This window comes from Castor canadensis, chromosome X (assembly GCF_047511655.1).
Source record: "Castor canadensis chromosome X, mCasCan1.hap1v2, whole genome shotgun sequence".
Classification (NCBI taxonomy): Eukaryota; Metazoa; Chordata; class Mammalia; order Rodentia; family Castoridae; genus Castor; species Castor canadensis.
In genome coordinates, this window is record NC_133405.1 from 605819 (window position 1) to 725738 (window position 119920).

At 38.9% G+C, this 119920-nt stretch overlaps 2 protein-coding genes and 1 pseudogene across 6 annotated transcripts; 1 reads left to right on the forward strand and 2 right to left on the reverse strand.

The window, feature by feature from the left end:
- The first annotated feature begins 1268 nt into the window (after positions 1–1268).
- On the forward strand, positions 1269–111907 carry F8 (coagulation factor VIII). 5 transcript variants are annotated; one of them, XM_074064187.1, is made up of 27 exons: positions 1269–1598; positions 6147–6179; positions 12896–13017; positions 13520–13642; positions 17228–17440; positions 22686–22754; positions 23619–23735; positions 25124–25345; positions 27432–27687; positions 28588–28759; positions 34102–34195; positions 36713–36927; positions 43524–43674; positions 46697–46906; positions 61326–64113; positions 70003–70156; positions 72187–72396; positions 72620–72848; positions 73037–73219; positions 74640–74756; positions 75346–75417; positions 76969–77054; positions 80716–80871; positions 98070–98214; positions 98608–98756; positions 99362–99538; positions 110796–111907. In XM_074064187.1, exons 1-27 carry the CDS (start codon positions 1453–1455, stop codon positions 110949–110951), a joined length of 6765 nt encoding a protein of 2254 aa, XP_073920288.1. In that variant the 5' UTR covers positions 1269–1452; the 3' UTR covers positions 110952–111907. The 5 variants fall into 5 exon arrangements, with proteins under 5 accessions (XP_073920288.1, XP_073920290.1, XP_073920291.1 ...); XM_074064189.1 differs by having other exon boundaries at positions 36749–36927; XM_074064190.1 differs by lacking the exon at positions 23619–23735.
- Positions 33078–33771, reverse strand: LOC141419611 (vesicle-associated membrane protein 4 pseudogene; annotated as a pseudogene).
- F8a1 (coagulation factor VIII associated 1) lies at positions 88350–89672 on the reverse strand. Its single transcript, XM_020184378.2, has one exon. It carries the CDS (start codon positions 89603–89605, stop codon positions 88448–88450), a length of 1158 nt encoding a protein of 385 aa, XP_020039967.2. The 5' UTR covers positions 89606–89672; the 3' UTR covers positions 88350–88447.
- Positions 111908–119920: the final 8013 nt, after the last annotated feature.

Genomic DNA, 119920 nt, shown 5'->3' on the forward strand with positions numbered 1-119920 from the left:
CACTGTGACTCCCAGACGGCAAGAATCGAGTTTTATTCATTTGTGAGGATTGGACGGGTAGCAAGTATACTGATTAGCAGCATGTTTTCTGGTGCTCCATTACATGTTTGATTATCACTTGAAAACTGTGTGACAATGAGCAAGTTGCCTAACTTCTCCGTCCTTCGGTTCCATTGCCCAAAAAAATGAAGAGACCAATACCATCGTATTACAAAGCACTTACAACCGTTTCTTCCGTGTAGCAACTGCCAGCTGTTATCTCTGCATCCTGGTGCTTGGCCGACAGGAGGTCCCAGCAAATGTTTATCAGACAGGCTTCTTCCTGATTATTTCCAAGCAGGACAACTCACCAATGATAACATTTCTCATAATGATTTTGGTCCAGTTGCTTCTCCTTAGCTCCTACACTTTCAGGCCCTCGGTAAAGCCTTCGCTCTCCATGATACGTGTTAACCTGAAAAGGGTCTCTGCTTGAGCTCAACATGGCTACCATTTGATGTAATGAGTTATATCCTATACCTGGGCCAAATGTAAACAACCTAAAAGGCATCAGGTAAAAACAATTCAAAATAAATGAAATAAATGTGGGGTGGTTATGAGTACTGTGGAGAAAAATGAAGGTAGGAGGGAATCTGTAGTGCCACGAGGGTAAAGACTTTGCCATGTAATTGTGATGGTTCATCTTCAAAGCTCATTGAACACAGAATATCCAAGCCAAGATTTAAAGAAGGCCTGGGAATGGAAGTGCGTAGAGATATACAGTGAAAATGTGTTTCAGGTAGAAGAAATAGTGTTGAAGCAAGGGTAAGAGCAAATGACCAATAGGATACTGGTTACTCTTTGTGGGGATATTGAGTTAGGATCTCACTGTGCAGCTCAGGCTGGCATGGCACTCACCATGTAGCAGGGACTGACCTCAAACTCTCAGTCCTTCTGCCTCTGCCTCCTGAGTGCTAGGATTACAGGTGTGAATCACCACACCAGACAGGATACTAGATACTGTTGCTTGCGCAAGTGGATTCCAGAATCATCATCCAGAACTTTTCTTATTGCTGCCACTAAGGAAGAAACTTAGAGTAGGAATATGAGTACAAATTAAAGCACATCTTCACTTTGACCTCCCCATCCCTCTGTTCCTTTCCTAAAAGGTTCTGATTTTACATCAGATTTCGCTAACCTCTATTGCTCTCAGAAGTTAATGGGTTAAGTTTCAGCTCAGCCACCCCTTTCCTATTCTAGTTATTCCTGTGGCTGCTTCCCACTGTAAAAAAGGAAGCAGTTTTCACAACTGCTTAGTGTGAATGGTGCTGTCACAGTCAGCAAGTAATATTCACTAGAATACTCCACAGAATATTTAGGACTTTTCACTAAATCACAGAAAACTGACCTTTTTGCTCCTGAAAGTTAAAGATATTTTAGAGACGAGTTAATCGTTTTCTAGCGATAAGAGCCATGCAATTACAACTCTCCACCTGCTTCTTTCTGTGCCTTTTGCGATTCAGCTTCAGTGCTACCAGAAGGTACTACCTGGGTGCTGTGGAAATGTCCTGGGACTATATGCAAAGTGACCTGCTGGGTGAGCTGCACGTGGACACAAGGTAAAGATGTTCTCTAAATTCTGATCAGGTGCTAGCATTGTGAGAATGTGACTCTGGTTGGAGGAAGGTGCAAATGTGAGGCAAGGGATGCTTAGTTAAGCCCCCCCCCAATATTTCCAGTTATCATGTGAATGCATCTGTGTCATTAGCACAAATGCTACTTGCCATTTCCTTTCAGCGATCTGACCTAATAATTGATACTTTGTCCTGTCTTGCCGGTTGATTCTCTTTGTCACATGCTGCCACTCTGGAATCTAGAGAGTGAGGTAGAGAGAAGGTAAAGCACAAGGAGCATAAGAGAGAGAATGAAACTTCCGTTGGCCTACCCTGAACTTCCATAGAGAAAATTAAGGCAATGATATCTAATCTATATTACACATGAGTTTAGTTTCTAGTTCTCAGGTATGTGCATGGGTGTGGTTTTCTATAAGATTAGCTATGGGTTTGAAGCTTTTCATCTCGGGGGTCCTGGTGCATTTGAGGACATTATATTATTAATTATCCTTTTCAATATTATCTATGTGAGTTACATAACAGTCTCTATTCTGTGATTTTGTTAAACTGTTCTCTGTAGTTCTAGCTACTTTTTCATTCCTTGTGCTATCAATTCTCTCTCTTTTTCTCTTCCTCCCTTCCTTCCCCCTTCCTTTTCCCCCTCTCTCTGGCTCTCTCTTAAATATAATACTTCCAAGACCCTGAATTCAATCCCCAGCACCAAAAACAAACAAAAAGAGAACCATCTTTTTGTCTGATTTATCAGTTCTTTGTTTTTCTTTCTATTCTATCAGTTTCTGTTTTTACTTTAATTAATCCATACATTCATTTGCTTCATTTTGTTACTCTACTTTTCATTATTGAGTTGAATGATGAAATTATTTTATATTTTGTTTCCTTTTCTTTAAATGTGTATTAAACTTTAAACACAATACAAATATAATATTAATGTAAATGCTAAATGTAATCGCTTCATAAGTACTTTATAATCTTTTTTCTCTTTCTGTTTGGCTCCCCCAATCTCCTGCCCCTTCAGACCTACCTTCTTGCCCATCCCAACCAGGTTAACCCCAGGATGGCAATATATAGTCACATGCACACAAACACACAATAAAGGTTTTCTTGGTCATTATTTTACAAAAGTGGGATATTGGGCGGGAGGCATGGCTCAAGTGGTACAGTGCCTATATAGCAAGTGGGAGGCAATGAGTTCAAATCCCAGTACTGCCACTCATTAACACCTAGTAGAATTCTTTCCAAGTCAAAATGCATAGCTTTAAGTTATTCTTTTTAATATTTATATAATATTCCATGCTATAATTGTACATGGACAATACATTCATCTTATTATACTTGTTTGGCCTCTATATCTGATGTAATTATATATTGATGCATTTATTTATTTATTTACTAGGTGGTGCTGGAGGTGGAATCCAAGGCCTCCCCCCTCCTATATGAGTGATCTACCATGAATATACAGTCCTATTCCCAGTGCTTTTATTTGTATAGAACAGATTCTCAGGTGGTATCTTGCTAGAACAAAGGGAATGTTTTTGTTTTAATTTCCAAAAAAGCCAAAACTCTTCATACATCTCTACCATCAATGTATGAGATTGTTCTTCTCCACACTTACATCAGCAAAAGGTTTTATCTTATTTTTTAATTGCTAATCTTATAGGTGTAGAGTGATATTGCATCATTACTTTAATTTTCTGTATTTCTAATGAGATTGAGCATCTTTTAAAATGTTTATTGGCTATTGGATTTATCTACTGAATTTGACTTGTTGTATGGTTTGCCCATTTCTCTGTTGGAGCTTTCATTTTTCAATTATGAAAGCCCTTTTATAATTGCAAGTATAAAAATGTATATTGTGATTTTCCCCAAGATGTATTGTGTGTTAGGTGCCTTTGTTCATAACATTTTCCAAAAAAGCTTTAAATTTTTAGTCAACTATATATATATTTGTTTTCACATCATTAGAGTTGGTGATGGTGGTTTAAAATGTCTTCCAATCATTAAGGTTGTTTGTATATCCTCCCAGATTTTCTTGCAAGACTTTTACTGTTTTGCATTTTATATCTTGACTTCGATTTGTCTGTTAATTTTTTGTGTGTTAGCTTTAGTTCCATCCAAATCAATAGGCTATTGCAATGGTACCATTTATCAGTTGTCTTTGCACTGATTTGAATCAATGCATTCGTCATTTTAAATTCTTATATATTTCTATGTATTTGATCTACTATTATCGTGCTATGACATATCATATTGATGTGATCACAGTGAGCCTGTATCTAGGTGAAACAATCTTCACTGTTCTGTTTGTATCTTTCTAAGTATTCTTCAGTAGTTTATTCTTCCTCATGAAAAATGTTAAGATTGCTGGAGTTGTGGCTCAAGTGGTAGAGTATCTGCCTTGCAAGCACGAAGCACTGAGTTCAAACCCCAGTACTACCAAAAAAAAAAAGGGCCAAGCCCTGTTGTGACTCTTTTTATTTATTTATTTATTTTATTCATATGTGCATACAATGTTTGGGTCATTTCTCCCCCCTTCCCCCCACCCCTTCCTTACCCCCCCTTACCTCCCCAACCCCTAGCTACTAGGCAGAAACTATTTTGCCCTTATCTCTAGTTTTGTTGAAGAGAGAGTATAAGCAATAATAGGAAGGACCAAGGGTTTTTGCTGGTTGAGATAAGGATAGCTATACAGGGAGTTGACTCACATTAATTTCCTGTGCGTGTGTGTTACCTTCTAAGTTAATTCTTCTCGACATAACCTTTTCTCTAGTTCCTGGTCCCCTTCTCCTATTGGCCTCAGTCGCTTTAAAGTATCTGAATTAGTTTCTCTGCATTGAGGGCAACAAATGCTATCTAGTTTTTTAGGTGTCTTACCTATCCTCATAGCTCCCTTGTGTGCTCTCCCTTTATCATGTGATCAAAGTCCAATCCCCTTGTTGTGTTTACCCTTGATCTAAAGTCCACATATGAGGGAGAACATATGATTTTTGGTCTTTTAGGCCAGGCTAACCTCACTCAGAATAATGTTCTCCAGTTCCATCCATTTACCTGCGAATGATAACATTTCGTTCTTCTTCATGGCTGCATAAAATTCCATTGTGTATAGATACCACATTTTCTTGATCCATTCATCAGTGGTGGGGCATCTTGGCTGTTTCCATAACTTGGCTATTGTGAATAGTGCTGCAATAAACATGGGTGTGCAGGTGCCTCTGGAGTAACCTGTGTCACAGTCTTTTGGGTATATCCCCAAGAATGGTATTGCTGGATCATATGGTAGATCTATGTTTAGATTTTTAAGAAGCCTCCAAATTTTTTTCCAGAGTGGTTATACTAGTTTACATTCCCACCAGCAGTGTAAGAGGGTTCCTTTTTCCCCGCATCCTCGCCAACACCTGTTGTTGGTGGTGTTGCTAATGATGGTTTTTCTAACAGGGGTGAGGTGGAATCTTAGCGTGGTTTTAATTTGCATTTCCTTTATTGCTAGAGATGGTGAGCATTTTTTCATGTGTTTTTCTGGCCATTTGAATTTCTTCTTTTGAGAAAGTTCTGTTTAGTTCACGTGCCCATTTCTTTATTGGTTCATTAGTTTTGGGAGAATTTAGTTTTTTAAGTTCCCTATATATCCTGGTTATCAGTCCTTTGTCTGATGTGTAGCTGGCAAATATTTTCCCCCACTCTGTGGGTGTTCTCTTCAGTTTAGAGACCATTTCTTTTGTTGAGCAGAAGCTTTTTAGTTTTATGAAGTCCCATTTATCTATGCTATCTCTTAGTTGCTGTGCTGCTGGGGTTCTATTGAGAAAGTCCTTACCTATACCTATTACTCTTTCCTGTACCAACTTTAGAGTTTGTGGTCTGATATTAAGATCCTTGATCCATTTTGAGTTAATATTGGTATAGGGTGATATACATGGATCTAGTTTCAGTTTTTTGCAGACTGCTAACCAGTTTTCCCAGCAATTTTTGTTGAAGAGGCTGTCTTTTCTCCATCGTATATTTTTAGCTCCTTTGTCAAAGACAAGTTGGTTATAGTTGTGTGGCTTCATATCTGGGTCCTCTATTCTGTTCCACTGGTCTTCATGTCTGTTTTTGTGCCAGTACCATGCTGTTTTTATCGTTACTGCTTTGTAATGTAGTTTGAAGTCAGGTATTGTGATACCTCCTACATTGTTCTTTTGACTGAGTATTGCCTTGGCTATTCGTGGCCTCTTGTGTTTCCATATAAATTTAATGGTAGATTTTTCAATCTCTTTAATGAATGTCATTGGAATTTTGATGGGAATTGCATTAAACATGTAGATTACTTTGGGGAGTATCGACATTTTTACTATGTTGATTCTACCAATCCATGAGCATGGGAGATCTCTCCACTTTCTATAGTCTTCCTCAGTCTCTTTCTTCAGATGTTTATCCTGTTGTGACTCTTAACTGAATTTCATTAAGTTTATACATTATTAATGTGATAAATTTAAGTAATTTTATTTTATGAGTGTGTTACTGTTGTTAATAAAATAGTTTTCTCCTATTTTATCTTAGAGTTTATATGAATCATATCACCAGCAAAACAAGGTAAATTTTAGTTATTTTCCAGTATTTATAGCCTGTTACTTCATTTTCTTATCTGACTGAATTTATTAGAAACACAAGAAATGTTAAATAACAATGAAATCTGGGATTTCACTTGAACTAGTCAATATTTTTGTTATTTAGAATAACATTTTCTATTTTTTTGATAATTATCTTTGTTACTTCTATTCTACTTACATAAAATTTTTATTATAAATGACTTTTCAGCATCTAGCATCACCTGAATTGTCTTATTTAATATGTTAATGGATAGATTATGTTAATAGAGCTCGTGAGACTCAATGCCCTTACATTCTTGGAGTACAATTTACTGTTCATATAAATTATCATTAGTATGCGCTAATATTTCTTTAAATACTCTTATTATGTGGGATTGATCTATAGCTTCATTTCTTAGTTTCTTTTTTTGAGACAGGGTTTTGTTATTTATCCCAGGCTGGCCTGGAACTCACTATGTAGCCCAGGCTGGCCTCAAACTTGTGATCCTCCTGCCTCAGCCTCCCAAGTGCTGGAATTATAGGCATGAGCCATCATGCCCAGCTCAATAGCTTTATTATTTTTTTCCTATTATTGCATTTTGGTATTAATCCTTGGTTGGGTTTATCAGATAAATTGATGAGTATCCCATCTCATTGCACCCTTTTCTATTGCCAAGCACAACTCAGATAACATTAAAGGTAAACATTGCTGTTTAAAAGTTAGACAAGACTCATTTATAAACCTACTTGGTGCTAGTGACATTTACAATCTCTTCTCCAGAGTTTTTTATTTTGTTGCTACAGTGTTACATATAGCATTCTCTGATGTTTCTTTTGCTCCATGCTGTCTGTACTTACATATATTTTTTTCATATTTTTTTTTGGCAGTACTGGGGTTTGAACTTGGCCTCACACTTGCAAGGCAGGCACTATACCACTTGAACCACTCCACCAGCCCTTTTTTGTGTTGGGTTTTTTTAGATAGGTTCTCTCAAACTATTTGCCTGGGCTGGCTTTGAACCCTGATCCTCCTGATCTCTGCCTCCTCAGTAGCTAGGACTACAGGTGTGAGCCACCAACACTATACTTTATTTATCTTTTTTGCTGTGAATAAGTTGCCAGAGATTTGTCTATTTTGTTGTTGGTAGTGGTCTTTCAAAAGAATGTGTGTTTGATTTTGAGTTTGTTTTTCCAAGTTATTTAAAAATATTTAATTACTTTTAGATTTAATATTTACCTCTTCTTAGTTTCTTTTGGCTTATTTTGTTGTGTTTTTCCCAATACCTAGGAGTTTCTCTTTTTATTTTTTGTTTTTATGTATCCCATAACTTTTGATATAAAGGGTTTTCTCTTTATTTTTACTGAGCATAAAAAACCTATTGATTCATTAACTGTGATGTCTTATTAGTATGCAGCTGTTCATGGTTCACACATTAATTTCTTAATATGTTCGCTCTTTACATAAGAAACCTCACTGCTCATCATTGGACAAAATAAAACATTCATTCCTTTTTTGACTGGATGATACTCTACTTATGTGTTGATGGACATTTTGGCTATTCTGAATAATATCCTTTGGAGCACAAAGCTTTTCATGTTGATGAAGACTAATTTATCTCCCCCCTCCCAGAGTTGCTTGTGTTTTTGATGTCTTATATAAGAAATCTAAGTCAAAGATTTTTGATGAGCTGGGTGCCAGTGGCTCACGCCTGTAGAGATCAGGAGGATCATGGTTTGAAGCCAACCTGGGCAAATAGTTTGTTAGCCCAATCTCGAAAATACCCAGCACAAAATAGGGCTGACAGAGTGGTGCAAGTGGTAGAGCTCCTGCCTAGTAAGTGTGAGGCCCTGAGTTCAAACCCCAGTACCACAAAAAAAGTTTATGTACATTTTCTTCTAAGAATTTTATGTTTTTAGCTCCTACATTAAGGTCTTTGAGTTAATTTTTGTGTATGGTGTGAAGTAGGGATCCAGGTTCATTCCATAGTCACTATAGCCTGTGGTTAAGTGCTTTGAGTTAAGTTTTGTGTGTGGTGTGAAATAGGGATCCAGGTTCATTCCATAGTCACTATAGCCTGCGGTTAAGTGCTGTTAATGACCATAAAGTAGAGTTCCAGATAGTCAGAAGCCTGGTTAACTTTGGTCTTGTTAATATTGAAATAATTATACTGTGTATACTGTGCTTCGTATTGTAGTGTAAATCAAGCAGCCTGAGGCATAATGGGTAATGTAAAATTGAATTTAACGAATTAAATAATTCACAGCTTACTTAGCTTTCTGTTGTGTAGAAAGTCACATGTATTTACCAGGAAAAAGTTAATAGAATTTTTATTTTAATGATACCATTTTATAATCTAGATTATTTTGATAACGATTAACAGGATAAGCTGACTCTGAGCACATCCTGACAGCCCCTGCCAAGGTTTGAAATAAACAGCTGAGGAAATTGAGTTTTATATTATCTGTTCCTGCAGCTGCTCAGCTTCTTCTAAGAAAGGGTCAGGGAATATAATAGGTTTTCCGATTGGTTTTAGATAAAATGTAGAAGAACAGTTCATGTCAGGGACAATTATTGCCAAATACATTTGGCAGGATTTATATATCAAATTCCAAGGGAAATACACAAACAAAGCCCCAGAAAAGCTAGGAAGGAGCAAAATCTGTAAACCCTGGAACATTTTGTCACTTACCGTGCAGATTACCCTGACAGTGAGGCAGACAAATAAATCACATTATTTATGCTGCAGGGAAAATACTTCAATGGAGAAAGTTTCAGGCTGGAGAGCTGTATATTGTCCTGTATAAGCTCATGTTAGAACTGAACCACACACTTGGATAATGCTGATGCTCTTAGGAATGTCTAATAAGTCCTGTTGAATAGAGAGGCCTGCCCTCATGCTCGACTAGAACCAAGGCCTTCTGTTCCTCTGTCTTGCAATCTTGTTTCTCTATCTAATTTGCTTTCACTTTTTCCTCAAAGGAGGAAAAAGTATTTTTTTTGCAGCACTGGAGCTTGAACTCAGGACCTACACCTTGAGCCACTTCTCCAGCCCTTTTTTTGTGAAGGGTTTTTTTCAGGGTAGGGTCTCGTGAACTATTTGCCTGGGTTGCTTCGAATCGCAGTCCTCCTGATCTCTGCCTCCTGAGTAGCTAGGATTGTAGGCATAAGCCACCAGCACCTGACAGGAAAAAGTATTTCTGTGTGCTCTTGCTCTTGATCCTGTTCCCTCTGCTCTTTCATGATCTTGTTCTAGAAAACATTCTCTGTGTATCTTCCATCTTCATTTTAGTCAGAAATGTTTGAAGCAAAAGCAGTGTTGTTAGCTTATGTCAAGATAATATCTGTAGACATGGGTCTTACCAAAAACTAATGAAAACTTTGGAGAAAGTTTGTACTGTAGACTCAGTAGAACAAAGATGAAATGGAAAAAGGGGAAGGGCAATAAACTAGGGATGCATTGATGAATGTGGAAATTTTTAGAGATGAATAACATTAGGGTACATTTAAATATGAAATAATGCCCACGGCCTAGAAGTAGACTGAGATGGAGATTAATGTGCAGGAATTTTATTTGAAGTGTCCTGTGTATCCATACCTGGGGAAGCTGAGGTGGGCAGAGGAGAGAAGTGGGTGAAGGAACAGGCTCTGGTACAGCCTCAGTTGACCCTGGGAGGAGTTCTGAAGGGTAAAGTAGGGTCAGCATGGCTAGGCCTCTATATCCTTGCAGTGATCAATCATTAAGTGCTGTGGATCTTGGGACAGGGCTACCAGGGAAGGTGTAAAGTCTTCCCTGGGAAAAGGTGGTTCCAGTTGCTGGGGGATGGGGGAGAAAGGTCTCTGCATCAATTGAGGCAGTACTCACAGAAACCTCAGCTGAAGGCCTTCTGTCTTTTGGTGGCTGGGGACTCAGTCTTTCTTGGGTCACCATCTGTGTCTCTATGACAGTTCTCCTTATCCTCGGGCTGTTCATGTCAGCACTGACATTCTAAGGGCAGATGAACATTCCTTTCAGCCACCCACCAAGCAACATTCTCCTACCTCCTCTCCTTCTCTCCCTTCTTGATCATGCTATGAGGGAGGGAAGGAAGAACACTCCTTTTCTGGTCTGCTGGTCCTTTGGCATGAGTTAGCCCCCAGTACCCAGGTGGCCACCATAGTCTCTAATTGGACACTTGGTTTTTTTGCTGCATGGAACTTTGAAACCACCTGGCTCACAGTTGCAAGGACAAGAGGCACAAACTCCCTAGTTGGGTCACTCGAAGTGGTGGGGCATCCATGTATTTTTCTTACTGAGGACAGAGAAACATGAACATATAACCCATGGAAGCTATCCCTCTATCTTCACAAAGACCTGCTTCCAAACTGGGCCTTTACCTGTCCCCTTAACAAATTCTGGACAGGGCAGAATGGAACATACCCAGTGGATGCCATGGTTAGGAGCCCACTCCTGCGTCTTTTGTTATACAGTGGTCTCCTGTGTGACATGATGTTAGACAAGATCCCACATCAGTAAATCAAATTCTCTATAAGACCTCAGATAGAACTTATGGATGAGGCCCTGAAGATAAAAAAAAGGCTAACCTTTGCATACCTAGATTATGTGTCTATTTCTATCGGAATGAAATACTGTCCTTTCTTTTGATGGGAAGGACCCAATGCAATCATCTTGCTATGGAGAAGCTGATTGGTCTCTATGATGGGCAGTGCCATATTGGGAACTTGGCATTGGTATCTATTACTCACAGATTGGAGGCAGTTGGCAACAGTAGACAGGTCAGTCTTAGTGGGAATCCATGCTTTTGGATCCAACTATAAATTGTCTGTCTGCCACTGTAGCCACTGAGCTTACATTTTACCAGAACTAGGATGGCCTGTGCAGAGGTTAGCCAATGTTAATTTCTAGTCATGTTATCTATATTGCTGCTTTGTGATTCTTCCACAGTGGAGTCTTTCTGGTGGCCTTAACAAATAGTTTAAAGACCTTTCTGCTATGGAACAACTCACTAATATGCCTCTACCCCAGATATCCTTGTATCTCATCTTCTAGTCCTTTCCTTCTAGGCCCCTGACCAGAAAGCAAAGGCATTTGCTACTACCCATTAATCTTATATATTTGAATGCTGTGCTAAAATTTGGCACATTGAGGGGTTTTCCTCCACCACTGTATATTAAAGCTACTCCTGAATGGGTCTATGGTATATAGCATCAGTCAATTTTTGTCTTGCACTAGCATATGAAGATGACCCAAATATAAATAAAGGTCAGGGGTTGTTTTCTCCCCAAAAATAGGTCATCAGGGATCTCCCTCAGGCCTTGAGTGCGATCTGAGGTATAGGTAGCAGTGCAGTAAGAGTGGATAAGATCAGCTCCTGGCAACCTGATTATGCAGCCAGCTTAGCAATCAGGGCCATGGTGATCCCTACGCATTCCTCTGCAAATCAACCCTATTTACTGGAAGAGCTTCCTTATCAGTATACTGGCCCCTGGCCCTCAGCCAGTACAGAAAGTCATTTGTCATGGCCCTCAGTTGGCAGAACTGCTCCTGAGGCCACTTGCTTTCTCGGGTGTCCTGGAAACTCTGGAATGGGGAGAAATGTAGGGCTACATGAGGGAATGGGAAGGTGAGAATGAGGTCAGCTCCACTTTGCCCCACTCAGTCAGCAAAAACGATGTACAGTTTCAAGGAGCTTTTTCCAGCCACTCAGTCCACTGCTGCTAGATCTTACAAAGGGGTGTTAAGGCCTTCCTCTGTAACTGGATTGTACTTCCAACAGCTTTTGCTTTTGTGAATGGAGGCTAACCTGCTCAACTGCTCACCTTTTGAGAGATCCCTTCTAGATGTCACCTTGCTTAAGAGGAAATCTGCCTCACTCCCTCGGTTAATCCCTTCTGCCTCAACTTTGACATCATCTGGGAGCCCAGAGCCTCCCTCTGCAAGTGGCCATCTGTTGTGTATGTCTGTGCCTGTCTCTCTCCTTTGGACTAGTCCCTGCAGTCCTGTTGCACGTGACCCCCACAAGCACATGTGGCTGAGGCTGCTCTGTCTGCAATCTGATGCACCTTTATTTTTCACTGCAGTAGTTGAAGCATAACGTCTCTGGATCGCACTAGGGCGCAAACCCGGGGACCTGCTGGACGGTTCTGCCATGTTGTTGCTTAGGTGTATTTTCCTGCACTTACGATATTGTCTTCATAGGATGGCTGGAGGGTGACTGCAGACCTCACCAAGAATGTCTTATAACCAACCTCACACCCACCTATTCCATGTAAAGTACTTGGTGCATTTAAGTTTTCAGTACTTCTAAGCAGGCCTCTGCCAATCATGTCTGCCGAGCTCTTACGGCACTGTATCCACAAATTTATAGCTGGCAGTGAATTGTCTGAGAGCAAATAAGACACAAAATATCTCCAGCTGGCATTGCTCAAATATTCACAACTTCTGTGCTTTGTTAGATGATTGTATAGCTTCCAAAACATACAAATAGGACATTTATTGTTTGCTTTTCCTGTTTTTTTGTTTTGCATACAAGAAGTTAATTGGGGGATCCTTAGGAGCAACGTCTTAGGGAAGTGAAAAAACAGGATTGGGATGAAGGATTCCTGTACAACTTCTAATTTGTACTGTAAACAGTAGAGGAGAGTGGGTTGAAAGTTAGTTTTTGAAGTGGATTCAAAGAAAGATCCACCAAAATGAATGACTTTTTCCTTTCTTCACACAGATTTCCTCCTATAAAGTCAAGATCTGTTCCATTCAACACCTCTGTCATGTACAAAAAGACTGTGTTTGTAGAGTTCACAGATCATCTTTTCAACATTGCTAAGCCCAGGCCACCCTGGATGGGTAATGAAAACAATATCAAATGCTAATTATGATATTTGGTATCTTATTTCCTAGCAAGGATTCACAATCTTGGGACTGCAGTTAAAGAGGGTTAGTGTACCTCAGAGGTTGGTCCTGGATTTATTTCCTGTTCAATCTTTAATCCCTAGGTGATCCTATCCAGTTTTATAGCTTTAAAATATCATTTATATGCTAATAACTCGTTATCTTCAGTTTAGATCTCTACCCTGAACATCAACTGCTTACCTCAACTTAGAGTCAAATAAGCATGTAACAAGATGCTAAGATGGAACATTTCCTGAGTTGTTATTATTGTTATTATTATTACTATTATTGTTATGCAGTGCTAGAGATGGATTTTAGGGAGTGTTTTTGGTATGTCTGATACCCCATGAGGTGGAAAGTCTGTTACTCATGTTAAGCTACGACAAGGGAGGATTCAAGAGAGTTTTGTGGAGTACCACCCTCCAAGTAACCTTTCAGGGACATCTCATTCTTACAGGTCTACTGGGTCCTACAATCCGGGCTGAGGTTTATGACACTGTGGTAATTACACTTAAGAACATGGCTTCTCATCCTGTCAGTCTTCAAGCTGTTGGTGTATCCTACTGGAAAGTTTCTGAGGGTAAGTCAAAAGCCCTTCTATTGTCCTGGCATCCTAGGGATAGAAATGGTGAGATGCAAGTGCTTGGTGATGATGGGTATCTTACCCCAGTTGGGGTTACTATAATAAAATACCTGACTGGACACTTGATAAAGCAGAATGTTTATTTAGTTCATAGTTCTGAGCATGGCCCCAGTATCAGCTTTTGGTGAGAGCCAATGGCAGACAGTATCACAAGCCACCGTGAACTAAAACCTCTGAAACCATGAGCCAAAATTAACTTTTCCTCTTTTTAAGTTAATAGCAGAAATCTGACTTATACACCTTTATTTTTAAAGATTCCACCATTCTAAATACCATTACATTGAGCACTAAGCCTCCAGCACAAAAACCTTTGATAGCCAGGCATGAGTGGCTCACGCCTGTAATCCTAGCTATTTGGGAGGCTAAGATCAGGAGGGTCACAGTTGGAAGCCAACCTGGGAAAATAGTTCTTGAGACCCCATCTCCAAAAATAATCAGAGCAAAATGGACTGGATGTGTGGCTGAAGCAGTAGAGCACTTATTTTTTAAGTGTGAAGTCTTGAGTTCAAACTTCAGACCTATCAAAAAAAAAACTTGGAGAGACAAACTATAACAGTAGTATGCTTAGAGTTGTATAATTTTTTTAATATAAACTTACTGAAAGTTAATGACAACAACAACAATCACTAATATGCATTGAGTTCAAGGTTGTATAGTAGTAAGTAGTGGAAACAGGCTCATAACCTTGGCCTATTAACTCCAGAACTTCTGTTCTGCAGCATTGTACTGTAGCACAAGGGTATATGTAGATAATGTTGAGTTTTGCTCATGTAACTAAAAACTTCAATGGTGACAACTGATATCCTCAGCATCGTGATTGTTTTCCCCAGCATCTCAGCTCTGCATTGCTTATTTTGGGTTTCATTCTTAGGCAGAGTTTTCTAACATAATGGCAGAGGTAGCCACTGAAAGCTCACAGCTTGCCTTGTTCATACAGATAGTGACCCAGGAGTGAGAGGGAAGCTTCTTTTCCAGTATTTCTTGATGTTGAGTGAGGTGAAAGACTAAGAAAGGGAAGGGAACATCAGTCTTACTTAATCAAGCCCAGAAAAGTATACTGTCCCAGAAGAGAGATTCACTTATCAAAAGGAAGAGGAAAGGAAATATATGTCACACATTCACAAATAAGCCTCTATAACGAAGTCCTGAGAAAGGCAAGAATTTGGGCAGCAGAAAGATAGACATGGGTATTTACTTGGCACATAGGCCAGATATATGACAAAATCAAGATCCTTTTGGTTCATGGATTTCCTGTGGCCTCCAAACTGCAATATTCCAGGAGAAGCATCTAATCCAACAAGCAAACATTAGCCATAGAGTCTATACTGCACAGTTCAATATGGTAGCAATGAGCCACTTGTGACTATCAAGCAGTTGAAATGTGGTGAATCCTACCTGAGACACACTGTAAAATACACACTGGATTGCAAAGGCTTGGTACAACAAAGGATGTAAAATATCTTGCTTATTGTTTGAGTACATGTTGAAATTTTGATATTTTGGATACATTAGATTAAATAAGATACATTGTTAACATAACTTCAGTGATTTCCTTTCACTTAATGTGCCTGCTAGAAAATTTTAACTTGCACATGTGCTCATATTATATTTCTATCGTATGGTGCTCCTCTATACATTTAAAATGTCTTTTATCATATACTGAAGCTGCTACTTCTGATGAAGTGGTTCATCTCAGATCTGGCTAGCCAAGGTCTTCCATCCAAGGAAAAGTATTTTAAACTATTCATTGAAAGGAAGCATCTCAACACTTCTAGGCTGAGTCACTTACACTAAAGTTCCTCAACGACTTTCATTGGGTGCAGAGACTGCATAGGACAGTCAGAATGGACTATAATGGAGTATGACCCATTGTGGTACACATACTCTCTCTTCAATGTGTCCTTGTCAAGGGAGTCATTTTAGAGGCCTAGTAGAAGATAATTTCATGAAATTATAAACATTGCTGTTTTATTCTAGGTCCCAAAGTTTGATTAGGTCCTCTGTTCTCCCTTGCAGAGCCAGGCCAAGATCAAGAAAGTCATTAATAAATTGAATACATGTTCCATATTGTATAGCCTAACTGTACTTACATGTTGACTAAGTTGTTATTCTGAAATGGAAAGCCCTTAATTTTCTGTGCTGCTCTCATGAAGACAGGTGAAACCTAGGTTTGGGGAGGGTGAAAGGAGGGGAGCAAGCAGGAGGAAAGGTCATCCCAACTTGTGGCTGGACACTAGCAGGCTACTTCTATGAGGCCTATACACTTGAGCCTCCAGACCAACATAGGGAAATATTTGGGAGGCCAGAGTTCCTCTGATTTTGCAGTTGGAACTGAGCAAAGGTGACCGTTTTACACCCTAAGCCTGGGCTACATAGTGATCCCATCTTTTTTTTTGTAGAAAATTTATTTTAAAAAAAATTAAGTCACCAATAATTCTATCACTGGGAAGAGAATAATTGTTAACATAGTGGTATGTTTCAACATTTTTCTTTTTTCATTTTTCTTTTATTATTCATATGTGCATACAAGGCTTGGTTCATTTCTGCCCCCTGCCCCCACCCCCTCCCTTACCACCCACTCCCCACCTCCCTCTCCCCCCCTCAATACCCAGCAGAAACTATTTTGCCCTTATTTCTAATTTTGTTGTAAAGTAGAAAGTTTGTTTAGTTTTTTAATCTATCTAGACTGTTTGACTCATGAACATAGAGACTTGTTGATCTTTATATTCTAAGCTTGTACCTGAACCTGATAAAGAATAGGAACTCAGTAAATATTTGTTGAACAAATGAGTGAATGTTTCTACGTTATATTATAATTATATCTCTATATTTCTGTATCCCCCATTAAGTATAGTCTTGGCCCTCTAGGGAAGAACCAAGTTAAAACATTTTAAATCTCTTTATCTCATTCCTGCCTGACCCTCGTGAGTGCCTATCAAAGTATGTATCTACTGCTTATTTGTTGTTGAATTGACATAAGGGAAAAAGATGTAAGAATAGAGGCAAATGTAGATCTCAACAAGAACCTAGTTTTCACTGCTTATGCTAGGATTCTGCTCTTCCTCATTTATTTATCTATTATTTCTTCCTCATTTATAGTTGTTGCTTGTTAGTCTTTCAAATTAAGTTACAGAAAGTCTATTTCTTCTTTTTAATTTTTAAAGTAATTTTTATTAATAAATGATAATTATATATGTTTTTAGGGTACAGTATGATGTTTTGATACATTCATACATTGTGTTTTTAAGTTAAAAGTATTTTAAGTGACACATAAAATATAAAAAGTTCTATACATTAATGGGGTAACATATAATGTTTCAATACATGTATCCATTGTATAATGTTTAAATCAGGTTAAGCACATTTATCTCCTTGAACATTTATGATTTCTTTCTGGTAAAAACTTTAAAAATCCTGGAAGTCTATTTCTTATGTAGACTCCATTGATAAAAATAAACTTAGTATGTTTCTTTAAGTGCATAATGGGCATAGAAAGAACAATTTTATCCCTTCTTGTTTTAGGAGCTGAATATGATGATCAAACAAGCCAAAAGGAGAAAGAAGATGATAAAGTCTTCCCCGGTGAGAGCCATACCTATGTCTGGCAGGTCCTGAAAGAGAATGGTCCAATGGCCTCTGACCCACCATGTCTCACCTATTCATATCTTTCTCGTGTGGATCTGGTGAAAGACCTGAATTCAGGCCTCATTGGAGCTCTACTGGTATGTAGAGAAGGTAAGTATAAGAAAGGGTTGGATTGAGGTATAGTAGACAGAGGAGTACAAACAGCTGAATCTGTTGATAAGTGAGCATTTGTGTTCTTTCCCCTGAAAAAAGCTCTCCCCTAGCATCATGCCCATGGAAAGGAAAATAGTCCAGTTTCTGAGAGGAGCAGATATCTACCTTTTGTAACCCCAATAAATTCTAAGCTGGGTTCCAGAACAGCCAAGATCCAGAATTAGAATTACCCTTTTCTACTTCAAAGCCATGGGCTATCTCAGTAGTGTTTTTAATCTCCTTTTCCTCTTGCAAATTTTGATCTAGATTCCTTGAAAGCTTCATGGAAGTAACCACATCCAAGTGTGTGATCAGTGGCATATAGACTAGTTCAAGTTGTTAGTTTGTTATTTGTCAGCCAAGAGTATACATCAATCTGAGAAAAGTAAGCATTTATTTATATTGATAGCTTGTTATTCTAAAATAATCCAAATTTATTCAAGTTTGCTTTAATATATAGTTTCATAGCATAAGCTGAATTAGGGAAGTAAACTAATTTGATTTTAATCCTATTTTTTGGGACAGTACTAGATTTAAACCCAGGCCCTTATGCTTTCTACACAGACACCCTGCCACTTGAGCCATTCCACAAGCCCTATTTTTTGTGCAGTCATTGATGGGCTATACCTGGGGCATCCTTAATTAGTAAAGTGGAGTTGTTCTCATGCCTTGTGTTTTTGTGTTTCAAGATAGGGTCTCATGAACTGTTTGCCAAGTCTGGCCTCAAACCTCAATCCTCCTGATCTCTGTCTCCTAAGTTGCTAGGATTATAGACCTGAGCCACTGGCACCCGGCTTTAATACTATTTTATGGCTAAATTATCTTCACTGGAACTTTTTCCTTTTTTCTAGTGACCTATTGCTGGATAACTTTCCCACAGTTTAGTGACCTAAAACAATAATTTTTAATCTTTCATAGATTTGTGAGTCTCATGGAGCTCAGAAGTGTCTTGTCTAAGGGTGTCTCACAAGGCTGTACAAACAGTGGCCAGAGCTGACATCATTCCAAAGGTGACTTTATTCATATGTCTGGTACATGGACTTGACAGGCTCAAGTACTTTACTTTCTCTTCACATATCTTCATCTTAGGTAATACAGCCAGAGCTTTTTTTTGTGGCAGAGATAGAACTCAGGACCTTGTGCTTGTATGCCTGGCTGGTCTAGACCACTATATTATTTATGCTATCATAGCTGGGATAACAGGCACACACCACCATGCCCACCTTTTTTTTAATGGTTGAGATAGGGTCTCGAAAACTTTTTTGACCAGACAATTTGATGGGGACCTCTTCATGGTGCTGGAACAGCTGGCTATCCACATGCAAAATAATGAAATTGGGCCTTTCACACCATATACAAAATTTAACTCAAAATGGATTAAAGACCATATATGTAAAACTGTAAAAATTCTTTTATTTTTACTTCATTTAGTTAATTTTTTTATGGTACTGGGGTTTGAACTCAGGGCCTCACACTTGCTATGCAGGTGTTTTTACCACTTGAGCCACTCTGTCAGTCCTAAAAATTCTTTTAAAAATACAGGTATAGTTCTATAACATTTGATTTGGTAATGTTTTCTTAGATGGTACACCAGACTTTTGAGATTCAAAGTATAACATCAAGAAAGCAAAAAGGGAACTGGGTGTGATGGCCCATGTCTATAATCCCAGCTATTTGGGAGGTGGAGATCAGGAAGATCACTTTGGTGATTCAGAGATCAGTTCAAGGTCAGCCCAGGTAAAAAAGCTAATGAGACTCCTTTTCAACAAACCAACTTGGTATGGTGGTACATGCCTATAATCCTAGCTATGCAGAAGGTGTATGTAGGAGGATCACTGTCCAAAGCCAACCCAGGCAAAAGGTGTGAGACCCTGTCTGAGAAGTTACTAAAATCCAAAGGGCTGGGACATGACTTGTGGAAGATTCCTTGCCTAGCAAGTACAGGGGCCTGAGATCAAATCCCACTCAGAAGTGCCAAAACAAAAGGTAACTTTCAGAATGACAGAAAATATTTGCAAATCATATTTGATAAGTGACAAATCTGAAATATATAAATAAATCTTATAATTCAATAATAAAGGATAAATAATCCAATTTTTAAATTCAAAGAAAATATACAAAGGGCCAACAAACACATGAATAGCCCAATATCATTAGCTATTAAGGAAAGACAAATAAAACTGGGCGCTGGTGACTTAAACCTATAATCCTAGCTACTCAGGAGGCAGAGATCAGGAGGATTGCAGTTCAAAGCCAGCCCAGGCAAATAGTTCGCAAGACCCTGTCTTGAAAAAAACCCATCACAAAAAAGGACTGGTGCAGTGGCTCAAGTAGTAGAGTGCCTGCCTAGCAAGTGTGAGGTTCAAACTCCAGTGTCACTGGAGAGAGAGAGAGACCACTTCACATCCACTGGTATGGTTATAATATTAAAAATAAGGAATTGCAAATATTAAGGTGTTTTCAAAAACTGTTTGGCAGGTCCTCAAAATTTTAAACACAGAATTACAATATGACCTAACAATTCCTAGGTATAGACTCCAAAGAACTGAAAACAGGTATTCAAACAAAAACAGGTAGATGACGAATGCCTGTAGCAGAACTATTCACAGTAGATAACAGGTGGAAACAACCCAAATGCCCATCAACTAATGAGTATATAAATCAAAATCAAAATAAAGAAAGAACACTGTCCCATTTACAGACAACATAATTGGCTATACAGAAAATCTGACGGAGCTTTTTTTTTTTTTGAAATCTTCCCATAACTAATGATTGAGTTTAACAAAGTTGCAGGCTACAAGGTCAACACACAAAAGTCAGTTGTATTCTGTCTACTGTCAAAAATAATTGGAAACATTTTTTAAAAGACTAATGTTTCTAATTACTACAAAAATTGCAAACATAGGTATTTATCTAACAAAACATTCACATTACTTGTATAGTGAAGATTACAAAGTGCGATGAAATAAATCAAAGATCTAAAGTAGATCATGGATTCAATGGATTCAACATAGTAATGACATCTATTATTCCCAATATACAGATTTAATGCAAAACCAATCAAAATGCAATCATGAGACTGGGAGCATGGCTCAAGTGGTAATGCATTTTCCAGATAGGCATGAGGCTCTGGATACCATCCCCAATACCACACATACACACATACACACACACACAAATCCAAGCATGACTTTTTTTTCCTCAGTGTAGACAAGCTGATTCTAAAATTTTTATTGAAAAGCAATGCTACTAGATTAGCCAAGCATATTTTGCAAAAGAAGTGTAGAGTTGAAGGAATCACCCTAAGCTTTTTTTACTTACTACCCAGCTATAGTATTATGACACACTGATTAATAGAACAGGCCCATATGTCAATGAAACAGAATCCACACAACTGATTTGCTGCAAAAACAATTCAATGGAGGAACAGTAGTTTCTTCAACAAATCATGTTGAAATAGTTGTATGTTTATATGCAAAAAATGAATCTTTAATGTCAATCATATTCTTTACACAAATATTAACTCAAAATGGATTTTAGATCTAAAATGTAGTCATTAAAACTTAAGGAAACATAGCAGAAAATCTTTATAACCTGGGTAACCACAGGAGAAGGGTTCTGAAAAGACACCAAAAAATAATCCATAAAAAATTGGTAAATTATATTTTATCAAAATGAATAACTTTTGCTTTGTGAGAGATACTGTTAAGAGAATGAAAAATAAGGCTACAGACTGGGAGAAAATAGTCACAAGAGTCACCTGAAGAATAGAGTTGTTATTCAGGGAGTTTGTACAGTGTCCTTGAAAGAAATGGTGTTAACTTTGCAGCTGTCTTTATCTGTGTCTCTTCTCCTAGCCTAAAGAGTAGCAACACATATTTTGTTACTTTCTTATCCCAAGTTATGTTTCTTTCTAAGTATGAAAGAATGGAGAGGGAAAAAATGGGGAATGTCATAAACAAAAATATTCCTATTCAAAATAAGTCTACAAACAGAACTTCTCAATCAAGCAAAAAAAAAAAAATCCACTGCTAATAAAGACAGCCAACAAAGTCAACTAAAGGATAAAGCAAGCTTATTTGTACCATGAGTGTAGGTGTTTTATTTCACTCATAACTTTTTGTTCATTGACAACTGAAGAAATATAAAAACATGACAAGAGTAATGAAGTTCCCTATATTAATTGCCTACAACACATTTTCCATTACTTTTGTAACTACCTTTTTCTGTTGTGGTGTGTGTGTGTGTGTGTGTGTGTGTGTGTGTGTGTGTGTGTGTGTGTGTGTGTGTGTGTGGTGTGATTATATGGACTTACATCTTATATGTCTTTTAAATTGATAATGAATTGTAGTAATTCATTGTAGTAATTGAAATGAATTGTAGTAATTCATTTCGTTCTATTTCATTTCATTTCAGTTCATCACTTCATTTCATTTCGTTTTAGAGATATACAGCTGAGGCTTCCCTGGAACTCATTTTATGAATCCAGGGTACCCTCAAAGTTGTGATCATCTTGCCTCTTCCTTTCATTTGCTGGGATTACAGAAATGTACCACCACACCTAGTTTATGTAATTCATTTAACTGTTTTAAGAAAGGAATGATCTGAAACAAATTTAAATTTAAAAAAATAACATCAAAGAAACAATGTTATGGTAAAGTTAACAAGAGTCAAAGGATTACGTTTTTTTTTTTTCAGGGCCTTCAAACACGTTAGACAAGTGCTCTACCTCTTGATCCCCAATCCTCTGTGTATTTTGTTTTTGAGATAAATATAATCTCATTAACTTTGTCTGGGCTGGCCTCCAACTCAAACTCATGATCTTCCTACCTCTGCCTCCAAGTGCCTGGGATTACAGGTGTGTGTCATCATGCCCAACATGCTTTTATTCTTATTCTTAAGAAGTTGATGAGCAGAGTGCCAGTGGCTCATGCCTGTACACCTAGCTACTTGGGAGGCATGATCAGGAGGATTGTAGTTTGAAGTCAGCCTGGGCAAATAGTATCTCAAAAATACTCAACACAAAAAAGTTCTGATGGAGTGGCTTGAGTGGTAGAGTGCCTACCTAGCAAGCATGAGACTCTGAGGTAAAACCCCAGTACTGCAAGAAACAAAAAAAGAGCTTGGAGAAATGTCACCTTTTATTGGCAATTTTCTATGATGTGATTTTAAATAGAAGATAAATGCTCTTACTTCTTTTCAGGGAGTCTGGTCAAAGAAAGGACACAGACCTTGCACCAATTTGTGCTACTGTTTGCTGTATTTGATGAAGGTAAGTGAAGTTCAATCAGAATTTTACACCTTAATCTGGTGTGTGAGAATGTGGGCTGCTTCTTTTGTCATCATCTCTTACTAAGTATGCAAGCTTTGGTAAGTTACTTCACTTCCCTGTGCTTCTGTTTCCTCAAATTTAAAATTGAAATAGTAGTACCTTTCATAACATTGTTGTGAGCATTAAGTGATTTCACTTAAGTAACCTAGAACACTGTGTGGCGTGGATTAGGCCATCAATAGTATTTGGTACTTATGTCACCTCTTTAGCTAATGTAATCATTACATGATCAATAACAACTTCTTAATAATATTCTTCTTCCCCCTCTTATCCATCTACACTGCTGTCTTCTTAATTGAGGCCCCCATCATCTTTTTCCTGACTAATTGCCCTGTCTTTTTGTGTTCCTGATACTCCATTATCATTAAAGTAGCTAGATTAATTTCTAGTGCTTTACCCTTTATTAATTTTAAGGAGGAGTTTGGGAAGGTTTCTGGAATTTCATTACTACAAACTAGGATGAAGCAATTATGACAAGAGCCTTTTTAAAGAAATTAGCTAACAAATAGAATGAAATTTTCATGGGCTCAGACTAACCAGTATTCTCACTTCCTGTGGTTATCATTTGTCATTTTTCTTTCCTGCCTATTGTTCTGCACAAATATATGGAGAGATGATCAGTTAAAGCAAGAATATCTTTGGTAATTGTCCTCTCTTCCCTCTCACTGACTCTGAGTCTATGCCCACTTTGCTGTCAAAAATGTTTAAGGTCTATATCCCAAAGGAAGGGAAGAAAGGAAAAAAAGGAGGGTCATTCATGAGGCAGACCTTCACTGACTCTATTTTTGCCTTCTTTCTCATCAGGTAAGAGTTGGTACTCAGAAACAAAGGGCCCCTTGACACAGGCTGCAGATTCTGCATCTGCTAGGGCCTGGCCTAAAATGCACACAATCAATGGCTATATAAACAGGTCACTTCCAGGTATGTTCACATCTGCTTTACAATCCTCAAGGTTTTCTGAATTCAAACCAGGGTTCTCTTTTCCAGGTCTTAGGCAGTTCAGCATCCCAGTTGAAAGCCCACTGAATTCTGGCCTCTGTGGTCAGAAAATGAAGACCTGCCAATGTATACAGAACTCACAACCAGATTTCCCTTTCCTTCATTTCTCATTCAAATATGAATGGGCAATCAAGGATGAACAGATATTTAAGGAGAGCCTGAAATGTGAAAGGAATATTCAAAGATAAAGAAAATAATAATCCCAGAAAAGAAAGATAATGCTCAGAACAGAAGAGAACTTATCAAAAGCTCTAATTGGTATTTTTGTAGAAATTTGAGTTATCACATCAATAAAGTTAAAATAGGATTCTACAAAAAAGAAGCAATCAGAGCAAGAACATGCTCGTAAAAATTAGTAATATGATTGCCAAAATACAAACTCATTAGGAAGTTGGTAGAGAGAATCTCCCATAAAGTAAAACAAAAGAAAAAAATACTGGGAATATGTTTTTAAATAGACTTAAAATCAAAGCAAAGAGAAAATAAAGATGTTAAGAAATAAGAGGTATGAGTCTTCATATTGCAATTACCTATCAGGATAAACAAAAATGGAACCCCATGCAAAATTATCGTTGTGTCATTTAAGAGCACAAAGAGAAAATACTTAAAGCTTCTCCTGGGAGAAACAGATGATGTATGAAGGAAGAGGAATTGTACTGACAATGCAAAATGAGTATGTATAATTTCAGAATTAAGAAATTAATTTTAAAATATTCATATCCTTCTGATATACTTTATACTATAATAGACATAAAAGTATACATAATAATCGAATAATCACAATAACCCATGCAAAATTACAAACCAAGAACTACTCTGAAGGGAAATTGCATAATTACCTGTGAACATGTAACAAAGGAATCTGATCTAGACTATACATCACTTGAACTAAACTGAAACAAGATCAGAAATGTGGGGTTTTTTAGATAGCCAGTGGAGTGTTTAAGAAGGTGTTTGGCTATATGAGTCTAGAGTTCTTGGAGAGGTCATGAATGATGACAAAAGAAAAAACAAAAACAGAGAAGTGTTTCTACAAAGGCCAAGGAAGGAGAGTGTTTCAAGGAGAAATAAATAGTTATAGGTATACATGAAGACTGAAGCATGCCCATTGGATTTAGCAGCATGGTGATCATTGGTGACCTTGGCAAGAGCTGTTGATTTGATAGTATTCTGATTTCCTTGATAAGTTTGTTTAAAAGTCAAGGTAACTATAAAATTTGTAGGGTCAATTTGTCCGTCCTAGCCTAGCAGTGTTTTCCATTTCAGATTCTCTACTTCTTAGCCATAGCTGTCTTATTCCTATTTTGCAGGTCTGATTGGATGCCACAGGAAATTGGTCTACTGGCATGTGATTGGAATGGGCACCACCCCTGAAGTACACTCAATATTCTTGGAAGGTCACACATTTCTTGTGAGGAACCATCGTCAGGCTTCTTTGGAGATATCACCAGTAACTTTCCTTACTGCTCAGACACTCTTGATGGATCTTGGACAATTTCTACTGTTTTGTCATATCTCTTCCCACCAACATGGTACAGTCTTAGATCTTAAAAATGTATATTATAAACATCCAGTTCTACTTTTAGTGGAATTTACTGGACAGAGTACAGGAATATAATTTGTTGCAGAAGGTGCTATTATAGTTAGGATTATGGTAGACTTAACTGAGATCTCCTATTAGTTAGCATCCAGGGTAAAGATTTTACCTTGAATACTAGGGGGCTTGAACATTAGTAGTACTGATGGATTTTTAGTTAAATACCTGTGATCGAATAAAAAGAAGTAATTTTGGGATGAATGAAATGGGAAAATGGTATGTCATTGGTTTCTCAGCCTGATCCCATTAACCAGGCTTCAACACTATGGGAAGAGAGACTACAGATTGTAAGTGAAGAGATGTTTTATGATAAATCTAGGGAAATGAGGCACCACATGAGGTTTTTAAGGACTATTTCATGGAGACTTTGCAAAGATCAAAAATCCTATGTAAGCAAGTTGAGACCCTTGGACCTACAGTTTCAAATTATTGGTCATGTGACTTCATGTGCAGATACCAGTTTTGCAAATTCAGATTCCATCATTAGGCTGGCAAGCAGCTCAAGTGGTAGAGCACCTGCCTATCCAGCATGAAGCCCTGAGTTCAAACCTCAGTACCACCAAAAGCAAACAAACAGATCGTATCATCATTTTACCATTTTACTATGCATTTTCCTTCTTACATACTTTTGCTAACTCTAATCTTGAGTCAATTTAATAATCCCCTTTGTCTACTCTATTGTGGCAATTTAAGGCTGTCTTAATCTGTTGTACTGCTATAATAGAATATCACAAACTGGGTAATTTATAATGAACAGAAAGTTATTGGCTCACACAGTTCAAGAGGCTGTCATCTTACAAGGACTTTCTTACTGTGTCATAATATGGCAGAAGGGCAAAAAAGGAAGAAAGGGAGAGGAGGGGCCCGAAATTTCCTGAGATAACAAATCCATTCTCAAGATTACAGCATTAATCCATCCATTCATGAGGGTGGAACCTAAGTGCCTGTTAAATGTCTTACCTCCCAACAACATAACAATGGTAATTAAACTTCAACATGAGTTTTAGAGGGGCAAACATTTAAACCACAGTAAGGATGATTGGAGAAAAATGTTAGGGAGACCTAATGTTTCATATTTAACATTGGTTTGTATTACTAATCTCTTCTCAGATTCTTTGGTTGCCTTAGAAAAGGGATTTGATTTTTTCATGTATCTACCATTTTCCATGAGTGATCTTGTTTATAATCTTCTATAATAATTAGGACTATATACCTCTTTTTCTAATCTGTTACATAATATTTATGAGATTTTGACAAGACACCAAGGCAGACTATCATACTGGGGAGTAATAGGAAGTTGATGCACAAACAAAATCCTATAGGTACAGAGGAATAAATCATTTATTATATACAGATTGGTCCTTGTCCATTTTGAGCCTGATCAATGTAAAAGGAGTATTCTTTGAACAACTTCTGTCCACTAATTTAATCCTCATTTTTCAGAAAAATGCTCTGTCCAATGGACTTCATATAAAATCCTTCATTTTTAGAATCAGACTGATGCTCTGACCTAGTCTTTCAAATGCTGATCTAGTGTTCTTTAACTCTCCTTATTTCATATCTTCAGCATTTGAACTGCAGGTCAGATCAACTCTTCATCCTCACAATCACATAGTAATTTATGTATTTATTCCATTGTATTATACAAATCATTGATTTGTTAACAGATTATCAGGAAAACATAAGGTTCCTGAAGACTCCATTTTTAAAATTTGATAGGCTCAAAACCAGTTCCAGAAGGGAAATATTCAGATATACTACCAGAGAAAATTAATGAGTTTTGGAAAAGGGGTAAAACATATGGAGGACAGTCAAGAATGCAAAGACCAGGGGAAGAAACCAGTAAGTGCCAGATAATCCAGACAGGAATAAATTCATATAGGAGAGTAGCAAAGAGGGATATTGGTGTGGAAAGCAGGCATGTGAGAGAGTCTTGAAAGCCTAGTAACAGAGAAAGACATAAATGTTATGACAAGAAAGTATTGTAGGAGTTTGATATTGTTTGCATTGTCTGGCTCCAGATGGCATGGAAGCTTACATCAAAGTAGATAGCTGCCCAGAGGAACCCCAACGACAGATGAAAAAAAATGAGGAAGAGAAAGATTATGATGATGACCTTGATTCTGAAATGGATGTGTTCACGTTTGATGATGACAACTCCCCTTTTATGCAAATTCGCTCAGTTGCCAAGAAGCATCCTAAAACTTGGGTACATTACATTGCTGCCGAGGAGGAGGACTGGGACTATGCTCCTTCAGTCCTCACTTCTGATGACAGGTAAATACCTTTTGACTCTTGTCTCTACTCTTCCCAATACTCAAAAGGTTCTCAGTTATTCAAACCAATAAATCCTTGAATCATGTTAAAGGGTTAGTACAGATATGGAATGAAATGCCATGGGTATTGTTTCATTAGCTTTCCATCCGTGTGACAAAATAACTAAGATAAACAACTAATAAGGAGGAAAAGTTTATTTTGGCTCATGGTTTCAGAGGTTTCAGTCCATGGTTGCTTGGCCACATTGTTTTTGGCCTGTGGAAACACAGTGCATCATGGTGAGAGCACATGGTAGAGGAGGCCTGTTCCCTTCATGGCAGTCAAGAAACAAAAAGAGGGTGAGAAGGGGCCTGGGGTCCCAGTATCTCCAAGGGGCACACCTAGTGACCTAACTTCCTCCCACTAGGCTCTATCCGTAAAGGTTCTACTACCTCCCAATAGAGCTACAGACTGGTGACCAAGATTTTAAAACATAGGTTTTGGGAGACACTCAAGATTCAAACTATAGCAGGTATTAGCATATTTGGAGACCACCATTCCTAACTATCAGAGATACCTGTATTTTTCTCACTCTTTGCTTGATTAAATCATATCAGCTTTTTTTTTTTTATGATACTGGGGTTTGAACTCAGGGCCTCATGCTTGCTAGGCAAGTGCTCTACCACTTGAGCCACTCTGCCAGCTCTTTTTTGTGTTGGATATTTTTGAGACAGGGTTTCATGAACTGTTTGCCCCAGCTGGCTTTGAACCACGATCCTCCTGATCTCTGCCTCCTGAGTAGCTGGGATTATAGGTGTGAGCCACTGGCACCTGGCTTTATCAGCTGTTTTAGAGTTGTGTTTTTATCCATCTAAAATTTTCTATCCCAATCCCTCATCTTTTTGTCTCTCACTCATACAGAAGTTATAAAAGTCAATATTTGAACAATGGTCCTCAGCGGATTGGTAGGAAGTATAAAAAAGTCAGATTTATGGCATACACAGATGAAACCTTTAAGACTCGTGAAATTGCTCAGTATGAATCAGGAATCTTGGGACCTTTACTTTATGGGGAAGTTGGAGACACGCTGTTGGTAAGTTAAGGAAAAGATTTGAAATTAGGTAAGAAGAAAAAGTCTGGAGGGTTTTTGAATTTCTATAATACTTCATTAATTCAGTCTTGTCTCTGACGGACATAAACTTTAAAAATTATAAATGTTATGCAAATAAATGCTGATTATATATTTTTAAATATGAATATATAAAATAAAACTTTAATGTTAGCCATTAAACATTCAACTCCTTTTAGCTACTCATTGCTTAGACTGATACATATCCTTCTAGACCATTTTACATTGTTTCTAAGCATGAGATCAGCAGACTGCAGGTTTTTTTTTTGACAGTCCTGAGACACCATTACTAGGCAGACACTCTACCACTTGAGCCACTCCACCAGCCCTTCTTGCGTTGGTTATTTATTTGTTTGTTTATTTATTTTGGCTGTACTGGGTTTGAGCTCAGGGCCTTTGAGCCACTCCACCAGCCCTTTTTTGCGTTGGGTATTTTGGAGATGTGGTCTTGTGAACTATTTGCCCAGCTGGCTTCAAATCATAGTTCTCTTCATCTCTCCCTACCTCCTAAGTAGCTAGGATTACAGGTATGAGCCACTGAAGCCTGGATTGCATTGGTTATTTTTGAGCTAGAGTCTTGCTTTATATGCCTCGGCCGACCTGGACTGTAGACTTCCTATTTGTGCTTTCCCACGTAGCTGGAACGACAGGTGCCTGGCACACACCCAGTCATTGGTTGAGATGAGGGTCTTGCTAACTTTTGCCTGGGCTGGCCTTGAACTACTATCCTCCCAATTGCTGCCTTCTGAGCAGCTAGGATTATAGATATGAACCACTGTACCTGGTTAGACTACAGCTTTTGAGCTAAATTTGTTTTATGACCTGTTTTTTGGATAGTCTGTGAGCTTAAAGGGGATCTTACATTTTGAAAGTGTTGCAAAGAGAAGAAGGGTGGAGAGGGAAGAGAGTATGTGACAAAGCCTTGAGTATTTATCACCTAGTCCTTTCCAGAAAATGTTTGCTGACACTTGATCTAAGGTATGCAGAATGACTAAGTGGCAAGTAGATCAATGGGGATTTGTGGGGATAGATGGTTGGTTGAATGAAGGATACTGGTTTTGTGTGTGAAGTTTTATCAGATACTGCCAAACTAACTTTGAACATATGACATAAGCCTTCTGAAATTTTTTGAATTTGATGAGCAAAATATTTATATATTGTCTTCCTTTGCATTTTTCAGTTTAGTAGTTATTTATCTTTCAGTCATTTGTTCAGTTGTGCCTTGTTAACTCCTTTATGGTGTCTGTTGTTTTCTCTGGGTTTTTGATCTTTATATAGTCATCATCTCTAATCTTTTTTCTGCCTAAAGAGACTATAAAATGGTCTATATTTAATTCTTCTTATAATTTTATTTTATAATAAGCATTTTAATCACTTTGGAAGTTATTTTGAATGTAGTGCATAGTGTCAAATAGGGATTTCACTGCATGATGGCCAATTGGTTCAACTAATCCTTTCTTCAGTAGTGTGAGAATGTCTCAAAAATCATACACTAAATTGTTGAAACTTTGGATCTTTAATCCTCTTTACTTGATCTACTGTCACACTGTGTTAATGAATGAAAACCTTGTAATCTATTTTGATGTCTATAAGGGCAAACCTTCCCTCATTGTACTTCTTCAATTTTTGTTTTTTTTGATAGTACTGGGGATTGAACTCAGGTTTTCACACTTGCTAGGCAAGTGCCATACCACTTGAATCATAACCTCAAACCTTTTTTGCTTCTTATGTGTTTTTTAGATAGGGTTTTGCACTTTTGCCTGGGACGGCCTCAGGCCATGATCCTCCTACCTCTGCCTTATGAGTAGCTATGATTGCAGATGTGTACCACCATAGCTGGCTTGTTTTGTGAGAAAGGGTCCCATGCTTTTGCCCAGGATGGCCTCAGACCAACGTACCCTACCTCTGCTTCCCAAGTAACTGGGATTACAAGCATGAACCACCATACCCAGCCCATACTTTGTCAATTTATTTTTGATGGGACTGTACAATTTAATGATTTTTAGTAAATTTATAGAGTTGTGTGATCATTGCCACAAACCAGAATCTTCAAAAGATTCTTCATACTAGGTTGCTGTCAATCTGTGCTCCAACCTCCAACCTTAGCAATCACTAAGAAGTTTACTGTTTTTTGCATTGGCCTTTTCTGGATATTTTATACAAGGTAAATCATGCAATGTGTAAGTCTTTCTGTCTGACTTCTCTAACTTTTGTTTTGAGTTTCACCCATAATTTATAATGTATGATTAGCTCATTTGTTTTAATTGCTGAATAATATTCCTAGTATATGGGCATAACACATTTGTTCATCCGTGCATTAATCGGAGAACATTTAAATGGCTTTCAGTGTGGAACTGCTATGAATAGTGCTGTTATGGACATTTGCATTTAAATGTATTTTCCTTGAGTCCTCACAGCAAAAACAAAATCAGCCATATTCATCAAAGACTAAACAATCTTGTTCCCGTGAACCATTAAAAGATTTAAAGTCAAACACTTCCCTCCAGGAGGCACTGGTATTGAAATAAAACACTGTCCACAGAGGGTAGCTGTGACCTGATGGTAATGACCATCTAAAATAGATAACAGATTGATCCAGGTTGCTATCTTTGAAATAGCTATCAATCTAATATGTGGTTTCTGTTGAAAACAGGTATTTTCAATATATTTAATCTATAACCTTTGCATTTCTTTAATGCTGTTATACTTCTAATAATACTATTAACTTATTCATATATAGAAAACACTGTTTTTACTTTAGGAAGGTAATTTTCACTGATTTCTCTTTGATTTTTCTTTTAGTAAAATAATCATCAAGGAGGGGGTGACTCTAAGATATATTGTAACTACTTTTGTAAATGTCACAATGCATACCTGTTACAACAATAATATGGTAATAAATTAAAAGAGTAAAGTAAATCACCAAGACAGGCAGGGTGATTCATATCTGTAATCCTAGCTACTTGGGAGGTGGAGATCAGGAGGATTGTGGGTTGAGGCCAGCCTAGGCAAAAAGTTTGCAAAACCCCATCTCGACCAATAGCTGGGTGTGGTGGCCTGTGCTTGTCATTCCAGCTACATAGGAAGCAAAAGTTGCTTTGCTATTGGAGTTTGCTGGGCAGGCACTCTGCCACTTGAGTCACACTCCTAACCCTTTTTTGCTTTAGCTATGTTTCAAATAGAGTCTAGGTGTTTATGCCCAAGTTGAATAGGCTAGGATACTCCTATTTATCTCCTATTTATGCTTCCTATGTAGCTGGAATGACAGGCACAGGCCACCATACCCAGCTATTGGTCAAGATGGGGTTTTGCAAACTTTTTGCCTAGGCTGGCCTCAACCCACAATCCTCCTGATCTCCACCTCCCAAGTAGCTAGGATTACATATATGAATCACCCTGCCTGTCTTGGTGATTTACTTTATTCTTTTAATTTATTGCCATATTATTGTTGTAACGGTTTGACATTTTATTCATATATCAAATATTTATATATTTTACTGATTCTAGGATTCTAAATTCTAAAGAGAAGCCACCCTTAAATGAAAATTATCGTCCTAAAGTAAAAATAGTATTTTCTATATATGAATAAAGCTAATAGTATTATAAGAAGTATACGTGGAATTAGGACCACCATTTTGAGTCTCTTGCTCACCTCTTGTGTGTGTTTCTTTTACCCCAAAATATTTCTGATATCATCTGGGCCTGGTCCAAGAGGCCCACCAACTGAATTTTCTGCCAATTGAGTTTCCCATGTCACCTCTTGGCAGAAATATTTACAACATTTAGCTTTTGTTACACCCATAAATATGTGGAAATTGCTTGAAAAGCAATGATAATATGAAAAGAATGATATTCTTGCAAATATTGATGGAATGATTATGCATGTCTTGTAGCATAATGATTCAATACTCTGTATAGGCTTCCTGATGCCCAGCCTGACCTCCACTTTGATGCAGTTATGCAAGTTCTTATGCCACTAAAATACTAGTATGAAATATTGTCACCAGTGTTTGACTATATACACAAATAATGAACTGGCAAGTATCTAGCTTCAAAATCCTTGTAATTAGATTCTTAAACATAATTATTCAAAGCACATTTTGTTAGAAGGGGAAACAATTGGGCATTCTCAATGCTCCCATTTGAAGTGATACTTGCTTATTAGTATCTTGAAAAAGAACTTTTGAAAGTTACATACATAGGTTTCATTTAAATTATCCAGCAACCTTTTATTATAATTATTATTGTTCCAGATCTTGTTTAATGAAGATCTGACATCAAATCAAGTACCGTATTTTGCAACTATAAGAATGATAATCACTAGCAAAATAATAAAAGCAACCAAAGCTTTTATTTTGCATCCTCACCACCAGCCACCACATTTGCCTTTGAAGTTGTTTGGATTTGTTGCTAAAAGCAGCTGATAAGCTTTCTGATTTCCTGTTCATCTCATCTAAGTCGTTCCTCTCTTTCAATTACCTTTGTAATATTTTCTTGCATGACATCAATAACTTCATCACCTGATTCCAAACATGTTTAATTTTATCATTTCTATGTCCAAATCTTTGTCCAGGTTGGTCCCCTTAGGAAAAAAAAGTCCTCTTCTTCATCTGAATTATTTTCCAAAAGATTTCTCCTTTCACTCTTCACAGAACCAGTGATATCATCATTGTTCAGGTGGCACTTGAACTTGGGAGGCAATTTTTTACTCACAAAGTACTCTTCTGTCTCCAAGCACCACCTGAGGAGCCTCTTTTGGCAGGGTGCACTGGGTGGGCAGGGAAGGAGCGGGACACTAAGGAAGAGGGGTGGGCAGGGGAGACAGTGGCCTGGGTCTGCATTGCCCCTGCTCCACAGCTGCACCCTACCTTCCTCCTTTTGTATTTCTCCCCAATTTCCCCTGCTTTACTTAAATAAACCTCTGCTAAACCTCAGAGAAAGCAAAACAAAAAAACCACATACACGCCAGGTGCCATTGGCTCACACCTGTAATCCTAACTACTCAGCAGGCAGAAATCAGGAGGACTGCAGTTCAAAGCCAGCCCCAGCAAATAGTTCATGAGATCTTATCTCGAAAATACCCAACACAGAAAAGGGCTGGTGGAGTGGCTCAAGGTGTAGGCCCTGAGTTCAAGCCCCAGTAGCACAAAAAAAAAAAAAAGAAAAAAAGGAAACGGGCCTTTCATGAGACAACTAAGTAGCCATCTGAGCAATTTCATGAAAAGAAAAATTATTTTGAACTTTACAATTTCTTGTTAATCCTAGTCATTTTAAGACTTGATCTTATATAACATTTATACTTTCAGGTTATATTTAAGAATCAAGCAAGCCGACCATATAACATCTATCCTCACGGACTCACTGATGTCAGTCCTCTGCACTCAGGGAGATTACCAAAAGGTAAATATCACCTCACTTACCTGTAGATACAGATGAAGTCACAGCATTAATAACAACTGAAATTCTACTGGGCCTTGCGCCCGGTGTTGACATAGGACCTCAAGCCCTCTTCTAAATTTACACCAGGTCAGTTCTAGGAATGCTTAGTGAAGAGTCACTAATGTGTCAGTGTTGCTATTACCTCAAATATTGCACACCCTATTAGATTGTCACCTCTGGACTGTAATTACAAATGCCCTAAAATCTTGAAGCTACTTGTTATAGCATGAAGTTTGTAATATTTCTCTGAGTATAGTTTTTGGCTACATTCCACGCTTGATATTTAATAATCTACTTTTCATTTCTGAATAATTCATAAGTTTGCTTTTATATACTACATTGTTCATCACTTAAAGATTCATGATATATTTTTCTTGTGAATTGCACCTTTTATCAATAAAAATGTCCTAGGTTTTCTTTTATGGTCTTTATCTTGAATTCTGTTTCATCAGTCTTACTGTTGTAATGCATTACATGTTTTTCTTTATTTCCTTAAGTCTGGCCCACATAAAGAATATATATATATATATATATGTTTTATTTGGGTACCCAATCTCTGTCTTCATTTTTTTAGTTTATTCCAGCTATTTTTCAAGGCTGTCAGTGGGATTGTTTTCCTGATTTTGTGTTCAACCTGTTTGTTGTTAGTATATAGAAAAAATTACTGATCTTGGTGAAGTCATTAATCTTAAGTAGCATCATATCATCTGCAAATAGGGATTATATTTGACTTTTTCCTTTCTCAATTTATTTCTGTATTTCAACAGGGAATTTTAGCCTAGTTATATCTATGTTACTAGTAATGGTCATATATACCTATAGATATAGATATATGGCAGTTTTATAGCCTGTTATCATATATATTTGTTTATATTTCCTTAGTAGATTGGATACAATACATTTTCTTTTTAATACTTAATTTTGCATTATTATTTTATCACAATAAATCTCACATCCTAGAGGCATACAATTTTTAAGCATTTCTGTTTCAGATTTTTGGTGGCTTATCTCAAAATCTCTAAAATATTGCTTATACTGTTAATTCTTTGTTTCCAAACATTGCACATTATATATTTTCTTATTGTTAAGTGGAGATTTAGCACCATAATTCTTCACACTCCAGATGTCGTAGAGTTTTATCAGTGTTCTAAATTTCTCAATTGGCTATCATCAGTACGTTAAAAATATACTACAGGCTAGAGATGCAGCTCAAGTGGTAGAGTGTCTATCTAGCAAGCTGAAGGTCCTGAGTTCATACCCCAATACCACCACCTATATATATATATATATATATATATAAATTTATATATAATATAACTTATAAATTTATATAATTTATACATAATATAATTTTTATGTATAAATTTTCATGATGGGAAAATGTTTGATTCCATACTTATAAATGAAGAATATAAACAATATACCCCTCTTTCTCTACACTTTCTTTTCTCAACTGCTACCTATGAAACTATGTTTATAAAATTCAAGCTGATAACATTTATTACTGTAACTTCAAATAACTCTTCCTTGCTTTGTGTAAATATTTATTTAAAATTTTAAATCCAAAAAACCAACATTTGTATTGCTTTAGGAATATAAATTCTTTTTTATGCTGTTTTTAATTTCCTTTGGGGGGCCTTGGGTTTTTTTTTTCTTCATTTTTCGCTATGCATTTAAAATATTTATGTTCTTATTACTTCTGTTTATTTCTCATAGGACAAAGACTTGCTCATTTCAATTCAAACTGGCATGTTAACAAAAGTCTCCTGGACCCATTTTTCTTTCTTTCTTTCTTTGGGGGGAAATGGGATTTGAATTCACAGCTTCACACTTGGTAGGCAGATATGCTACCACTTGAGCCACTCTGCCAGCCCTTTCTGGACCCATTTTTATTAGAAACTTTGTGCCACTTTTAATTTCCATTTCCTGAGAAACTTCATATGTGCATATAGATTTGTAGAACCCTTGAAATAAAAACATGATTACTATTTAGAGGAAAACTTTAGACACATTGAATTTGGAAGAGTTTATTTGAGCAAAGAAATAATTCATGAAGTGGGGGGTGGTGTGGACAAAAAGTGATTCAGAAATCCACCTCACCACACGTGCAAGCTATATTTAAAGCCAGAAAGTAAAAATACTACATACAGAAGTTACCTGATTAGATGCAGTTGACAGATTTCAGTCACTAATGGGCTGGAGGTTTAGATGGTATGATTTGCTGAGACTCAGGTACATGTTACAAGAGTATACTTCCAGGTTAGGTTACAAACTGTTTACACATCAAATTAGGTTATGATTCTCTGTATGCAAACAAATCTTTAAAACAAACTGATTCTCCATATACAAAGAAATCTTTAAAACAAACTTAAAATATTTATAGAACTACATTTAGGCCAAACATGATTAAATTTAACATTACCAAAACATGGATTGTTATACACTAATCGAACTATTTCTGGGTTTGGGCATGAGTAGGTGTAAAACATTTGAAGGATTTGCCAATTCTGCCAGGAGAAATATTCAAGTATAAATGGACAGTGACTGTAGAAGATGGACCAACTAAATCAGATCCTCGGTGCCTGACCCGGTACTACTCTAGTTTCATTAATCTGGAGAGAGATCTAGCTTCAGGACTCATTGGCCCACTCCTCATCTGCTACAAAGAATCTGTAGATCAAAGAGGAAACCAGGTGAGTTCTTCCCTTTCCAAGTGCTGGGCTTGAAGCACTACCAAAACAAATAAATAATAAGTGCTTGTTGAGAAAAATATAGGAAAAGATACAAAATATTTCAGAATGTGGTTAGAATTTGGACCACTTCTACTTTAGAAATAAAATAAATAAATAAAATAAAATAAATAAAGCTAAATTCTCTAAATAAGAAAAACTTAGTTCTTCACAAAAACTCACTTCTTGGCTCCCAGAATAACTCATTGCCGTATTTTAAGACTTGGCTATATGTGCACTTGATTATTTATTGTATGAGATATGATACAGAATACATTTCATTGGCTTAGAGAGTAAATCACATGAAATTTATTGCAGATAAAACATGTGGCACACAAACACATGTGGCCAAATATCTGTGCTGACAAATTTTTCCCAATTATAGTTTTTCTACCAGTTTTTGGAGGAAGACTGAAATATGTCTCTGCAGTCTCTGATCTCCTCCCTTCAGAATTTTGAATTTTGATTTCTATAGCTATAGGTTATGCAAAATGAAATTTACAAGTATTAGTGAGGTTTACACATTAAATCTAAGCAGACTTAATTAGCAAGTGAGTAACTCATAAATCTGTTTCATTGTACAAATTGCTATTCCAAAAAATGGATTTTTAAAGCAGAAAATTTAAGGTATTAGTGTTGCTCAATTTTTTTGTGTGGTAGTGGGGATCGAACTCAGGGCCTCAGGCAAGCTCTCTACAACTTGAGCTCCCAGTCCTTTTGCTTTTTCAGTTTGTTTTTGAGATAGCATCACTAATTTTTTTCCCTCTGTGGTCCTCCTGTCTCTGCCTCATGAGTAGCTGGTATTATAGGCTTGCATCAGCATGCCTAGCCTGTTTTTCTATTTTTACGGTTTTATAGATTGGGATCCTTGTGTAAGGTCAGTTGCTAAACAGGAGTTTAGGAATGGCATTGATTTTGACTTAGCTAAAGTCCTTTGACAAGTTAAATTCCTCTGATCTGAAAATGGAAAGAATGAGGCTACAGACTATACCAAACAATTAGCCAGTATAGGGTCTTGGATTCAGAAGAAACTAAATTTAGTGGATTTAGTTACCTTCTTACTTTCAGGACACATTATCTCTCAACATATACTCATTGCTCATAACATCCACCCCCATTCCCAGGCTGATACATGCCATAACAGTGACTCTTTTTTATTAACTTACATTAATTGTACAAAGGTGCTTCATTGTGATTTTCATGCATGCAAATAATGTGCTTTGATCAAATTTATGCCCCCTATTTTTCCTATCAACCCAGCCCTTCCTCTTTTAAAAACAATTTTAGTGTGTTTCATTATGCTATTTTTATTACAGGCATGTAAAGTACTTTGATCACATTCCATATTATCACCCTCTCCTTTTACCCTCCCCCTGCCACTGGTTCTCCCTCAAATAATCATCTCTTTACATTATATATGTTGAGTGTGTGTCTATGTATTGTATGTGTGTACATAATAGGTTTAGAATGTGCACATGAAAGAAAACGTGGAATATTTGACTTTCTGAGTCTGTTTTTTTTTTTTTTACTTAACATCATGATCTCTACTTCCATTTTCCTGCAAATGACATAATTTCATTCTTCTTTATGGAGGAATAATACTCTATTGTGTAATATATATAGCACATTTTTTTAACTATTCTTCAGATGATGAGCACCTAGGTTGATTCCACAGCTTAGCTATTTGTGACTTGTGCTGCTATAAACATGAATGTGCAAGTGTCTCCATTGTATACTGGTTTACATTCCTTCAGCTATTTGCCCAGGAGCAGGATCATATGGCAGTTCTATTTTTAGTTTCTTGAGAAACCTCCATACTGATTTCATAGTGGCTACACTAATTTACATTCCCACCAACAGTGTGTGAGGGTTCCTTTCTTCCTTCACCATCCTCACCAGCATTTGTTGTTTGTTTTCTTGATAATAGCCATTCTGACTGTGTGAGATGGAATCTCAGTGTAGTTTTGATTTGCATTTCCCTTATGGCTAAAGATGTTAAATATCTCTTTATGTATTTATTGGTCCTTATTTTGAGAAATGTCTGTCCAATTCATTTGCCCAGTTATTAATTGTATTATTTATTTTTAGTGTTTAATTTTTGGAACTGTTTACATATTCTGAATATTAATCTATTATCCAATGAATAGCTAACAGAGATTTCTTTTCTATTCTGTAGGTTCTCTCTTGATTCTGGTAATTGTCTCCTTTGCTGTGCAGAAGTTTTTAAATTTTATGTAATCTCATTTCTTGATTCTTGCTCTTATTTCTGAGCTACTGGAATCCTATTCAGAAAGTTATTGCCTATGTCTATATCTTGAAGGGTTTTCCCGTAGTAGTTTCAAATTTTCAGGCCTCATACCCTATACCAAGATTAACTCAAAATGGATCAAGGATCTTGATATCAGACCCCAAACTCTTAAGTTGATACAAGAAAGAATAGGAAATACTCTGGAGTTAGTAGGTATAGGTAAGAACTTTCTCAATGAAACCCCAGCAGCACAGCAACTAAGAGATAGCATAGATAAATGGGACCTCATAAAACTAAAAAGCTTCTGTTCATCAAAAGAAATGGTCTCTAAACTGAAGAGAACACCCACAGAGTGGGAGAAAATATTTGCCAATTATACATCAGACAAAGGACTGATAACCAGAATATACAGGGAACTTAAAAAACTAAATTCTCCCAAAACTAATGAACCAATAAAGAAATGGGCATGTGAACTAAACAGAACTTTCTCAAAAGAAGAAATTCAAATGGCCAGAAAACACATGAAAAAATGCTCACCATCTCTAGCAATAAAGGAAATGCAAATTAAAACCACACTAAGATTCCACCTCACCCCTGTTAGAATAGCCATCATCAGCAACACCACCAACAACAGGTGTTGGCGAGGATGCGGGGAAAAAGGAACCCTCTTACACTGTTGGTGGGAATGTAGACTAGTACAACCACTCTGGAAAAAAATTTGGAGGCTACTTAAAAAGCTGGACATCGATCTACCATTTGATCCAGCAATACCACTCTTGGGGATATACCCAAAAGACTGTTACTCCAGAGGCACCTGCACACCCATGTTTATTGCGGCACTATTCACAATAGCCAAGTTATGGAAACAGCCAAGATGCCCCACCACTGATGAATGGATTAAGAAAATGTGGTATCTATACACAATGGAATTCTATGCAGCCATGAAGAAGAACGAAATGTTATCATTCGCTGGTAAATGGATGGAACTGGAGAACATCATTCTGAGTGAGGTTAGCCTGGCCCAAAAGACCAAAAATCGTATGTTCTCCCTCATATGTGGACATTAGATCAAGGGCAAACACAACAAGGGGATTGGACTTTGAGCACATGATAAAAGCGAGAGCACACAAGGAAGGGGTGAGGATAGGTAAGACACCTAAAAAACTAGCTAGCATTTGTTGCCCTTAATGCAGAGAAACTAAAGCAGATACCTTAAAGCAACTGAGGCCAATAGGAAAAGGGGAACAGGTACTAGAGAAAAGGTTAGATCAAAAAGAATTAACCTAGAAGGTAACACCCATGCACAGGAAATCAATGTGAGTCAATGCCCTGTATAGCTATCCTTATCTCAACCAGCAAAACCCCTTGTTCCTTCCTATTATTGCTTATACTCTCTCTACAACAAAATTAGAGATAAGGGCAAAATAGTTTCTGCTGGGTATTGAGGGGTGGACCGGGAGGGGGTGGAGTGGGTGGTAAGGGAGGGGGTGGGGGCAGGGGGGAGAAATGAACCAAGCCTTGTATGCGCATATGAATAATAAAAGAAAAATGAAAAAAAAATAAATAAAATAAAATAAAATATCAGTTCTGATATAAAAAAAAAGATGTCTGATCCATTTTAAATCAATTTTTGCACAGGGTGAGAAATAGAAGTCTAGTTTCAGTCGTCTACATGTGGATAATCAGTTTATCAGCACCATTTGTTGAGGAGGCTGTCTTTTCTCCAATGTATGTTTTTGGCTCCTTTGTAAAAAAATTTAAAAAAAAACAGATGGCTATAGCTGTATGGGTTTATTTTCGGATCTTCTATTCTGTTCCAATTGTCTATGTGTCTGTTTTTGTGCCAGTGCCATGCTGGCTTTGTTACTATGGCTCTGTAGTATAATTTGAAATCAGGTATTGTGATACCTCCAGCATTGCTCTTTTTGTTCAGAATTGCTTTGGCTTTTTGAAGTCTTTTGTGCTTCCATATAAACTTCATGATTGACTTTTCTATTTTTATGAAGAATGTCATTAGAATTTTAATGGGAATCAAAATGAATCTGTAGATTGCTTTGGACAATTTAGCCTTTTTCACAATATTAAATCTGCTAATCCATGAACATGGGAAGTCTTTCCATCTTCTTGTGTCTTCTGTTTCTTTCCTCAAGGTTTTATAGTTTTTATTGTAGAAGTCTTTCATCTCTTTAAGTTTATTCCTAGGTATGATTTGAGGCTATTTGGAATGGGATTATTTTTCCTGATTTCTTTTTCCTTGTGTTCATTTTTTTTTTTTGGTGGTACTTTATCATTGGGATAGAGTGTCTGTGATCAGAAAACTTCCAAATTCTTTGTGTCCCATGGTGAAGAATCCATCACAGGACACCTGGGTGTAAATGGAGTTTATTAAAAGTTAGGGAAGGGAAATACAAAAGGGAACTTGGTGGGTGCAGGTGGAGTCTGGAGACAGAGAGAGTGTGCTTCTCTTCCCCAAGTGCTTTTAAAACCTATGGGAAGGGAGGAACCAGGTGATTTCCATCCAATAATCAGTGAGTGAGGAGAGGCATGGGTGGTCTCTGAGCCAGAGCATGGTCAATCAGAAATGTAATATTAAGTTTCCATGAATCCAGAACTTTCCCTAATTTTAGCCTGCCTCTGTACTGGGTTGTAAAGTCAGGACCTCACACTTGCTAGACAGATGCTCTACCTCTTGAGGCACTGTGCCAGCCCCTTATGTCCATTATTGATACATTAAAGAACTAGTGATTTTTGTGTGCTGGTTTTGTTTCCTGCTACTTTGCTGAAAGTGTTTATCAGATCTAAGAGTTTTCTGATGGAGTTTTTAGTGTTTTTTAATTATAGGATCATATCATCTGTAGTAGGAATAATTTGACTTCTTCTTTTATTATTTGTATCCCTTTTATTTCTTTCTCTTGCCTTATTGCTCTAATTAAGATTTCAAGCATTATATTGAAAAAGAGTGGAGAGATTGGACACTATGTCTTGTTCCTGATTTTAGAAGAAATGCTCCAAGTTTTTCCCCATTTAATACAATGTCAGCTATAGGTTTACTGTATATAGCCTTTATTAGTTAGGATATATTCCTAGATTCTTTAGGGCTTCTCTCTTTTTCTCTCTCTCTCTTTGTCTCTCTCTCTCCCTCTCTCTGGCTATTAATTTCTAATTCCATTATTATCTGTTAATTTGTGGGCCTAAGTAAGGAGTTGGTGTTTTTTAACAAAAGCAGATTATAAGTATCTATTATAAACGTAGTAAATATGTGCAGAGAAAGACAAAATCGTCAAAAAAGTTGATAGAGGCGCATCAACAATAACAGCTACAATGAAAAAGAAAGTGAAAAAGAAAAACTGTAGTTCTTCCTTGTTGGGGAGGTGGGTGGACTCCCCTCTCCCCCAGGGCGTTTTTCTTTGAAGTCTGAACAGATTAGATTTCCTGTTAGACCTTAGCGGGTATTCTGATTTGAGGGGTTATCTTGGTGGCAGACCACCAGGGCAGCCCTTACAAGGAGGTCCTAAGACAGATTTCCAACACAGCAGGTAGATAGAAAATGTTCTTTGCAAGTTAGGCAAACAGCAAACAGCTATTTCTGTCCTGGCTCCTGGCTGCTGGTGACTCCAGAACTCCTAGCTCACTCCAGGCTCCCTACCCACTCAATTTGTAGACATTACTACATCTGTCAGACTCCTGCCAAATCTTAGCTCAGTCTCTGCTTATGTTGCATGATTCCCATGTCACTGTGTTGTGGCCACCTCCACTGGATTCTTATCCAATGATACTTGGGTCTCAAGGAGGCAGGGGCCTCACCAGCAGTCACTCCCCAGCCTTAATCCCTGTACCACAGGGTGACTCTGGCCTTTGGTGGTTTGATTCACATGTCTTGCAGGTTCAAGCTCAGTAAGAACCATTCCCCCACCCCCCCCACACACACACGTAAGCCAGGTTCCACATACCTGAGGCAGCAGTGCACCTACAGACTCTCAGTGTGGCACTGCTGGCTTGCAATTTTCAGTCTGAAGTATTCATGTGAATATGAACTTGAGTCCAACTCCCAACCATTTTCATGGGCCCACACAGATTCTCTAGAAGGGCCTTTGCTTATTCAGTAGGGGTGAGGCAAGGCTTTTATGGTTTAGAGATATAAAACTGCAGCGTCTTCTGCTATCCCAGGCCAACGCACTTGTCTTTAAGACCTCTCCTGTGATAACTCCTCAACAGTGATCCTTAATGTCAAAACTTCCATCACAGACTTTTAGTTTCTAACTCACAGATATCAGTAACATTTTTTCTCCCTTTCAATCCATGTAATTAACAGATGATGTCAGACAAGAGAAATGTTATCCTGTTTTCTGTATTTGATGAGAACCGAAGCTGGTACCTCACAGAGAATATGCAGCGCTTTCTCCCCAGTGCAGCTGGAGTGCAGCCCCATGATCCAGAGTTCCAGGCCTCCAACATCATGCACAGTGAGTAAAGTATCACTTGAGTCCAGTGGATATCAAATAAAGGAAAACTGATGCCACCAGATAATGAATGAATTTAAATGTCATGTAAGAGTTATATTTCTTTGATAATCATTATTGATCAATATAAAAATGTAATGCATATTTCAAAAATCCAGTTACATTTTTTTCCTTTCAGTGTTTACTTGGCTGCCTCTTCCCTTTATTTTTATTTTTTTTTCTACCAACTATCCCATGCTCATGTTCTCCATGATTATATAATAATACATATATTGTATTAGTATTCTAGTGCTGCCATCCTAAACTATCACAGAAATTTATCTTTTCAAAGCTCTGAAGCTGGAAATACTAGATCAAGTGGTCCACAGGTTTGGTTTCTTCTTTGGCTTCTCTCCTAGGCTTGGAGATGCTATCTTCTCCCTCACATGGTCTCCTTCTGTACCTGTTTGTTTTGTAATTATCTCTTCTTATAAGTGTTAGGGCCCACCTCAATGACCTTATTTTAATTAATTGCCTTTTTAAAGACCATCCCCAAATTTAGTCACATTCTGAGGTATGGGGGTAGGATTTCAACATGTATTCAGGGGACACAATTCAGTCTATCACATACATTTGTGTATATATACATATAAACAGGAATCTGAATGGTCAAAAGCATAATAAAAAAAACCGATCTCATTGCTACACTGGGAAAGACAAAATACAATACCAATGAGATAGACAGCATGCTATACCTATGGGACTGGCAAAATTATGAGATCATTATTACTAAAAGGCTTATGGGTACAAAGGTATTCTCCCATAGTGCTACTGGATAATTAGTGTAGTCTTTTGAAGACTATACTTCATCTTTAAAATAAAAATATATGTCTTTTGAAGATCTGAATCTGTTTAATATGGAATAGACATCACCCCATCTTTTCCCCTGAATGTAACTAAAAATCCTGAACAAAATGCATGGAAATGCTGCCTAAAAACCCTGAAAAGTTATACTGTAGGTTGTACTCACCTGCCAGTATGTGCGTTCTGTCATAAATCTCTTGTCTCAGAGATTTAGCCCTTTAGGTTCAAGTTGAGCCTCATATTTAGCTTGAATTTCTAGTAATAGTGGTCAATATTGTCCAGCGTCATAGTTGTTTTACTGTCAGTTCTAAAACTTTTGAGGTTTTTAGTCCATTCAGTTCCATTTTCATTTTTTCAATTAGTACAGGATATTGCCTTCATTCATTTAAGCTATGTGTGATGGCACATGCCTGTGAGCCAAGCACTCAGGAGGCTGAGGCAGGAGGATAACAAACTCCAGGCCAGCTACATAGTGAGTTAGAAGTGAGCTTGTACTATGTAGTGAGACTGTGTTCTTAAAAAACCAAAAAAGAAAAAACCAAAAAAAGAAAGGAATTTAATAAATAAAATGGATAGTATAGTATAAGATTTTAAAAATACCAGTGAGATACTACTGTACATATGCCAGGAAGGCTAAGTTTTAAAAGACTATGCTAGAGCTGGGGATGTAGGAGAGTTGTAAAGCTCACATTAGCATGTGTAAGGGACTCGATTCTCTCCCCAGCACCACACACAAAAAAGACTGACCATACCAAACGTTGGTAAAAATGTGGCAGAACAAAAACTCATATATTGCTGGTCAGGATGGAAATTTGTTTAACTACTTTGGAAATCCAATTTGACTTGTGTCCTTCTAAAAAAGGAAATTTGGACACACAGAGATACCACAGATATGAGTATACAGAAAAGACCTTGTAAGTACATAGGAAGAAGGCAGCCATCTGCAAGACAAGGAGAGGCCTCAGAAGAAACAAACCTGCCAACATCTTAATCTGGGACTTTTAGCCTCCAAAACTGTGAGATGTTTCTGTTATGCAAGCTACCCAGTCTGTAGTACATTGTTATGGTATCCCCAGCATACTAATACAATACCCCAAAGAGGTGTGTATATATTTCACAAAATGACATGAGATCATTAATCCATGTGGAATTTACTTTTGTTACATTAAATTTCCACTTGTATCTTTGTCTGTTTCTGGACTCTGATATATTCACATACATTAAGACCACACTTTAAATTATGACAGGTTTATAACATCTCTTAATAGAATGTAGGAAAAGAAGCTTTGATTCTTATTTTTTAGGAGAAACTTTGATTCTTGATTAGCTATGCTAAGTTAGTGTCGGAGCATTGGTTAGTGGATTTAAAGGGCACATATATGAAAGAATTTCCTTTATACACTAAAGTCAATGTTTTTTTTGCTTAGCTCTTTGGTTTGAAATAATTTAAAACTTTAAAAAGTTACAAGGATAGCACAGAAAATTCTCATATATCTCTTACCCAGATTCACTTACTTTTAACATTTTGCTTTTACCACTAATTTCCTTCTTGAGAACAGGTTGCAGATACATGCTACCTTATTTTTTAATGTTTTGTCATGTATTTCCTATAAATAAAGACATTTATTCTCTCTTGCATAATCAGAATGATGTTATAAAATACTGGACACTTCTCTCTGATACATTTCTGCAATTAGCAGCCAGAATTCCAATTGTATGAACCAACACTGTCTTTTACAACATTTTCCCCATCCCATACAGAGATCTACTCTTTTGTTTCCTTGAATCTGGAACATTACTGGATGTTGACATTGATCACTTGATCCAAGTTTTTTTTCCTCTGTGTAAGTTACTATTTTCTCTCTTGCAAATAATAAGCAGTTTGTACAGCAATACTTTGAGACCATACAAATACCTTGCTCTTCATCAAACTGCCCCCCCAATATACCATCCAAATCCATCGTTACATGATAGTCTATGACTCTCTCCTTATTTTGGAATTGGGGACCCAGCTGATTTAGTATTAGCAGTCTACCTCTTGGGAAAGTATAATGCTATGTCTTCTTGGGAGTAAGGTAATGGATATAATATATAATAATTTCTAATTCTATCGGGACAATCATAATTTGAAATAATAAATCCAGGATACTGCTAAACCTCTTGTTCCCCATTACTTTTGCAGGCATCAATGGCTATGTTTTTGATAGCCTGCAGTTATCAGTTTGTTTGCACGAAGTGGCATACTGGTACATTCTAAGTGTTGGGGCACAGACCGACTTCTTATCCGTTTTCTTCTCTGGATATACCTTCAAACACAAAATGGTTTATGAAGACACACTTACCCTATTTCCATTCTCAGGAGAAACAGTCTTCATGTCAATGGAAAATCCAGGTCAGTCATTTATATTATTCTTTCACTAACAGCTGTGATTGCTTAATTCGCATCTCATTGTTATTTTTAAATGCTTTTATTGGCTTGTGTTAAATTGTACATAGTAAGGAGTTTCACAATTATATTTCCATACATGCATATAATGTACTTTGATCATTTTCATCCCCTCTATTACTCTTTCTTATCTCCTGGTCTCCCTCCCCCTTTTCCCTTCCACCTTCCTGGTAGTCCCAGTTTTCCTTTCATAACCTATGGTTTTTGTTTTGTTTTGTTCCCCAGCCCCACAAATGAGAGGAAACGTGATACTTATCTCTGTGGGACTGGCTTGTTTCACTTAAAGTGATGATGAGCTCCAGTTCCATCCATTTTCCAGAAAAGGACACAATTTCATTCTTCTTACTGGCTTAGTAAAACTTCATTGTGTAGCTATACAACATTTTCATTATCCATTCATCTTTTGATGGACACCTAGGCTGGTCCCAAAATTTTGCCATTGTAAATAGAGCCATGATAAACGTGGGTATACAGGTTTGTCTACAGTAAGCTGACTTTGGTTCTTTGGGGTACATACTCAGAAGTGGTACAGCTGGATCATATGGGAGTTCTATGTTTATTTTTTTCAGTAATGGGATTTAAACTCAGGGCTTTGCACTTTCTAGGCAGGTGCTCAATCACTTAAGCCAAACCTCCAGCCCTTTTCAAAACTCTGGTTATTTTGGAGATAGGGTTTTGCATTTTGCTGAAACTGGCCTTGAACACAATCCTATTTTATGCTTCCCATTGTAGGTTGGATAAGAGGCATGTGACACCACACCCAGCTTTTTTTGTTGAGATGGAGTTGCACACACTTTTTTGCTCTAGCTGGCCTGAAACCAGATCTTCCCACTCTTAGCCTCCCCTGTAGCTTGGGATGACAGGTGTGCACCACTGCACCCAGTTATTGGTTGACATGGGATCACTCAAACTATTTGCTTGGGCTGGCCTCAACCTGCAATCTTGATCTCAGCCTCCCAAGTAGCTAAGATTACAGGTGAGAGCCACTCATGCCACACCTATTTTTAGTTTTTTGAGGAATCTCCATACTGATTTCCATAGTGGCTACACTAATTTACATTTCCACCAACAGTGTATGAGGGTTCCTTTCTTCTCCCACCATCTTCACCAGCATTTGTTGTTGTTTGTTTTCTTGATGATTGCCATTCTAACAAGACTGAGGTAAGTCTCAGTTTAGTTCTGATTTGCATTTCCTTTATGGCTAAGGATGTTGAACATTTTTCATGTGTTTATTGTCCATTAGTATTTTTCATTTAGAAAATGTCTGTTTTTGCTCACTAGCTTACCTGTGGGCAGGTAGTAAATAGTTTAAATGATTTCAACAAGTGATTTTGGTGATTGTAAAACATTTTAATGACAATACCAACTCAAGTATTTAACTTAAAAGCCTTTGCTCTAAGGGACTGGGGGGTGTAACTCAGTAGTACAGCACTTGCCAAGCATGCACAAGGCCCTGAGTTCAATCCCCAGCACTGGAAACCAAACAAATAAAAAATAATAACAAAAAAAAGCCTTTGCTCTAAAAAAGTGTTTTCATTTACCATAAGCCAAAATTTTAAGTGTGCAATGAACACGCAGAGCCATAAATGTTTCTGCGTACTTTATGAGCATTGCTGTTATTGGATAAATACCACCTAGCAGCCAAACTATTGTGAGGCCTTCAGAACAAATATGGCTCTCAGCTTCCCCTCCTCCATCTTCCTCAATAACCACTACAAGTTTAAAAAATTTGTCTTGTTTTCTTTTGTTTTTGAGATAGGGTCTCAAACTGATACTAAGCTCAAACTGGCTGTGTAGCCCAAGCTGGTTTCAAACTCACCATCCTTCCGCCTCAGCTTCCTAATAGTTATTCTCTTACTCTTTTGGTTGTTTTTCCTCACTTTTCCTTTATTGATCTGCTTTCAGTTCAATAATTCTTTACTGGGCTGTGTTGAGTCAAGTGATGAATTCATAAAATATAATTCAGCTATCTGCCTGCAGAAAACAGAAACTAGATCCATGCCTATCACCCTGTACTAGTATCAACTCAAAGTGCATTAAGGACCTTAATATCAGTCCTGAAACTCTGAAGTTAGTACAGGAAACAGCAGGGAATACTGTGGAAGCAATAGGTATAGGCAGGGACTTCCTCAATAGAACCCCAGCAGCCCAGCAACTAAGAGAAAGGATACACAAATGGGACTACATAAAATTAAAAAGCTTCTGCACAACAAAAGAAATGGTCTCTAAACTGAAGAGACCGCCCACAGAGTGGGAGAATATATTTGCTACCTATACATCAGAAAAAAGACTGATAACCAGCATATACAGAGAGCTCAAAAAACTAAACTCACCCAAAACCAGTGAACCAATAAAGAAGTGGGCAACTGAACTAAACAGAGCCTTTCAAAGGAAAAAGTCCAAATGGCTAAAAAACACATGAAAAAATGCTCACCATCCCTGGCCATAAAGGAAATGCAAATCAAAACCACACTAAGATTCTACCTCACCCTTGTTAGAATAGCCATCATCAAGAACACCACTGATGCACAGATGACATACGCAGGAATTTCAGGTGCTCAGGGTTCTTGAGCCTGCTCTGAGAATGAAAGCACAGATAGACTCTAACAGCAGAGGTCAGAAAGATTTTATTTGTAGAGAATTTATTTGTAGAGAAGAGAAGGGAAAGACTGCATATTGGAGAGTGCAGGGGGACCCAGAAACTGGTGATCCCCTGGGTCAAAGTGGGGAGTGGGTTTTATAGTCTTTTTGCATTGCCTGATGGTGGAGATGCCTTTCAGATGCAAACGGGCATTTCCTAGGGAGGAGAAGTGTCTCCTTGACCTCCTGCGGTCTGTCCTTCAAGTCCCCCCTCTCAGTGACCTCGCTAACTGCTGTTAGGAATAGGGACAATGAAGTCTGTTCAGTAACTGCTTCCTGCTGACAGGGGGCGATGAAGGGGCCCACAGCATCAGGGCTGACCATGAGAGGGGTCTTGAAGGGGACCCTGGTAGTAGGTCGTTTTCATCTCCACCAGAAGCATTTGTAGTTTGATGAATTCTTGGTGAGAAGAAACAAACTTGACAAGTAAGTTTAAAATGCAAGGCCCAAACACAAGCAAGAGAATAATGGCAACTATAGGCCCCAGAAAGGGTAGGAACCAAGTCCTGGAGGGGAACCAGGATTTTATTTGGTCCCATATCTGTGTAGTAGTCTGAGTTTCAAGAGACTGATCCTGGAGCCACTTAGCCTGTTGGACAATGTAATCTGCACGTTCCTCCACAATGCCCGAAGTGTTTATATACGTGCAGCAGGAAGTATTGGAGATGGCACATCCCCCCCTTGTTTGGCCAAAAGAAAATCTGGGGCCAGGCAGTGGTCCATTACCATACAGTCAAGGGATGACAAAGACCTTTGCATGTCCTTAATAGCAAGGCCTACCTGGTCTGAGGTGTCCTCTACCACTTTGATTAGGTTTTTTGCAGTTACATGGTTGGCAATTAGCACATAGCTGATTCCAGCCAAGGGCTGCAACTAACGCTGTTATCCCTAAAACAATTAAAGTAACCTTTCTTATTTCTATGGGAAGCTCTTCCTATTGTAGTTAGCATTTCTCTTTTCTTCCAAATGGCTGCACGAGCATGCAGGATCAGGAAGGCATACTTAGAATCTGTATAGATGTTGACTCTCTGTTCTTTTGACAGTCTTAGGGCTTCTGTTAGGGCCACTAATTCTGCTAATTGAGCCCTTGTATTAGGTGGAAGAGGACCTGATTTGAAGATGCCAAATTCTGTCACAACTGGAAACCCTGCATGTCTGACACCATTCTTGACAAAGGAACTGCCATCAGTGTATAGTTCTAGATCTGGATTTTTTAAGGGCCGATCAGTTAAGTCAGGTCGGGCAGCATAATTTTCCATAAGTACCTCCTCACACGAGTGTTCAGGATTTTCCTCTGCCTCTAGTAGAAGGGATGCAGGATTTAGGCTCTGACAGGTCCTTAAAGTTATTTCTGCCCCTCCCAGAAGCTGGGCCTGATATTTAAGTAGATGGCTGTCAGATAGCCAAAGTTCTCCTTTTGAGTTTAAAATTCTCCCTAGGTCGTGTGGGGTATAAACCGTTACGGAATGGTTTAGGATAAGTTTCTAAGCTTTAAGCACTAGAAGGCTTACTGCGGCCATTGCCCTGAGGCATCCTGGCCATCTCTTGGCTACCTGATCTAACTCTTTGCTTAAGTAGCCTACTGGCTGTGGAGTGATGACCCAGAGCTGAGTCACCATGCTCAAGGCCAGTCCTCCCTTTTCATAAACATATAATTGAAACTTGTCTTGTACTGGGAGACCCAGGGCAGGAGCTGTCATAAGGGCCTTTTTTAACCTGTGGAATGCATTTTCTGACTTGTCATCCCACTCAATAAAGGGTTGGGTATCCTTCTGTGCTTACTTAAGGATTTAATATAAAGGCCTGGCTAGGTCTGCATATCCCAGGTTCCAAATTCTACAGTGTCCTGTGACCCCCCAAAAAGGCCCTCAGTTGCTTTAGAGTTTTAGGTAGAGGAAACATCAGGATTGGACGGATTCTGTCTTCTCCTAGAGCCCTCATTTCTTTCTCCAGGACAAGATCTAAATATGTAACCCTAGACTGACACAATTGGGCTTTTTCTTTAGAGATCTTATAACCTCTGTCTGCTAAGAAGTTTAGTAAGGACTCAGTGGCTCATGAAATGATAGGCTCACTTGGTCCACAGAGCAGGAGGTCATCTACATATTGTAGCAGAGTAGCTTGTGGATATTGCCACTCTGCCAAGTCTTGGGTTAGAGCTAACCCAAAAAGATGGGGGCTGTCTCTGAATCCCTGTGGGAGGACAGTCCAAGTGACCTTCTTGTGGGGTCCTCAAAGGCAAAGATAGGTTGACTTTTAGGGTGTAAGGGAATGCAAAAGAAGGCATCTTTTAAATCCAGGACAGAGTAGTAAGCGGTTACCTGGAGGTATTTGGGCTAAAAGTGTATAGGGATTTGGAACTACAGGGTGGAGAGGCACTACTGTTTCATTGCTCAGGCAGAGATCCTGGACTAGCCTCCATTTGTTAGGTCCCTTCCTGACACTGAGAATAGGAGTATTATATGGGCTGAAGCATTCTATTAGCAGTCCCTGTCTCTTTAAGTCTTTGATTATGGGAATTAGCCCCTCCTTAACTTCTGGCTTTAAAGGATATTGGTTTTGATGGGGAAACCAGGAGGGGTCCTTGAGATGAATTAGGACTGGGGCAGCTGTTCGTGCCCGTCCCACAGTGTGTCCATCCGTCCACACCGTGGGGTCTACTTGTTCCTCTATTAGGGGCAAACAAAAATACTCTCCTGGGGGTAAAAGTAGCTGTACCCCCAATTTAGATAGAAGGTCTCGCCCTAGCAGAGGAGTAGGGGTTTCTGGGACAATTAAAAAGGAGTGACAGAAATGGAAATCTCCCCAGGAGCAGGCTAAACACTGAGTGAAATAATGCTCTAGAGGCTGGCCTGACATGCCTTGAACAGTAATTTTCTTGGAGGACCTGGGTCCGGTAGAGAAAGGAATAGCTGAGATGCTGGCTCCAGTATCGATAAGGAGGCTGGCCTTGTGCTTTTCAATCGTGAGTAAAACCCAGTGCTCCCCTGCTTTTATGGTGGTCACAGGAGCCTGAATGGGAGGCCCTGGGACCCGTCATTGGGTGGGAGGCTCTGGCCTTGGTTCCCCTGGGAACCAGGGACAGTGTGCCTTCCAATGTTTTCCCCAACAAATGGGGCAGGGTCACGGAGGTAGCTTTCTCCAGGGGCACTCCCTCCTAAAATGGACTGCCTGTCCACATTGAAAGCATGTCCTTGGGTTTGGACTTTGCCCCGGGGGAGCCTCTCTGAGCACTGCGATAATAGCCTCCTGTCACTTATCCTTTCTGTTTTCCTTTTCCAGGTCCTTCTTTTCTTTTTCTAACACCCTATTATAGTATACAGATGTGGCTATACGGACCAATTGGTCCAGATATCTGCTCCCTTCAGCCACCAGTTCCTGAAGCTTTTTACGGATGTCTGGTGCTGACTATGTTAGAAATTTATCTTTTAGGATTTCCTCTTCCTGTGACTCCTATTCAATGTTGGTATGCTTTTGTCAAGCATCCTTAAGTCTCTGTAAGAAAGCTACTGGGATTTCTAAGGGTCCTTGCTGTATAGCTGTGACTTGGGAGTACTTAAGAAGTTTTACCTTGGCTGTCCTTAGATCCTCAAGAATGCAGTGGATGAAATGGTTACAGATCCATTCATCCTTGTCATTTTCAGGGTCCCACTTAGGGTCATACCTAGGCACTGCCTGATCTCCTATAGGAATTGGGAATTGAGGTTCCCTTTTAGGTATCCAATGTCTTTGTCTTTCTTCTCCCTCGCCCCCCCCCCTCCTCCTGTGAGGGCCCAGTCTGAGACAGGCCTGTAGGGCCACTTTTATCTAAGTGGTAATTGTCTCCAGCTATGACTGCCTGCTCTAGAACCCACTGTTTCTCCAGAGAAGTGAGGGTCTGAGATAGCAATAACATTCCAACTTTCCAGTTCAAAGTTTTGGCTGACTTCTCTAAATGCCTGGATGTACTAATCTGGATTTTCTGTGTAATTTCTTAAATCCCTTTTTATTTCTTTAAGTTCACTCACTCTAAAAGGAACATGAGCTCTGTCCCCTCCAGGAATTAACTGGAGCGGGTAGAGTCCTGTGGGACAGTGTCTAGTGTGTGTGGTGGCTGGGTGAGGGGGAAGAGGGGGAGCTGATGGGTTTTTTGGTTCAAGGGAGTTTGGGGGCTTTTTGCAAAGGGTTACCATGGTCTGGGTATCTAGCCTGCATTTGTTTAGCCATCCTAGGTGATCTCTCAGGAAAAAGAACAGTTGAACATATGGAACTTTGGTCTACTTTCCCTCCTTTTTACAGAACATATCTAATTGAAGAATGGTATTATAATTAATGCTCCCTCCTTCTGGCCATCTTTCCTCATCTCCCAGAGGATACTGTGGCCAAGTCTGGGTGCAGTAAAACTTGAGTCACTTTTGCTGAAGACTTTCTGGATCAAGATCTTTCCAATGTTTTAATAGGCAGGCAAGGGGGGATCCTTCCTGGATCCTTGAGGCTTGATTTCCCATCTAAAAAAGGAAACAAGGGAAAATTGGTCACCTTAACAGAGGTTTCTCCTTTTATCTAGATGTCACCAGATGAGGAGAAACTCTGGTGGGAGAGGGCGTCCCGCTCTCCCTTGCTCCTTCCACTGCCACTTGTGGGTAAAGCTGTGGAGGATTTACAGATAGATATCTCAGTTGCACCCACCCCCCTGAGATGATCTTTGACCAATCTCTCATCTTTTTTGACTTGCCTTTTTGCCCTGTGACCCAGGTAGGCCTGGCTCTCCTCTATCAGCTGAATGCTTATAATTTAAAAAAAATAACTCTATCAAAGTAACCAAGAGGGCTTGCACGGCCAGAAGGAGGACCCCTGTGGAGGCATGGATAGGGACTCCTGATGAAGTAGACTTTTGTCCCCCTATATATTCTGTGAGGCATACATGCTTTTTATGAAAAGAGAGAGCAAGAGCATCTGAAGTGTTTTGCTCCAGTAAGGGGCAAAAATGGAGACCTAAGGTTTTTGCCTTTTAACCATTTCCCCCCCTCCCCAGGGCAGGCTGCGGAACCTGTTTAACCAGTTAACCTGATCCTTGACAAAGACAGTTAAGCCTAAATTGGAGACTATCACTTTCTGGTGCCTGTAGGGAATCTTTCCCAAACTCCCTAAAGAAAGAAGCTCGCTGCTATTAGAGCAAAGTGGGGAGGGGGCACTCATCCTGAACTGCCTGGGAAAGGGGAAGGAGAGGCTGAGGGTTGGAGGAAAGACAGTTTCCAGGCTCAATGCATGAGGGATTATTGGTCATCCCTGATACCCAGGTCGACCTGCCCGAGGGCAGTACTGGAGCACTGGAAGCAAGAGTTGACCTCCACTCTTGGGCCATGGAAACCATGAAGGAAGTGAGATCTGATTGTCTGTTTGCCACAGTCAGACATGGCTGGAGGGGTCCGAGACTTAGCCACCTTTAGAGTCTCAGGGCAGGTCAGGAAGTTGTGTCTCCAGCCTTTAAGTGACACCGGGGAGTGCCCCGGCCAGAACACCTTTTGTGGTTTGAAGACAAACTTTCCTTCCCACTGGCTGTTTTCAGACCTCCTCTTAAGCAGGTCAGATCTTGAAAGAGAGAGTTAGAGTTTAAGGAGAGGAAAAAAGAAAAAAGCCTTGGTGCACTGAAGTCGGGTGCACCAAGTCGGGTGTTCCGCCCACATAACATTGGCAGTACAGTATAGTCCCCCACCTGGCGTCCGAGTTTCTTCAGATTGCCTGCCGTACAGCTGTAATGGGCTCGGAGCTTTTCCTCAGTTTTATAAGGGAGAAACCCTCCTTAACAAGACAGAGACAGAGAGAGAAAAGGTCGACCTGAGAGTTCCACCATAGCTAGGCCATGGTGGGGGGGGGTCTCTCCTGGAAAATAGACTCCACCAGAGTGACAGATGCTCACGGTCACATTCCTAGGCAGTCTTTTCCAGTTTGACACAACCTATACCGACCTCAGGTGATGGCTGGTCCCTTTGTGCGTCGCCAAATATGATGCATGGATGACATGCACAGGAATTTCAGGTGCTCAGGGTTCTTGAGCCTGCTCTGAGAATGAAAGCACAGACAGACTCTAACAGCAGAGGTCAGAAAGATTTTATTTGTAGAGAATTTATTTGTAGAGAAGAGAAGGGAAAGACTGCATATTGGAGAATGCAGGGGGACCCAGAAACTGGTGATCCCCTGGGTCAGGGTGGGGAGTGGGTTTTATACCCTTTTTGCATTGAGATGTCTTTCAGATGCAAATGGGCATTTCCTAGGGAGGAGAAGTGTCTCCTTGACCTCCCGTGGTCTGTCCTTCACCACCACCAACAAATGTTGGCGAGGATGTGGGGGGGGGTGGAAAAGGAACCCTTATACACTGGTGAAGGGAATGTAAGCTATTACGACCACTTTGGAAAACAATATGGAGGTTTCTTTAAAAACTAAACATAGATCTGCCATATGATCCAGCAATCCCACTCCTGGGGATACACCCAAAGGAATGCGACACAGGTTACTCCAGAGACACCTGCACACCCATGCTTATTGCAGCACTATTCACAATAGCCAAGCTCTGGAAACAGCCAAGATGCCCCACTATTGACAAATGGACTAAGAAAATGTATTTATATGCAATGGAATTCTACTCAGCCATGAAGAAGAATGCAATTTTATCATTTGCAAGTAATGGATGGAACTGGAGAACATCATCTTAAGTGAAGTTAGCCAGGCTCAGAAGGCCAAAAATCACATGTTCTCCCTAATATGCGGATTATAGACCTAAAACAAATGCAGTAATGTTATTGGACATGGGTCACACACTAAGGGGAGACTGTGCACGTGAGGAATAGGGAAAGGGAAGGAATCATAAAACTTGAATGTGGTTGATGTGCTCACTGTAGAGCAGCAAATATAGTAATCTTATTAAACTGGCAGAGGCTACTATGGGAAGGTGACTGGGAAGTAGTGAAGAAGTCTGGTAGAGATGAACCAATGTGGATTGCAATACATAAGTACGTGGAAGGAATGCTAGGAATCTCTCTGTATAGCTATCTTTATCTCAAACTAGCAAAAACGCTATGTCTTTCTTATTATCTCTTATGGTTTCTCTTCAACAAAGTCAGAGAAGAAGCGGGCAGAATAGGTTCTGCCTGGAAGTATGTGTTGGGGGGTGTTTGGAGGGGGCTTTGGGGAAGGGGTGGCACAAACAATGTAAACACATGTAAGTAAATGTAAAAGCGATAAAATAATAATTAAAAAGTACAATTCATCTTTTTTGTGTCACATCTAAAAAGGCTTTGTGTAAGCCGGGTGTCAGCCAGTAGCGCATGCCTGTAATCCTAGCTACTCAGAAGGCAGTGACAGGAGGATTGCAGTTTGAAGCCAGCTGGGGAAAATAGTTCAAGAGACCCTATCTCAAAAATACCAAACACAAAAAAGGGCTGGTGGGACAGAATAGAGGACCCGCATATAAATCCACACAGCTATGCCCACCTTATTTTTGACAAAGGAGCCAAAAACATAAGATGGAGAAAAGACAGCCTCTTCAACAAATATTACTGGGAAAAGTGGTTATCTGCCTGCAGAAATCTGAAACTAGATCCATGTTTATCACCCTGTACTAGTATCAACTCAAAATGAATCAAGAACCTTACTATCAGACCCGAAACTCTGAAGTTAGTACAGGAAAGAGCAGGGAATACTCTGGAAGCAATAGGTATAGGCAAGGACTTCCTTATAGAACCCCAGCAGCTCAGCAACTAAGGAAATGAGAGCAAAGACTCTTCTCCTTATATCTATTAGTATCTTACTAATTTCTGTTATTATTTACCACTAATGTGAGTTCCTTCTAAATAAGTTTTTTTTTGCAGAATATTTATGTGGGTATGTCCTTGAGGCATCAGGAATGAATTTCAGACTAGTAGGATTTCTCTTTTTGACAGGTGATTATGTATATAAGTTTTCAGGATAATTTCTCTCCAGTCCATCAAAATCAAGGTTACAAGTTGTTTACAATTCCTCCCCTCATCCACAAAACAAACTTCACTGTGAAAATGGCTTGTCTATGTAATTATTTGTCTGGATCCCATGTTTCCCACTTCTTGAGGCTTGTATGGAAAGAAGTCTAGCAAAACCACTGCTACTGATAGCCTGTATATCTTGATCTCATTGTTGTAATTTTTTTTACAACAAAGTTTTTTTGTTTGGGGGGATTGTTTGTCTGCTTGTTTGTTTATTTTGCAGTACTGGAATTTGAACTCAGGGCCTTGTGTGTGCTAGGTAAGCACTCTACCACTTGAGCCATGCCTCCAGCTCTACCACAAAGTATGAAAAAGTATGCCATCCTGGACTTTTCTGAAATATTTGGGTCATAGGCAGCTGCTCTTTGTATCTTCTGATACCTGTTTGACATTGACTGCACTTACTCTATTTTGTGTTTCAATGGCTTCATATATCTATTAGTTTAATTGGAGACAGAAACAGAGAGTAAGGCTGAACTTTTATCCACTATGTTAAAACCAGATCATCTTTTGAAGTACCATGAAAGGCACACCAGGTGACCATTAGGAACTAGAAGACAATGGCCCTTTGGTAGTCTGGTTTGCTGCCAGTTTTTGTAAAGAAAGTTTTACTGGAACACATATATAAAAAGTGATCATTTTCTATGATATATTGTTTCCTTATAATTCTTTCTTTCTATTTCATCCAGTTGAATTACTATTTCGCCTTGTGTATACACTCCATGGTCTTAAGTTATGGAAACTGTATCTTGTGTTTATATTAATATGCCAAACTTTCTGATTTCACTTACCTCTAGAATCCACAGATCACTTTCGGAAGTAGGTACCTCCTCTGAGTTTCATGAGTTCTGTTCCTTTCTTGTTCTATACTGTTTTTAATCTTCAAATAAGGTACACATATATCCTGACCAAGGTTTGTTAACAGAGAGGATGAGTGGGCCATGTTGGGTCAGTGCAGACCAGGATTGGAGCTGAAATGAATAATTTAAGGGCTTTTGACTCTTAAAGTTCTGTTGTTATGCCTGAGATCAGACTAATTATTTCCATTTCTCAAGGAAGACAGTAGCTAACTGATAAAAAGGGAAATGGACCTCAATAAGCAGGTATGGAATGACATTGGCCAAACTGATACTAGGGCTTAATTTTGAAAGGGGCTGGGATTTGTAATGGTCATCAAGAGATTTTAGTTATATCCACATTGGCTGAAATTTTGTGATGGAATCAATTTCTTGTATTGCATGTGTGACTAAAAATAAATTTAAAACATTATAATTAATTCATATATCTCAATCTAAGAGCTTAAAGAAGAATAGATAATTTGGTGAAAAGTCAATAAAATAGATAACCAAATAAAATGTACAGGCTAGTCTCCTGCCTCTATGATTTAACATGAATTTGGGGTTAATGTTATAGTCTGAATATGTTCTAGTCTGTGCTGATTCTTTCTAGACCTGAGGCTCAGTTATTAGCATGGGACTTTTGTTTTCATCTCAGGTTAAGGTCCTGGTATCCATGTCTTATCAATACTCTGTAATTGCTTCCTAAGTATACCTGCATTTGAGGTAGATTTTCTGTGTCCTTGAACATTAAAAATGTTTTTATTAATAATTTGACTGTATATATAATGCAATGAGCAGTGATTCCAAAGTATATTTGACCTTAGAAACCCTTTTCATGGACATCCCATTATCTCACATGGCTCTATGGAATATGCTTTCAACAAATCCAGATGGATTTATCGAAAAATCCAGATGGAATTAAGATCTTATCTGCAAACATGGTGAGAGATGACAAGGCCATCATTGAGATATCTTTTAGATTGGTGGATGTGTTTTATCTTTTATGTATCTATGTTACCACCATGGAATTGCATATTATAATTCATTGCACTCCTACACTAAGCTAACTGTCTATGTTAGAAATTAATATTGCTACCATTGTGGCAGGATTTTTATATTAGATAAGCCCTAGTCTCAAGTGCTGCTAACGTGTGCTTGCTTATCCTGCAAATTAGTGTCAATAGATGCTAATATCATGTATCAGTCAGTTTTTCATCACCCTAATGAAATGCCTGAGGCAAGCTATTCATGAAGAAAAGAAGTTTATTTGGCCCACAATTTTGGAGGTTAAAAAACAAATGGCATAGCACAAGCTTTTGCTGGGACCTCATGACAAATGGCAAATGGTGTAATACATGTAGAAAAAGGACCAAATCTCAAGTTAGAAAGCAGAGAGAGCTGAGTGGGGCCAGGGTCAGGCTTTTATAACAACCCTTTCTTTTGAGAACTACCAAGAGGTCACAAGAGAATGACCTTAATCCTTTCTGAGAGCATGTCACCAATGACCTAAGGTTCCACCACCTACAATATTGCCATCATGAGGACCAAAGCTTTAATCACTTAGAGACAAACTACATAAACCATAGCACGTGTTAAGATGATTTCGATGCATTTTACGATGGGGTAGATACTATCAGCCTTATTTGTACATTAGGAAACTGGAATTTAGGGAGCTTAAGTGACTTGCTCAAAGTCACACAACTGGTAAATGGTAGAGTCAGGGTTTGAATCCAAAAAGTCTGACCCTCAAACCTGTTGTTACAGAGCCTATGTAAAAACCTTCCTGAATCAAATCATAATCATGAAGTAATTATTTGTGTGGCTATTAAGACTCTTCATTGTTGAGTGTTTACCCTAATATTTATTCATTTTTAATCACAGCACTTGCTTGCAGTCACAAACAGGAATTGCACAAGAGCAGCAATGCAAAAAACATTTTTACCACAACTGTTGAACTGTTACATGTGTCAGGAACTTAACTCAATAACCTGTGATGTAATGCCCTTTTTTTTCTCATTTATTCATATGTGCATACATTGGGCCATTTCTCCCCCTCCACTCCCTGCCCCCTCCCTCTCCCCACCACCCCCTCACTTCCAGGCAGAATCTGTTCTGCCCTTATCTCTAATTTTGTTGAAAAGAGAGTATAAACAATAATAAGAAAGACAGCATTTTTGCTAGCTGAGATAAGGATAGCTATACAGGGAGATTCCTAGCATTGCTTCCATGTATAAATGTGTTACATTCTAAGTTGATTCATCTCTAACTGACCTTTTCTCTATTTCCTGATCCCCTTCTCATATTGACCTCTGTTGCTTTAAAGTTTCTGTATTAGTTCCTCTGCAGTGAGGACCTCAAATACCATCATGTTTTTTGGGTTTTTTACCTATCCCCATACCTCCCGTGTGTGCTCTCACCTTATCATGTGACCCAAGTCCAATCACATTGTTGTATTTGCCCTAGATCTAAAGTCCACATATGAGGGAGAACATATGATTTTTGGTCGTCTGAGCCTGGCTAACCTTGCTCAGAATGATGGGCTCCAGTTCCATCCATTTACTTGAGAATGATAAGATTTCATTCTTCTTCATGGCTGAGTAGAATTCCATTGTGTATAGATACCACATTTTCTTGATCCATTTGTCAGTAGTGGGGCATCTTGGCTGTTTCCATAACTTGGCTATTGTGAATAGCACTGCAATAAACATGGGTGTGCAGGTGCCTCTGGAGTAACCTGAGTCACATTCCTTTGGGTATATCCCCAGGAATGATGTATTGCTCTTGACCAGTATTTTTCATTTGTCTAGGAGTGGGAGAGAATCTCTAAAATAGAACTTGCTTGGAACCTGGGTTATGGGTAACCAGAGTCTTATTCTTGTTTATCTCCAGGTCTGTGGATTCTAGGGTGCCACAACTCAAACTTTCGGAACAGAGGCATGACGGCCTTACTGAAAGTTTCTAGTTGTAACGAGAATGCCAGTGATTATTATGATGACACATATGAAGAGCTTCCAACATACTTGCTGAGTGAAAACGGTATCATTGAACCCAGAAGCTTTTCCCAGAATTCAAGGCAACCTAGCACTAAGCAAAAGAAATTCAAAGCTGCCCCAATTCCAGAAAATGACACAGGGAAAATTAAAACTCAGTTTGGAGAGAAAACAGGGATGGTTAAAGTACAAAACTCCTCCTCCAGTGATTTGTTGATGCTCTTGGGACAGAGTCCTACTCCACATGGGTTATCCTTATCAGATCTCCAAAAAACCACATATGAGGCTATTCTTGATGATCATTCACGTGGTACAATAGATAGTAATGAAGGTCTGTCTGGTGTACCTCTGAACTTGAGTGAAAGAAATAATGATTCCAAGATATTAGAAGTTGATTTAATGAATAGTCAAAATTCACTGGGAAAAAAAATATCATCAGTGGACAGTGGCAGATTTCATAAAGAGAAACGATCACATGGATCTGCTTTGTTGACCAAAGATGATGCTTTATTCAAAATTAATATCACTTTGATAAAGACAAACAAGGCAGCTAATCATTCAACAACTGATGGAAAAGCTCACATTGACAACCCAACATCAATTGAGAATAGTACATTAGTCTGGCAAGATACTGTATTAAAAAGCAGTACTGATTTTCAAGAAGTAGCATCTTTAATTCATGAAGAAATGCTTATGGACCAAAATAATACAGCTTTGAGGGTAAATCATGTGTCAAATAAAACCACTTCACCAAAAAATATGGAAACAGTTCACCAAAATAAAAAGGGCCCTGTGCTACCCAATGCAGAAAGTCCAGATATGTCACTTTTCAAGATGCTATTATTGTCAGAATCAGAAAATTGGATAAAAAGTTCCCATGGAAAGAACTCCCTGAACTCTGGGCAAGGACCTACTCCAAAGCAATTAATATCCTTAGGATCAGAAAAGTCTGTGAAAGATCAGAATTTTTTGTCAGAGAAGAATAAAATGGTAGTAGAAGAAAATGAATTTACAAAGGACACAGGACCTAAAGAGATTATCCTTCCAAGCAACAGGAGTGTATTTCTTTCTATCTTGGCTAATGTACAAGAAAATAATACACACAATCAAGTAAAAAATTTTGGGGAAGACATAGAAAGGAAAAAAGCATTAATCCAAGAGAATGGAGTTTTGTCAGTGACTGGCACTAAAAAGAATTCTCTGAAGAACTTTTTCTTGCTAAACACTAGACAAAATGTAAGTTCACATGAGGAAACAAATGTACCAAAAATCCAAGACACTGGGTCAATAAATGATTCAGCTAATATAATAGAGATTCACATGGCCCATTTCTCAAAAAGAAGGAAGGAAGAGGAAACAAACTCAGAAGGCTTGGAAAATCAAACCACACAAATGTTAGAGAGCTATCTAAGTACCACAAGAATGTCCCTTAATCCAAGCCAGGGAAATGTTATTGCTCAACACAGTAAGCAGGCTGTGAAACAACTTGAAATCCCACTAAAAGAAATTGAGCCTGGGAAGGGGCTAATTATGGGTGACACCTCAACTCAGTGGTCCAAAAACATGAAATATTTGACCCCAGGCATCCTTATACAGATAGACTACAAGGAGAAGGGGGAAGAAGCCATTACTCAGTCTACCTTATCTGATTCTCCTATGAGGAATGTCACCACTCACATTAGTAGTTCTGCATTACACATTGTAAAGGTATCAGCAGTTCCATCAATTAGACCTGCAGGTGCTGAAATGATAAACTCTTCTCATTTTCTAGCCTCAGCCTATGGTTATACCTTTAAGACAAAAAGCACTGGGGTTCAAGAAAGCAGTCATTTCTTACAAGAAGACAAAAGAAATAACATTTCTTTAGCCAGCTTCTCCCCAGAGATCATCAGGGATCAAACAAAGGTTGGCTTCCTGGGGACAAGTGAAAAAAACTCCCTCACATACAAGAGTCTTGAGAACACTGTTCTCTCTCCAGTCTTGCCTGAAGCATCTGGCAAAGTTGAATTGATTCCTAAAGTTCCCATTCATCAGGAAGACCTTTCACCCACAGAAACTAGCCAAGAGTCTCCTGGCCACTTGAATCTCATGGAAGAGATCCTTCTTCAGAAAGCACAGGGAGCTATTAAATGGAATAAAGCAAATAGACCTGGAAATGTGCCCTTTCTGAAAGGGGCAACAGAAAACTCTGAAAAGACTCCCTCTAAGTTGCTGGATCCTCTTGCTTGGGATAACCAGTATGTTACTGAGATACTGAAAGAAGAGTGGAAATCCAAAGAGAAGTCACCAAAAAACACATCCCTTAAGACAAAGGACACCATTGTTTCACAGAACCCTTGTGAAAGCAGTCATTCAACAGCAGCAAATGAGGGACAAAACTGGCCCCCAAAAGAAGCCACTTGGGCAAAACAAGGAGAGACTGGAAGATTGTGCTCTCAAAACCTACTAGTATTAAAACGCCACCAAAGGGAAGCAGCTATTACTACTCTTCAGTCAAAGCCAGAAGAAACTGACTATGATGATACCATCTCAATTGAAACAAAGAGGGAAGATTTTGATATTTATGGTGAGGATGAAAATCAGGACCTCCGTAGCTTTCAAAAGAGAACACGACACTATTTTATTGCAGCAGTTGAGCGGCTTTGGGACTATGGGATGAGTAGATCCCTTCACATTCCAAAAAACAGGTATGAATACATTGGTTATTACTTTGTCCTGCTATTATGACCTTTGACTTTACCAGATGCTGAAATGGTAGAAAATCAACCTTATCTATTAACCTTATGAGTTGCAGAAGGAACTGAGAGGTAGGAGAAATATGTGTGATAAAGAGGTTAAGGGTGTACATAAGGTTGTTTTCCAAGATATGGGGGATCCAGAGGGTGAACTGGATGGTTTGATTTTTAGGGGAGCAAAAAGAGTTTGAGCAAGGAAGAGAAAGCTCAGACAAATTTGGAAGACAATCATAAGAAGAGTCAGCCAGTCAACAAATATTATGGAGCACCTACTATATGCAGATACTTTGTAGACATTGAAGTGCAGCACAGTAGAGTTCACATTCTCTTGGGGAGAGCAAGAGATAATAAGTAAGGGAAAAATTGTGCTATGAGAGGATAGAATAGAATAATATGGTAGAGTAACAGGCAGGTGTTATTTTAGCTGTGGTGGTCAGAATCCTCTTTGAGGAGTTGAACCCTAAAATACTAAGAGGCCAACTGGTGGAACTCTGAAAGAAGATGTTCCCAGAGAGAACAGAAAATGTAAAGGCAAGTTTTGCATATTTGAAGGACAAAAAGAAAGGGGCAAGTACCACTGGAGTACAGTGAAAAATTCAGATGTGGGGGTGTGAGGTAGTAGAAGTGAGCAGTAGGTGGGTAATATGGGTCCTGGAGGGAAGGTAGAGCCCCTTCATTACTCATGATAACTTTTCCGCCTTGCTTTCTATCTCAAGTGAGCCTTCTTTGTTGCACATCAGCCATACATTATTTTCCTAGTCCACTGACTTTGTACTCTCCTGACTTCTATCTTACGTTTTCTGTTTCTTCTTAACTCTCCAACACTTTCCCCTCTTCTCACTCTTATCTGATGCTGTGCAGTTAATCACATTTAATGACATTTGTACCCACATACTCTGCCTCACGCTCATGACAATAAATGGAGCACACCTTTTGTACTTGGTCCTCTTTCTTCTCCCCTCATGAAAAACACTGCTCCAGCAATTCCCTCTTTTCTCTCTCACATCATCAATGTCTCCTTCTCCACTAGATTAGTCTCATCAGCATCAATCATGTTATTATTAATGACCATTCCTTCATTTCAGTTATTCAGAACTCAAGGCTTGAAGTTATTCATAACTCCTCTTTTCTCACATATACAAATCTAATCCATCAGAGGATTTTGTTGACTATAATTTTTTTTAAATTTTTGATTATGGACTGAATATTGGATAAGATGAAAGTACACTGAAATGGAAAGGTGAAGATGACTGGGAGATAAAAGCAGGTTACAAAACACTGCTTCTATAATAATAAAAGTCTATTGAAATAGAATCAGAGGCCACTCCAGCAGGCTGAAACCAGGTGGGGACTCATGCAGGTGAACTCAGTTTCCCACAACTCATCTGCCCACTGAACTGGCCATTGTCTCTATCTTTCCCTGAGCAGACTCAGACAAATTATTATATGGCCTTAAGCAAAGAACAAAGAAGGAGAGCCCTTGTTCAGCATACATAACTCCATGGGTGAATAAGCCTACAGTCAATCTAAATGGAAATTTACAAAATGAAGCAATTATTGGAAATGAAAAATGATCTGAATGAGCTGACCTCTTGCATCACAGTGTCAACAAGGTGCTTCCATATTGGAAAGAGTCAGTAAGAAGAAATTCGTTTTATCAGGTTCTTGGAGCAAAGATATGGTATGTTCTTTGCTCCTGCAGAAAAACATCTGGGTGGGATGTCGTGTAGTGTTGTGTAAGCTTGGGAGAGAGACTGGGTGTGAAGAGGACTAAGAACCACGGTCACTCACAAAGGAAAATGCAACAAAGAAGAGTCCTGCATATCAGTATAGCCAGATCATCCAAAACTATGGGAAATAAGTTTTTAAGGGTGAACCATCAGGTGTTTTCCTGAGGTGTTAGGCTCTGAGTTGGAACTGTCTTACTTGCATTAAGACCAAAGTAAGCAGAGGAAGGAAACATCAAAGATCAGACCTGAAACAAATGGAACGGAGATAGAAAAGCAACAGATAAGATCAACAAAACTGAGCTGGTTTTTTGAAAAGCTAAACAAAATAGATAAATGTAGCAATGATATCTAGAAGGTATTGAAGAGAAATGATGAATTCTAGCTGCCAGCTTAAATTTCATACCCATCAAGAATAAGATTCAAAATGAAGTTGAAATAAATACATTTTCAGACAAGAAGAAACAGAGAAAATTAACTACTAATGACTCACTAAAAATGTTGTAATGTTATACTTGCAACAATGTAAAAGTGATGCCAAACAGAAGATGTGAGAGAGCAGAAGGAAAAAGAGTAAAGAAAAAGTAACTGTGAATAAATATAAATAAATGTTTGCATAAACAATGATAAAATATTTTATGAGCTTTAAGATATATAGAATTGCTTTTTTCACAGTAGGCTTGCTGCCAGAACACAGGTGTCATGAAAACCATTGCTAAATTTAAGGAAAAACTGGGAAAGGAAAAGATTCACATCAACATCATTGTCATTGGTTACTACTGGCCATCTGATCTACAAATAGGATATGATCAACAGCAACAGAAGAGCCATCAAAAACTGAGAAAGTCTCCTGAGATGGGAAAGGGTTCCTTCAAGTATGCCTGAATCTTGGATAAACTGAAAGCTGAGTGAGAGCATGATATCACCATTGACAGTGCCATGTGGAAATTTAAGTCCAGCAAGTATTATTGATGCCTCAGAACAGAGACTTTATCAGAAATATGATTACAGGCACATCTCAGGCTGACTGTGCTGTCCTGATGGTTGTTCCTTGTGTTGGCAAATTTGAAGCTGGTATCTCCAAGAATGGACATGGCCTTCCGAGTTAAACTACTGGGTTGTGAAACAACTAATGATATTAACAAAGCAGATTCCACTGTTCCACTCTACAGCCAGAAGAGATCGAGGAAATTATTAGGGAAGTCAGACCCACATAGAAAACTTGGCTACAGTTCCAACACAATAGTATTTGTCAATATCTAATTGAAATGGTAACATCATGCTTGGGTGTTAACATACCTTTGTTCAAGGGATAGAAAATGACTGGGGTTGTAGCTCAGTGTTAAAGTGCTTGCCTAGCCTGTGCAAAGCCCTCGGTTCCGTCCCCAGCACTACAAAAAAAAAAAAATGAATGTGTCTGCCAAAGGTATTCACTGTGGCAACATGGCTGGTGGCAGCAAAAGTGGAAGTAGCTGTCCTCATCGCTAAGGTGGTTATGCAGAACCATTCAGGCCCAATCAGTGCTTGCTCTGCACCTGTGCTCAATTATCACATAGTTCACATTGCTTGCAAGTTTGCTGAGCCAAAGAAGAAAAATTGATTGCTATTCTGGTAAGAAGCTGGAAAATGGCTCCTGTGATGTTTAATTTTGATTGTCAACTTTATTAGATTGAGATATACCTCAGAGATTAGTGAAGCACATCTCTGAATGTGTTTGTGAGGGCAGTTCCAGAGACAATTAGATCATGAGGGCTCTGGCTTAATCAATGGTTTAATCCACTGATGGATTCAAAATTTGAATAGACCATTGGGAGGTAGTGGAAATATGGAAGATGAGGCCTAGTTAGTTATACAAAGTAGGTCATTGGGGTCATGTCCACTAGGAGTTATTTCTTGCCCTGGCCCCTTACTATTACCTACTCTCTGCTTCCCAGCCACTTTGAAGAGACAGCTTTGCTCCATTCCAGCCTTTCTGCTGTGATGCTCTGCCTCACCAACAGGTCCACAGCAATGGACCAAGTGACCATGGACTGAGACCTCTGAAACCATGAGACAAAATCAATCTTTCCTCCTTTAAAATTGTTTCTCTCAGTCTGACATGGTGGCACATGCCTGTAATTACAGCACTTAAGAAGCTGAGTCCAAAAAATTACAAATTCAAAGCCAGCCTGTGTTACATAGTGAGACCCTGTCATTCATAAATAAGTTAATTAATTAATTAAATAGTCTGAGGTATTTATCACATCCATGAAAAACTAACAGTTATCATTTTAAATTATAGTTATATTTTTTATAAATTATAGTTTTTTTAAATTTGGTCTTGAGATCGCTCTCTTGAGAGTGACCATAATTTCTAGGGGACCTGAAGTAGGAGAATGTTAACTTTGGGTGTGTTAGTCAGGGGAGATACAATGAAGAAGCAAAACCAAAATGCAGAACAAAGTAAAATAGTGACAAGTACCTAGAAACAAATACAATAAAATCTTTACATGGAATTTTCTATGAAAAAATATGGAAAATCACTGAGAAACAATTATGGAACAGAGCAAGCTTTTTCTAAAGTTGATGCAAAAATGCAAACAGCCAAGAATACCCAAGACTTTCTAAAGAAGCACAAGATGGGAGGAATTGTTCTATTGCATACTGAGATTTATTTTAAACTTATAGTAACTTAAGCAATGTGAGAATGGGTATGAGGATCAACAAAAGGTAAATAAAACAATAGAAAATATAAAAATAGACATACACGTATCTGTACACTTGCTTTATAACAAAAGTATCACAGAATAGCAGTTTTCAACAAAAGGTGCTGGGAAATTTTGGTATGCTTATGGAAAAAAAAAGTGAAAAAAACTAAACTTTATACCTAAGTCAGAATATACATAAAAATCCACTCACTCAAATTGCGTGGATAGATAAAGCCATAAATATTTTAAAAAGAGAAAAATAAAAGAATGCCATAACCTGAGGGTAGAGAAAGAAAGAGACTTGACATCAAGATACTAAGTGAAAAAACCATGAAAGATTTTAAAACACATTTCATTGTATTAGAATTATCAACTTATGCTCATCAAAAGATAACATAAAAAGAATAAGATCAGCTGCAGAAAGGGAGATGATGTTACCTTATTGATCAGGGAAATGCAAAATAAAAACCAGAATGAGACTATTATGCAACCACTAGAATGACCAAAAATACAAATATGATCGAAACCACATCTTTGTGAGGATTTGGGGCAAATGAAAATGTTGCAGCTGCTTAGAAAGCTGAAATATGCATGTGCAGCAATTCCACTCCTGGATATATGACCAAAAGAAATGCATATAATTTGTTCACCAAAAGACATATGCCAGTTATAAGCACCAAAATTTAGGAGGAATTCAAATTTCCATGATTGGTACATATCAATACAATGGAATACCATGCAACAGTGGGAATAAACAGGCTATGGCTACACAACAATGCAGATGAATCTCACAACCATAAAGTTTAGTGAAAAACCAACAAAAGTATATGTACACTATGTTTCCATTTACATACTTCAAAAACAGACAAAACTGAAATGTATTCTTTAAGGATTGTGGGCATAAAAGGTAAAATTATGAAAAAAGCAAAAAATGGACAAAACAGACAAAACCCCTGCTTTCAGGGAGAGAGTATTTCAAGGAAGATGAAGTGGTTAACTGTGTAAAATGTTGCATAAAGATACTGCAAACTCCTGACCTCTGTGAATTTGCAAATTGAATTCACAGAGATGTGCAAAACCATATACCCCAACTTACTCCTTCTCTAGGGTTTATATTCTCAGAGAATTGCATTACCATGCATTCATTTGCCCAATCCAGAAACCTGAAAGCTGCCTTTAATCCTCCTTTCTCTCCTCCTTGCCCCATTGCACTTGCAATCCATCATTAATTTTATTAAATATATCTCAAATACAGGGAAGGATAGGCCTGGTGGAGTGGCTCAAGTGGTAGAGCATTGGACTAGCAAGCATGAGGACCTGAGTTCAAATCCTATTACTGCAAAAAAAATACAGGGAAGGCAAGGAGGTGAGGCATTTCTTCCTCCTTGGTCCTTCAGGATACTGCTTTCCCTCTACTTTTTCTTCAGGGATCAGAGTGGCAGTGCCCCTCAGTTCAAAAAGGTAGTTTTCCAGGAATTTACTGATGGCTCCTTTACTCAACCCTTATACCGTGGAGAACTAAATGAACACTTGGGACTCTTGGGACCATATATAAGAGCAGAAGTTGAAGACAATATCATGGTGAGTTAAGGACAGTGGTATTATGAGAAAATTAATTTTATATGTTTAGTTTCTGATTATAAAAATCAGTTATTCTCACACTTGAAAATCTTTAAAGTATAGAAAATAAAGAAGCCAAAAAATAATGCTTTAATTGTCATTTTTGGTGTATGTTCTTTATTTTTCCTATGTATTTTTCTCTTTATGTATTCAAAATTATACCATATATAATTCTGCTTCTTATTTTTCACTAAATATTATGTAATAAACATTGTTATATCTTCAAAAACACTTTCTAATTAAGAATGGATGCCATATAAGTAGTTTGTTATATGGCCAGGCATGGTGGTTAATGCCTGTAATCTCAGCTATGTGAGAGGCAAAGATGGGAGGATTGTGGTTCATTGCCAGCCCAGGCAAAAGTTAGCAAGACCCTATTCTCAAAAACAAGCCAGGCATGGTGGTTTATGCCTGTAATCCCAGCTAGGCAAAAGGCAGTGGTCTGAGAATGGCCCCAGACAAAAACACATGACCTGATCTGAAAAACAAACTAAAGCCAAAAGAGCTGGAATTGTGGCTCCAGTGGTAGAATACCTGCCTAGCAAGCACAAGGCCCCAAGTTCAAACTACAGTACTGCCAAAAAAATAGTTCTGTAAAGAAATGCAATGTATGTGAGCATTTTAAGACTCTCTTATGAATTGGCTGCTAATGTCCTTTGCAAATTTGTCTTTTTCAGACAAATTTATTGTCTCTTAATTTTATACGTGATGTTTTTAAAATAAAATAAATTTGAGTTCTTACATAGTAACGCATAAATCTTTCTTCCTTCATTCATTGCTTTTGTTTATAAAATCCCCTCCCTATACAGAATATTTTAAAAATCATCTGTACTTTCTCTTACAGCTTAATTTTTTACATTTAACTATTTAATTATTTTTTAACAGTACTAGAGTTTAAAGTCAGAGCCTTGTACTAAAATTATGTGATTGTGGGTACATTCTTTTTTGACTTGAATTTTATTTTACTTTCCATGTGTTCTATGATAAATATGCATAATTTTTTAAATCTGAAAAATAAAATAAATCTTCAGAAAAGATAATATGTATTCACCCTATGTTAGAACTCAGGACCTTGGACTTTACCTGCTTTAGCCATACCCCCAGTCCTTTTTATTTGTTTTATTATTCAGATAGGGTCTCACTGTTGCACAGCGCCAGCCTTGGTACTGAAATCTTCCTACCTCTGCCTACCATGTAGCTGGAATCATAGGCATGTCTGTAATTACAGGGTGCCACCACACTCAGCTTGTTTTTTCAGATAAGATCTAACTTTTTTGCCCCAGCTGGCCTTGAACTGGAATCCTGTCATCTCCACCTCCCAAGTTGGAATGACTTTTGGGTGTTTAAGAATTTTCTCCTGCCAGGAATGGTGATTCATGTCTGTAATCCCAGCTATTTGGCAGGTGGAGGCAGGAGGATTATGAGTTTGAGACCAGCCTAGGCAAAGTTCACAAGACCCCATCTCAATGAATAAAAGTTGGGCACAGTGATATGTGCCTGTCATCCCATCTACATAGGAAGTGTAAATAGGATCATGGCCCAAACCTCCCCAGGCATAAGCACAAGACCCTATTTGAAAAATGCCTAAAGCAAAAAGTGCTGAGGGCATGGCTTAAGTGGTAGAGTGCCTTTCTAGCAAGTGCAAAGTTCTGTGTTCAAAACCCACTACCACAAAAAACAAAGTGCTGGGGGCATGGTTCAAGTGGTAGAGCACTTGCCTTGCACACATTAGGCCCTGGATTCAAAAAAAGACTTTTCTCTTTGCATCTTTGAGTTCTTGCTTTATTTTAAAATCCAAAAATTCCTCAGAATTTCCTTCATAGATCTTCAGGTTTGTATTCAAACAATATCCATCCTCCTTCCTCTTCCTAAGGTACTAATAACTTGGATGTAGACCAAAAGATGGTCATTCCCATTAGGAATGTACAACAGAAGCTAAGAACTTTTATATCCTAGATGATTATTGCTTTTTTTTTCTTTTTACTGTGCAGGTAACTTTCAAAAATCAGGCCTCTCGTCCCTACTCCTTCTATTCTAGCCTCATTTCTTATAAAGATGAGAGACAAGGAACAGAACCTAGAAAAAACTTTGTCAAGCCTAATGAAACCAAAACTTACTTTTGGAAAGTGCAACATCATATGGCACCCTCAAAAGATGAGTTTGACTGCAAAGCCTGGGCTTACTTCTCTGATGTTGACCTGGTAAACACGTCTTCATTATGCTACCAGCATTCTGGTTTAAAACAAATAGTCTTCATGTTGTCTGCAAAGAATTTTAATGTTTGTCCTAAGCACAATGAGAAGCTTTAACTAGGGGAATCTACTGAGAGGGATGAATCATACTGTGGGAAGGTGGGAGGCAGGTTACAGTGACACAAAAGTTGATGCAAAATGTACACCAAGGATTAATGTTTGTCCTCTCTAGGAAAGAGATGTGCACTCAGGCTTGATTGGACCCCTTCTGATCTGTCACACTAACACATTGAACCCTGCGCATGGGAGACAAGTGACAATACAGGAATTTGCTCTGTTTTTCACTATCTTTGATGAGACCAAGAGCTGGTACTTCTCTGAAAACATAGAAAGGAACTGCAGGGCACCCTGCAATATCCAGATGGAAGACCCTACTTTTAAAGAGAATTATCGCTTCCATGGTAACATATTCCACACCCAAATATTATTCACTGTGAAATGCAGTCTGCACTTTTTCAAATGAGTCATGGTCCACAGACTTGGACATTGTATAACTTAGGAGTGGAATCATCATAGATGTCAGTATTTTTGGTGGAGTGAAGAAACCTCTACACTAGATTTTAATAGTTTTGTCTGTGCTCTTCTCCAGCAATCAATGGCTATGTGATGGATACACTGCCTGGCTTAGTAATGGCTCAGGATCAAAGGATTCGATGGTATCTACTCAGCATGGGCAGCAATGAAAACATCCATTCTGTTCACTTTAGTGGACATGTGTTCACTGTACGGAAAAAGGAAGAGTATAAAATGGCAGTGTACAACCTCTATCCAGGTGTGAGCTGGTTTGTGCTCTTTATACTACCTACTGTACTTACTGAGCCCTTACTCTAAGTGATCTAAGCACCAGTAATACAATCAGTGAACAAAGCACACAAGGCCCCCTGCTCTCAAGTAACTTACTTTTCGAAGTAACTTGTACCTATGTGCAAAGAGAAATAAATTATCAAATGAAAAAGGTAATTCCAGGTACATGCAATTACTATAAAGCAGAATAAATGAGTAATTAACATCATAGTACTTTACTAGGAGTCTTTTTTCATTTTCCATCTCAAATCCAACATGCCACCAGTAGTTACCAAAAATGGCTTTACTTATATATGTACCCAGTATATTGATTAAGCACTACTGGTGATGTTGATCAAAACACAGTTTTATTATGAGTCTCACTGTCCGTTTAAAACAGATTTAGTAGTGGGAGTAAACTTCCCCTGTTTGTTTATAACAATTCTGATAAGATATGTGACTTTTCTGCTCATTTTTAAGTAATAGACTGCAGTCACTTTATATCACAAGTACAGTACAGCTCAAATAAAAACTATTACAGCATTTGTTCCATGCCATTAATCAAAATTCTGAACTTTAGCTGAGTATGGTAGTTCAGGCCTATAAATCCCAACACTCGGGAGATTGAGGCAGGAAAATCATGAGTTCCTAGGCACTTGGGACTACATAGTGAGACCCTGTCTCAAAACTCTTGAGCCTATATCAGGCTGGAAGTCAGCATTAGGAAAAGGAGATAAGGTTGAGTCCTCTGCTTCCCCCCTCTCCAGCATGGATAGATTAATGGTAAGGGAATGGACTGTTCTTACCTACTCATAACTGACATTGTTGTAAGCTAGTTTCATACTGTCTGTACTTGACAGATATTTAAATCTGACTATCTCTTACAGGGCACTTTCAGGGATGCCTTTTGGGGAATGTCATGAACTGTCTTCGGCCTGGTTGGCTCCACCTTTATTCTGGGTGCTCACTGTAGCTCATTCCTTATCAACTCAGTATTTACCTCCAGCTTCTTTCTGTTGGGTTAACTTTGCCCAATGAGCTGAATCCAAGAGCACCTCACTCAAATTTTTCTGTTCCTTGGAGCTCACATCTGGTCATTGGGAAAACACATTTTGCTCTGAAAACCCCTGGGGGTGCAGACCAATCCCAATGCAGCAGTATTCTCCTGTGTCCAACATCAAAAAATTTTGTCACCCTGTCTCTCATTTCCTTCAAGGGGGATGGACAGAACTCAATCTGCAGTGCCTCTAACTGTAGAGAACATATAGCAGGAATTTGCAGTTGGAGGGGTCCAAGAATGGTGGAACTGGATTTGGTAGATCAATTTTAATATTTCACATAAGCCAATGTATTTCATGCTCATTTTTTGGTGAAAAGAAGTAATTTTTGTTCTTTTCGGTTTTGAAAAGGTGTTTTTGAGACAATGGAAATGCTACCATCTAAAGCTGGAATTTGGCGAGTGGAGTGTCTTATTGGCGAGCATCTACATGCTGGGATGAGCTCTCTTTTTCTGGTGTACAGCAAACGTGAGTAGCACTGTGGGCAGAGGTTCTTTGCCTATTCAGCCTACTTCTGTAAGCTTTTCTTCTTCTTGGAATGATTGCCTTTGTCTGTATATAAATATAAGCTCATATCACATTAAATTTAAAATGAATATTGCTATTAGAAACCATCAGTCTTCAGAGGACATATACTGGAAGCTTTGTACATTTTGAACCCGAACCTCTATTATTTAACAAGCTGGTGCTTTAAAAACTCTTCATTTTTCACAGTAGTAGATTTTGGAACTTAATTTTGATTTGATTACCTAAGACAACATACAAATATCACTTGGAAGTACATGATTTAACCCTAAACAAGTAAGAGAACCACCACTGGTTTACACGTCTAGGGACCCTAGTTTCCTCAGCTGCAATATGTGAATAGCTGTAACATCCTATCTGTTAGGATGAGTTAAATGAGATAGCAAATAAAATACTTAGTACAGTTCTTGGGACATAATAAGCACTAAAAATATTAGCATTTGTTGGTATTCTCTCCATTTTGATTGCCTTATACTTGAGAAATTGAGTTCTTTGTGCTTCTAGCTACTGCGTTTCCCCTGTTTGATTTCAGAGTGTCAGATTCCCCTGGGAATGGCTTCTGGACGCATTAGGGACTTTCAGATTACAGCTTCAGGACAATATGGTAAATACTGTTATTTTTGCTTCAAGAATCGGGAATGATTGTATCTTTTTTTATCTCTATTGAACAGTTTCAAATAAGTAATCCTCCTCCATGCTTTTCTTAATTCTACTGCCTCTCAAATTTATCTCCTCTCCATTTCCCACTGTGACCATCTTAATACAGGCCACATTAACTTATCACCTGGGCAATGACCTTGCCTCCTAAAGTATCCTCCCTACCTTTAGTTTTGCTGCCCTGAGCCCACTCTCTTCACAGCAGCAGAAAACTACACTTTCCCATGAGCAGTGATGGTAAAGCTTAAATAGAATCTATAGAGGGTTCTAACACATTGTTTCAGAATAAGGATTGGCAAACTATTTCCCAGGGTCCAAATCTAGCCCACCACCTATTTTTTATGGTATGTGAGCTAAGAATATTTGTTTACATTTTTATTACCATATATTAAATGTACAAAATAATAGATCTCATTGTGACAATTTTGTACATGCATATAATGTACTTTGATTATATTTACCCCCCACTCCTCTCCCACATTCCCCTTTCTCTTCTCAAATAGTTAATTTTTCCATTTTTAAATTAAGAAAAAAATATTTCATGATGTGAAATTATAAAATTCAGGCTGACAGAGTGTCTCAAGCAGTAAGAGTGCCTGCCTAGCAAGCATGAGGCCCTGAGTTCAAACCCCAGTGCCACCAAAAAAATTTTATAAAATTCAAATTTTATTGTCCATAATAAAGTCTTATACTGGAACACAGCCACACCCACTCATTTACATATCATCTATGGCTCTAGCAGCAGTTACATAGCTGGAACACAGGCCATATAATCTGCCATTATTTACTATATAACCTGTGACAGAAAAACATTTGCCAACCCACATTTTAGAAGGCAAAAATTCCCCTTAGAAAAGAGGCTTGAGATTTATTTACTAATGTAATAGGACTATGCTTTGTAATTTGTTTTTGCCAGTACTGGGATTTGAACTCAGGGCCTCACATTTGCTACACAGAGTGGTTCAAGAAGTAGAGGGCCTTTTTGCATTGGCTTTTTGTTTGTTTTTGAGACAGGATCTTCCTTTATGCCCAAGCTGGCCTGAAACCTTGATCTTCAATCCTCCAGATGAGCCTCCTATATAGCTGAGAAAACAGGAACCAGCCACTGTGCCCAACATGAATTTCATTTTATTTCTTTTATTTTTATGAATTTTTTTTCAGTTTCAATTTTCTGATTTTTCTGCAATAACATACATTGTGTGATAAAGAAATAATAGCATTTGGTATTTTCTGAAAACAGATCCCAGCATCAGCTAATTAGAGATGCTAACAATCAACAAAATTACTAAATTTTAGAAAAATGCAATATACAACAGCAACAGTAAGTAAGCAAACCCTTTATTAGATAGTAATCAATACTTCTAGACTACAAAACTTTTGTGCCTTTCTCTTTCTTCTCCGCAACTAGGAGTAACCTTTCTGAGCAGAGTAATGTTGTTTCCAAGTGTTTAGGACCAACTCAGTTGAATATAATTTCTCTCCTCTTTCTTGGGAAAAGGACAGTGGGCCCCAAAGCTGGCCAGACTTCATTATTCTGGATCAATCAATGCCTGGAGCACCAAGGAACCCTTTTCCTGGATCAAGGTTAGAAAATTTTATTGATGATGGGAAATGTATCACATTCAGTCACACTACTGATTTATCATGGAAGCTAAAAGCATTATACATGTCCTTTTATCCCTTAGTCATTCCCATCAATCCTCAGTTAACAGATGAAGAAGCTAAAGAATAAAATGGCTTATGATTTGTACAAAAATAGTCTTGAATGAAAGACTTAGTAATAGAATTGAGTATGCTGATGCACCCTATTTTTTCCACTGGGATTGGAATCTGAGTACTTTCTATAAGATTGAATTTATTACCTGTCAAGAATAAGTGGCTCAGTCCTCTATCTCACAAGCAAAGAAATTGTAACTTATTTCTAAAACGGAATCAGTCTTCTTCATAAAATCCTATACCACTACAGTAGGAAATACGTACTTAAATTTAGTCCAATGTGTTAAACTAAGATAGAAGCAATAACTGAAATAGTGTGTTCTATATTCCACTTTTAAGGGACTCAGTCTTTAGACTTTCTCACTTTGTTATTTCCTCTATTGCAGCACTGTCCTATGGAAATATAAATGTGAGCTATAAATACAAATCACACATGTAATTTTACATTTTCTAGCAACCAGATCAAAAAGAAATATGAAACTCATCTTAACAAAACATTTTATTAGCTAAACATATAAAAAAATTATCATTTTAACCCGTGATCAATTAGGCCTATAACTGATTCAAAGGAAGACACATGATAATTTTTGGGTCTTTTATATACCACATGACAGTTGAGGGCAGCTTGGAAGTGCCAACTCAGCCTCTCTGCATAAACACAAGGCTAGGTTCCTTCTGGAGCCCCAGACAAGAAACAGAGACCCCTGAATGATATACCCTGTTAATTTCCACTTATTTGATCTGGCCTATTGTTTTACCTTGCCAAGCTTCTCTGTTCCAAAGTATTTCCTAGTATTTTCCAATTTCACATCATTTACTGATTAGATCAGCAAACTTTTAATACTCCAGCAAAGTCATGATCAAAATAATTAAGTAGACAGGACTTCCTTAGTATGTGTTCAATACAAATCAAGCTATTAAATCCTTACCACCACAACCTTTTAAGTTAGATGCTATTATGATCCTCGTTTCAAATAAGGAAATCAAATTAAGGAGAAGTTATGTAATGTGCCTCAAGTCACACAGCCAAACAGTGCCTAAGCCAAAATTCAAAACCTAATAGTTCAATTCCAGTGCCTCACTTTGTAATCATTATACTATACTATATCTAGCATACTGCCTTAAGTTTGATAGTCATCTATTAACTATCACTATTTGCCTATAGTAATTAAATAAGTTGCAAATCCATCTAATTTTATTATTATCTAACCTGTATTAAAACACCTTACCCTCAAGGGTAAGAGTTATGCCATGTGTTCTACTGAAGCCCAGATAGAGTTGGAGTTGAGGAGGATGCTGACAAGGAAGGAAGCTGGAGTAGGTATGTATTCTGATGACAAGGCCTAAAAAGTACATGACAGCTTGGCCTATAGGCATGAGAGCACTGAGCTGCCTTGAAAGGTACCATGTGACCAAGACTGAACAATCAAGCAGATAGTCAGCAGGGCCCATGAAGATATGCAAATACAATACTTATGATGTTTATTTTATAAAAGCTCACATTTTATTCTGTGAAACTCATTCCTACCTTGCTTACTTGCAAGTACAGGGATGTGTATTATAGTTACACTGAAATACTGGCTGGATTTATAGGTGAAGCTATTGAATCTGTTACTGCAAAGCTGTTAAAAGGTTGCAATTATGATTTGAAGAGATGCAACAAGAAGATGAAGTAGACAAGCTTGGCAGTTTGCCAAACATTCATCACTAACAGAATATATATAGGTTGGCAAGGACTTATAAAATCTGCTGGAAGGTCAGTGGTCCAAAAAAGAACTATCATACTTTACATAATGAAACAGTACAGGATGACTAGGGGCATGGCCCAAGTGGTATAACCATTGCCTAGCAAGCTCAAGGCTTTGAGTTCAATACCCAGTACTGAGAGAGAGAGAGAGAGAGAGAGAGAGAGAGAGAGAGAGAGAGAGAGAGAGAGAGAGAGAAAGGAAGGAAGGAAGGAAGAAGGAAAGAAGGAAGAATAGGAAGGAAGGAAGAGAAAAAGAGAGGGAGAGAAAGAAAAGGAAGGAAGGAAGGGGAAAGAAACAGAAATCAATTCAACAAAAATCATGATTTTTGGAACTGATGCTTTTAGTTGTTTTTGCCAAGAAGAAAAATGAAGCGCCCTCAAATGAAGATACTTTCTAATCTAGGCAAAGGCAGTGTTGAAGCTTCTGAAGATAGCACCACTCTGTGTCCTGTTATCCTGCTTCATTTTCCTACGGCACGTATCTCTACCTAATGCTAAAAACATATATAAACATACATATGTGTATGTATATGTATATGTATATGTTTTCCTATCAAATATAAGTTCCATGAGGGCATCTTCTTTTGTTTTTGGTGATGCTAGGATTACAGGCATAGCCACCAGTGCCCACCTCTCTCCCTTTCTCTTTTTTTTCTTACTGAATACTCTGTTAGTCATACCTAAAACAGCGCTTGGTATATATCAGGTGCTAAAAAATATTCTTCAAATGAATGAATATATGAATGGAACCTACAGTCAACTGAAGGTGATAGCCATTAAGCACAAGAGTCATGACCACTCCAATTTAGGCATCTGTGACAATGTTAATTTTGACCTGCTTGTTAGGTCATTAACAGATATCCCTTGTAGTGCTTTTATGGTCTGTGCCCTCTTCTTTAAGAACTGACCCAATTCCTTACCACTGTGACTCTGTTCACTCATTCATTTCAGAGCATTTGTGATGCAACAGCATTATACTAGCTACCATATTAGGTACTGGGGCTAGAGAAATATAAAAGTTAACATTTATTATTTAGTATATGCTAGTCATTGACTCCAGCACATTATGTGTATTAACTCTAACCCTTTGAAGCAAACATTAATATTATCTCTACTTTACAGATAAACAAATAGAGACACAAACAAGTTAGGTGACTCAAACAGGTTCACTGCCTTAAGGGTCTTAGTCCTCAGTCCAATAAGGAAGGAAGACAAGCAAAGGAGCTTTTGTAATATAGTGCAATAATTTGCTAGAATGAAGTTATATACAACATGAAGTGGAAGTATAAATGAAGTAATATTAAATTTGACTGAGTGAGTCAGGGAAGGCTAAGCAGGAAAAATAGTTTCTGAATGAGCACTTGAAGGGGGTATGGTAGCTTATCACTGATAGTGATATTGGTATTGGGATAGGGTTGGTCTGGGGAGAGGGAAGAAATTGGCTTTGGCTAGGCTGATGCTGAAGTATGGGTAAAGCATTAGGTTATGTTAGTCCATACGTACGGTACAATGGATGTGTGGGTAGAGGCGATGACTTAATGATTTGGAAGTGGTCTCATTTGTTAGGAAGCAGGAAATTCAGGCACCTTTCCTACTCATTCCCACTATTTATTTCACAATTTCACGTAGATGTTCACATTTCAACATTGGTACCTGCTTCACCTGCACACCCAAGATAATGGACACATCTGTAGCAGTGTAGATTCTTCTAAGCTGATGATTCCAGGAGACAGTACACACATTTAAAAACAGGCTAAAGTAAATTATTGTTTTAACTGGCAGGTGGATCTGTTGGCACCAATGATTATTCATGGCATCAAGACCCAGGGTGCCCGTCAGAAGTTATCCAGCCTCTACGTCTCTCAGTTTATCATCATGTATAGCCTTGATGGGAAGAAGTGGCTGACTTATCGAGGGAATTCCACTGGGACCTTAATGGTATGTAATCAGTTCTTTCAAGACAATGTATGAGCTAGGTGCCAGTGGCTCACGCCTATAGTGCCTAGTTACTCAGGAGGCAGAGACCAGGAGGATCACAGTTGGAAGCCAGCCCTGGCAAATAGTTCATGAGACCATATCGAAAAAAACCAACACAAAAAAGGGATGGCAGAGTGGAGAAAGAGAGAGAGAGAGAGAGAGAGAGAGAGAGAGAGAGAGAGAGAGAGAGAGAGAGAATGTATGAATATTTTTTTTAAAATATTTTGACAAATTTCAGATATGATACAAACACTCTTAGATTCTACAAATTTATCCAAAAATGAATTTTCTACCTATGGGCAATAGGAATGATTATGGCCATATGAAGAAAAACAAGGAGTGTCAAGGCTCGTGGATAATAGAAATGAAGAGATGGTGTAATAACAGTATAAGTTTGCTTATGAGCAATCAGATTAAAATGTCAGCAGTCAGTAGATTAAAGGCTTGAGTATAGGGGGCAAACCAAGGAATGGAGATAAGCAATTTTTATCTTTCACATAAAAGGATGAAACCTTGGGAATTGAATAATTCTCCAGGAGTGAGCTCAAGAACCCTAATTAAACAGGCTTAAAGCCTTAGCATCATTGTGTGTACCTCCCTCCTTTTATGTCCCCTGATTAGCTGTTTCACCAATCACTGCTGTTACCATAGGCTGAGGCCCATCACCTCACACTTGGTCTATTATGTTATATTCCTAACTATTTTTCCCTGTTTCTAGCTATCATAATATTTTAGTATGGCCCTTCCCTTATTAGATACTTGTTTTATACACTAATTGGTGCCAGAAGATTTCCCAGGAAATACACTCTCAAATCCAATTCTAGGATTATGTTGCTAATTTACTCAAGAAATACGGAAATCACTTCCTTGTGTGGGGAGAAGACTGGCAACCCATGACATGTGGTAGTATCACAATTTCTCGGACATTGTAAGGGATAGATTAAATGACAATGGCATGTAGTTGCTATAGCAGCAACTATATCATCACTTGAGTATAAAATTACTTGTTTTCTTTTACAGCCCAACAGGGCATATATAGAGAAAATAAATTAAATGTTATGCATTAAAAATAACACCCGTGAACAAACATGGAGCTTTGGAGGAGTTCTCCATATCCTGTGGTTGTAGGCACATAAGGCTTAAGGGATAAGGATAAGAGTTATACAGTTACAGTGACTCTATAATTGTAATTTTTAATAATTATAATTACTATTGACTATAATTTATTGCTCAACTTTAGCAGGTCTGTTATGCTATGGTAAGAACATTGGTGTAAGGAATGAACCTCTGAGACCCGAGATGGGGACATTTAGGCAGATATATATATATGATACTGAGAATTTCAAACCTCCAAATCCCTCTGAACCTCCTTTGCCTGAAGAGGCAACCTCTCCCCATTCTCTAAAGTAGTCACCCTTCCTCTGCATAAAAGCTTTTCAGTGACCACAATTGGAATAGGTAGCTGCATTACAAGACAATGACTGTTCTCCTTAGACTTCCTGTTTGGCCATGGAACATGAAAATAGATCAACACAGTTAACCAATGGTGATGCCAGAAACAATTGTAATTTCAGATGTTACATCTCTTCTAGAGTTAACACAGCCCCAGACACATTATATGGAACTCTTGATCTAGAAAATGACTTCCTCACTGCCATTGATATGCAAAATTAGAAAAGATTTGCATCTATGCAGTAAGAACAATAGTATTAACTTCAGAGCAATGCCAACTCCCTTGTTGTTTGTCATAATATAGACTCAAGGGACTCCCAATATCTTGACATACCATGAGCATCTTGTCAGCCCATTTTACTGATGACATTCTTATGCTCCCATTTTCACCGTGGCAATTTAGCTAAGGGAAAATTACCTCCAGACTGCCCATATCAAAGAAAGTGGGGAGGGGCCAGAGAAGGCAGAATAAAACCTTATGATTGGCTCAGAGTGAAGAGAGGAAGTGGGTGTATTGCTTAAAAAAGAAAAAGACCCTCTGCAACATTAGAAATGAAAATTGCTTTGGTCATCTCCCCCTTCCACTCCTATTTTGTTTACTAAGGGAGAATTGAGATTTCACATCTCTGAATGCATAAACTGTGTGACTTGGTCATGACTCATTTCTGAGACCATTTGTATGTCCCATGTTCCACCAAGTTTCTCATGTGTTTCATTTCTACTATACATGTTCGTGGGACTCATGTCTTACAGCCTTGTTCATGCTACAGCCCTAAATCCAGGATAAAGGCACTCTTGATATTTAACCTATGTGTAACACATGTACTTGTCAGGAGTAAAACAACAGACCAGACATTTCTCTGTCAGCTCCAGAATGTATTGATACATTTCAAATGTACAGTATGCCTGCTCATGCTGGCCAGTGAATGATTGATTCTGCAGCAGAGGTTATTTGCGATAGGTCCCTTACTAGGAAAATTGCAAGGCAAATCTAATTCAGCAGTTCTAGGGCATCTAATTGCATTAGAATTCACAGTTCTGAGTCCCTTCTGACAGGCATATGTAAATATACATTATAGCTTTTACTTGTTACAGAGGTCTTGCTGCAACTTTTAACTCAATTGTATAAAATCAGCTGGCTCTTTTGTATCATGGGGTCTGTTCCATGCAAGACAGCAGTCTTGTTTTCCCCCAAATAGAATGGCATTCCCTTGTCAAACACCATGCAGATGTTGAAATGGCACATTGAAGCCCACTAATATGAACAATTAATACATGTTAAAATAAGCTTCCTGTGGCTTTTTTTTATTCAAGTGGTCATGCAAACCATGTTAGCTGTTTTCCTATTTATCATTTTTTTTACACTTTTCAGAGTAATAATACGAACTCTTAAGAATATTACCTTTTCCTTAAACATTTAACTTTGGGGGCATGCATCCTTTATCCAGGCTGAAATCATATATACTATACATCTTTTGGAGCAATACTTAAGAACTCAGCTTTGGGGGGGCTGTTTTTTTCTAGCAGAGAAATATGGCAGGTGTCACTATGAGTTAGTGACAACTAAAACAAAATGGGTGGGATTCTTGGGATATTCTTGTCTGCTTCCATTTCTATACCAACAGTGTGGAAGTGATGGGAAGTATAGGAGGGCCCATGTGAGACAAAGCCACCCACACCATCACTCTCACTTGGATGCCAGAAGGGTCCTCAAACCCTAGGCCAACTGATTGCAAAAGTCATAAGGATGCACGCTCCTTTTTTCTTTTCTTTTTTTTTTTTTTTTCCTAATATGCTCCTCGCAGCCATGGGTACTTGCCTTATTCTCTCAGAACAAAAATGTTTTAAGGTTATGGTGCATGACTGGCAATGATTTTTGAATTGGGGCTTAAGGAAAAACCTCTTTAGGCCTCTGGCCTAACCTCCTTTCATGGGAGAGGTAGAGTGAGGAATAACCAGGTCAGGTGTTGGGTATGTAAGCATAATTCCAGGAAACACTAAAGCTCCTTGTTTATACACTTGCTATTGCCAAACTTGTGTAGCACCCTCATTAACTTGATAGTAGGGAGAGCTGGGTCAATGCCAGGTTGCATCAGTTTGGGAGTTCTCTTGTAATGTGTCACTTTAATATCAAAATTAACGCTGATTCCTAACATGCCAAATACAAGTATAGGATATGGTTACTCTTGTTTTTCACTTGAAAACCCTGGGGAAATAGCCTTATTATAGGTGTACAATACAGAAATATATATTCAAAATATTGGAAACTACCAAAAATGGTGGCAGTGAAACAGTGATCCTTAAACGAGGTTGGGGTTCCCTTTTTGCCATTATTAGATGCTCCAACAATGAGAAATTGTGCTTATGAAAAGATATTTTATATGTGACTGGTGCAAAGACATAAAGGACAGTTGAGAACCCACTGTGCTGGAGGAGGATGATCAAGACTGAAATTAGTGAATTACGCGAGCTCTGGTATGGAAGGGTTCCCTCTCTACCAGGGTCATAGTAGTTCATTTTTCTGTTACCATAATGAAATACCTACAGCTGTAACCGTAAGAATAGATTTGTGTAGCTCACAGTTGTGCATGCTCAAGATCATGGTGCTGACTTGGGCTCAGCTCTGTTGAGGACCTCATGATGGATGTTACCACAGTGGCGGGGTCACATGCAGAAGCATGAGATCACATTGGCATGGAGGAAGGCAAAGAAGCTGGGGAATGGCTGGGCTTGTTCTTTTATAACGGCCCTCTTATGAAAACTCATTCAGGAGTCCCACAAGAACTACTTCAAACCCCTCTGAAGATAGTGCCTCCAGTGACATAGTGACCTTCCTTCCACTAGGAAGGTCTCTTAAGGTCCCACTGCCTCTTAACATTACCACAGTGCAACACTGAACTTTTGGGGACAAACCCCATGCAAACCATAGCGATCCAGGGATTGCTTTGCAATGAACACTCATTGGCAGAGCGAGAGCAGGGCCTTAACATAAAGCATTGGCATAGCTCTGCACTGCAGTCCTACTGGAGCTGTACAGAGACTCCCGTTTGTACACATATGTCAAGAATCATGGGACTTGCCAGGTCAGATTTGCCATAGGGCCGAAGATCTGGTGCTGTAGTTTGGAACAGAAAAAGTCTTCCCTTGTTCCAGGACCCACTCAAAACTGGCAGCCTTAGAGGTTACTTGGTAAATGGGTTGGATCAGCAGCCAAATATGGCATATGCAGTCTCCAAAATCCAAAAACCGTGCTTTGGTTTGGATCTTAAACTCCCACCAAAGGTTCATACGTTGAAGGCTTGGTACCCAGCCAGTGGTGAGATTGGGAGGTGGTGGAACCTTTAGGGTATAGGGTATTGGGACCCCAGTCCCATCCTCTCTCTTTGCTCCCAGCTGCCATGATGTGAGCATCTTTGCTCCACCACGCACTCTCCGTCACGATGTGCTTCCTCACCATGTGCCCCAAACCAACAGATGACGTGATCATGGGCAGCAACCTCTAAAACTGTGAGCCAAAATAATCCTTTACTCCCTTTTAGTCATTTTTCTCAGGCATTTTGTCACAGTGATGGAAAGCTGACTAACACAGAGGTCCATCCAAAGTCATGCATCTTGCTTAGACTTACGTAGCGTGAGTAGCAGCAACTTTCTCTCACATAAGCAGCTTTTGGCTGTTCCCTTCTTGTGGAAGAGGAGATGCCTGGAACAGATCTACACTGAGTCACGAACAGTGGTTAATATGTTGGCTGGATGGTCAGAGACGTGGAAAGGACTAAAAGAAGGTCTGGGGAAAGAGTTATGTGCTTGTAGCTTTTAGAATGAGAACCACGTGTAGAGATATTTGTATCCCATGCAAATTCTCACGGTGGCAATCTATGGCGGAAGGGCCTCTTAGTAACCAGGTAGACAAAATGACTTGCTCTGTGAATGTCAGTCATCCTCTTTTTCTAGCCACCCCAGTGCTCACGACAATGGACTCATGAACAAAGTAATTGTGGTGTCAGGGATGGAGGTCATGTATGGGTTTGACAACTTGCGTACACCAAGGCTGGGAAGGTTATTCCTAATGCTCATTGCCTGCCTAACTTGCCAACAGCAGAGGCAAAAACCAAGCCCCTAGTTTGGAACTATTCCCTGTGGAGGTTGCGGGGCAGGGGAAACAAATACCTAGGGCTGTTAGGTGATACTGAACACTTTGCACCGTGAACGGGACATCGTTTTGTTCTCCCAGGAATGCCTACTTTTCACTCCTGCTTTCAGTGTTTCAGCAGAACCACCATTTGTGACCTACAGAATACTTTTCCCATCACTATGGCATTACACACGACATTGGTTCTAACCAGGGGGTATATTTTATAGCGAGTCAGTGTACTCAAGCCTGTGTGCTATGGTTTGTCCCCTCTGAAACTCATGTTGAAATTTAATCTGCATTATGATATGTTAAGAGATGGGACCAGGTGGGAGCTTTAAAGGTGATTAGGGCCTGGCTCTCATGAATGAATGAATGAATGAATGAATGAACTCACGGTTAATGGGTAAGCGTTGTCTTCACAGTGGTCACCTATGAAAGCTAGTTTGGTGAGCTCTATTTTGCCTCCCCTATCTGTTGCTCGTGTTCCCCTGTCCCACCTTGGGACTCCAGCAGCAAGAAGGCCATCACCAGATGCAGCCCCTTGACCTTGGACTAGAACTATATGCCGGGCTATGGTATTGTGTTATTAACAATAGGAAACAGTCTAAGAAAGCATGGAATTCAGTATTTGTACCACATGCTCCATCACCAGTTAGCAGCTGACGTTATAGAATGGTGGAATGGTCTACAAAGGCTTGACTAGGGTGACAACTGGGAGAAAGGACTCATGGGAAACTGGAGTGCTGTGCTACAGGATGTGATGCATGCCTTAAACCAGTGGTCAACATATGACAGACAGCTCCCTGATAGCAAGGATGCATGAGTCCCGGGACCGAACAAGTGATTGGCCTTTCTCACTATTTCACCTAACAGTGAATTAGGGGCGTTTTTGCTACTTTCCGAAACCCCACTGCACTGGGTTGAGTAGAGGTAGTGGTTTGGGGGAGGAGTGCTTCTCTCAGGGAACGGAATAAAAGTTCTAGTGAATTGGCCTTCTCCTGCCACTGAAGCAAAAGGCAGACAGACAGTGGCTCACAGTATTAGCTGGGAAGACGGAACCTAATGGTCAAGTGGAAATTGTGTTACTCTTCAGAAGGAACCTGTTCAGAATCCAGGAGATCCATTCCAATGCCATTTGGGTACTCTCTTGTCCAGTAACTATGGAAAATGGAAACTTGCAGCAACCCAGTAAGTAAAGGCTGGGACCACCAAGAACTCAATGCTACACAGAATGAAGGTTTAGATCACCTCGTCAGAAACAATTCAGGACAACTGAACCTGTGAAGGGAAAAATCCAGAATGGGTAGTAAAACGTGACAGTTTTACTTGTCAACAGAACTCATACAGAGGGAGAGACTGTAACAACTATGTTTTATGTCATTTGTTGCTTTTCACACTTTTCTCCTACCTTATTTGACAAAGCGCAAGGGTAATGTTTTAGGTTTCAAGCGGGAGTGTGACCAAATTCTCGTATTCCCAAACTGCTGGAGGCACAACTATTTCATTTCATCTCTTTTCTAAACGATTGTTGCTAATGTAAACCACCACCGGGTATACATACGTTGAAAGGAGAATCGGTATGTCAAAAGAGATTATCTGTTCTCCCATGTACACTGCAGCACTATTTGCAACATCCAAGCAACACAACCAATCTAAGTATCCATCGACAGATGAATGAATAAAGAAACTGCGTATCAAATATATACACTAGAACACCATCCAGCAACAGAAAGAATGATGCCTTGTCATTTGCGGAAACATGGATGCACGTGGATGGCATCAGGCTAAGTGAAATTAGGTAGACACAGAAAGACAAACACCATGGTGAAAACGGGAGCAACAGAGGATGCAGAACCAGGATCACCTGACCTTTTATTTCTCCCCAAAGGCAAAGGTGGATGGATGTGTGCGGTTGGGTACCAGGCAAAAAGTTTGTCTGGTCACTGTGATTTATCAGACCCCGTATCCCGAGGGGGAGATGGTTTCCTGCAGAACGAGGTGAAGGAGGTGGTTCTGCTCAGCAGTCAACAGTGGCCACATCTCCACCTGCAGGGACTTGACGGCTTCCGTGTCCTTTTCGTGGGTAGCCATGACCAAGGACTGCAGTAGCAGAAACAACTCCTCGGGAAGCTGGCCGCTGCCCTCTTGCCCGTGGCCGTCAAAAGCCTCCCAGGAGTACCGCTCCAGGGTCTGGGCGTGCTCGGACAGCAGCTTGGCGGGCGGCGGCTGCAGGAGCAGCAGCAGCAGCACGCGGGACACCTCGCACCGGGCCAGCACGTCTGAGAAGGCGCCCAGCGTTGCAGGAGAGGGCGCGGCAGAGCCGGTGTTGGCAGCGGGCGGTGCAGCGGGCAGGGTGGAGGCCGCGCCGGGTGCGTGCTGGGGCCCGGGCCGCGGGGGCGGCGGGGGCGGCGGGGGCGGGGGCGGCTGCGGCGGCACTGGGTGGCTGCCGTGGTCGCGCGCCAGGCGCTGCATGCGCGTGAAGACCGCCAGGGCGCCGTTGTAGTCGCGCGCCAGTAGCTGGCAGGAGGCGGCGTCGCCGAGCGCCTGCAGCGCGGCCAGGGGCAGCAGGGGCAGGTGCAGCTGCGCGGCGCGCTGGAAGTGGCCGGCGGCGGCGGCCGGCTGGCCCAGATCGCGCAGGGCGGCGGCCAGCTCCAGGCACAGGGCGGCGGCGGCGGCCGGCTGGCCCAGCTCGAGGTGCAGGCGCACGGCGGCGCTCAGGGCGCTGGCGGCCGCCTGCAGGGGCTCGCCGTAGGCGGCGGGGCAGACCAAGCGCTGGCGAGTGTCGCACTCCTGCCGCAGAAAGAGGCGCGCGGCCTCGGTGAGGGCCAGCGCCTCCCCGGGCCCGTGGAAGAGCGCCTGCTGGCAGCGCGCCACGGCCAGCTGGCACCACGCCGCGTAAGGGAGGCACTCCTGGGCACGGAGCTCGCGGCCCAGCTGCCCGAACTGCTCGCCGGCCTCCGCCACGTTCGGTTTCCGCAGGAACCGCTTCTTGAGCTTGTTCGACACCAACCGGTACCGGGCCAGGAAGTCCCCGGCCTCGGGCCCGGGGCCCCCGCCGCCCAAGCCGCCGGCGCCGCCGCCGCCGCCCAAGCCGGACGCGGACGCCGCCATGTCGGCCGCTCCCGCACTTCCGGACGTGCTGACGCAGCCGACGGATCTGGCCGCGACGTGCCCCGCGTCTAGCACAGCCCGCCGGAGCGCGCGCCGCTCCGGGCGGCCCCGCCCCACACCGTTGCTGTGGTGCTGTGCAAAGAGCGGGGCCTGAGGCGGAACCCGGTCAGGCTCGGAGGCGCGTATGCAAATCAGGGGGGTGGGGTGGGGTGGGGCCTGGCCTGACGTCGGCCCCCTCAGCGAATGGAGGACCCGGGCCGGCCGCCCCGCCACGTGTGCAAATGACAGTTTTGTGGGGCGGGACCCGGCTTGGCCCCTAAGCAAATCCGGGGTCCTGGCCCCGCGTGGCCCGGCCAGGCGCCAGCTGTTGCTGGGTTATCGCTGGCCAGTCTCCGTTGCAAAGGGCGCCTCATCGAATCTCCATCCGAATGTGACCAAAACTGGACTCGTGACCCCGCATGACCCCTCCCCCCGTTTGCATTTTTCTGGATCGTTTCCATCCCCGCACCCCCACGCTTTCGCCTTCCCGTTGGCCCCGTTGGCGCCCACGCCCCACCGTCTGTCCACTCTCTGTCCCCAGTCCGGTCGCCTTTAGAGGTGGTCATGGTCTCAGCCATGTCATCATTCTGGAGATTTGACCAGGCAGTCAGGCAGGCAGGCTCCGACTCAGTCGGAGCCAAGAGGGGCGCCCTCTGTACTCCTCCACTCCCACCCACGGGCCACCCCCAGTCCTGTCGCCGCCGGAAGAGCCTGCTCCTGCTCCTCTGTTCCATGCTGTTTCTGACTTCTACTTTCCCCCTCATCCATCAGTGGTGGCTTGGCAACCACCTCTGTCCTGTCGCAGTTATGAAATTATGTCACTGGTAGGAAAATGTATGCAACTGGAAGTCATCGTGTTAAACAAAAGAAGCCATAGTGACAAATACGAATGCTCTCTATCATATGTGGAATCTAGACCTAAAAAGACAAAAAGAATGACATTAGTGTAAAACAGGGAAACCGTTTGGGGTGGGGCTTAGTGGGAGGGAGAGGGTGAAAGGAGAGAGTGAAGTGAGGGTGAATATGATCAAAATTGTTCATGTGCATGTACTAAATAATGAAACTCATTAAAATTAAGGAGGGAAGGAAGATAAGGAGTGAGAGGGGTGAATTTGATCAAAGTACATTTTATGTGTGTATGGAAATAATCACAATAAAACTCCTTTGCACAATTAATATAGGATAATTAAATAAAAATAAATACCTATTATTTGCATGTGTTATTCGTTCTCTTAACTCAAAATGCATTCTTTCTAAAGAAGTCATATCAGAAATCACATCATTCTTTTATGTAAATATATAAGCATGTTGGAATTTAAAAAATAATTGTTACATGGCAGAACATTTTTTTAAAATTCCCCCATAATATTGTAACTCTGATGTGTGCTCATACAACTTTCTTAGGTTCATTCCTATTTTAGATTATATAAGTATGTACACAATCCTAGGTGTTCCATGAAAAATATTATTTTACTTTTCTTATGTTATATGCCTGGTTTAAATCTAGGCCTTCTGAATTCACATTACTAGCATATTTTTCAAACTGTTCCCTTTGTCTTGAATACAGCATATAGTTTTTTCCTGAATCTAGGCATGTCAGGTCTTAAACCCCACATGTTGGACACTAACATGCATCTCATTAAACACACCATATCTTGGCTATGGTAAGTAATGCTCCAATGAACATGAGATTACAAACATTTTGTTTGCATATATACTCAGAATTAGGATTACTGGATCATATGGTAGATTTTTTTTGGATGCTCCACACTGTTTTCCATGTCTTGACCAATTTACATCCCCATTAACAGTGTACAAAGGTAGCACTTTCTCCAAATTCTCACCAATACTTATCTTCTGTCTCTTTGATAATAGCTCTTCTCACAGGCAGAAGAAAATATCTCCTTGTGGTTGTGATTTGCATTTCCTGAATGGCTAGAGACGTTGAGCACCCTTTTATTTCTCTGTTGGCCTTTTGTATGTGTTCTTTTTAGAAATACCTTTTCAGGGGCTGGTGGAGTGGCTTAAGTGGTAGAGGCCCTGAGTTCAAACCCCAGTACTGCCAACAACAACCAAAAGAAATACCTGTTCAGGTCTTTTGACAATTTTTAATCAAATTATATATATTCAACATACATATATACATATATATGTCGAATTGTTTAAGTTCTTTATATAGTTTAGATATCCTATCTTAGTCCATTTTCTATTGCTGGAACAGACTACCAGAGAATGGATAATTTATAAAGAAAACATTTATTTCTCACAGTTTGGGAGGATGGGAAGTTCAAGGCCAAGGGACTGTATCTGGTGAGGGCATAACATTGTGGAAGATATCATATGGTGAGACAACTTGAGTGTGAGTGCGTGCATTTGAAGGGAGGAGGAGGGGAGAAACACAAAAAAAGGGAGGGAGGAAGGAAGTGAGGGAGAGAGTAAGAGACAGAAAGAGGTAGAGAGAGAGAGAGAGAGAGAGAGAGCAAGAAGAGGTGTAAGGGAGCAAGAATGCATCATTCCATCAGAAGTGCACTCCTGTAATAACTAACTCACACCTGTGATGACATTATTAATTTATTCATAAAGGTGGCATCCTCACGATCTAATCACCTCTGAAAGGTCTCACCTCTCAACACTGTTACAACAGCAATGAAATTTGAACATGTGTTTTAGAAGAGACACTCACACTATAGCAAAACCATTATAAAATATTTGGTTTGCAAATATTTTCTCCTGTTGTATAGGTTGCTTTTTAATTATGCTGATTGTTTATTTGATGTGCAAAAGCTCAGTTTGATGTCATCCCATTTATCTATTTTTGCTTCTGTTGCCTGTGCTTCTGGTATGATATCCAAAAACTCATTTCCCATAACAATGTCAAGAAGCTTTTGTCCTATGTTTACTTCTAGAAGCTTTAAGAGTTTCCAATTTTATTTTTAAGTATTTAATCTGTTGATTTTCATATATGGTATGAGATAGCACAATTTCAGTTTTCTGCATGTAGACATTCAGTTTTTTAAATATATTTATTAAAGAAACTATCCTTTCCTTGTTGTGTATTCAGGCATCCTTGTCAAAAGCAAAATCTGTTGACAGTAAATGCATGGATTTATTCCTGTGATCTCTATTCTGCTCCATTGGTTATTGTGTCTGTTTTCATACCGATACCATACTGTTTTGATTATTATAGGCTGACAGTATATATTGAAATCAAGAAGTGCAATACATCCAGTCTTGTTTTAGCTCAACATTGCTTTGACTTTACAGGGTCTTTTATGATTTCATATGAACTTCAGGAATTTTTTTCTACTTCCATAAAGAATGCCATTGGGATTTTGATGGGGTTTCAATGAATCTATAGGTCACTTTGGTTAGTGTGGAGACTAACAACAATAAGTCTTTCAATATATGAATATGGGATGTCTTTTTTTACCCTTGTAATTTTTAATTTCCTTAAAAATGTTTTATAACTTTTAGTATACAAGTCTACTTCTTTGGTTAAGTTATCTATAACTTTAGTTATTCTTTTGTTGCTATGGTAAATGGATTGATTTCCCAATATCCTTTTGGGATAGGTCATTTGTATTTTTGTAGATTGATTTTGTATCATGCAGCTTTATTGAACTGTATTTTTTTTAACAAGTTTTTGTTGAGTGTTTGAGTTTTATGCAGATGATCATGTCATCTTCAAAAAGAGCTAGTTTTACTGGTCTTTTATTTCTCTTTCTTGTCTAGAACATCAATACTGTAGTCAGTGAAAGTAGTAAGAGTCCGCGTCCTTGCCTTGTAGAGGGAAAGTTTTCAGTTTTTCCCCAGTGATTTTGATTTTTATGCTTTTTCTATATGGTCATTATTGCATTGAAGTTAAGCTCTTTCTGTGCCTATCGCCGTGAGAGTTTTTATTACAAATAGGTGTTAACTTTTGTCAAATACTTTTTCTGCATCTCTTGAGATGATCATATGGTTTTATCTTTTATTATATGAATGTGTTGTATCACATTAATGATTTGTGTATGTCAAACCATCCTTGCATCTAGGGATTAATTCTACCTGTTCATGGCGCATAATTCTTTGAGTGCATTTTTAAATTTTATTTACTCTAATATTTTATTGAGGATTTTTGCATCTGTGTCAATTAGGGATTGTGTTTTTCTTTAGTGTCTTGTTATTTCAACTGAAACAACTCTTATTTCTTGCGAGGCAGATCTAGTAGTAGCAGTTCACTCAGTGTTTGATTGGGAAAGTCTTTATCTCTTCTTCATTCTTTTTATTGTTTTGTTTTAATTTATTTGAAACAGGGTCTTGTTATATTGCCCACGCTGGACTTGAACTAGTGATACTTCTGCATCTACCTCCTGAATGCTGGGATTACAGGTGTGAGCCACCACATCTTATTTTCTTCTTCATTCTCAAAGGACAGTTTTTCAAGATAAAGTATTCTTGGTTGGAATTACTTTTTTATCTTTCAGTTCTTTGAATATGTCATCTCACTCTCTCTTGGCCTGCAAAGTTTTTGCTTCTTTAGTCTTACGAAGGCTCCCTTGATTGTGACAAGTCATTTTTCACTCATTTTCAAAATTCTTTTTGTCTTTGAATTTTGATAATTATTTAATTATATGTATTAGCCTAGACCTCTTTGAATTCAACATATTTGTAGACCTTTGAGTTTCATGAGTTGAGATGTCCATTTCCCTTCCTATATTTGGGGAGTTCTTGGCCATTATTTCTTTAAATAAGCTTCCTTTGTCTCTTTTCTCTCCTTCTAAGACTACTATAATGTTTAGACTGTTTACTTAATGGTGTTCGTAAGTCCCATATGCTTTCTTCATTGTTTCTCATTCATTTCTTTTTGTTCCCCTAAGAAGTGGATAATTTCAAATAACCTGCATTTAGTTGTTCTTTCTTCTACATGATTGAGTCAGCTATTGAAGGTCTCTACTGAATTTTTCAATTCAGTCATTGTTCTCTTCAGCTCTAGAATTTCTGTTTGGTTCTTTGAAAAGTGTCTTTTTTCTTTATTAAACTTCTCATTTTCTTCATGCATTGTTTTCCTGATTTTGTTAGTGCCCATGTTCTCTTGTAACTCATTGAACTTCTTTAAATAGTTATTTTGAATTCTTTATCGGTCCATTGGGTTCCATTTGTTTAGAATTGGTTACTGGAGCTTTATTAGTTTCCTTTGCTGGTATGATGTTTGCTAGATTCTTTGTGATCCATGTAGCCTTGAATTGGTGTCTGTGCATTTATAGGATCTCCTATAGGTCTGCAGTAGGATCCTCAGACAGTGGACCTGTTAGGGGTGTGGATGAGTGGCTTCTGGTAGGTCTCTGGGTGAGCAAAACTGCCTCTGGACCAGGCTAGAGCAGGCCTGGGGCTGGATCATAGGAATGCTTTGGGGTCTCCAGTTCATCTGAGGTCAGCAGTCCTGTTTTGGAGACAAAAGTGAACATGACTCGCACCATGTCATATGTAGGCAGGATTTCCTCCTGAACATGATAGAGCAGAACTGGAATTAGGTCACAGGGCAGTTTCTGGCTCCTATTCAATTCCAGTCCACTTGGTGGGAGGGGTCTGTTTCTGGTGCCATGGACTGGCATGGCTCCTACCATTTTCCTGGGGAGGCAGAACTGTTCTCAGACCATGATAGTATAGGACTAGTGCTGAGTCATAGGGCTGCTTCAGAGTCCACAGTTGGTGGACCTATGTACTAGTCCATTTTCTGTTCTATTGTAAAATACCTGAGGCTGGGTACTTTATAAATAAAAGAGATTCATTGAGCATAGAGTTCTGGAGGTTCAGTTGCATACCATTGGCTTCTGCTTAGCTCTAGTGAAAGTTAGATGATGGATAGCATAACAATAATAGAACTATGTGTGACAGGGAGAGACTACATAGCAATACAGAAAGCCAGAGAATGGTTTAGGGACCAGCCTCACTCTTTTTATAATAACTCAGTCTTGTGAAAACTAACTCAGGAATCCCATGAGAACTACTGTAATCTCTTCCAATAGGCAGTGCCCCCAATAACCTCTCATTAGTCTCTACAATTTATTTTTATTCCTATGCATTAGTTGGGCAGGGGGTTTCATTGTGACATTTCCATATCTGCTTGCAATGTACGTTGGTTAGATTCATCCCTCCTACATTCTTAAAGCAATTTCAACACCTTTCCTTGTTCTATTTCCATACAGATATGTGAAGTCCATATTGGCCCTCTCCGCTCACCCTCCCCCCTCCCATTAGCACCCACCAGCAAACAGGACACCTGTTTCACGTTCCCGTCCTTCGTTGTTAAGTGTTTATTATTTGTTCATAGGGGTTTCCCTGTGGTATTTCACACATGCATACGTGGTACTTTAATCACATTAACCCCCCCTCTATTACTGTCTCTTTCCCATTCCCCCAGCCCCTGTTATTTAACAGCTTTCAGTCTGTTTTGTTATGCCATCTCCACACAGAGATGCGACCTCTTTTGGTATTATTCACTCTCTAGCATTGTCTTTTCCTCTCCCGCCTCCCCCTACTCTCCCAAAACGCTCCCACTATATGTGACTGATTGATACTCTATTTTAATTAATACTCCACTATTACTCAATATTAGTATTATTAATAATACTCCATTAAATGTGATATATATACCACATTTTCTTAATCTGTTCATCAGTTGTAGGGCATGTGATCTCTTTTTCTAGCTTGGCTATAGTGAATAGTGCTGCAATAAACATGGGTATGAAAGTGTCTATATTGTAACCTGACTTACATTCTTTCAGATATATGCCTAGGAGTGGTATTGCTGAATGTATGGTAGGTTTATTTCTAGTTTTTGAAGAACTTCCATACTGCTTTTCCATAGTGGTATCCCTACATTCCCACCAACAGTGTAGAAGTGTTCCTTTTTGCTTGCATCCTCGCCAGCATTTGCTGTTATTGCTGATAGTCATTCTGACTGGGTGAGGTGAAATCCCAATATTATTTTGATTTACATTTCCTTTATGGCCTGGAATGTTGAGCATTTATTTGTGTATTTATTGACCATTTGTACATCTTCATTTGAGAATTGTCTGCTTAATTCATTTGTCCATTTATTCACTGGGTTGCTGATTTGGGGGGAGATTAGTTTTTTGAGCTCCCTATATATTGTGGTTATTAATCTGTTGTCAGATATATAGGTGGCAAAGATTTTCTCCCATTCCATAGACTCTCTCCAGTCTGGTGACTGTTCCTTTTTGCCATACAAAACTTTTTAGTTTGATGCAGTCCCATTTGTCAATGTTTTGTTACTGAACTATTAGAGCTCTATTCAGGAAGTTATTACCCAGACCTATATGTCCCAGTGTTTTCCCTATTCTTTCCTGCAGTAGTTTCACAGTTTTGGATATTACATCAAGAATATTGATCCATTTTCAATCACTACTAGCACAAGGTAAGAGACTGAGATCTGGTTTCAGTCTTCTACAGGTGGATATCCAGTTTTCTCAGCATTATTTGTTGAAGAGGCTGTCTCTTCTCCAATGCATGTTTGGGATTCCTTTGTCAAAAATCAAATGGCTGCAGCTACATGGGTTTGTGTCAGGGTATTCTGTTCCATTCATCTTCATGTCCATTTTTTTTTGTGCCCGCACCATGCTGTTTTTATTGCTATGGTTCTGTAGTATAGTTTGATGTCAGGTACTGTGATACCTCCAGCATTCTCTTTTTGCTCAGGATCACTTTGGCTATTTGAGGTCTTTTGTGCTTCTATCTGAACTTTAGAATTAATTTTTCTATTTCTGTGAAAAAATTGATAGGGATTTCATTGAACTGCTTTTGGTAGTATAGCCATTTTCACAATATTGATTCTACCAATCCATGAGCATGGGAGATCTTTCCATCTTCTGTAGTCTTCTTCCATTTCTTTCTTGAATGGTTTATAGTTTTCATTGTAGAGGTCTTTTCACTTCCTTTGTTAAGTTTATTCCTAGGTATTTTTTTTGAGGCTATTGTGAATGGTATTGTTGTCCTGATTTCTTTCACAATCTGCTCAGTGTTGGTGTATAGAAAAGATACTGATTTTTGTACATTGATTTTGTATCCTGCTACTTTGTTAAATGTGTTTATGAGATCTAAGAGTTTTTTGGTGGAGTTTTTAGGGTCTTTTTGGTTTAAGACCATATCATCTGCAAATATGAATAATTAATTTGACTTCTTCCTTCCCCATTTTAGTACCTTTTATTTCTTTCTTCTGTCTTATTACTCTGGCAGGAATCCCAGTGCTATATTGAATAAGAGTGGAGAGAGTGGACACCCTTGTCTCATTCCTAACCATAATAGGGTGTTTGATACTGTTTAAAAATGCACAAGGTAAAATTAGAAGGAAGATGCATGTAGGAGGCCTTGCTTTTCGCTTCTTATTCACCTTCCATGTATTTGTGCTAATCCCTCCTAACAGGTCTTCTTTGGCAATGTGGATTCATCTGGGATAAAGCACAATATTTTTAATCCTCCAATTATTGCTCAGTACATCCGTTTGCACCCAACTCATTCTAGCATCCGCAGTACTCTTCGAATGGAGTTGATAGGCTGTGATTTAAATAGTAAGTGCCAAGTCATCCCATATCCTTTCCTTTCCCAACCATGAATAGTGTGACTAACTGTCCTAATTTTCTTGAGACTGGGAGGAGGGATTCTCTATCTCAGGACACAGAACCAATACAGTCCCGAAAAAACAAAAGCAGAAATTTGTTGTCCTTACAATGGGATTTCCCAGAGCCAGCCATCTCCTATACCTCTATTAATAAGGAAAATCAAAGTCAAGCAGAACTGACCAAAAAACAGCAGCACATTAACAATAACAGAATTTGTGCAAAAGTCATTAACTAATGACTGAAAAATTATCATGATAGTAGACCTAGAGTGTTGGAGGCAGCCCAGTGGAATTTAGGCTGCAGACTGTCCTTGTGATAATATTTTCCTTTCATTTCTTTGAGGTTGCAGCATACCATTGGGAATGGAAAGCAGAGTAATATCAGATGCACAGATTACTGCCTCATCCTACTTCACCAATATGTTTGCAACTTGGTTTCCTTTCCAAGCCCGACTTCACCTCCAGGGGAGGGCTAATGCCTGGCGACCTCAGGTAGGAGACAACATATCTACAACTTTATTGATTCAGAGCAGGGAGTAGGGGTTGGAAAAATATGAGAAGCCCTTGTTTCTTCATCGGTATTTCCGTTGACTCCCATTCCTAAGAAGAGCATCTTAGGAAGGCTAACTATGGTCAGACACTCCCACGGGCTTTTGGATGTGCCATATGATTTCGCATGGCATTCAATGCTCCTTAATTGAACCTCCTGGAAGAAGAATCTCCGCATCCAGTACCAGGTTAATATGTGTCAAACAATCACAACAGCCAGTTTATGATTTTCAATGACTGAGTAACTTTTTAAGGGGAGTGAATAAAATTAACTGTCTTGTTCCCTAGGGGATTAGTTTAAATAAAATAGCCAAACTTTTATACTCTAGTTAGCCTATATATAGCTCTTATCTCAAGTGGATGACCCTGAGGGTATAAGGATGAGTTATGAAAAATTTTGGTCCTCACGTTTTTTAGTCAAATAAGGGAGATTGGCAACCGTTAAACTACAGAGCAATAAGTACTATGGTATAGTTAAGAATGGTTTGGGGGATTTCTGAGAGCAAATGGTAACCAACAGGATGTTAGTTCAATACTGTCTTCCTTAGGTGAATAATCCAAAAGAATGGCTGCAAGTGGACTTCCGTAAGACAATGAAAGTCACAGGGATAATCACCCAGGGAGTAAAATCTCTCCTTACCAGCATGTTTGTGAAGGAGTTCCTCATTTCCAGTAGTCAAGATGGCCATCACTGGACTCTCCTTTCTCAGAATGGCAAAGTAAAGGTATGATATTCTCATAAGACAGACACAAAACCTCTTATAGATCTTGACATTTAGAGATATAATTAGGTTGATATGTGACCAAACATTAAGGTATAATTTGCTGAGTACCTACCCAACAGGATGCTGTGAAGGGCATTACAAGAGAACACAGTGACTCTAAGCAAAGAAGCAAAATCCCAAGAAAAGGACAGAATTGATTCTCAAGGATGCTGACCTCATTCAGAATGATGGTGAAAATCAGAAGGCTAAAGAATCAGTGTTATTTGCCAAATACTTAATGATACATGTACCCTCTCTAGCAATGTAGATTCCCAGGCCTTTTTTACTTTTAACTTTAGCAGTCCAGGTGCTCTTCATTCTTGTGAAGATAATTCAACAAATTATACTCATTATAGGCATGACACAAAGTCTAAATATCCCATGAGCAATGGGAAAAACAATAGTTCATATCTGTGGTATTTTAAAAATATTTTTCAATGAGAATTAATCATGGTTAGTCAGTTTTATGTTACTGTTACAGATAACTAACTGATAAAGATGAAAGGTTTATTTACAACATATGAAAACAACTGCATAAAGCCATAATGGGGGTAAAAAGAATCAAGAATTATAAAATTATTGTATTGTCTATGAGGTAAAAGTGTTCATTAATATTAAACCTTGATAATTTAATGCACGATACAATTTGTAGGATAACCAGTGAGTAACAGAATATAAAATAGCATGTAGGACTCCCAAAATGGTAGGAAAAAATATAAAAGGAGGAAATATTCTCAATAAATCTAAATGAAAGCAAGAAAATAAAGAAGCAGAAAATACCAAGTTAAGATGGCAGATTTAAATCCACATATAACAGTAATAATATAATATGAGTGAGCCAAATATTATAGATAAAAGACAAAGATTGTCAAACTGAACAAAAAGCAAAAACAAATTTTGTGCCTTTTACAAAAGACATGTCTAAAACATTAGGTATAGAAAAGTAGCAAGTGAAAACTAAAAGAGAAATTATGCAAATATTATCTAAAAGATATCTGTTATAGTTTTGTTGATATCAGATAATATTATTAGAAGAATATGACCTCATAATAACAAGAATTCTCTGGTAAAATGCAATGATTTAAATTTTATATTACCTTTTACATAGCCTCAAAATATTTAAAGGAAAGTAGACAAATGCACAATGTAGACTGATAGATTTTTTTTTTTGGCAGTACTGAGGTTTGAACTCAGGGCCTCACACTTGCTAGGCAGGTACTCTACCATTTGAGCCACTCCGCCAGCCCTCGACTGGTAGCTTTTTAACATCTCTCTCTAAATTAACAGAACAAACACACAGAAGGTTTAGAAATAGCACTTAAGAACACAATTTATAAACTTGGTTTTGTGGATATAGTTAGCAGGTTGTACCTTGGAATTGCAGAGTTGCATATCCTTTGTAAGCACAAAGGAAATATTTTTAAAGTTTTCCATTTTACACTATAAATAAGTTGTAAACAAAGCAGTTTCAAACTTCAGATAATATAATATCAAATATCTTTTCTAACCACAATACAATTATAGTACAAAGAATAAGAAAGAGATGTTAAAATCTTCCTATGTTAGAAATGAAAACTCATTTTAATAATTCATAAGTCAGAGAAGAAATAAAAAATTAGGAAATATTTTGAACTGAATGATAACATCAAAATGGGGGAAACAGCTAAAGCAATACTTAGAAGAACACACATATTGTCAGAAGGCAGAGCAAAATGGTGGCTGAGTAAGATACTCCACCAATCATCTCCCTTTCAACACACCAAATTAACTTTACCAGACCTAAAGAAACCAAGTGAGAGACCATAGTACCTGCTTTTGCTATTACAAAAACAAGAGACATTGAAGAAGGCAGGCAGGAAGAAAGGAGTTGCCTGTGTCACCCCTCCTTCAACTTCAAGCAGTGCAGCTTAGGGAGAGAGATGTCTCCACTTTGGGAAGAAGAGGAATTTAAGTTCAGGCCGTAGACTTGAAATCCAGTACCACGCCTGCCACAGTAAAATTCACTGCTGGTCAGAGCCCCACAGTCCCTACCACCAGGTTCATACCCATGTTCCAAGCAACTAGAACTGTTAGCCAGGCAGCAAAGAGACTGCCTCCACCATCCTTCTACCACCCTTTCCCCAAACTCAGGTAGCAGAGAGGAGTGCGGCACAGGGCATAAAATCTGGTACAGTACTTTGCCTTGAAGCTTAGTGGCAGGCTTACTGTAGTGAGACCCAGTACAATGTAATAACTGAAGATCCTATATGCAAGCCGGAGCTCACAAATGGAGCTTCTAGACTGGCTCCGGTATCAGGCAGGGACCTGCACACTGGTGGAATGGACTCAAGTTTTACTATGGCAGTGATGTAGGCAAAGACAGCCCTTGAGACTATGAAAGTACTGGTAACTATGAGATTCAGGTGTGACCCCACTTAGTGTCAACCTGGGTAGCCAAGGGACTACTTTCACCAATAGCACCCCAACCGTGGGCAGCATAGTGTAAAGCAAGACCCCATTCACTGGAGACAAGGTACCAAGCACAGGACTTCACCCTAGAACTTAGTGACAGGCTGGTGAAACGTAGCACTGGGAGGTTCTAAAGGCTCCTATCCCTAGGCATGCCTGTTAGACAGAGCTTCTGGAACAGCTCCAGTGCCAAGGGAAGGCATGCGGTTCCAGTTCTATCAGACTTCTATTCCAGCTTGCATCACATGTGGCTGGTTGCAGTAGACTCAAGAAATCGAGTCTACTTTATCTGTAAGTATCCTATAGCACCAGTGGCCTTGGTCCTTCCTCGGTGCTGTGCTGATCATGGGAGGCTGTGAGGTCAGGGGGTGACATAGTTTGATGGCATTGGTAGCATAGGAGCCTGGGGCTGGTCCAGTCGCAGTGATTCTGCTCAGCACCAGGAAAAACTTCACAGTGCCTGACCACAGGCCAGTGACTATAGACAAAGCATCTGGGCCCACCCTAACTCCAAAGAGAGGCTTTGTGGAGTACACTACTCTTTCTAGGTACTCCCCTGGTTCATTATAACACACCAGCTATGGATTTGAGACAAACCTGGGCTTGGATTCCCCTCTTGTGGTGAAATAGTGACACACATCAACAGCAGATCATGGCAAACCTTGGGTTTAGGTATCAGCCAGAGCTGAAACCGTGGAAGTGACCGTAGGCTCAGAAAATAAGCAGCCTGCTTAGAATTTCTGGAAAGACAGGCACAAACAAAGCTAGATTAGGAAGACTATAATAAATACCTGATTCTCCAGTGCCCAGATGACACTGCATTCCAAGAGCTTTCAAAAAGTCATGACCTCACACAGTACTCAAAATAAGGTGCCAGAAATTGACAATATACAGTATGGGAGAACTCTCAGAGAATTATGAATATCTGATTTAAGGGAACTCAATAAGCTTGAAAAAACACAAATGATTCAATACACTAATAATTTTGCAAAAAGGCAGGAGCAATTAAAAAATTAAACAGAAATTCTTAGGCTGAAAAATACACTCAGCAAAATTAAAAGTGCCATGGAAGGCATCTATATCTGAATAGATAAAGCAGAAGAATTTATGAACTTGAAGACAGACTATTTGAAATAAATAGTTGGAGAAAGTGAAAAGAATAAGAAATCAAGAAAGCTTACAAGAACTTTGGGGCAGTCTTAAAAGAACAAATAGATTGTTGCAGTTTAAAAGCTACTTGATAATGCCAAAGGCTTAATCATAGAAATAATAGCAGAAAACTTCCCAAGTCTCAAGAAGAATACAAATATCCAAGTACAGGAAGGTCAGAGGTCATCAGTCAGATTAAACTCAATCAAGTCCACACAAAGACATCTTATAACCAATCTCTCAAATATGAGAGATAAAGATAAGATTCTCAGGGCTTTAAGAGAAAAGAAACAACACACAAGGGCACCCCAATTCACCTGGCAGCTGACTTCTTAGTAAATACATATACTAGAAAGGAAGAAAAGCTGAAAATTAATGCACTAAGCTAGGACAATAGCAAAATAAAGCAGAATCAAGGAAAAAATATTTAAAATTAATGATGTTAAAAAGAAATGTATAATAAAGATAAACAAAAAAGAAAAAAGATTACAAACAAAACCAAAAGTTGGTTCCTACAAAACTGATAAACTTCTGGCAAGATGGATCAAGAGTTTTTAAAAGAAAGTACAAATAGTATCAGAAATTTAAGGAGGGACACCAATAAAGATACCACAAAAATAAGAGGGCATTTATTAATCTTCTAGCAGTAACTTTGGAAAGTAGATCAATTTGTACTAAATATAATTTAGTCAAGAAGCAATAGGAGCTAGGTGTGGTGGTTCACACCTGTAATCTCAGCTACTGAGGAGGCAGAGGAAGTAGGAACACAAGTTGGAGGCCAGCCCAAACAGTTAGCTGAGACCCTATCTCAAAAACAAAATATATGCAGAAAGGTTGGGGAGTATGTGCCCCAGGTGGTATAGCAGTGGCTTAGCAAGCATGAGGTCCTGAGTTCTAGCCCCAGTACTGTCAAACAAAAAAGTAATAGGGCTGGGCATGGTGGTATACATCTATAATTCCAGCATTTAGAAGCCTGGAGCAGGAAGATTGGAAGTTCAAGGCCAGCCTGGGTTATATAGCAAGACCTTGTCAAAAAAATGGAAGGAGGGAAGGAAGAAGAAAAGAACAAAAACAAAATAAAGTAGAAAACCTTGAAACTCCAGAGGAACTGAATTGGTATTCAAACATCTTACCACAAATATTCTAGATACAGATGGCTATACTAATATTTTAACAAAATTTCAAAAGAAAAATAAAATGAACTTCAGTAATATTCTCCCAGAAAAGAAAAAAAAGATGATATATTGCTCAACTCTTATAATGATAGCATAAAACCCAGTAAGGACACTATTAAGAGGAAAATAATAAACCTATTTTATTTCTGAACATTGCATTAGTTAGTCTTCTGTCACTGTGACAAAATACTTGAAATAATCAACTTGTAAGGAGGAAAAGTTGAAATGCTTTAGTTTGGATATTGAATGTTGGATGTCCCCTAAAGGCCCATGTATTTGAGGGCTTTATCCCCAGCTTGGTGCTACTGGAAAGTGATGGTACCTTTAAGAGTTGAGACCCAGTGGAAAGAAGTTAGGTCATTGGGTACATGCTCTTAAAGTAGATAGTGGGACCCTGCCCCTTCCTCTCTTTCTGTCTCTCTTTTGTTCTTGATCATGAAATGAATGGGCTTCCTCTACCATATGCTCTCACCATGACATGCTGCCTCACCATGGGCCCAAAAGTGACAGGGCCAACTGACCATGGACTGAAACCTCTAAAACTGTGAGCCAAAATAAACCCTTCTTTATTATGAATTTTCTCATCGTTATAAACTTATTATGCAGGGTATTTATTATAGTAACAGAAAGCTGACTTACACAAATATAGATTATGATGAAAATATTATCAATATTGGTCCAAGTTGTACTTATTCTAGGAATGCAAGGTTAACTTAAGCATTATAAAATTTAGGGCTGGCAGCATGGTTCAACTGGTAGAGTACCTACCTAGCAAGTACAAGACCCTGACTTCAAACCCCAGTACCACCAAAAAAATTAGAAAATTTTTATCGTTCATCACATTAACAGACTGAAGGATTACAGGACCAATAAATGGGAAAAAACATTTCATAAAATTCAACATCTGCTCTTAATGAAAAAAATTAGTCAAGTAAGACTAGAAGGGGAAATATTTAATGTGAAAAAGCAAATAAAACATTTACAGAAAGATCATGTTTTATGACAAAACACACAAAGATTTTTCCCGAGATTGAGACTAAAACAAGAATCCCCATTGTACCAGTTACCTATTGTATGGCTACATAACAACCTACCCCAAATTTGCTCATAATTCTGTGGGTCAGAAATTTAGGAAAGGCCCAGCGGGACCTTCCTACACATTTTCTTTCTTTTTCTTACCTTACTGCATTGCTTAGCGCATTCAATATAGTTTTTAACAAAAATTGGAGACTTTGTTATGGCCAATTAAAAATTACTAAGAATTCTTGGACACTCATTGGTTTGTCTCTGTGGCTTTTTCACTCACATATTTAGTGTCTTTTTCCTTGACCATTTGAGCCATATAGTATCTTATTCTTCAGAGCCTTACCACAGTAAGGACTTCTCACAGTATGGTGGTTTTAGAATTGTCTGTCTTCTTACCTAAGAGTGAGAATCCAGCTGGGCACTGGTGGCTCACGCCTGTAATCCTAGCTACTCAGGAGGCAGGATCAGCAGGATCAGGAGGATCATGGTTAAAAGCCAGCCAGGGCAAATAGTTTGTGAGACCCTATCTCAAAAATACCTAACACATACACACACACACACACAAAAAAAAATGGCTGGTGGAGTGGCTCAAGTATGAGGCCCTGAGTTCAAACTCCAGTACCACCAAAAAAGAAAGAGTTAGAATTCAAGAATCCAACATGGAAGCTTTTGTTCCTGTCAAACAGCCAGGTCTAGAACCAATCTAGCATCACTTATGGCTTTCTTACTCCATTGGCCCAAAGAGTCAATGGCCAGCCCAAATTTAGAATGAAACAAAACAGATGCACATTTTCATGGAAGGAATGTAACAGAATTCATTATCATCCTTAAAATCTATATTGGAAGTTGCAATCATTGCAATAAAGTAAAGAAAAGAAACGTATTATGAATGAGAAAAGAAACTCATTATATGTAGAAGGTGTGATGGCATACACAGAAAATCCAAAAGAATCTATGTATGTTTTTAGAATTAATAAAATAATTTTTCAAACTACTGAAAACTAAACAAATATAAAATTGCATTTCTATATGCCAAAAAACAAATACTTGGGAAACAGTTAAAATAACATTGAAAAATCCCAAGTATTGTGAGTTCAAGCCCCAGTGCCAAAAAAAATTTCTGAGTACTGAATTGCATATTCCTGCCAGAAAATTACAGCTGCCTCAATCTCTCCACAAGTCATCACCCTGACCCCCCAATTTAAAATTGCGAATGAAAACACCCATAATTCACCTACTGAATAATTAGAAGACAAAGAATACTGTTTCCATTTGTACGTAGGAAATAAATTCGCAAAGCTCGTAGACCTGGCTTCCAAGCTCACTGTGGAAGTGCCCAGAGAGACTGAAAAAAGAGGAAAAGTTAGTGTGGGGCCCCTATTAGCTTCTGGGAAACTGAAAGGAAAGGGATTGAAAGTGTAGGGGGCCAGAGTGATGAATGAAAGAAATGCTGGAAATTAAGTGACCTATGAAAACAAAAATTCATCTCTTGCAAAACACACAAACCTCTTCTGGTCCGTTTTTTTTTTCTGAAACAGGGTCTTGCTATGTAGCCTGTACTGATCTCAAACTCATAATCATCCTGCTTCTATCTCCTGAATGTGGGGGTTACAGAAGTGAACAACCATGCCCTGCTGGTTCCATCTATTAAATAAATTGCACTTCACTTTCTCAACAGTAGAGGGTACTCCTGGATTAAGAATTCTAGTAAACTGCCCAAACCTCTCACCTTTGCCTATAGAAAATCACCTTTTATTGCTGGAAGAAGAAAATGTAAGGGATTTCTAAATGAACAGAAAAAGGCATATGAGATAGATTATATTGCTGTGTCACTCTTGAAAAACCTCGTTGACTTTGGGTATGAACATGACTCATTTTGACCAATAGTATGTAAGTGGACATTACAGAAGGTTTAAATGTGACTGTATGTTTGACTCAGCCTCTTGTGCTTCTGCTTCAGGCTCCAGACTTTGAACCTCTAAAACTTTGAGAGAATAAATGTGTTTTTCGGCTGTAATTTGTTATGACAGCCATAGAAAATTAATACAAAGTAGTACAGGAAATTTCGGCATTGTACTAGAAATGTTAATAAGAACTCAAGAATTTTTTTAAAAAAATTTTCCTAATGCTATCATCTAAGAAGGCCTAGAAATATTGACACTATAGTAGCAATGACCTTAAAGGAAGTGAGAATTTTTCTTCACCGAATTATTCCAGCTAATAAATGTAGAAGAAATGACAAAATTGGAAATTGAATTTTTAGCCATTTTGATATACTATTGAATACTGTAAGGAAATTTAATGGATGCTAAAACTATTGGATGAGAGCTTGTTAGGGAACAGAACATTCATGTGGTTTCAAAGTTTACCCCATAGATTTTTCAGAAAGTGAAACAGTTACCTTTATAATAGAGAGATTGACTAGAAACCATGTTAACAAAATGATCAAACTATGGATCATCAACAATGGGATACACTAGCACCGTGTGTCCTCTAATGCAATCTAGTGAGGACACATCTTCTATTTACTAAAAATGCTTAACCAAAATCTAATAATGAGAAAACATTCTTTCAAATTTAGAGTGTGGGACATTCTACAGCACAGTCATCCTGGGCTTTTTAAAGTGTCAATGTCATGAAAGACAAAAGAAGACCAGAGACTAGAGGTCTACTTCAGATTTTTAGACTTAAGGAGACTTAAAGAGATATGACAAGTAGATGCAATGTGTGATTTTGTATTAGATGCTGGATTGGAGAAACTGTATATAGGACACCATTATAATAACTGGAAAATTTTGCTGAAGTATTTAGGAATAAAATGCCATGAAGTTTACAATTTTTCCAAATAGTTTAGAAAAAAAAAGTATGTGTGTATGTGTGTGTGAGACAGAGAGAGAGAGGAAGAGAGAGAGAAAGAGAGAATATCTCAATATGTTAACAATTGGTAAATCTAGAGCAAAAGATTTAAGCATGTTCATTGTATTAACCTTCCAATTTCTCTAGGCTGATAATTTTCAAAATAAAAGCTTAAGGGGGACTAATAAAGCTTAAGTGTAACAAAAGATGCACGAGCATCCAAATATATCAATAACCTTTTTGAAAAAATCTTAGAAAATGGGTCTGGAAGCTTCACTTCAAGTGGTAGAGCACCTTGCCTAGCAAGTACAAAGCCATGAGTTCAAACCCCATTACTGCCCCCCCCACACACCAAAAAAAGATGTCCATCACAGTTTGGGCAGGCAGTATGGCTCAGTGTAGAGTGCCCGCCTCACAAGCGTGAGTCCCTACGTTCAAATGCCAGTACTGCCAAAAAAAAAAAAAAAAAAAAAAAACAGGAATCTTAGAACAGTAACATTGTTTCTCAAAAGCTTTATCAAACCTGTGAACTTCACTTCAACAAATGTTGTGTATTTGCCATGTATACATTATGCTGTATACGCTGTGTACCAAAGACACAACAATGACCAAGCCCTTATAGAGATAATGTTTGGAGGGAGAAGGCAGAGGGAATACTCAACAAGTGTCTGTAAATACACAGAGACTCATTATGTACACATAAATGGAACAAGCAAGAACTTGAAATGTAGAATAAACAGGAGTCCTATCTTAGATGAGGAAGAGCTTTCTAAAGACAGTGGCATTTAAATGAGACACAAAGGATGAAAAACAATGGATAAAGAAGAGGAAACAGAAGAGATAAGAGACTTCCAAGCAGAGGGAATCAAATATACAAAGGATTTCATGTTAAGAAAAAGAGTTGGCCCTGTCTGGGAAAAAAAGACCAATGTATCTACAACTCAGTGAAATAGGGGAAAGCAGTAGGAGATGAGATCAGAGACTTGGGCTCAGGCCACATCATTCGTGGTCCAAGATGGAAGCAGACCAATTAAATCAGCATCTCTGGAGAAGGAGCTAGCCGAATCCTCTTTAGTTTCAAAATACTCCCTATAAGTGACTCCAGTAAATAGTTAGGGGTGGGAATCTAGGGGCAGAGGTATAGTGAAAGAAGACGGCTTAGGCTTCTTTTGTACTGATAGCTAACTTCTTTGTAGAATCAGTGTTATTCCACCCGTAACTTGCCAGGAAAAGTCCCTTCCCACTTGGAATCTGCAGTGAAATTGACACCACACTTTGCAGAGATACAGATGGCAGGATGAATGCCGGGAAATGTCACCTCAATAGCCCCAGGAAACAGACAGAGCCCTTCCTTTTGTAGCTGTTTAACCACTTCTTTCCCGTGACCATGACCATGGCTGTGGCCCACTTCCAACTGCCCTCTTCCACACAAACTACTACATGGGAAGACGTTGTGGCTGACATTGCTTCTGTCTGTCCTGGCTAAGAGCATGGATTATTATGCGCACCTGTGCATGCTGTTTTGGTTTCTCTTGCTGGCACTTGCTTATTCTCATCATTTGGCTGGATTCTCTGACGTAGGATAACCATGGAATATGCACACACCAGAACACCCCATACGGTTTCAGAGCTGCCTTGAATTACACTGTTTGAATACTCCACTTTGATTTCTCCAAGAATACCACTAGCTCACATGTAGACTTACCTCCAAAGTCTCAGGTGTCAAGATCCTTGAGGCTTGGACTCTCTTCCTTCTTTCTTCTCCCTTCTCCAACCCCTCCCATCAAACTGCACACTTTGCTGTGTTGTTTTTGTTGTCATTGTAACAATACTATGGAAATAGGGCTGGGGCATGGTTCAAGTGGTAGATCACTTGCCTAGCAAGTGCAAAGCCCTGAGTTCAACACCCCAGTACCACCAAAATAAGAGTGAAAACAGCTTATCTGACTAATAACAGTAACTACCATATATTAAATGCTTACTGAATACCCATCTTGCAATGGAAAATGCATTAACTGCAGAATCAGCTGGCTGAGTTCTACTTCTTACCTCAAGATGGCCTGACATATAGATGCTGTTGGTGACCTAGAGCAAAATACTTAGTTTCACTGAAATTTGGGAAAGTAGGTGATAAAATTTCAGATATAAGGCATAACTAGATCAAAGGTCTCCATAACAGGGAAGCAGGGTATATCTATCTTTTAAAACATTTTTGTTAGCATGCATTAGTTGCACATGCCTACAATAAGCAGGACAAATCTTAATTATAGACACCACACCCACTTTCCCTGGCCCACATGTATGGAACAGAGTCATCTAGTCATCTCCCAGGGCTCAATCTCAAAGTCCTGGAAGCAGGTGGAAATAAGAAAAGCACCTGTGCTTTGTGATGGGTATTGTGATGGATGTAAAGGAGGGTGAGGACCATGTTGGAAGCAGAGCTATGCATGAGTGACTGACAGAGCGGGACACAGATGGACTTGAGCTGTTTTAGCAGGGGTGAGGTATAAACATTATAAATTTTCCTGTCAGATTATTAATAAATGCTATCTTTTCTCTTTCAGATTTTTCAGGGAAATCAAGACTCCTTCACACCCATGGTGAACTCTCTGGACCCACCACTACTCACTCGCTACCTTAGAATTCACCCCCAGAGCTGGGAAAACCAGATTGCCCTGAGGCTGGAGGTTCTGGGCTGTGAGGCCCAGCAGGTGTACTGAGTGGCCTCTGCAGGCCCTGGCATTCCCCTCTCCTCCCTCCTCAGCTCTAGGATGTTCCCTAACTCAAGGTCAGGATCCCTCTCAGGCTTCCAGGTTATATAATGCCCCACACTGTCCACGGCACCAGCATTTCAATGTATTTAAACTGCACAGTTCTAGCAGACACTGCCCTGAACCTTCCCAGATTATTAATCCTGCATTTCTTGAGTATTTAGGTCTCTCACAGAGCTACCACTTCCTCTGTTGTAGAAAAACAAGTATTGAAAGTTGGCAGAAGGTAGTCATGATGTAAGCATTTCAGATTAAGCTTCATACACTTAAAATAAGACTCTCATGACTCTCACTTGCTTGTTACTGTGATCAAGCATGGAAAAAAACATGTTTGGGAATCATATCAACACAGCCTTGAAGTCAAAAGCTAAGTCAGTTTTGACAATATACAAAATGAAGATATTATAAGAATTACTACATTAAAGTCTATTTGATTAAATGAATTTAATCTCAGAAGGTTGTAGAAAATATGCCATTTGGTCTTGATTCTAACCCACACAAATAGGTTAAAGTAGGTTAGGGGTGTAGAATTATTGGGAACCTTGAAATAAAATGGTAATATACTCTTGAAATTTGTGGTGGCCAAGAATGGTTGCTTGATCCTGATGTCTTTGGGGATTGTTACATAGCTGGCACAGTATAATCCACAACTGGTGAAAGTGCAAATGTAAGGTTACCTTACAGAAATCAGTAAGTTATTTTTGTTTTATAGCCTGGTAGGGGTGCTAACTCCAAACATGATATGGTTTTATATCCTGCAAAATTTTTAATCACTCTCATTGTGACATTCTTTGCAGGTTGACTGTACATCTATCTGTTTCTCAAATGCTCTTGGAACCAGCTCTTTTGTCTTCCTGCTAGTTTGTTCAGTAATGATTTAAATAAAATGTTGATACTTAAACCAATGCCTTTGAAAATTGTGTTTTTATTGTATTTATTTTGGGGGAGCAGTAACGGGGTTTGAACTCAGGGCCTCATGCCTACAAGGCAGGTGCTCTACCACTTGAGGCACTCCACCAGCCCCAAGAATTGTATTTTTAAATGAAAATGTATTTTAAAAAGAGGCACTGAATAGCAGAATGGACACTTTTAAAAAACAAGTTAGAGAGTTGGAAAACCAGGTTAAATTGAACTCAGAATAAACAGGGATATAATTTATGAGAGGTGAAATAAAAGATATAAGAAATGGAGCCTATAGAGACATTGAGAAACAAGAAGTTGCTATTCAACAGGCATAAAGTTACAGTGCAATGTAGAATTAAAGAAAAAACAAAACAGGGGCCAATGTTAAATTCTAGGGATAATGGAGCTGTAGAACTCTACATATCTAATATACAACATTGTGGGTTATGACCTTGCCCATACTGCTAACCAAGATTGAGATTTTTGTTCCATCCTACTTTTTTATTTCTGTAAGTTCAAACACACAGTCATGTGATGGTCACCTGTGTGCTCACTCTCTCTTAATTCATGTCTTTCATAACACTGTTCCTTCTAAATCAGTGTCTTCTTTCTCCCTGCCCTTTTGCCAACTTGACTAATTCCTATTCATCTTTTAAATCTCAGTTTAACCATCACTTGAATATAAGCTGGAGGGGGTGCTTTCCTCACCTCTTCTCATGAGCCCTGATGCTCTCACAGCACCCTCATATCACTGAAATTGCCTAATAACTTCCAACTGAAAATACTAAATTTGAATGAAAGCCTTAACCTTCACTCTCTTCTGAAATGCCAACAAAATAACTATACATTTTTTAAACCAAATTTTAGAAAACAGAGGCTGGGAATGTAGCTTCAGTGGTAGACTACTAGCCTACCATGTGTGAGGTCCTGGCACCGCACAAAAATGTGGGAGGAAAAGCAAAGGAAAGGAAAGGAAGAAAAAAGAAAGGAGGAAGGAGGGAAGGAAGCTCACACCTGTAATCCTAGCTACTCAGGAGGTAGACATCAGGAGGATCATAGTTCAAAACCAGCCCAGGCAAATAGTTTGCCAGACCCTATCTCAAAAAAAAAAACCTTCACAAAAAAGGGCTGGTGGTGTGACTCAAAGTGTAGATCATGATTTCAAGTCCCAGTGCTACAAAGGAAAGAAAGAAGGAAGGAAGGAAGGAAGAAGAAAGAAAAAAAAGAGGCAACTGACTTAACCCTAGAAAGCTGAATCTTAAGCTATCAATTAAGGAAGCAAAGAAAAAACCAAATTTACACTACAGAATCCTCAAAAAACAAAAAAGAGGAATTGGTGGTTTTGTGTAATTCTGGAATCAAGGTGAAGGTAGATGCTAAACTACAGAAACTAAGGAAATACTTGAGAAACTGTCTACTTACACAATTTGCAAAATATTTTTATCCTACAATCCTCTATCATCTTCACATAGCAACACTACCAGACGCCTGAAGTTTGATTCTCTAGAAACAGTAGGGTAAGGATCTATGAACTGAGAGATATGCAGCATGACTCAGAGGTACCAAAGGGTCACTGAGCCTGGTCCCGACTCCTGGCAAATCATGGCCAAGTATCAACTGGGGCCAGGGTGTAAAGCCTGAATCCTTTATCTCAAGGAAGTCAGGCTCTAAGGTACAAAGTTATGCTCCAGTTATTTCCTATGAAATCAAGCTAGAGCTGCATTCCATCAGAAACTACGATTTTGTGTAGCTCCTTCTTTTCCCCTTCCCTCACTTTCTTACTGGTTTCTCCTAAATGCATTCCTCTGATAAATTATGTGTACTGGAATTCCCATTTCAGAATCTGCTTCTAGGCAACCCAAATTTAAAATACCCAATAATCAAGCTTGAAGCAATTTCATTAAATCCACTGATTAATATGTGCATTGAAGAAACTTTTATAATGTGGAGTCATTCTGTTAAAATCTAGTGTGGCGGGCAACCTTTGAGATTATCTTAATGATTCCTGACTTCTGGTATTCATATTCTTTTGCCATTTCTTTCCTGATAGGTTGACATAGACCTGGTAACTCATCTCTAATTGATAGAATGTGACAAAACTGATGGTATATTCCTTCTGAGATTAGGTTATAAAAAGACTCTGACTTCATTTTTGCTCACTCCGTTGCTCTGTCACACATGGAGCCCTTGCCCTGAGGGAAGCCAATGTCATGTGGTGATCTGCTCAGTGGAGAAGCCCAGGTGGCAGGAAACTGATGTCTGCAGATAATAGCCAGTGAAGACATGAGACAGTCTCTCGAGATGATTGCAGCACTGACAGAGAGACCCAGCTGAGACATGCCCATTTCTGACATCCCCTCCTTAAAATGGGAGACATTTAAAAGTGGAACTGCACAATATAAATATGAACAGGAAAATTCATGATAATAAATTGTTAATTTTTCTTTACTACCTTTGGCTTACTGATGTGAAGAAAAAGCTAAAGGAAAAACAAACACTATTCATCTACTCTTTTTCTTTCCCTCTGTATCATCACTTTTAGGATAAGTGGTCAGCTAATACAGGGAAATAACACAAATAAGATAGTAAATGAAAAGGGTACTTATTTATTGGTGGTAGTACGGTTTGAACTCAGGTTCTTGCCCTTGCTAGGCATTCTACCACTTGAGCCATGACTCCAGCCCAAGAGTCTTTAGTTACTTGTGTTTCTTGGAATACAATTACCTTCTTTTTGGTTCAAATAGAAAGTAGCATCTTAGTGCTGCCACAGATATAAAACTGTTACATAACTCTCCCTTTGAATCTTACTGAACTCCTCTGCTCATGGACATTACAAAAACCATGTGCAAATAGTGTCAAAGAATGGAAGAGAACCTATTTATAGCATTTATTTACTGTATTCATTTGTATGCTCCATTGTCCCATCAAACTTACTAAAAAACACAAGGTCAAAGATACGCTATTAAAATTTTTGACACAGTGATATTAGAACATTAAAGCAAACATGAGGCCAGAATCACTCAGCTAAGTTGACCTGAATACCTGACCAACACAAACTATAAGATAATAAATGTCTTTTTTTTTTACACTACTGGGGCTTGAACTCAGGGCCTACATCTTGAGCCACTCTATCAGCTCTTTTTGTGAAGGATTTCTCAAGATAGGGTCTTGAGAACTATTTTCCTGGGCCAGCTTTGAACCACAGTTCTCCTGATCTCTGCCTCCCGAGTAGCTAGGATTACAGACATGAGCCACTGGCACCAGCCAAATGTCTTTTATTTACAGCTGCTAAGTTTGGGGATAACTTTGCATACGGTGATAGATGACTTGTATAGGCAATCAAATTGTCTTTACACTTGGAGAGTCATACTAAGCACAAAATGCTGATTTTCAGCTTCCCTGCATTCTCACTATCTGTTGACTTACCTGGTGGGCAGAGGGCAGTGACCAAGTTTGCAGGTCCTCCAGCTCCTGCTGAAAGGAAAGTAGGCTAACTTCTCATGCAGATTACTCTAGCATCAAAGTTGGAAGCTTGGAGGTACTATGGGATTGAAGCAGGCTTTAGTCCATCTCATTGGGCTCCAATTGTCCTTACGGACTTCCAGTGTGTACTTTCTTTCTCCAACTTCACTTCATCTGCCCTTACTATTTGCTCTGAGGACTTTAGGCCCCAGCATCAGACACAGAAGCACAATCTCCTGCAGACTGTTAAAACAATTCTCACAATTCCATAAGGTCAGATCCCTTTATTATAATAAATTCCTTATTTTATATATTTCCTAGTGACTCAGTTTTCTGCTAGAACTCTGATTTGATTTGTAATTTTTGCCAGTTCCCCATAAAGAATAATTTAAAAAATTAATGTATGAGTGTTCTGTATATGCTAGCAATTTTAATGTGATGTCTGTTGTATATATTGTGAAATTTATTACTTAATTTATCATTGATCATTTAGTTTTTTACAGTACTTTTCTGCATTAAAGTTTTACAATTTTATGTCATAAATTTATCATTTATGGCTTTGGGTTTTATGACATGTTTAAGGTAGATTTTCTTATCCAAAGATTATAAAAAAGATTATAAAATACCCACTCATATTTTACTACAAAATACATCCTGTTTTGGAGCAGTTGGCACAGTGAGTGTCTGCGAGTATCTCATGATTCCTCTGATGAGCTCCCTGGACCCATGGTGGTGGAGTAATGTGTGCATCATGGATTAGAATTGGACAGAGTCGCTGGAAGGAGAGTGAATGATAGAATTACTTGTCACAGCTTTTATTGAAGACCTTGGATTTCCAGTTTGGGGACCATACAGTTTTTGCTTTAGCAACTTTACTTTCAGGATTATTAGGGTTTTTCAAAAAAAAAAAATCAGTGCCAGAATTTTGTCAACCTTTGAAAACCTTGGAAAAGGAAAGGACACTGATGAAGATGTTTCAGAAGAAAATAAAGAAAGGACACTTTCCACAGAATGCCATAAGACATAGTATTTTAATACTATGATTTTGAAAAAGAAAAGCAACATCAATCATTTCTTCTGCTTTGAAGTGAACTGTGACTTGCTTGAACATTTCACAGTTTTCACTCAAAAAACAAAAGCAGTTAGAAATACAAGTTTGAAATACAATTTAAGAACATTATGGTGGTTTAAACAATTCTTTGGAAAAATCTGGTGACAAGAAATATTTCAAGTCTGAGAAGAAAATTTATATTTCCCAAGACTTGTGTTATTGGAGCACTTAAGGGTATTTAAGATTATTTGAGGAAAAAGATTTCCCATTTGATATGTTTATATTTTTTTCTTAGTTTCACTGTGTGGAAAAACACATTTTACATAAATAGAAACTTTGCTCATTGTCGCCAAGAAATGTGTATTTTGGTGGTAATTCTTATAGTCCAAATTTTCCTCATATTTTTTAGATTATATAGCTAATAAAAATTACCTTGCTTTAATTATAGTTTTCTTTTCTCTACATATGATGTACAGGATATGCTACTGATTTACATCTATTGATTCCTGCAAATGCTGATTGCCTGTTTTGGTCCCTTGGTTTGTAACTTTTTTATTTGCCATGGGTTATACTTTTCAAATTAGATGATATGAATAAGTGTTGCTCTTAAATTTACTGGTGATTAAAAGTCTTTTTTGTTTCAAATTGAAGTTTACTGACAGAACCATTGAATTGAGCTATTACTGATAATTTAAAATTTTGGTCACTCATTCTGGATTTATTGTTAAATCTTGTCTTGAATTTTGGCGGGGAGGTCACATTCATGATTTTTATTTGTTGTGGAAAAGCTTTGGTATTTTGCATTTTAGAAATTCAAAGCTTAATTGATACAAAGTTTGCATTCTACCCAAAAAAAAAACACAACTTCTATTGTATGTTTTAACATATTTTTGTCCTACAGAAAGTTCTTCATCGATTTTATACTCAGTATATGCTTGATTTTTTTTTTTTTAATTTTTGGTGGGACTGGAGTTTGAACTCAGGACTTCACACTTACAAAACAGGTGCTTTACCTTGAGTCACACCTCCAGTCTTTTTTGCTCTGGTTATCTTTTTTCCTGTACATAAAATGTGTTTTATTATTTTTTCTTTTTTATTGTTGTTGTACTGGGGTTTACAAAAGTTCTTACAATATATCATATTTGAATATATCATAGTTGAATTCACCCTCTCTGTCATTCTTCTTTATCCCTCCTTCCTTCATACTGTGGTTATTTTAGAGATGGTGACTTGTGACTGTTTGCTTGGCTAGCCTTGAACCTCCATGCTCCTTTTTTTTTTTTTTTTTTTGGCAGCACTGGGGTTTGAACTCAGGGCCTCACACTTGCTGCTTGTTAGGCAGGCGCTCTTACTGCTTGAGCCACTCCACCAGGCATCACCTCTATCCTCCTGATCTCAGCCTCTCAAGTAGTTAGAATTATAGATGTGAGCCACAGGCAGTCAGCTATTCTTGATATTTTAAAATAAAAACATTTTCATGTTTTTAAAAAGACAAACTTCTTATTCTGTTGTTCTTGATCGATAATATTGTGTGCTATTTCACAGGAATTCAGCAAGATGGATCACATAGTCCTCATCTTACAGCAAGGGGAGGGTACAATGGAAGATTGCATTACCCAAAAGAAGGGGGGAAAACGCAGATACTCACAATGAATCATCCAATTATTACGTACAGGTGATTTCTGTAATATCCCTCTTTTTAGGTTCTCTCTTTGTGTAAATACATTAGACTTGCAGTAATCATAATGTGTAATAGTAATTTAAAGGTCTTTACTTTAGAATATTAAATATTCCACCATTGAAGCATTTAGATGTATAATTTGTGATGACTTAGAAAAAACATTTTAAGCACACAATACTTTTCTAAGTACTTCAGTATACATATATTCACATATGTATGGTTTTATTTTTGTTTAGTCTCTGATCCATATAGAATTATGCTTTGCAGTGCTGAGGATCAAACCCAGAGTCTCACACATAAAATCCAAGCAATCTACCACTGAGCAATACCCCTGCCTCATTTATCTTTTTGCATAGTGGCAAAGGGCTCTCAGTTCAGTGTAGTCAAAGGAAGAGCTAATTGTTTCATCATTATTTCAATCTCTTTTAGATGTGTTAAAGAAATGCCAGGGTATCTATTAAAGTTCCATATACACACTATTGTAAGTGCAGCAAATACCATGTAGCAAATAAAATATCTTGGAATTCTTCAAACCTAAGAGGGTACAACTACTGTAGGAGTGGGTGTTAGTATCAATACAAATGTGTATGCATAGACAGAAAAAGATGTCTGTGTGCTTAACTATTAAACAAAAAAGCCTGGGTGAAGGTTAAATGTGGTTGATGATGCCATAGTGATGGGATTCTATCTGGAACTTCAAAGACCTAAGGAGAGTACTCTGGCAGACTTCATCTGAAGACTCACCATCACTCATGTCCAACTCTGTGAGTTCTTTGGATACCCTGGTGCTCAGTTAATTTTCAGGTAAGTAGCTTCCTACCAGCTATGGCCTCTTTAAGCTCTATCAAACATTAAATGAATGTATCAGTTATAAATGTCTTAAGTAATAATAAGCCCAAAATATTGTTCCCAATGAGCTGGCGGGTCCTTTTGCTCTACACAGATGGAAATTATGAGTAGGCAACCAGTACCTCTTCTAGTGTTCGTAGTCCTAGGACCTTAAGTGTCAGAGATGTATGGGCTAGCCTGAGAGACTCAGACGGGTGTGGCCCTGAGAACTAGAAATATATAGATCCAAGCCTTTGAAGCCAGGGCCTTACAGCTCTAGGTGCTCAGGTTAGAGGCTTAATGCTCTGGGTTCTGATGGCCAGCAGCCTGGCACTTGGCAGCTAGAGAAATTCTCGGCTCTAAGCAGTAGCCTAGCAACAGGGGTAGTGGGCAGCCTCAGCACCAGCTAGTGCTAGGGCTCCTAGGCCTTGGAGTCAGGACCCTTGCTCTTCATAGCTGTGGGCGTTGACCCTCTCAGCCTTCAAGGCCAGGCAGCTCCCAGGGCCTATCCACTGCTACCGCCACTGCCACAGCCCCTCTGCCTCTGCTGCTCCTTTTGTGTTACCTCGGCCCACTCTCCTTACGACAAAAATCACAAGTAGGCAAGAATAGAACATTCGGGAGAAACCTTTATTGGGCCTGATGTTGCAACACCAAGGAGGTGTACAGGAAGGTATCTCCCTCCTGACCTGAAAAGTGGACTGTGGGGGAGGGGAGAATAAAGGACAGCGGGGGGAGGGGGAATTCCAGGATGATATATTTGATGCATAAGAACTTGTGTAAATGCCACAATGAACCCCACCCAGCGCAACAATAAGAAAAGAGAGAAAAGTGGGCTGAGCAGCCTGATTACATAGCCAGGAGATGTGTGTGACATCCACCAATCACTGGCTCCCTGCTAAGTTATTAAGGAGATATTCCGCCTTCCATCTTGAGTGGCAGCAGCTGCCTTCCAATGACAGTGCAGGTTGTCTAGAACAGTTGTCTCTGAGT

Coding starts and splice junctions, on each gene's coding strand:
- F8 (XM_074064187.1), top strand. CDS start 1,453: ATGCAATTACAACTCTCCACCTGCTTCTTTCTGTGCCTTTTGCGATTC. Junction 25,346..27,431: donor TATCTCTTCCCACCAACATG/GTACAGTCTTAG, acceptor GTCTGGCTCCAG/ATGGCATGGAAGCTTACATC. Junction 72,397..72,619: donor ACTTCTCTGATGTTGACCTG/GTAAACACGTCT, acceptor TGTCCTCTCTAG/GAAAGAGATGTGCACTCAGG.
- F8a1 (XM_020184378.2), bottom strand. CDS start 89,605: ATGGCGGCGTCCGCGTCCGGCTTGGGCGGCGGCGGCGGCGCCGGCGGC.